We start from the raw sequence: 144179 nt of genomic DNA on the forward strand, positions 1-144179 counted from the left end.
ACAGCTCTGGCCATGTAAGTGTAAATAACAACAGGTCTAATCATGCATGGTGGCCTATGGGCTTGGAACTTGCATGCTTACAAAACCAGTGATGACTTGTGCATCTTCTCCTTCAAACCTCATATGTGACTCATCAACAAGTCAAGTGCTAACTTGGGAGGAAAACAATGTTGGGATGTCCTTTTGGTACATCAAGCCATGAACTCGTTGTCTTAACATCAACAATATAATTCACGTTCATGATTTACATCCATTTCAGAGAGTCATATCCATCCTTCTCTTGGCTATATATTTATAAGGACCAGCCAGCTTCCTTAGATGTTTTCAAGCCCATGAAAAGTCCAAAAAAAAAAAAAAAACATCTGAAAGAAGAGTTTGAAGAATTTTCAACAAATACTAGTCTAGAAATGCTGACCTGAAAACCAACTTACGTTTTCAACACCCTCTTTATGGCAACATTTTCTGTGCCGTGCTTCTCAAAAATGACTTGTCATAACTGATTTGTGCCCATGTTAGCAACTCTTCTGAAATTACTGAAAGAAGACTAATGTGAGAGTTTCTCTTTAGAGATAATTCAAATTACTTGCGTAGGAAGTGGCAGCAGGTCTGGGGATGTTGTAGCTCACTGGCAGTGACCTTGCCTAGCTTGGGGCTGGCCTGCCATGGATTTTCAACCCAAACACTTGCAAGAAAAAAAAAAGGGACGGAAGGGAGAGAAAAAGTTGGAAGGGAGGGAGGCAAAGTTGGAGGGATGGAGGGAGGTAGAAAAGAAGGAAGAAGAAAAGGAGAAAAACCAGGAAGGGAGGAAGGAAGCAAGGAAGGAGGAAATATTGAGAGTACAAGGGCAGGGAAAGGACTGAGTCACTAAAACTAAAGGCCAAAAAAAACCCAAAAAATAAAATAAAATAAAAGAAAACAAAAGGCAAGCGACACAAAGACCAATATAGGCCATGAAAGCTGTTTGAACAGTTTAGACAGCTTTAGAATTTGAGTGACATCAAACTGAATGTTATGATGACTGGATGGAATCTTCCTAATAAGCCCCGCCTTGGCCTGGCCTAAACCAAATGAAGGGGTGTGTGGCATGGGGAGGAATTCTCTCTGGCTGGAGTGGGAGGGACCTAAACCTGTGGCACTTAAGGATGCACTGGGTAGGGAAGGGGACAAGACTCCCCTGATGGGCAGTTGAGCACAACAAGGCTCCTGGGAGCCCTTGATCATGGCTCCCACCACCATACGCCCACCACCTGCCATACGCTCACACCCTGAAGGGGATCGCAGTGGTCTGCTCCGTTGCCTGGTGCAGGTTGGAGTTCCTGACCAAACACCTGAGTGTCCACAGCCTGCGTTGGCCTGCCTGGGCAGGCTGTGGTTGTGGTGGCAAGAGCCAAAGCCGTCTTGGTGTGATGGAGGAGCCAAGGGCTGCCTCTCAGCCATACTAGTGGGTGGTTCTGGAAGAAGCACCAACGGTTGTGGCAGCATTGTCCGAAGACATGAAGCCAGGCCATCTTCCTTATGGCTTTCCTTGGGAGTTGGTGATGTGTACAGCTCTTAGATTTTTGGCTGTTCTCTTACTTTTCTGGAGATGTTTTCAGTCGGTTAGTAGCAGGCTTTACGTGGGAAGAGAAAAAAAGCTGGCTTTAAATCTTGCGAGACTTATTGAAAAAAAGTGTGGACTTCTTGAAAAAGTGAGCCTTGTTGAAAAAGAACATGAAGGCTTAGCCTCATCTTTAAAGGACTGCAGGTTTGAGAAGGGTTCAAGGGAATCACAACATCTGGAGGCAACCTACGAAAAGCTGCATTGGTCCGAATCCAGCCATGGCGTTGAAATGCTCTTTCTAGAAGAAGAGCTCAATGCACAGAAGGCTAAACATGGTCAACAGGATGAAATGAGGGCGCATCTATCAAGAAGGATACAGTCCCTCCAAGGTGAATCTGAAACCCTCAGATCACAAATAGCTGAAGCTAAAACAAGCTGGAGACTCTTTCAAGTGAATGAGGAAGAACTGAAGCTGGCAATCAAAGGGGTGCCTTGTTTCCAGTTGACCCAAGGAGTCAGTTCATGAGAAGAGGACCTTTTTTTTTCCTCCACCTCTCCGAGGAAACTTGTATGGAAACCTGGAGATTATTTTCCACCTGGCTCTCCACCCACTCCATTTCCAATGTGAAGGTGTCTATGCAGGGAGAGGGTTTTCCTCTCAATCTTCCCCCAAGAGCTGGAATTTTGCCCTCTACACGCGCATTCTGAAAGTACAAGTGAGTTCCCGGAAGGGTTCCTTCCACCTGCAAATGAGCCTGTTACTCAACATCCAGACCAATCAAGAAACCTCATACTGTTGCTCTCTCTTCAAATGTAATTTGACTTTTCTCTCATTTTTAGTTTTTAAGTAACTGCTTTTACTTCAGTAATTGACTATACTTCGGCTCCAATTGAAGCTCAATGAAACTATAATTCTTAAGATAGTATTTTGTAAATAAAGATGGTTTACATAGGAAGCTTATGAGTAAATTATTCCTATTTTGTTTTATTCAAGAGTACAGCATTTAATCTGATGAACTCACTATTACATAAACAAGAATGGGAGTTCTAGGTACTTGTGATCTAGCTGATGGAAATATATTTGAAACTCCCAACAAACAAGTGTATTTAGTATGACTGTAGCAAATGTGAAGTGAATTTAGGCTTAATGAAAAATTGTCACTGATGTTCAGACTGGTTGGGCATATCAGCTAGTTTTTCCATATCAGAATAACTAGAGCATGGGAGGACTAAAGGAGAGAACACAACTAAACATGTCACGGAAATAGATCTCAACTACAAAGTAAAATGAACACCCCTTTTTTATATTCGTTGCTGAAAACATTACATAGCTCTTGAGATATCATATTTCCTACATTAGATTCAAGTGAGTTATGAACTCCCATTGTTACCCCATATACAGATTGCACAATCACATTGTTTACACATCCACATTTTTACAAAATGCCATATTAGTAACTGTTCTATTCTGCTACCTTTTCTATCCTCTACTCTAACCCCTCTCCTGCCCTCCCATCTTCTCTCTCTATCCCAGCTGCTGTAATTTAACGTTTGGGAATTGGAAACCACACTTTAAACTCACTCTGCTCCCCATTTTCCCTTCTGTCAAATTACTCATCATCTTCTTCTATTTCTCCTCCTCCTTCTCCTCTTCCTCCTCCTCCTTATACCTTTAATTCATTCATCATACACTCATGCATTGCTTCATTCATTCACATTCATTCAACACATATGGTGTTGGGGATCCTACTCAGGACCATTGAAAGTGCGAAGCCAGCACTCTAGTGCTGAGCCAAAACCCCAGCACCTGTCTTTTTGATTTTATGACTGTTTATATGAAATTCAGAATTGCATTCTGCTATGGTTCACGGATATGTGGATTGACCTAGTCCTTGTTTTCTCAGAGACATTTGGAAAATATATATGAATTATTAGGAGATTGAAATGAAGAAAAAAAGTGGAAATTCCCAAATTTCTTATTCTTAGATTCCATACTCTGACGCTGCCTACCTACTATAAAAGCTTTTAAACTCTTACTCCCCATTTCTATATCATTGCCAACAAGTGAACATTCACTGCCCTACAACAAACCAGAGAACGCACATTGAACAATGTTTCCCCAGTAGAGACCAAGGCACAATTCTTATTAAAAGAATACCTTAGTCATGAATTAATAGTGAAAGCTTTATTTGAGTGTTAAATGTGCTCTAATTATGTGTTTGTGTTTGTTGATGTGTGTGTGTGTGAGGGGGGTGTGTATTTGTGTGTAAAACATGCACTGAGGTGTAAAATAAATGCAGGATTGCAACGGCCTTCTTAACAATAAGAAGCAGCTTTATCACATTTGAAGCCCAGGGAAGAATCCGCCTGATACTTGACCTACAATTAATTGAAATGTGAAAAATTCAGGCCTAAAAAAACAAAGCCAACAAACAGAATAAATCTAATCAGTCTGTCTGACCTGAATAGATGTCCCCTGCCATGGGCTGTGTAAAATACATGGAGGATCCCGCACTGATTGTTATCTAGAATGACTTCTGCCTGAAATACTATTGGAGAATAGTTGCTGATATACTGTGGTTCTTATACCAGTAAACTGGAATGAAGGTAACTTCAGGCTGCAAAGGAATCAATTGATTTTACTAACTGGTTTTTGGAAAACACTGCCATGAAAAATTATCAATATGTTCATAAAGGCATCTACATGTCTCTCCACAGGGGTTTTACTTAATGGGGGAGGGGGGGAGGTCTAGATATAACTTAACTCTCCATTAGTAGGTAGAACAATATAATGGGAATCACAGTGCACATACCGGTTTGAACTCAACCTAGGTAACATGGATTCATCTCTGTGTTATAGGCCTGCTTCTGAAAAACACAATGTAGTGCTCCAAAAGCAGAACGATACTTTCAGAATACCATGTTATGTTTGTAAATAGAGAGACAGATAGATATACAGAAATCAAAAATCTGAAAACGGTCTGGAAGTGTACATTTCAATAACTTACAATGTCAGTAGTGGGGGATTAATAGCAGACCAAGAAGACTGTATCTGCATGCGAAATGGTTCACTTTTTAAAGCGTTTTTTAAATGACAATGGACAAAAAATTGAAAGGGTTACAGTAAGTGTTGAGGAGTGACTTGGTAAAAGGAGCACAGAGGTGAGAAAGGATTAAGTAGAGTTCAATAGAATCAGGTATAATATCTGTACACAGGACTCCATGAACAGGAGCAAAGGGGAAACTTAAAGAAATCATAAGGACTAAGGGGAGATCAGGATTAGGGGGGCTTGTAGGAAGAGCTGGAAAAAACCAAAGCATGCAATGGGCAGAAAATGTGGAAGAAAAGGCCTCACAGGTGGTAAACTGATCCATCTCTCCCTGGTAGTTCAACTGTATGAATAACAGAGAGGCCGGCTAAGTGGGAAAGTACTTGGAAACTCTGTTCATACAGACAACAGAAAGTGCCACCAGAGTGAAAAAAGTAAACCTAGTAAGGCAGCTTAGCCCCTTCCCCTTGGTGTTTTATGCCAGCTATCTTTCTTGCTGTGCCTCTGTTCATATACACTGATACGTGTTAGGTCCAAAGGCAGTGACAAACATTGTTACATGTATTGAGGAATCCTCCCAGTTCCACAAAGCACAGCCATTTTACTTAGTGTTCTCAATACCTTCTTTTCGACTCTCATCTCGTTTGAAGAAACACTTTCAGAGGAAAGAAGTTCTCCCTAAGCCACATGTGTCCTTAAGTAAACTATGAATTAAGTGGTATTTCAAGGTGTTTGGGCTGATTCCTCCACATGGCCCGTGAAACCTAGAAAAGTGTCATTCACCAACAGGCATTACATCTTCAATGAGTCCTGTTCTTTGCACACCAGGGTCACCTTATTGTCCATTTAATGGTCAGAAAAACAGTGTTACAGTGAGTATCCTTTTTAGTAGTAGGACTAAAGGGTTTTGGACTCGCATGTTCAGATACTGAAAAGGCTCAGGGAAGTCCACTTGAAAGCTGGTCATTCGATACAGGTGCTGGAGAGGAAAACAAGCTACTCTCATTTGGCAACTTTGAGACAGTGATACAGCTCTGGCCATGTAAGTGTAAATAACAACAGGTCTAAACATGCATGGTGGCCTATGGGCTTGGAACTTGCATGCTTACAAAACCAGTGATGACTTGTGCATCTTCTCCTTCGAACCTCATATGTGACTCATCAACAAGTCAAGTGCTAACTTGGGAGGAAAACAATGTTGGGATGTCCTTTTGGTACATCAAGCCATGAACTCGTTGTCTTAACATCAACAATATAATTCACGTTCATGATTTACATCCATTTCAGAGAGTCATATCCATCCTTCTCTTGGCTATATATTTATAAGGAACAGCCAGATTCCTTAGATGTTTTCAAGCCCATGAAAAGTCCAAAAAAAAAAAAAACATCTGAAAGAAGAGTTTGAAGAATTTTCAACAAATACTAGTCTAGAAATGCTGACCTGAAAACCAACTGACGTTTTCAACACCCTCTTTTTGGCAACATTTTCTGTGCCATGCTTCTCAAAAATGACTTGTCATGACTGATTTGTGCCCATGTTAGCAACTCTTCTGAAATTACTGAAAGTAGACTAATGTGAGAGTTTCTCTTTAGAGATAATTCAAATTACTTGCGTAGGAAGTGGCAGCAGGTCTGGGGATGTTGTAGCTCACTGGCAATGACCTTGCCTAGCTTGGGGCTGGCCTGCCATGGATTTTCACCCCAAACACTTGCAAGAAAATAAAAGGGACGGAAGGGAGAGAAAAAGTTGGAAGGGAGGGAGGCAAAGTTGGAGGGATGGAGGGAGGTAGAAAAGAAGGAAGAAGAAAAGGAGAAAAACCAGGAAGGGAGGAAGGAAGCAAGGAAGGAGGAAATAGGGAGAGTACAAGGGCAGGGAAAGGACTGAGTCACTAAAACTAAAGGCCAAAAAAAAAACAAAAAATAAAATAAAATAAAATAAAACAAAAGGCAAGCGACACAAAGACCAATATAGGCCATGAAAGCTGTTTGAACAGTTTAGACAGCATTAGAATTTGAGTACATCAAACTGAATGTTATGATGACTGGATGGAATCTTCCTACTAAGCCCCGCCTTGGCCTGGCCTAAACCAAATCAAGGGGTGTGTGGCAAGGGGAGGAATTCTCTCTGGCTGGAGTGGGAGGGACCTAAACCTGTGGCACTTGAGGATGCACTGGGTAGGGAAGGGGACAACACTCCCCTGATGGGCAGTTGAGCACAACAAGGCTCCTGGGAGCCCTTGATCTTGGCTCCCACCACCATACGCCCACCACCTGCCATACGCTCACACCCTGAAGGGGATCGCAGTGGTCTGCTCCGTTGCCTGGTGCAGGTTGGAGTTCCTGACCAAACACCTGAGTGTCCACAGCCTGCGTTGGCCTGCCTGGGCAGGCTGTGGTTGTGGTGGCAAGAGCCAAAGCCGTCTTGGTGTGATGGAGGAGCCAAGGGCTGCCTCTCAGCCATACTAGTGGGTGGTTCTAGAAGAAGCACCAACGGTTGTGGCAGCATTGTCCGAAGACATGAAGCCAGGCCATCTTCCTTATGGCTTTCCTTGGGAGTTGGTGATGTGTACAGCTCTTAGATTTTTGGCTGTTCTCTTACTTTTCTGGAGATGTTTTCAGTCGGTTAGTAGCAGGCTTTACGTGGGAAGAGAAAAAAAGCTGGCTGTAAATCTTGCGGGACTTATTGAAAAAAAGTGTGGACTTCTTGAAAAAGTGAGCCTTGTTGAAAAAGAACATGAAGGCTTAGCCTCATCTTTAAAGGACTGCAGGTTTGAGAAGGGTTCAAGGGAAGCACAACATCTGGAGGCAACCTATGAAAAGCTGCATTGGTCCGAATCCAGCCATGGCGTTGAAATGCTCTTTCTAGAAGAAGAGCTCAAAGCACAGAAGGCTAAACATGGTCAACAGGATGAAATGAGGGCGCATCTATCAAGAAGGATACAGTCCCTCCAAGGTGAATCTGAAACCCTCAGATCACAAATAGCTGAAGCTAAAACAAGCTGGAGACTCTTTCAAGTGAATGAGGAAGAACTGAAGCTGGCAATCAAAGGGGTGCCTTGTTTCCAGTTGACCCAAGGAGTCAGTTCATGAGAAGAGGACCTTTTTTTTTCCTCCACCTCTCCGAGGAAACTTGTATGGGAACCTGGATATCATTTTCCACCTGGCCCGCCACCCACTCCATTTCCAATGCGAAGTGTCTATGCAGGGAGAGGGTATTCCTCTCAATCTTCCCCCAAGAGCTGGAATTCAGCCCTCTACACCCGCATTCTGAAAGTACAAGTGATTTCCCTGAAGGGTTCCTTCCACCTGCAAATGAGCCTGTTACTCAACATCCAGAACCAATCAAGAAACCTCATACTGTTGCTCTCTCTTCAAATGTAATTTGACTTTTCTCTCATTTTTAGTTTTTAAGTAACTGCTTTTACTTCAGTAATTGACTATACTTTGGCTCCAATTGAAGCTCAATGAAACTATAATTCTTAAGATAGTATTTTGTAAATAAAGATGGTTTACATAGGAAGCTTATGAGTAAATTATTCCTATTTTGTTTTATTCAAGAGTACAGCATTTAATCTGATGAACTCACTATTACATAAACAAGAATGGGAGTTCTAGGTACTTGTGATCTAGCTGATGGAAATATATTTGAAACTCCCAACAAAGAAGTGTATTTAGTATGACTGTAGCAAATGTGAAGTGACTTTAGGCTTAATGAAAAATTGTCACTGATTTTCAGACTGGTTGGGCATATCAGCTAGTTTTTCCATATCAGAATAACTAGAGCATGGGAGGACTATAGGAGGGAACACAACTAAACATGTCACGGAAATAGGAGACCTCAACTACAAAGAAAAATGAAGACCTCTTTTTTATATTCGTTGCTGAGAACATTACATAGCTCTTGAGATATCATATTTCCCACATTAGATTCAAGTGAGTTATGAACTCCCATTGTTACCCCATATACAGATTGCACAATCACATTGTTTACACATCCACATTTTTACAAAATGCCATATTAGTAACTGTTCTATTCTGCTACCTTTTCTATCCTCTACTCTCCCCCCTCTCCTGCCCTCCCATCTTCTCTCTCTATCCCAGCTGCTGTAATTTAACGTTTGGGAATTGGAAACCACACTTTAAACTCACTCTGCTCCCCATTTTCCCTTCTGTCAAATTACTCATCATCTTCTTCTATTTCTCCTCCTCCTTCTCCTCTTCCTCCTCCTCCTTATACCTTTAATTCATTCATCATACACTCATGCATTGCTTCATTCATTCACATTCATTCAACACATATGGTGTTGGGGATCCTACTCAGGACCTTTGAAAGTGCGAAGCCAGCACTCTAGTGCTGAGCCAAAACCCCAGCACCTGTCTCTTTGATTTTATGACTGTTTATATGAAATTCAGAATTGCATTCTGCTATGGTTCACGGATATGTGGATTGACCTAGGCCTTGTTTTCTCAGAGACATTTGGAAAATATATATGAATTATTAGGAGATTGAAATGAAGAAAAAAAGTTGAAATTCCCAAATTTCTTATTCTTAGATTCCATACTCTGACGCTGCCTACCTACTATAAAAGCTTTTAAACTCTTACTCCCCATTTCTATATCATTGCCAACAAGTGAACATTCACTGCCCTACAACAAACCAGAGAACGCACATTGAACAATGTTTCCCCAGTAGAGACCAAGGCACAATTCTTATTAAAAGAATACCTTAGTCATGAATTAATAGTGAAAGCTTTATTTGAGTGTTAAATGTGCTCTAATTATGTGTTTGTGTTTGTTGATGTGTGTGTGTGTGAGGGGGGTTGTGTGTTTGTGTGTAAAACATGCACTGAGGTGTAAAATAAATGCAGGATTGCAATGGCCTTCTTAAAAATAAGAAGCAGCTTTATCACGTTTGAAGCCCAGGGAAGAATCCGCCTGATACTTGACCTACAATTAATTGAAATGTGAAAAATTCAGGCCTAAAAAAACAAAGCCAACAAACAGAATAAATCTAATCAGTCTGTCTCACCTGATTAGATGTCCCCTGCCATGGGCTGTGTAAAATACATGGAGGATCCCGCACTGATTGTTATCTAGAATGACTTCTGCCTGAACTACTATTGGAGAATAGTTGCTGATGTACTGTGGTTCTTATACCAGTAAACTGGAATGAAGGTAACTTCAGGCTGCAAAGGAATCAATTGATTTTACTAACTGGTTTTTGGAAAACACTGCCATGAAAAATTATCAATATGTTCATAAAGGCATCTACAAGTCTCTCCACAGAGGTTTTACTTAATGGGGGAGGGGGGGAGGTCTGGATATAACTTAACTGTCCATTAGTAGGTAGAACAATATAATGGGAATCACAGTGCACATACCAATTTGAACTCAACCTAGGTAACATGGATTCATCTCTGTGTTATAGGCCTGCTTCTGAAAAACACAATGTAGTGCTCCAAAAGCAGAACGATACTTTCAGAATACCATGTTATGTTTGTAAATAGAGAGACAGATAGGTATACAGAAATCCAAAATCTGAAAACGGTCTGGAAGTGTACATTTCAATAACTTACAATGTCAGTAGTGGGGGATTAATAGCAGACCAAGAAGACTGTATCTGCATGCGAAATGGTTCAATTTTTAAAGAGTTTTTTAAATGACAATTAACAAAAAATTCAAAGGGTTACAGTAAGTGTTGAGGAGTGACTTGGTAAAAGGAGCACAGAGGTGAGAAAGGATTAAGTAGAGTTCAATAGAATCAGGTATAATATCTGTACACAGGACTCCATGAACAGGAGCAAAGGGGAAACTTAAAGAAATCATAAGGACTAAGGGGAGATCAGGATTAGGGGGGCTTGTAGGAAGAGCTGGAAAAAACCAAAGCATGCAATGGGCAGAAAATGTGGAAGAAAAGGCCTCACAGGTGGTAAACTGATCCATCTCTCCCTGGTAGTTCAACTGTATGAATAACAGAGAGGCCGGCTAAGTGGGAAAGTACTTGGAAACTCTGTTCATACAGACAACAGAAAGTGCCACCAGAGTGAAAAAAGTAAACCTAGTAAGGCAGCTTAGCCCCTTCCCCTTGGTGTTTTATGCCAGCTATCTTTCTTGCTGTGCCTCTGTTCATATACACTGATACGTGTTAGGTCCAAAGGCAGTGACAAACATTGTTACATGTATTGAGGAATCCTCCCAGTTCCACAAAGCACAGCCATTTTACTTAGTGTTCTCAATACCTTCTTTTCGACTCTCATCTCGTTTGAAGAAACACTTTCAGAGGAAAGAAGTTCTCCCTAAGCCACATGTGTCCTTAAGTAAACTATGAATTAAGTGGTATTTCAAGGTGTTTGGGCTGATTCCTCCACATGGCCCGTGAAACCTAGAAAAGTGTCATTCACCAACAGGCATTACATCTTCAATGAGTCCTGTTCTTTGCACACCAGGGTCACCTTATTGTCCATTTAATGGTCAGAAAAACAGTGTTACAGTGAGTATCCTTTTTAGTAGTAGGACTAAAGTGTTTTGGACTCGCATGTTCAGATACTGAAAAGGCTCAGGGAAGTCCACTTGAAAGCTGGTCATTCGATACAGGTGCTGGAGAGGAAAACAAGCTACTCTCATTTGGCAACTTTGAGACAGTGATACAGCTCTGGCCATGTAAGTGTAAATAACAACAGGTCTAATCATGCATGGTGGCCTATGGGCTTGGAACTTGCATGCTTACAAAACCAGTGATGACTTGTGCATCTTCTCCTTCGAACCTCATATGTGACTCATCAACAAGTCAAGTGCTAACTTGGGAGGAAAACAATATTGGGATGTCCTTTTGGTACATCAAGCCATGAACTCGTTGTCTTAACATCAACAATATAATTCACGTTCATGATTTACATCCATTTCAGAGAGTCATATCCATCCTTCTCTTGGCTATATATTTATAAGGACCAGCCAGCTTCCTTAGATGTTTTCAAGCCCATGAAAAGTCCAAAAAAAAAAAAAAACATCTGAAAGAAGAGTTTGAAGAATTTTCAACAAATACTAGTCTAGAAATGCTGACCTGAAAACCAACTGACGTTTTCAATACCCTCTTTTTGGGAACATTTTCTGTGCCGTGCTTCTCAAAAATGACTTGTCATAACTGATTTGTGCCCATGTTAGCAACTCTTCTGAAATAACTGAAAGTAGACTAATGTTAGAGTTTCTCTTTAGAGATAATTCAAATTACTTGCGTAGGAAGTGGCAGCAGGTCTGGGGATGTTGTAGCTCACTGGCAGTGACCTTGCCTAGCTTGGGGCTGGCCTGCCATGGATTTTCACCCCAAACACTTGCAAGGAAAAAAAAAAAGGGACGGAAGGGAGAGAAAAATTTGGAAGGGAGGGAGGCAAAGTTGGAGGGATGGAGGGAGGTAGAAAAGAAGGAAGAAGAAAAGGAGAAAAACCAGGAAGGGAGGAAGGAAGCAAGGAAGGAGGAAATAGGGAGAGTACAAGGGTAGGGAAAGGACTGAGTCACTAAAACTAAAGGCCAAAAAAAACACAAAAAATAAAATAAAATAAAATAAAACAAAAGGCAAGCGACACAAAGACCAATATAGGCCTTGAAAGCTGTTTGAACAGTTTAGACAGCTTTAGAATTTGAGTGACATCAAACAGAATGTTATGATGACTGGATGGAATCTTCCTACTAAGCCCCGCCTTGGCCTGGCCTAAACCAAATCAAGGGGTGTGTGGCATGGGGAGGAATTCTCTCTGGCTGGAGTGGGAGGGACCTAAACCTGTGGCACTTGAGGATGCACTGGGTAGGGAAGGGGACAAGACTCGCCTAATGGGCAGTTGAGCACAACAGGGCTCCTGGGAGCCCTTGATCATGGCTCCCACCACCATACGCCCACCACCTGCCATACGCTCAACCCTGAAGGGGATCGCAGTGGTCTGCTCCGTTGCCTGGTGCAGGTTGGAGTTCCTGACCAAACACCTGAGTGTCCACAGCCTGCGTTGTCCTGCCTGGGCAGGCTGTGGTTGTGGTGGCAAGAGCCAAAGCCATCTTGGTGTGATGGAGGAGCCAAGGGCTGCCTCTCAGCCATACTAGTGGGTGGTTCTGGAAGAAGCACCAACGGTTGTGGCAGCATTGTCCGAAGACATGAAGCCAGGCCATCTTCCTTATGGCTTTCCTTGGGAGTTGGTGATGTATACAGCTCTTAGATTTTTGGCTGTTCTCTTACTTTTCTGGAGATGTTTTCAGTCGGTTAGTAGCAGGCTTTACGTGGGAAGAGAAAAAAAGCTGGCTGTAAATCTTGCGGGACTTATTGAAAAAAAGTGTGGACTTCTTGAAAAAGTGAGCCTTGTTGAAAAAGAACATGAAGGCTTAGCCTCATCTTTAAAGGACTGCAGGTTTGAGAAGGGTTCAAGGGAAGCACAACATCTGGAGGCAACCTACGAAAAGCTGCATTGGTCCGAATCCAGCCATGGCGTTGAAATGCTCTTTCTAGAAGAAGAGCTCAAAGCACAGAAGGCTAAACATGGTCAACAGGATGAAATGAGGGCGCATCTATCAAGAAGGATGCAGTCCCTCCAAGGTGAATCTGAAACCCTCAGATCACAAATAGCTGAAGCTAAAACAAGCTGGAGACTCTTTCAAGTGAATGAGGAAGAACTGAAGCTGGCAATCAAAGGGGTGCCTTGTTTCCAGTTGACCCAAGGAGTCAGTTCATGAGAAGAGGACCTTTTTTTTCCCTCCACCTCTCCGAGGAAACTTGTATGGGAACCTGGAGATTATTTTCCACCTGGCCCGCCACCCACTCCATTTCCAATGCGAAGTGTCTATGCAGGGAGAGGGTTTTCCTCTCAATCTTCCCCGAAGAGCTGGAATTCAGCCCTCTACACCCGCATTCTGAAAGTACAAGTGATTTCCCTGAAGGGTTCCTTCCACCTGCAAATGAGCCTGTTACTCAACATCCAGAACCAATCAAGAAACCTCATACTGTTGCTCTCTCTTCAAATGTAATTTGACTTTTCTCTCATTTTTAGTTTTTAAGTAACTGCTTTTACTTCAGTAATTGACTATACTTTGGCTCCAATTGAAGCTCAATGAAACTATAATTCTTAAGATAGTATTTTGTAAATAAAGATGGTTTACATAGGAAGCTTATGAGTAAATTATTCCTATTTTGTTTTATTCAAGAGTACAGCATTTAATCTGATGAACTCACTATTACATAAACAAGAATGGGAGTTCTAGGTACTTGTGATCTAGCTGATGGAAATATATTTGAAACTCCCAACAAAGAAGTGTATTTAGTATGACTGTAGCAAATGTGAAGTGACTTTAGGCTTAATGAAAAATTGTCACTGATTTTCAGACTGGTTGGGCATATCAGCTAGTTTTTCCATATCAGAATAACTAGAGCATGGGAGGACTATAGGAGGGAACACAACTAAACATGTCACGGAAATAGGAGACCTCAACTACAAAGAAAAATGAAGACCTCTTTTTTATATTCGTTGCTGAGAACATTACATAGCTCTTGAGATATCATATTTCCCACATTAGATTCAAGTGAGTTATGAACTCCCATTGTTACCCCATATACAGATTGCACAATCACATTGTTTACACATCCACATTTTTACAAAATGCCATATTAGTAACTGTTCTATTCTGCTACCTTTTCTATCCTCTACTCTCCCCCCTCTCCTGCCCTCCCATCTTCTCTCTCTATCCCAGCTGCTGTAATTTAACGTTTGGGAATTGGAAACCACACTTTAAACTCACTCTGCTCCCCATTTTCCCTTCTGTCGAATTACTCATCATCTTCTTCTATTTCTCCTCCTCCTTCTCCTCTTCCTCCTCCTCCTTATACCTTTAATTCATTCATCATACACTCATGCATTGCTTCATTCATTCACATTCATTCAACACATATGGTGTTGGGGATCCTACTCAGGACCTTTGAAAGTGCGAAGCCAGCACTCTAGTGCTGAGCCAAAACCCCAGCACCTGTCTTTTTGATTTTATGACTGTTTATATGAAATTCAGAATTGCATTCTGCTATGGTTCACGGATATGTGGATTGACCTAGTCCTTGTTTTCTCAGAGACATTTGGAAAATATATATGAATTATTAGGAGATTGAAATGAAGAAAAAAAGTGGAAATTCCCCAATTTCTTATTCTTAGATTCCATACTCTGACGCTGCCTACCTACTATAAAAGCTTTTAAACTCTTACTCCCCATTTCTATATCATTGCCAACAAGTGAACATTCACTGCCCTACAACAAACCAGAGAACGCACATTGAACAATGTTTCCCCAGTAGAGACCAAGGCACAATTCTTATTAAAAGAATACCTTAGTCATGAATTAATAGTGAAAGCTTTATTTGAGTGTTAAATGTGCTCTAATTATGTGTTTGTGTTTGTTGATGTGTGTGTGTGTGAGGGGGGGTGTGTGTTTGTGTGTAAAACATGCACTGAGGTGTAAAATAAATGCAGGATTGCAACGGCCTTCTTAAAAATAAGAAGCAGCTTTATCACATTTGAAGCCCAGGGAAGAATCCGCCTGATACTTGACCTACAATTAATTGAAATGTGAAAAATTCAGTCCTAAAAAAACAAAGCCAACAAACAGAATAAATCTAATCAGTCTGTCTCACCTGATTAGATGTCCCCTGCCATGGGCTGTGTAAAATACATGGAGGATCCCGCACTGATTGTTATCTAGAATGACTTCTGCCTGAACTACTATTGGAGAATAGTTGCTGATGTACTGTGGTTCTTATACCAGTAAACTGGAATGAAGGTAACTTCAGGCTGCAAAGGAATCAATTGATTTTACTAACTGGTTTTTGGAAAACACTGCCATGAAAAATTATCAATATGTTCATAAAGGCATCTACATGTCTCTCCACAGAGGTTTTACTTAATGGGGGAGGGGGGGAGGTCTGGATATAACTTAACTGTCCATTAGTAGGTAGAACAATATAATGGGAATCACAGTGCACATACCAATTTGAACTCAACCTAGGTAACATGGATTCATCTCTGTGTTATAGGCCTGCTTCTTAAAAACACAATGTAGTGCTCCAAAAGCAGAACGATACTTTCAGAATACCATGTTATGTTTGTAAATAGAGAGACAGATAGGTATACAGAAATCCAAATTCTGAAAACGGTCTGGAAGTGTACATTTCAATAACTTACAATGTCAGTAGTGGGGGATTAATAGCAGACCAAGAAGACTGTATCTGCATGCGAAATGGTTCAATTTTTAAAGAGTTTTTTAAATGACAATGGACAAAAAATTCAAAGGGTTACAGTAAGTGTTGAGGAGTGACTTGGTAAAAGGAGCACAGAGGTGAGAAAGGATTAAGTAGAGTTCAATAGAATCAGGTATAATATCTGTACACAGGACTCCATGAACAGGAGCAAAGGGGAAACTTAAAGAAATCATAAGGACTAAGGGGAGATCAGGATTAGGGGGGCTTGTAGGAAGAGCTGGAAAAAACCAAAGCATGCAATGGGCAGAAAATGTGGAAGAAAAGGCCTCACAGGTGGTAAACTGATCCATCTCTCCCTGGTAGTTCAACTGTATGAATAACAGAGAGGCCGGCTAAGTGGGAAAGTACTTGGAAACTCTGTTCATACAGACAACAGAAAGTGCCACCAGAGTGAAGAAAGTAAACCTAGTAAGGCAGCTGAGCCCCTTCCCCTTGGTGTTTTATGCCAGCTATCTTTCTTGCTGTGCCTCTGTTCATATACACTGATACGTGTTAGGTCCAAAGGCAGTGACAAACATTGTTACATGTATTGAGGAATCCTCCCAGTTCCACAAAGCACAGCCATTTTACTTAGTGTTCTCAATACCTTCTTTTCGACTCTCATCTCGTTTGAAGAAACACTTTCAGAGGAAAGAAGTTCTCCCTAAGCCACATGTGTCCTTAAGTAAACTATGAATTAAGTGGTATTTCAAGGTGTTTGGGCTGATTCCTCCACATGGCCCGTGAAACCTAGAAAAGTGTCATTCACCAACAGGCATTGCATCTTCAATGAGTCCTGTTCTTTGCACACCAGGGTCACCTTATTGTCCATTTAATGGTCAGAAAAACAGTGTTACAGTGAGTATCCTTTTTAGTAGTAGGACTAAAGGGTTTTGGACTCGCATGTTCAGATACTGAAAAGGCTCAGGGAAGTCCACTTGAAAGCTGGTCATTCGATACAGGTGCTGGAGAGGAAAACAAGCTACTCTCATTTGGCAACTTTGAGACAGTGATACAGCTCTGGCCATGTAAGTGTAAATAACAACAGGTCTAATCATGCATGGTGGCCTATGGGCTTGGAACTTGCATGCTTACAAAACCAGTGATGACTTGTGCATCTTCTCCTTCAAACCTCATATGTGACTCATCAACAAGTCAAGTGCTAACTTGGGAGGAAAACAATGTTGGGATGTCCTTTTGGTACATCAAGCCATGAACTCGTTGTCTTAACATCAACAATATAATTCACGTTCATGATTTACATCCATTTCAGAGAGTAATATCCATCCTTCTCTTGGCTATATATTTATAAGGACCAGCCAGCTTCCTTAGATGTTTTCAAGCCCATGAAAAGTCCAAAAAAAAAAAAAAAAAACATCTGAAAGAAGAGTTTGAAGAATTTTCAACAAATACTAGTCTAGAAATGCTGACCTGAAAACCAACTGACGTTTTCAATACCCTCTTTTTGGGAACATTTTCTGTGCCGTGCTTCTCAAAAATGACTTGTCATGACTGATTTGTGCCCATGTTAGCAACTCTTCTGAAATTACTGAAAGTAGACTAATGTGAGAGTTTCTCTTTAGAGATAATTCAAATTACTTGCGTAGGAAGTGGCAGCAGGTCTGGGGATGTTGTAGCTCACTGGCAGTGACCTTGCCTAGCTTGGGGCTGGCCTGCCATGGATTTTCACCCCAAACACTTGCAAGAAAAAAAAAAGGGACGGAAGGGAGAGAAAAAGTTGGAAGGGAGGGAGGCAAAGTTGGAGGGATGGAGGGAGGTAGAAAAGAAGGAAGAAGAAATGGAGAAAAACCAGGAAGGGAGGAATGAAGCAAGGAAGGAGGAAATAGGGAGAGTACAAGGGCAGGGAAAGGACTGAGTCACTAAAACTAAAGGCCAAAAAAAAAAAACAAAAAATAAAATAAAATAAAATAAAACAAAAGGCAAGCGACACAAAGACCAATATAGGCCTTGAAAGCTGTTTGAACAGTTTAGACAGCTTTAGAATTTGAGTGACATCAAACTGAATGTTATGATGACTGGATGGAATCTTCCTACTAAGCCCCGCCTTGGCCTGGCCTAAACCAAATCAAGGGGTGTGTGGCATGGGGAGGAATTCTCTCTGGCTGGAGTGGGAGGGACCTAAACCTGTGGCACTTGAGGATGCACTGGGTAGGGAAGGGGACAAGACTCCCCTGATGGGCAGTTGAGCACAACAGGGCTCCTGGGAGCCCTTGATCATGGCTCCCACCACCATACGCCCACCACCTGCCATACGCTCACACCCTGAAGGGGATTGCAGTGGTCTGCTCCGTTGCCTGGTGCAGGTTGGAGTTCCTGACAAAACACCTGAGTGTCCACAGCCTGCGTTGGCCTGCCTGGGCAGGCTGTGGTTGTGGTGGCAAGAGCCAAAGCCGTCTTGGTGTGATGGAGGAGCCAAGGGCTGCCTCTCAGCCATACTAGTGGGTGGTTCTGGAAGAAGCACCAACGGTTGTGGCAGCATTGTCCGAAGACATGAAGCCAGGCCATCTTCCTTATGGCTTTCCTTGGGAGTTGGTGATGTGTACAGCTCTTAGATTTTTGGCTGATCTCTTACTTTTCTGGAGATGTTTTCAGTCGGTTAGTAGCAGGCTTTACGTGGGAAGAGAAAAAAAGCTGGCTGTAAATCTTGCGGGACTTATTGAAAAAAAGTGTGGACTTCTTGAAAAAGTGAGCCTTGTTGAAAAAGAACATGAAGGCTTAGCCTCATCTTTAAAGGACTGCAGGTTTGAGAAGGGTTCAAGGGAAGCACAACATCTGGAGGCAACCTACGAAAAGCTGCATTGGTCCGAATCCAGCCATGGCGTTGAAATGCTCTTTCTAGAAGAAGAGCTCAAAGCACAGAAGGCTAAACATGGTCAACAGGATGAAATGAGGGCGCATCTATCAAGAAGGATGCAGTCCCTCCAAGGTGAATCTGAAACCCTCAGATCACAAATAGCTGAAGCTAAAACAAGCTGGAGACTCTTTCAAGTGAATGAGGAAGAACTGAAGATGGCAATCAAAGGGGTGCCTTGTTTCCAGTTGACCCAAGGAGTCAGTTCATGAGAAGAGGACCTTTTTTTTCCATCCACCTCTCCGAGGAAACTTGTATGGGAACCTGGAGATTATTTTCCACCTGGCCCGCCACCCACTCCATTTCCAATGCGAAGTGTCTATGCAGGGAGAGGGTTTTCCTCTCAATCTTCCCCCAAGAGCTGGAATTCAGCCCTCTACACCCGCATTCTGAAAGTACAAGTGATTTCCCTGAAGGGTTCCTTCCACCTGCAAATGAGCCTGTTACTCAACATCCAGAACCAATCAAGAAACCTCATACTGTTGCTCTCTCTTCAAATGTAATTTGACTTTTCTCTCATTTTTAGTTTTTAAGTAACTGCTTTTACTTCAGTAATTGACTATACTTTGGCTCCAATTGAAGCTCAATGAAACTATAATTCTTAAGATAGTATTTTGTAAATAAAGATGGTTTACATAGGAAGCTTATGAGTAAATTATTCCTATTTTGTTTTATTCAAGAGTACAGCATTTAATCTGATGAACTCACTATTACATAAACAAGAATGGGAGTTCTAGGTACTTGTGATCTAGCTGATGGAAATATATTTGAAACTCCCAACAAAGAAGTGTATTTAGTATGACTGTAGCAAATGTGAAGTGACTTTAGGCTTAATGAAAAATTGTCACTGATTTTCAGACTGGTTGGGCATATCAGCTAGTTTTTCCATATCAGAATAACTAGAGCATGGGAGGACTATAGGAGGGAACACAACTAAACATGTCACGGAAATAGGAGACCTCAACTACAAAGAAAAATGAAGACCTCTTTTTTATATTCGTTGCTGAGAACATTACATAGCTCTTGAGATATCATATTTCCCACATTAGATTCAAGTGAGTTATGAACTCCCATTGTTACCCCATATACAGATTGCACAATCACATTGTTTACACATCCACATTTTTACAAAATGCCATATTAGTAACTGTTCTATTCTGCTACCTTTTCTATCCTCTACTCTCCCCCCTCTCCTGCCCTCCCATCTTCTCTCTCTATCCCAGCTGCTGTAATTTAACGTTTGGGAATTGGAAACCACACTTTAAACTCACTCTGCTCCCCATTTTCCCTTCTGTCAAATTACTCATCATCTTCTTCTATTTCTCCTCCTCCTTCTCCTCTTCCTCATCCTCCTTATACCTTTAATTCATTCATCATACACTCATGCATTGCTTCATTCATTCACATTCATTCAACACATATGGTGTTGGGGATCCTACTCAGGACCTTTGAAAGTGCGAATCCAGCACTCTAGTGCTGAGCCAAAACCCCAGCACCTGTCTTTTTGATTTTATGACTGTTTATATGAAATTCAGAATTGCATTCTGCTATGGTTCACGGATATGTGGATTGACCTAGTCCTTGTTTTCTCAGAGACATTTGGAAAATATATATGAATTATTAGGAGATTGAAATGAAGAAAAAAAGTGGAAATTCCCCAATTTCTTATTCTTAGATTCCATACTCTGACGCTGCCTACCTACTATAAAAGCTTTTAAACTCTTACTCCCCATTTCTATATCATTGCCAACAAGTGAACATTCACTGCCCTACAACAAACCAGAGAACGCACATTGAACAATGTTTCCCCAGTAGAGACCAAGGCACAATTCTTATTAAAAGAATACCTTAGTCATGAATTAATAGTGAAAGCTTTATTTGAGTGTTAAATGTGCTCTAATTATGTGTTTGTGTTTGTTGATGTGTGTGTGTGTGAGGGGGGGTGTGTGTTTGTGTGTAAAACATGCACTGAGGTGTAAAATAAATGCAGGATTGCAACGGCCTTCTTAAAAATAAGAAGCAGCTTTATCACATTTGAAGCCCAGGGAAGAATCCGCCTGATACTTGACCTACAATTAATTGAAATGTGAAAAATTCAGGCCTAAAAAAACAAAGCAAACAAACAGAATAAATCTAATCAGTCTGTCTCACCTGATTAGATGTCCCCTGCCATGGGCTGTGTAAAATACATGGAGGATCCCGCACTGATTGTTATCTAGAATGACTTCTGCCTGAACTACTATTGGAGAATAGTTGCTGATGTACTGTGGTTCTTATACCAGTAAACTGGAATGAAGGTAACTTCAGGCTGCAAAGGAATCAATTGATTTTACTAACTGGTTTTTGGAAAACACTGCCATGAAAAATTATCAATATGTTCATAAAGGCATCTACATGTCTCTCCACAGAGGTTTTACTTAATGGGGGAGGGGGGGAGGTCTGGATATAACTTAACTGTCCATTAGTAGGTAGAACAATATAATGGGAATCACAGTGCACATACCAATTTGAACTCAACCTAGGTAACATGGATTCATCTCTGTGTTATAGGCCTGGTTCTGAAAAACACAATGTAGTGCTCCAAAAGCAGAACGATACTTTCAGAATACCATGTTATGTTTGTAAATAGAGAGACAGATAGGTATACAGAAATCAAAAATCTGAAAACGGTCTGGAAGTGTACATTTCAATAACTTACAATGTCAGTAGTGGGGGATTAATAGCAGACCAAGAAGACTGTATCTGCATGCGAAATGGTTCAATTTTTAAAGAGTTTTTTAAATGACAATGGACAAAAAATTCAAAGGGTTACAGTAAGTGTTGAGGAGTGACTTGGTAAAAGGAGCACAGAGGTGAGAAAGGATTAAGTAGAGTTCAATAGAATCAGGTATAATATCTGTACACAGGACTCCATGAACAGGAGCAAAGGGGAAACTTAAAGAAATCATAAGGACTAAGGGGAGATCAGGATTAGGGGGGCTTGTAGGAAGAGCTGGAAAAAACCAAAGCATGCAATGGGCAGAAAATGTGGAAGAAAAGGCCTCACAGGTGGTAAACTGATCCATCTCTCCCTGGTAGTTCAACTGTATGAATAACAGAGAGGCCGGCTAAGTGGGAAAGTACTTGGAAACTCTGTTCATACAGACAACAGAAAGTGCCACCAGAGTGAAAAAAGTAAACCTAGTAAGGCAGCTGAGCCCCTTCCCCTTGGTGTTTTATGCCAGCTATCTTTCTTGCTGTGCCTCTGTTCATATACACTGATACGTGTTAGGTCCAAAGGCAGTGACAAACATTGTTACATGTATTGAGGAATCCTCCCAGTTCCACAAAGCACAGCCATTTTACTTAGTGTTCTCAATACCTTCTTTTCGACTCTCATCTCGTTTGAAGAAACACTTTCAGAGGAAAGAAGTTCTCCCTAAGCCACATGTGTCCTTAAGTAAACTATGAATTAAGTGGTATTTCAAGGTGTTTGGGCTGATTCCTCCACATGGCCCGTGAAACCTAGAAAAGTGTCATTCACCAACAGGCATTGCATCTTCAATGAGTCCTGTTCTTTGCACACCAGGGTCACCTTATTGTCCATTTAATGGTCAGAAAAACAGTGTTACAGTGAGTATCCTTTTTAGTAGTAGGACTAAAGGGTTTTGGACTCGCATGTTCAGATACTGAAAAGGCTCAGGGAAGTCCACTTGAAAGCTGGTCATTCGATACAGGTGCTGGAGAGGAAAACAAGCTACTCTCATTTGGCAACTTTGAGACAGTGATACAGCTCTGGCCATGTAAGTGTAAATAACAACAGGTCTAATCATGCATGGTGGCCTATGGGCTTGGAACTTGCATGCTTACAAAACCAGTGATGACTTGTGCATCTTCTCCTTCGAACCTCATATGTGACTCATCAACAAGTCAAGTGCTAACTTGGGAGGAAAACAATGTTGGGATGTCCTTTTGGTACATCAAGCCATGAACTCGTTGTCTTAACATCAACAATATAATTCACGTTCATGATTTACATCCATTTCAGAGAGTAATATCCATCCTTCTCTTGGCTATATATTTATAAGGACCAGCCAGCTTCCTTAGATGTTTTCAAGCCCATGAAAAGTCCAAAAAAAAAAAAAAAACATCTGAAAGAAGAGTTTGAAGAATTTTCAACAAATAGTAGTCTAGAAATGCTGACCTGAAAACCAACTGACGTTTTCAATACCCTCTTTTTGGGAACATTTTCTGTGCCGTGCTTCTCAAAAATGACTTGTCATGACTGATTTGTGCCCATGTTAGCAACTCTTCTGAAATTACTGAAAGTAGATTAATGTGAGAGTTTCTCTTTAGAGATAATTCAAATTACTTGCGTAGGAAGTGGCAGCAGGTCTGGGGATGTTGTAGCTCACTGGCAGTGACCTTGCCTAGCTTGGGGCTGGCCTGCCATGGATTTTCACCCCAAACACTTGCAAGAAAAAAAAAAAAGGGACGGAAGGGAGAGAAAAAGTTGGAAGGGAGGGAGGCAAAGTTGGAGGGATGGAGGGAGGTAGAAAAGAAGGAAGAAGAAATGGAGAAAAACCAGGAAGGGAGGAAGGAAGCAAGGAAGGAGGAAATAGGGAGAGTACAAGGGCAGGGAAAGGACTGAGTCACTAAAACTAAAGGCCAAAAAAAAAAACAAAAAATAAAATAAAATAAAATAAAACAAAAGGCAAGCGACACAAAGACCAATATAGGCCTTGAAAGCTGTTTGAACAGTTTAGACAGCTTTAGAATTTGAGTGACATCAAACTGAATGTTATGATGACTGGATGGAATCTTCCTACTAAGCCCCGCCTTGGCCTGGCCTAAACCAAATCAAGGGGTGTGTGGCATGGGGAGGAATTCTCTCTGGCTGGAGTGGGAGGGACCTAAACCTGTGGCACTTGAGGATGCACTGGGTAGGGAAGGGGACAAGACTCCCCTGATGGGCAGTTGAGCACAACAGGGCTCCTGGGAGCCCTTGATCATGGCTCCCATCACCATACGCCCACCACCTGCCATACGCTCACACCCTGAAGGGGATCGCAGTGGTCTGCTCCGTTGCCTGGTGCAGGTTGGAGTTCCTGACCAAACACCTGAGTGTCCACAGCCTGCGTTGGCCTGCCTGGGCAGGCTGTGGTTGTGGTGGCAAGAGCCAAAGCCGTCTTGGTGTGATGGAGGAGCCAAGGGCTGCCTCTCAGCCATACTAGTGGGTGGTTCTGGAAGAAGCACCAACGGTTGTGGCAGCATTGTCCGAAGACATGAAGCCAGGCCATCTTCCTTATGGCTTTCCTTGGGAGTTGGTGATGTGTACAGCTCTTAGATTTTTGGCTGTTCTCTTTCTTTTCTGGAGATGTTTTCAGTCGGTTAGTAGCAGGCTTTACGTGGGAAGAGAAAAAAAGCTGGCTGTAAATCTTGCGGGACTTATTGAAAAAAAGTGTGGACTTCTTGAAAAAGTGAGCCTTGTTGAAAAAGAACATGAAGGCTTAGCCTCATCTTTAAAGGACTGCAGGTTTGAGAAGGGTTCAAGGGAAGCACAACATCTGGAGGCAACCTACGAAAAGCTGCATTGGTCCGAATCCAGCCATGGCGTTGAAATGCTCTTTCTAGAAGAAGAGCTCAAAGCACAGAAGGCTAAACATGGTCAACAGGATGAAATGAGGGCGCATCTATCAAGAAGGATGCAGTCCCTCCAAGGTGAATCTGAAACCCTCAGATCACAAATAGCTGAAGCTAAAACAAGCTGGAGACTCTTTCAAGTGAATGAGGAAGAACTGAAGCTGGCAATCAAAGGGGTGCCTTGTTTCCAGTTGACCCAAGGAGTCAGTTCATGAGAAGAGGACCTTTTTTTTCCCTCCACCTCTCTGAGGAAACTTGTATGGGAACCTGGAGATTATTTTCCACCTGGCCCGCCACCCACTCCGTTTCCAATGCGAAGTGTCTATGCAGGGAGAGGGTTTTCCTCTCAATCTTCCCCCAAGAGCTGGAATTCAGCCCTCTACACCCGCATTCTGAAAGTACAAGTGATTTCCCTGAAGGGTTCCTTCCACCTGCAAATGAGCCTGTTACTCAACATCCAGAACCAATCAAGAAACCTCATACTGTTGCTCTCTCTTCAAATGTAATTTGACTTTTCTCTCATTTTTAGTTTTTAAGTAACTGCTTTTACTTCAGTAATTGACTATACTTTGGCTCCAATTGAAGCTCAATGAAACTATAATTCTTAAGATAGTATTTTGTAAATAAAGATGGTTTACATAGGAAGCTTATGAGTAAATTATTCCTATTTTGTTTTATTCAAGAGTACAGCATTTAATCTGATGAACTCACTATTACATAAACAAGAATGGGAGTTCTAGGTACTTGTGATCTAGCTGATGGAAATATATTTGAAACTCCCAACAAAGAAGTGTATTTAGTATGACTGTAGCAAATGTGAAGTGACTTTAGGCTTAATGAAAAATTGTCACTGATTTTCAGACTGGTTGGGCATATCAGCTAGTTTTTCCATATCAGAATAACTAGAGCATGGGAGGACTATAGGAGGGAACACAACTAAACATGTCACGGAAATAGGAGACCTCAACTACAAAGAAAAATGAAGACCTCTTTTTTATATTCGTTGCTGAGAACATTACATAGCTCTTGAGATATCATATTTCCCACATTAGATTCAAGTGAGTTATGAACTCCCATTGTTACCCCATATACAGATTGCACAATCACATTGTTTACACATCCACATTTTTACAAAATGCCATATTAGTAACTGTTCTATTCTGCTACCTTTTCTATCCTCTACTCTCCCCCCTCTCCTGCCCTCCCATCTTCTCTCTCTATCCCAGCTGCTGTAATTTAACGTTTGGGAATTGGAAACCACACTTTAAACTCACTCTGCTCCCCATTTTCCCTTTTGTCAAATTACTCATCATCTTCTTCTATTTCTCCTCCTCCTTCTCCTCTTCCTCCTCCTCCTTATACCTTTAATTCATTCATCATACACTCATGCATTGCTTCATTCATTCACATTCATTCAACACATATGGTGTTGGGGATCCTACTCAGGACCTTTGAAAGTGCGAAGCCAGCACTCTAGTGCTGAGCCAAAACCCCAGCACCTGTCTTTTTGATTTTATGACTGTTTATATGAAATTCAGAATTGCATTCTGCTATGGTTCACGGATATGTGGATTGACCTAGTCCTTGTTTTCTCAGAGACATTTGGAAAATATATATGAATTATTAGGAGATTGAAATGAAGAAAAAAAGTGGAAATTCCCCAATTTCTTATTCTTAGATTCCATACTCTGACGCTGCCTACCTACTATAAAAGCTTTTAAACTCTTACTCCCCATTTCTATATCATTGCCAACAAGTGAACATTCACTGCCCTACAACAAACCTGAGAACGCACATTGAACAATGTTTCCCCAGTAGAGACCAAGGCACAATTCTTATTAAAAGAATACCTTAGTCATGAATTAATAGTGAAAGCTTTATTTGAGTGTTAAATGTGCTCTAATTATGTGTTTGTGTTTGTTGATGTGTGTGTGTGTGAGGGGGGGTGTGTGTTTGTGTGTAAAACATGCACTGAGGTGTAAAATAAATGCAGGATTGCAACGGCCTTCTTAAAAATAAGAAGCAGCTTTATCACATTTGAAGCCCAGGGAAGAATCCGCCTGATACTTGACCTACAATTAATTGAAATGTGAAAAATTCAGGCCTAAAAAAACAAAGCCAACAAACAGAATAAATCTAATCAGTCTGTCTCACCTGATTAGATGTCCCCTGCCATGGGCTGTGTAAAATACATGGAGGATCCCGCACTGATTGTTATCTAGAATGACTTCTGCCTGAACTACTATTGGAGAATAGTTGCTGATGTACTGTGGTTCTTATACCAGTAAACTGGAATGAAGGTAACTTCAGGCTGCAAAGGAATCAATTGATTTTACTAACTGGTTTTTGGAAAACACTGCCATGAAAAATTATCAATATGTTCATAAAGGCATCTACATGTCTCTCCACAGAGGTTTTACTTAATGGAGGAGGGGGGGAGGTCAGGATATAACTTAACTGTCCATTAGTAGGTAGAACAATATAATGGGAATCACAGTGCACATACCAATTTGAACTCAACCTAGGTAACATGGATTCATCTCTGTGTTATAGGCCTCCTTCTGAAAAACACAATGTAGTGCTCCAAAAGCAGAACGATACTTTCAGAATACCATGTTATGTTTGTAAATAGAGAGACAGATAGGTATACAGAAATCAAAAATCTGAAAACGGTCTGGAAGTGTACATTTCAATAACTTACAATGTCAGTAGTGGGGGATTAATAGCAGACCAAGAAGACTGTATCTGCATGCGAAATGGTTCAATTTTTAAAGAGTTTTTTAAATGACAATGGACAAAAAATTCAAAGGGTTACAGTAAGTGTTGAGGAGTGACTTGGTAAAAGGAGCACAGAGGTGAGAAAGGATTAAGTAGAGTTCAATAGAATCAGGTATAATATCTGTACACAGGACTCCATGAACAGGAGCAAAGGGGAAACTTAAAGAAATCATAAGGACTAAGGGGAGATCAGGATTAGGGGGGCTTGTAGGAAGAGCTGGAAAAAACCAAAGCATGCAATGGGCAGAAAATGTGGCAGAAAAGGCCTCACAGGTGGTAAACTGATCCATCTCTCCCTGGTAGTTCAACTGTATGAATAACAGAGAGGCCGGCTACGTGGGAAAGTACTTGGAAACTCTGTTCATACAGACAACAGAAAGTGCCACCAGAGTGAAAAAAGTAAACCTAGTAAGGCAGCTTAGCCCCTTCCCCTTGGTGTTTTATGCCAGCTATCTTTCTTGCTGTGCCTCTGTTCATATACACTGATACGTGTTAGGTCCAAAGGCAGTGACAAACATTGTTACATGTATTGAGGAATCCTCCCAGTTCCACAAAGCACAGCCATTTTACTTAGTGTTCTCAATACCTTCTTTTCGACTCTCATCTCGTTTGAAGAAACACTTTCAGAGGAAAGAAGTTCTCCCTAAGCCACATGTGTCCTTAAGTAAACTATGAATTAAGTGGTATTTCAAGGTGTTTGGGCTGATTCCTCCACATGGCCCGTGAAACCTAGAAAAGTGTCATTCACCAACAGGCATTGCATCTTCAATGAGTCCTGTTCTTTGCACACCAGGGTCACCTTATTGTCCATTTAATGGTCAGAAAAACAGTGTTACAGTGAGTATCCTTTTTAGTAGTAGGACTAAAGTGTTTTGGACTCGCATGTTCAGATACTGAAAAGGCTCAGGGAAGTCCACTTGAAAGCTGGTCATTCGATACAGGTGCTGGAGAGGAAAACAAGCTACTCTCATTTGGCAACTTTGAGACAGTGATACAGCTCTGGCCATGTAAGTGTAAATAACAACAGGTCTAATCATGCATGGTGGCCTATGGGCTTGGAACTTGCATGCTTACAAAACCAGTGATGACTTGTGCATCTTCTCCTTCGAACCTCATATGTGACTCATCAACAAGTCAAGTGCTAACTTGGGAGGAAAACAATGTTGGGATGTCCTTTTGGTACATCAAGCCATGAACTCGTTGTTTTAACATCAACAATATAATTCACGTTCATGATTTACATCCATTTCAGAGAGTAATATCCATCCTTCTCTTGGCTATATATTTATAAGGACCAGCCAGCTTCCTTAGATGTTTTCAAGCCCATGAAAAGTCCAAAAAAAAAAAAAAAACATCTGAAAGAAGAGTTTGAAGAATTTTCAACAAATACTAGTCTAGAAATGCTGACCTGAAAACCAACTGACGTTTTCAATACCCTCTTTTTGGGAACATTTTCTGTGCCGTGCTTCTCAAAAATGACTTGTCATAACTGATTTGTGCCCATGTTAGCAACTCTTCTGAAATTACTGAAAGTAGACTAATGTGAGAGTTTCTCTTTAGAGATAATTCAAATTACTTGCGTAGGAAGTGGCAGCAGGTCTGGGGATGTTGTAGCTCACTGGCAGTGACCTTGCCTAGCTTGGGGCTGGCCTGCCATGGATTTTCACCCCAAACACTTGCAAGGAAAAAAAAAGGGACGAAAGGGAGAGAAAAAGTTGGAAGGGAGGGAGGCAAAGTTGGAGGGATGGAGGGAGGTAGAAAAGAAGGAAGAAGAAAAGGAGAAAAACCAGGAAGGGAGGAAGGAAGCAAGGAAGGAAGAAATAGGGAGAGTACAAGGGCAGGGAAAGGACTGAGTCACTAAAACTAAAGGCCAAAAAAAAAAAAAATAAAATAAAATAAAACAAAAGGCAAGCGACACAAAGACCAATATAGGCCTTGAAAGCTGTTTGAACAGTTTAGACAGCTTTAGAATTTGAGTGACATCAAACTGAATGTTATGATGACTGGATGGAATCTTCCTACTAAGCCCCGCCTTGGCCTGGCCTAAACCAAATCAAGGGGTGTGTGGCATGGGGAGGAATTCTCTCTGGCTGGAGTGGGAGGGACCTAAACCTGTGGCACTTGAGGATGCACTGGGTAGGGAAGGGGACAAGACTCCCCTGATGGGCAGTTGAGCACAACAAGGCTCCTGGGAGCCCTTGATCATGGCTCCCACCACCATACGCCCACCACCTGCCATACGCTCACACCCTGAAGGGGATCGCAGTGGTCTGCTCCGTTGCCTGGTGCAGGTTGGAGTTCCTGACCAAACACCTGAGTGTCCACAGCCTGCGTTGGCCTGCCTGGGCAGGCTGTGGTTGTGGTGGCAAGAGCCAAAGCCGTCTTGGTGTGATGGAGGAGCCAAGGGCTGCCTCTCAGCCATACTAGTGGGTGGTTCTGGAAGAAGCACCAACGGTTGTGGCAGCATTGTCCGAAGACATGAAGCCAGGCCATCTTCCTTATGGCTTTCCTTGGGAGTTGGTGATGTGTACAGCTCTTAGATTTTTGGCTGTTCTCTTACTTTTCTGGAGATGTTTTCAGTCGGTTAGTAGCAGGCTTTACGTGGGAAGAGAAAAAAAGCTGGCTGTAAATCTTGCGGGACTTATTGAAAAAAAGTGTGGACTTCTTGAAAAAGTGAGCCTTGTTGAAAAAGAACATGAAGGCTTAGCCTCATCTTTAAAGGACTGCAGGTTTGAGAAGGGTTCAAGGGAAGCACAACATCTGGAGGCAACCTACGAAAAGCTGCATTGGTCCGAATCCAGCCATGGCGTTGAAATGCTCTTTCTAGAAGAAGAGCTCAAAGCACAGAAGGCTAAACATGGTCAACAGGATGAAATGAGGGCGCATCTATCAAGAAGGATGCAGTCCCTCCAAGGTGAATCTGAAACCCTCAGATCACAAATAGCTGAAGCTAAAACAAGCTGGAGACTCTTTCAAGTGAATGAGGAAGAACTGAAGCTGGCAATCAAAGGGGTGCCTTGTTTCCAGTTGACCCAAGGAGTCAGTTCATGAGAAGAGGACCTTTTTTTTCCCTCCACCTCTCCGAGGAAACTTGTATGGGAACCTGGAGATTATTTTCCACCTGGCCCACCACCCACTCCATTTCCAATGCGAAGTGTCTATGCAGGGAGAGGGTTTTCCTCTCAATCTTCCCCTAAGAGCTGGAATTCAGCCCTCTACACCCGCATTCTGAAAGTACAAGTGATTTCCCTGAAGGGTTCCTTCCACCTGCATGAGCCTGTTACTCAACATCCAGAACCAATCAAGAAACCTCATACTGTTGCTCTCTCTTCAAATGTAATTTGACTTTTCTCTCATTTTTAGTTTTTAAGTAACTGCTTTTACTTCAGTAATTGACTATACTTTGGCTCCAATTGAAGCTCAATGAAACTATAATTCTTAAGATAGTATTTTGTAAATAAAGATGGTTTACATAGGAAGCTTATGAGTAAATTATTCCTATTTTGTTTTATTCAAGAGTACAGCATTTAATCTGATGAACTCACTATTACATAAACAAGAATGGGAGTTCTAAGTACTTGTGATCTAGCTGATGGAAATATATTTGAAACTCCCAACAAAGAAGTGTATTTAGTATGACTGTAGCAAATGTGAAGTGACTTTAGGCTTAATGAAAAATTGTCACTGATTTTCAGACTGGTTGGGCATATCAGCTAGTTTTTCCATATCAGAATAACTAGAGCATGGGAGGACTATAGGAGGGAACACAACTAAACATGTCACGGAAATAGGAGACCTCAACTACAAAGAAAAATGAAGACCTCTTTTTTATATTCGTTGCTGAGAACATTACATAGCTCTTGAGATATCATATTTCCCACATTAGATTCAAGTGTGTTATGAACTCCCATTGTTACCCCATATACAGATTGCACAACCACATTGTTTACACATCCATATTTTTACAAAATGCCATATTAGTAACTGTTCTATTCTGCTACCTTTTCTATCCTCTACTCTCCCCCCTCTCCTGCCCTCCCATCTTCTCTTTCTATCCCAGCTGCTGTAATTTAACGTTTGGGAATTGGAAACCACACTTTAAACTCACTCTGCTCCCCATTTTCCCTTTTCTCAAAATACTCATCATCTTCTTCTATTTCTCCTCCTCCTTCTCCTCTTCCTCCTCCTCCTTATACCTTTAATTCATTCATCATACACTCATGCATTGCTTCATTCATTCACATTCATTCAACACATATGGTGTTGGGGATCCTACTCAGGACCTTTGAAAGTGCGAAGCCAGCACTCTAGTGCTGAGCCAAAACCCCAGCACCTGTCTTTTTGATTTTATGACTGTTTATATGAAATTCAGAATTGCATTCTGCTATGGTTCACGGATATGTGGATTGACCTAGTCCTTGTTTTCTCAGAGACATTTGGAAAATATATATGAATTATTAGGAGATTGAAATGAAGAAAAAAAGTGGAAATTCCCAAATTTCTTATTCTTAGATTCCATACTCTGACGCTGCCTACCTAGTATAAAAGCTTTTAAACTCTTACTCCCCATTTCTATATCATTGCCAACAAGTGAACATTCACTGCCCTACAACAAACCAGAGAACGCACATTGAACAATGTTTCCCCAGTAGAGACAAAGGCACAATTCTTATTAAAAGAATACCTTAGTCATGAATTAATAGTGAAAGCTTTATTTGAGTGTTAAATGTGCTCTAATTATGTGTTTGTGTTTGTTGATGTGTGTGTGTGTGATTGGGGTTTTGTGTTTGTGTGTAAAACATGCACTGAGGTGTAAAATAAATGCAGGATTGCAACGGCCTTCTTAAAAATAAGAAGCAGCTTTATCACATTTGAAGCCCAGGGAAGAATCCGCCTGATACTTGACCTACAATTAATTGAAATGTGAAAAATTCAGGCCTAAAAAACCAAAGCCAACAAACAGAATAAATCTAATCAGTCTGTCTCACCTGATTAGATGTCCCCTGCCATGGGCTGTGTAAAATACATGGAGGATCCCGCACTGATTGTTATCTAGAATGACTTCTGCCTGAACTACTATTGGAGAATAGTTGCTGATGTACTGTGGTTCTTATACCAGTAAACTGGAATGAAGGTAACTTCAGGCTGCAAAGGAATCAATTGATTTTACTAACTGGTTTTTGGAAAACACTGCCATGAAAAATTATCAATATGTTCATAAAGGCATCTACATGTCTCTCCACAGGGGTTTTACTTAATGGGGGAGGGGGGGAGGTCTGGATATAACTTAACTGTCCATTAGTAGGTAGAACAATATAATGGGAATCACAGTGCACATACCAATTTGAACTCAACCTAGGTAACATGGATTCATCTCTGTGTTATAGGCCTGCTTCTGAAAAACACAATGTAGTGCTCCAAAAGCAGAACGATACTTTCAGAATACCATGTTATGTTTGTAAATAGAGAGTCAGATAGGTATACAGAAATCAAAAATCTGAAAACGGTCTGGAAGTGTACATTTCAATAACTTACAATGTCAGTAGTGGGAGATTAATATTCAGACCAAGAAGACTGTATCTGCATACGAAATGGTTCAATTTTTAAAGAGTTTTTTAAATGACAATGGACAAAAAATTCAAAGGGTTACAGTAAGTGTTGAGGAGTGACTTGGTAAAAGGAGCACAGAGGTGAGAAAGGATTAAGTAGAGTTCAATAGAATCAGGTATAATATCTGTACACAGGACTCCATGAACAGGAGCAAAGGGGAAACTTAAAGAAATCATAAGGACTAAGGGGAGATCAGGATTAGGGGGGTTTGTAGGAAGAGCTGGAAAAAACCAAAGCATGCAATGGGCAGAAAATGTGGAAGAAAAGGCCTCACAGGTGGTAAACTGATCCATCTCTCCCTGGTAGTTCAACTGTATGAATAACAGAGAGGCCTGCTAAGTTGGAAAGTACTTTTAAACTCTGTTCATACAGACAACAGAAAGTGCCACCAGAGTGAAAAAAGTAAACCTAGTAAGGCAGCTTAGCCCCTTCCCCTTGGTGTTTTATGCCAGCTATCTTTCTTGCTGTGCCTCTGTTCATATACACTGATACGTGTTAGGTCCAAAGGCAGTGACAAACATTGTTACATGTATTGAGGAATCCTCCCAGTTCCACAAAGCACAGCCATTTTACTTAGTGTTCTCAATACCTTCTTTTCGACTCTCATCTCGTTTGAAGAAACACTTTCAGAGGAAAGAAGTTCTCCCTAAGCCACATGTGTCCTTAAGTAAACTATGAATTAAGTGGTATTTCAAGGTGTTTGGGCTGATTCCTCCACATGGCCCGTGAAACCTAGAAAAGTGTCATTCACCAACAGGCATTACATCTTCAATGAGTCCTGTTCTTTGCACACCAGGGTCACCTTATTGTCCATTTAATGGTCAGAAAAACAGTGTTACAGTGAGTATCCTTTTTAGTAGTAGGACTAAAGTGTTTTGGACTCACATGTTCAGATACTGAAAAGGCTCAGGGAAGTCCACTTGAAAGCTGGTCATTCGATACAGGTGCTGGAGAGGAAAACAAGCTACTCTCATTTGGCAACTTTGAGACTGTGATACAGCTCTGGCCATGTAAGTGTAAATAACAACAGGTCTAATCATGCATGGTGGCCTATGGGCTTGGAACTTGCATGCTTACAAAACCAGTGATGACTTGTGCATCTTCTCCTTCGAACCTCATATGTGACTCATCAACAAGTCAAGTGCTAACTTGGGAGGAAAACAATGTTGGGATGTCCTTTTGGTACATCAAGCCATGAACTCGTTGTCTTAACATCAACAATATAATTCACGTTCATGATTTACATCCATTTCAGAGAGTAATATCCATCCTTCTCTTGGCTATATATTTATAAGGACCAGCCAGCTTCCTTAGATGTTTTCAAGCCCATGAAAAGTCCAAAAAAAAAAAAAACATCTGAAAGAAGAGTTTGAAGAATTTTCAACAAATACTACTCTAGAAATGCTGACCTGAAAACCAACTGACGTTTTCAATACCCTCTTTTTGGGAACATTTTCTGTGCCGTGCTTCTCAAAAATGACTTGTCATAACTGATTTGTGCCCATGTTAGCAACTCTTCTGAAATTACTGAAAGTAGACTAATGTGAGAGTTTCTCTTTAGAGATAATTCAAATTACTTGCGTAGGAAGTGGCAGCAGGTCTGGGGATGTTGTAGCTCACTGGCAGTGACCTTGCCTAGCTTGGGGCTGGCCTGCCATGGATTTTCACCCCAAACAATTGCAAGGAAAAAAAAAAAGGGAAGGAAGGGAGAGAAAAAGTTGGAAGGGAGGGAGGCAAATTTGGAGGGATGGAGGGAGGTAGAAAAGAAGGAGAAGAAAAGGAGAAAAACCAGGAAGGGAGGAAGGAAGCAAGGAAGGAGGAAATAGGGAGAGTACAAGGGCAGGGAAAGGACTGAGTCACTAAAACTAAAGGCCAAAAAAAACCACAAAAAATAAAATAAAATAAAATAAAACAAAAGGCAAGCGACACAAAGACCAATATAGGCCTTGAAAGCTGTTTGAACAGTTTTGACAGCTTTAGAATTTGAGTGACATCAAACTGAATGTTATGATGACTGGATGGAATCTTCCTACTAAGCCCCGCCTTGGCCTGGCCTAAACCACATCAAGGGGTGTGTGGCATGGGGAGGAATTCTCTCTGGCTGGAGTGGGAGGGACCTAAACCTGTGGCACTTGAGGATGCACTGGGTAGGGAAGGGGACAAGACTCCCCTGATGGGCAGTTGAGCACAACAAGGCTCCTGGGAGCCCTTGATCATGGCTCCCACCACCATACGCCCACCACCTGCCATACGCTCACACCCTGAAGGGGATCGCAGTGGTCTGCTCCGTTGCCTGGTGCAGGTTGGAGTTCCTGACCAAACACCTGAGTGTCCACAGCCTGCGTTGGCCTGCCTGGGCAGGCTGTGGTTGTGGTGGCAAGAGCCAAAGCCGTCTTGGTGTGATGGAGGAGCCAAGGGCTGCCTCTCAGCCATACTAGTGGGTGGTTCTGGAAGAAGCACCAACGGTTGTGGCAGCATTGTCCGAAGACATGAAGCCAGGCCATCTTCCTTATGGCTTTCCTTGGGAGTTGGTGATGTGTACAGCTCTTAGATTTTTGGCTGTTCTCTTACTTTTCTGGAGATGTTTTCAGTCGGTTAGTAGCAGGCTTTACGTGGGAAGAGAAAAAAAGCTGGCTGTAAATCTTGCGGGACTTATTGAAAAAAAGTGTGGACTTCTTGAAAAAGTGAGCCTTGTTGAAAAAGAACATGAAGGCTTAGCCTCATCTTTAAAGGACTGCAGGTTTGAGAAGGGTTCAAGGGAAGCACAACATCTGGAGGCAACCTACGAAAAGCTGCATTGGTCCGAATCCAGCCATGGCGTTGAAATGCTCTTTCTAGAAGAAGAGCTCAAAGCACAGAAGGCTAAACATGGTCAACAGGATGAAATGAGGGCGCATCTATCAAGAAGGATACAGTCCCTCCAAGGTGAATCTGAAACCCTCAGATCACAAATAGCTGAAGCTAAAACAAGCTGGAGACTCTTTCAAGTGAATGAGGAAGAACTGAAGCTGGCAATCAAAGGGGTGCCTTGTTTCCAGTTGACCCAAGGAGTCAGTTCATGAGAAGAGGACCTTTTTTTTCCCTCCACCTCTCCGAGGAAACTTGTATGGGAACCTGGAGATTATTTTCCACCTGGCCCGCCACCCACTCCATTTCCAATGCGAAGTGTCTATGCAGGGAGAGGGTTTTCCTCTCAATCTTCCCCCAAGAGCTGGAATTCAGCCCTCTACACCCGCATTCTGAAAGTACAAGTGATTTCCCTGAAGGGTTCCTTCCACCTGCAAATGAGCCTGTTACTCAACATCCAGAACCAATCAAGAAACCTCATACTGTTGCTCTCTCTTCAAATGTAATTTGACTTTTCTCTCATTTTCAGTTTTTAAGTAACTGCTTTTACTTCAGTAATTGACTATACTTTGGCTCCAATTGAAGCTCAATGAAACTATAATTCTTAAGATAGTATTTTGTAAATAAAGATGGTTTACATAGGAAGCTTATGAGTAAATTATTCCTATTTTGTTTTATTCAAGAGTACAGCATTTAATCTGATGAACTCACTATTACATAAACAAGAATGGGAGTTCTAGGTACTTGTGATCTAGCTGATGGAAATATATTTGAAACTCCCAACAAAGAAGTGTATTTAGTATGACTGTAGCAAATGTGAAGTGACTTTAGGCTTAATGAAAAATTGTCACTGATTTTCAGACTGGTTGGGCATATCAGCTAGTTTTTCCATATCAGAATAACTAGAGCATGGGAGGACTATAGGAGGGAACACAACTAAACATGTCACGGAAATAGGAGACCTCAACTACAAAAAAAAATGAAGACCTCTTTTTTATATTCGTTGCTGAGAACATTACATAGCTCTTGAGATATCATATTTCCCACATTAGATTCAAGTGAGTTATGAACTCCCATTGTTTCCCCATATACAGATTGCACAATCACATTGTTTACACATCCACTTTTTTACAAAATGCCATATTAGTAACTGTTCTATTCTGCTACCTTTTCTATCCTCTACTCTCCCCCCTCTCCTGCCCTCCCATCTTCTCTCTCTATCCCAGCTGCTGTAATTTAACGTTTGGGAATTGGAAACCACACTTTAAACTCACTCTGCTCCCCATTTTCCCTTCTGTCAAATTACTCATCATCTTCTTCTATTTCTCCTCCTCCTTCTCCTCTACCTCCTCCTCCTTATACCTTTAATTCATTCATCATACACTCATGCATTGCTTCATTCATTCACATTCATTCAACACATATGGTGTTGAGGATCCTACTCAGGACCTTTGAAAGTGCGAAGCCAGCACTCTAGTGCTGAGCCAAAACCCCAGCACCTGTCTTTTTGATTTTATGACTGTTTATATGAAATTCAGAATTGCATTCTGCTATGGTTCACGGATATGTGGATTGACCTAGTCCTTGTTTTCTCAGAGACATTTGGAAAATATATATGAATTATTAGGAGATTGAAAGGAAGAAAAAAAGTGGAAATTCCCCAATTTCTTATTCTTAGATTCCATACTCTGACGCTGCCTACCTAATATAAAAGCTTTTAAACTCTTACTCCCCATTTCTATATCATTGCCAACAAGTGAACATTCACTGCCCTACAACAAACCAGAGAACGCACATTGAACAATGTTTCCCCAGTAGAGACCAAGGCACAATTCTTATTAAAAGAATACCTTAGTCATGAATTAATAGTGAAAGCTTTATTTGAGTGTTAAATGTGCTCTAATTATGTGTTTGTGTTTGTTGATGTGTGTGTGTGTGAGGGGGGGTGTGTGTTTGTGTGTAAAACATGCACTGAGGTGTAAAATAAATGCAGGATTGCAACGGCCTTCTTAAAAATAAGAAGCAGCTTTATCACATTTGAAGCCCAGGGAAGAATCCGCCTGATACTTGACCTACAATTAATTGAAATATGAAAAATTCAGGCCTAAAAAAACAAAGACAACAAACAGAATAAATCTAATCAGTCTGTCTCACCTGATTAGATGTCCCCTGCCATGGGCTGTGTAAAATACATGGAGGATCCCGCACTGATTGTTATCTAGAATGACTTCTGCCTGAAATACTATTGGAGAATAGTTGCTGATGTACTGTGGTTCTTATACCAGTAAACTGGAATGAAATTAACTTCAGGCTGCAAAGGAATCAATTGATTTTACTAACTGGTTTTTGGAAAACACTGCCATGAAAAATTATCAATATGTTCATAAAGGCATCCACATGTCTCTCCACAGGGGTTTTACTTAATGGGGGAGGGGGGAGGTCTGGATATAACTTAACTGTCCATTAGTAGGTAGAACAATATAATGGGAATCACAGTGCACATACCAATTTGAACTCAACCTAGGTAACATGGATTCATCTCTGTGTTATAGGCCTGCTTCTGAAAAACACAATGTAGTGCTCCAAAAGCAGAACGATACTTTCAGAATACCATGTTATGTTTGTAAATAGAGAGACAGATAGATATACAGAAATCAAAAATCTGAAAACGGTCTGGAAGTGTACATTTCAATAACTTACAATGTCAGTAGTGGGGGATTAATAGCAGACCAAGAAGACTGTATCTGCATGCGAAATGGTTCACTTTTTAAAGAGTTTTTTAAATGACAATGGACAAAAAATTCAAAGGGTTACAGTAAGTGTTGAGGAGTGACTTGGTAAAAGGAGCACAGAGGTGAGAAAGATTAAGTAGAGTTCAATAGAATCAGGTATAATATCTGTACACAGGACTCCATGAACAGGAGCAAAGGGGAAACTTAAAGAAATCATCAGGACTAAGGGGAGATCAGGATTAGGGGGGCTTGTAGGAAGAGCTGGAAAAAACCAAAGCATGCAATGGGCAGAAAATGTGGAAGAAAAGGCCTCACAGGTGGTAAACTGATCCATCTCTCCCTGGTAGTTCAACTGTATGAATAACAGAGAGGCCGGCTAAGTGGGAAAGTACTTGGAAACTCTGTTCATACAGACAACAGAAAGTGCCACCAGAGTGAAAAAAGTAAACCTAGTAAGGCAGCTTAGCTCCTTCCCCTTGGTGTTTTATGCCAGCTATCTTTCTTGCTGTGCCTCTGTTCATATACACTGATACGTGTTAGGTCCAAAGGCAGTGACAAACATTGTTACATGTATTGAGGAATCCTCCCAGTTCCACAAAGCACAGCCATTTTACTTAGTGTTCTCAATACCTTCTTTTCGACTCTCATCTCGTTTGAAGAAACACTTTCAGAGGAAAGAAGTTCTCCCTAAGCAACATGTGTCCTTAAGTAAACTATGAATTAAGTGGTATTTCAAGGTGTTTGGGCTGATTCCTCCACATGGCCCGTGAAACCTAGAAAAGTGTCATTCACCAACAGGCATTACATCTTCAATGAGTCCTGTTCTTTGCACACCAGGGTCACCTTATTGTCCATTTAATGGTCAGAAAAACAGTGTTACAGTGAGTATCCTTTTTAGTAGTAGGACTAAAGGGTTTTGGACTCGCATGTTCAGATACTGAAAAGGCTCAGGGAAGTCCACTTGAAAGCTGGTCATTCGATACAGGTGCTGGAGAGGAAAACAAGCTACTCTCATTTGGCAACTTTGAGACAGTGATACAGCTCTGGCCATGTAAGTGTAAATAACAACAGGTCTAATCATGCATGGTGGCCTATGGGCTTGGAACTTGCATGCTTACAAAACCAGTGATGACTTGTGCATCTTCTCCTTCGAACCTCATATGTGACTCATCAAAAAGTCAAGTGCTAACTTGGGAGGAAAACAATGTTGGGATGTCCTTTTGGTACATCAAGCCATGAACTCATTGTCTTAACATCAACAATATAATTCACGTTCATGATTTACATCCATTTCAGAGAGTCATATCCATCCTTCTCTTGGCTATATATTTATAAGGACCAGCCAGCTTCCTTAGATGTTTTCAAGCCCATGAAAAGTCCAAAAAAAAAAAACATCTGAAAGAAGAGTTTGAAGAATTTTCAACAAATACTAGTCTAGAAATGCTGACCTGAAAACCAACTGACGTTTTCAACACCCTCTTTTTGGGAACATTTTCTGTGCCGTGCTTTTCAAAAATGACTTGTCATAACTGATTTGTGCCCATGTTAGCAACTCTTCTGAAATTACTGAAAGTAGACTAATGTGAGAGTTTCTCTTTAGAGATAATTCAAATTACTTGCGTAGGAAGTGGCAGCAGGTCTGGGGATGTTGTAGCTCACTGGCAGTGAACTTGCCTAGCTTGGGGCTGGCCTGCCATGGATTTTCACCCCAAACACTTGCAAGGAAAAAAAAAAGGGACGGAAGGGAGAGAAAAAGTCGGAAGGGAGGGAGGCAAAGTTGGAGGGATGGAGGGAGGTAGAAAAGAAGGAAGAAGAAAAGGAGAAAAACCAGGAAGGGAGGAAGGAAGCAAGGAAGGAGGAAATAGGGAGAGTACAAGGGCAGGGAAAGGACTGAGTCACTAAAACTAAAGGCCAAAAAAAAAAACCAAAAAATAAAATAAAATAAAATAAAACAAAAGGCAAGCGACACAAAGACCAATATAGGCCTTGAAAGCTGTTTGAACAGTTTAGACAGCTTTAGAATTTGAGTGACATCAAACTGAATGTTATGATGACTGGATGGAATCTTCCTACTAAGCCCCGCCTTGGCCTGGCCTAAACCAAATCAAGGGGTGTGTGGCATGGGGAGGAATTCTCTCTGGCTGGAGTGGGAGGGACCTAAACCTGTGGCACTTGAGGATGCACTGGGTAGGGAAGGGGACAAGACTCCCCTGATGGGCAGTTGAGCACAACAAGGCTCCTGGGAGCCCTTGATCATGGCTCCCACCACCATACGCCCACCACCTGCCATACGCTCACACCCTGAAGGGGATCGCAGTGGTCTGCTCCGTTGCCTGGTGCAGGTTGGAGTTCCTGACCAAACACCTGAGTGTCCACAGCCTGCGTTGGCCTGCCTGGGCAGGCTGTGGTTGTGGTGGCAAGAGCCAAAGCCGTCTTGGTGTGATGGAGGAGCCAAGGGCTGCCTCTCAGCCATACTAGTGGGTGGTTCTGGAAGAAGCACCAACGGTTGTGGCAGCATTGTCCGAAGACATGAAGCCAGGCCATCTTCCTTATGGCTTTCCTTGGGAGTTGGTGATGTGTACAGCTCTTAGATTTTTGGCTGTTCTCTTACTTTTCTGGAGATGTTTTCAGTCGGTTAGTAGCAGGCTTTACGTGGGAAGAGAAAAAAAGCTGGCTGTAAATCTTGCGGGACTTATTGAAAAAAAGTGTGGACTTCTTGAAAAAGTGAGCCTTGTTGAAAAAGAACATGAAGGCTTAGCCTCATCTTTAAAGGACTGCAGGTTTGAGAAGGGTTCAAGGGAAGCACAACATCTGGAGGCAACCTACGAAAAGCTGCATTGGTCCGAATCCAGCCATGGCGTTGAAATGCTCTTTCTAGAAGAAGAGCTCAAAGCACAGAAGGCTAAACATGGTCAACAGGATGAAATGAGGGCGCATCTATCAAGAAGGATACAGTCCCTCCAAGGTGAATCTGAAACCCTCAGATCACAAATAGCTGAAGCTAAAACAAGCTGGAGACTCTTTCAAGTGAATGAGGAAGAACTGAAGCTGGCAATCAAAGGGGTGCCTTGTTTCCAGTTGACCCAAGGAGTCAGTTCATGAGAAGAGGACCTTTTTTTTCCCTCCACCTCTCCGAGGAAACTTGTATGGGAACCTGGAGATTATTTTCCACCTGGCCCGCCACCCACTCCATTTCCAATGCGAAGTGTCTATGCAGGGAGAGGGTTTTCCTCTCAATCTTCCCCCAAGAGCTGGAATTCAGCCCTCTACACCCGCATTCTGAAAGTACAAGTGATTTCCCTGAAGGGTTCCTTCCACCTGCAAATGAGCCTGTTACTCAACATCCAGAACCAATCAAGAAACCTCATACTGTTGCTCTCTCTTCAAATGTAATTTGACTTTTCTCTCATTTTTAGTTTTTAAGTAACTGCTTTTACTTCAGTAATTGACTATACTTTGGCTCCAATTGAAGCTCAATGAAACTATAATTCTTAAGATAGTATTTTGTAAATAAAGATGGTTTACATAGGAAGCTTATGAGTAAATTATTCCTATTTTGTTTTATTCAAGAGTACAGCATTTAATCTGATGAACTCACTATTACATAAACAAGAATGGGAGTTCTAGGTACTTGTGATCTAGCTGATGGAAATATATTTGAAACTCCCAACAAAGAAGTGTATTTAGTATGACTGTAGCAAATGTGAAGTGACTTTAGGCTTAATGAAAAATTGTCACTGATTTTCAGACTGGTTGGGCATATCAGCTAGTTTTTCCATATCAGAATAACTAGAGCATGGGAGGACTATAGGAGGGAACACAACTAAACATGTCACGGAAATAGATCTCAACTACAAAGTAAAATGAACACCTCTTTTTTATATTCGTTGCTGAAAACGTTACATACCTCTTGAGATATCATATTTCCTACATTAGATTCAAGTGAGTTATGAACTCCCATTGTTACCCCATATACAGATTGCACAATCACATTGTTTACACATCCACATTTTTACAAAATGCCATATTAGTAACTGTTCTATTCTGCTACCTTTTCTATCCTCTACTCTCCGACCTCTCCTGCCCTCCCATCTTCTCTCTCTATCCCAGCTGCTGTAATTTAAAGTTTGGGAATTGGAAACCACACTTTAAACTCACTCTGCTCCCCATTTTCCCTTCTGTCAAATTACTCATCATCTTCTTCTATTTCTCCTCCTCCTTCTCCTCTTCCTCCTCCTCCTTATACCTTTAATTCATTCATCATACACTCATGCATTGCTTCATTCATTCCTTTCACATATGGTTTTGGGGATCCAAATCAGGACCTTTGAAAGTGCGAAGCCAGCACTCTAGTGCTGAGCCAAAACCCCAGCACCTGTCTTTTTGATTTTATGACTGTTTCTATGAAATTCAGAATTGCATTCTGCTATGGTTCACGGATATGTGGATTGACCTAGTCCTTGTTTTCTCAGAGACATTTGGAAAATATATATGAATTATTAGGAGATTGAAAGGAAGAAAAAAGTGGAAATTCCCCAATTTCTTATTCTTAGATTCCATACTCTGACGCTGCCTACCTACTATAAAAGCTTTTAAACTCTTACTCCCCATTTCTATATCATTGCCAACAAGTGAACATTCACTGCCCTACAACAAACCAGAGAACGCACATTGAACAATGTTTCCCCAGTAGAGACCAAGGCACAATTCTTATTAAAAGAATACCTTAGTCATGAATTAATAGTGAAAGCTTTATTTGAGTGCTAAATGTGCTCTAATTATGTGTTTGTGTTTGTTGATGTGTGTGTGTGTGAGGTGGGGGTGTGTGTTTGTGTGTAAAACATGCACTGAGGTGTAAAATAAATGCAGGATTGCAACGGCCTTCTTAAAAATAAGAAGCAGCTTTATACATTTCAAGCCCAGTGAAGAATCCGCCTGATACTTGACCTACAATTAATTGAAATGTGAAAAATTCAGGCCTAAAAAAACAAAGCCTACAAACAGAATAAATCTAATCAGTCTTTCTCACCTGATTAGATGTCCCCTGCCATGGGCTGTGTAAAATACATGGAGGATCCCGCACTGATTGTTATCTAGAATGACTTCTGCCTGAAATACTATTGGAGAATAGTTGCTGATGTACTGTGGTTCTTATACCAGTAAACTGGAATGAAGGTAACTTCAGGCTGCAAAGGAATCAATTGATTTTACTAACTGGTTTTTGGAAAACACTGCCATGAAAAATTATCAATATGTTCATAAAGGCATCCACATGTCTCTCCACAGGGGTTTTACTTAATGGGAAAGTGGGGGAGGTCTGGATATAACTTAACTGTCCATTAGTAGGTAGAACAATATAATGGGAATCACAGTGCACATACCAATTTGAACTCAACCTAGGTAACATGGATTCATCTCTGTGTTATAGGCCTGCTTCTGAAAAACACAATGTAGTGCTCCAAAAGCAGAACGATACTTTCAGAATACCATGTTATGTTTGTAAATAGAGAGACAGATAGGTATACAGAAATCAAAAATCTGAAAACGGTCTGGAAGTGTACATTTCAATAACTTACAATGTCAGTAGTGGGGGATTAATAGCAGACCAAGAAGACTGTATCTGCATGCGAAATGGTTCAATTTTTAAAGAGTTTTTTAAATGACAATGGACAAAAAATTCAAAGGGTTACAGTAAGTATTGAGGAGTGACTTGGTAAAAGGAGCACAGAGGTGAGAAAGGATTAAGTAGAGTTCAATAGAATCAGGTATAATATCTGTACACAGGACTCCATGAACAGGAGCAAAGGGGAAACTTAAAGAAATCATCAGGACTAAGGGGAGATCAGGATTAGGGGGGCTTGTAGGAAGAGCTGGAAAAAACCAAAGCATGCAATGGGCAGAAAATGTGGAAGAAAAGGCCTCACAGGTGGTAAACTGATCCATCTCTCCCTGGTAGTTCAACTGTATGAATAACAGAGAGGCCGGCTAAGTGGGAAAGTACTTGGAAACTCTGTTCATACAGACAACAGAAAGTGCCACCAGAGTGAAAAAAGTAAACCTAGTAAGGCAGCTTAGCCCCTTCCCCTTGGTGTTTTATGCCAGCTATCTTTCTTGCTGTGCCTCTGTTCATATACACTGATATGTGTTAGGTCCAAAGGCAGTGACAAACATTGTTACATGTATTGAGGAATCCTCCCAGTTCCACAAAGCACAGCCATTTTACTTAGTGTTCTCAATACCTTCTTTTCGACTCTCATCTCGTTTGAAGAAACACTTTCAGAGGAAAGAAGTTCTCCCTAAGCCACATGTGTCCTTAAGTAAACTATGAATTAAGTGGTATTTCAAGGTGTTTGGGCTGATTCCTCCACATGGCCCGTGAAACCTAGAAAAGTGTCATTCACCAACAGGCATTACATCTTCAATGAGTCCTGTTCATTGCACACCAGGGTCACCTTATTGTCCATTTAATGGTCAGAAAAACAGTGTTACAGTGAGTATCCTTTTTAGTAGTAGGACTAAAGTGTTTTGGACTCGCATGTTCAGATACTGAAAAGGCTCAGGGAAGTCCACTTGAAAGCTGGTCATTCGATACAGGTGCTGGAGAGGAAAACAAGCTACTCTCATTTGGCAACTTTGAGACAGTGATACAGCTCTGGCCATGTAAGTGTAAATAACAACAGGTCTAATCATGCATGGTGACCTATGGGCTTGGAACTTGCATGCTTACAAAACCAGTGATGACTTGTGCATCTTCTCCTTCGAACCTCATATGTGACTCATCAACAAGTCAAGTGCTAACTTGGGAGGAAAACAATGTTGGGATGTCCTTTTGGTACATCAAGCCATGAACTCGTTGTCTTAACATCAACAATATAATTCACGTTCATGATTTACATCCATTTCAGAGAGTCATATCCATCCTTCTCTTGGCTATATATTTATAAGGACCAGCCAGCTTCCTTAGATGTTTTCAAGCCCATGAAAAGTCCAAAAAAAAAAAAAACATCTGAAAGAAGAGTTTGAAGAATTTTCAACAAATACTAGTCTAGAAATGCTGACCTGAAAACCAACTGACGTTTTCAACACCCTCTTTTTGGGAACATTTTCTGTGCCGTGCTTCTCAAAAATGACTTGTCATAACTGATTTGTGCCCATGTTAGCAACTCTTCTGAAATTACTGAAAGTAGACTAATGTGAGAGTTTCTCTTTAGAGATAATTCAAATTACTTGCGTAGGAAGTGGCAGCAGGTCTGGGGATGTTGTAGCTCACTGGCAGTGACCTTGCCTAGCTTGGGGCTGGCCTGCCATGGATTTTCACCCCAAACACTTGCAAGAAAAAAAAAAAGGGACGGAAGGGAGAGAAAAAGTTGGAAGGGAGGGAGGCAAAGTTGGAGGGATGGAGGGAGGTAGAAAAGAAGGAAGAAGAAAAGGAGAAAAACCAGGAAGGGAGGAAGGAAGCAAGGAAGGAGGAAATAGGGAGAGTACAAGGGCAGGGAAAGGACTGAGTCACTAAAACTAAAGGCCAAAAAAAAAAACAAAAAATAAAATAAAATAAAATAAAACAAAAGGCAAGCGACACAAAGACCAATATAGGCCTTGAAAGCTGTTTGAACAGTTTAGACAGCTTTAGAATTTGAGTGACATCAAACTGAATGTTATGATGACTGGATGGAATCTTCCTACTAAGCCCCGCCTTGGCCTGGCCTAAACCAAATCAAGGGGTGTGTGGCATGGGGAGGAATTCTCTCTGGCTGGAGTGGGAGGGACCTAAACCTGTGGCACTTGAGGATGCACTGGATAGGGAAGGGGACAAGACTCCCCTGATGGGCAGTTGAGCACAACAAGGCTCCTGGGAGCCCTTGATCATGGCTCCCACCACCATACGCCCACCACCTGCCATACGCTCACACCCTGAAGGGGATCGCAGTGGTCTGCTCCGTTGCCTGGTGCAGGTTGGAGTTCCTGACCAAACACCTGAGTGTCCACAGCCTGCGTTGGCCTGCCTGGGCAGGCTGTGGTTGTGGTGGCAAGAGCCAAAGCCGTCTTGGTGTGATGGAGGAGCCAAGGGCTGCCTCTCAGCCATACTAGTGGGTGGTTCTGGAAGAAGCACCAACGGTTGTGGCAGCATTGTCCGAAGACATGAAGCCAGGCCATCTTCCTTATGGCTTTCCTTGGGAGTTGGTGATGTGTACAGCTCTTAGATTTTTGGCTGTTCTCTTACTTTTCTGGAGATGTTTTCAGTCGGTTAGTAGCAGGCTTTACGTGGGAAGAGAAAAAAAGCTGGCTGTAAATCTTGCGGGACTTATTGAAAAAAAGTGTGGACTTCTTGAAAAAGTGAGCCTTGTTGAAAAAGAACATGAAGGCTTAGCCTCATCTTTAAAGGACTGCAGGTTTGAGAAGGGTTCAAGGGAAGCACAACATCTGGAGGCAACCTACGAAAAGCTGCATTGGTCCGAATCCAGCCATGGCGTTGAAATGCTCTTTCTAGAAGAAGAGCTCAAAGCACAGAAGGCTAAACATGGTCAACAGGATGAAATGAGGGCGCATCTATCAAGAAGGATGCAGTCCCTCCAAGGTGAATCTGAAACCCTCAGATCACAAATAGCTGAAGCTAAAACAAGCTGGAGACTCTTTCAAGTGAATGAGGAAGAACTGAAGCTGGCAATCAAAGGGGTGCCTTGTTTCCAGTTGACCCAAGGAGTCAGTTCATGAGAAGAGGACCTTTTTTTTCCCTCCACCTCTCCGAGGAAACTTGTATGGGAACCTGGAGATTATTTTCCACCTTGCCCGCCACCCACTCCATTTCCAATGCGAAGTGTCTATGCAGGGAGAGGGTTTTCCTCTCAATCTTCCCCCAAGAGCTGGAATTCAGCCCTCTACACCCGCATTCTGAAAGTACAAGTGATTTCCCTGAAGGGTTCCTTCCACCTGCAAATGAGCCTGTTACTCAACATCCAGAACCAATCAAGAAACCTCATACTGTTGCTCTCTCTTCAAATGTAATTTGACTTTTCTCTCATTTTTAGTTTTTAAGTAACTGCTTTTACTTCAGTAATTGACTATACTTTGGCTCCAATTGAAGCTCAATGAAACTATAATTCTTAAGATAGTATTTTGTAAATAAAGATGGTTTACATAGGAAGCTTATGAGTAAATTATTCCTATTTTGTTTTATTCAAGAGTACAGCATTTAATCTGATGAACTCACTATTACATAAACAAGAATGGGAGTTCTAGGTACTTGTGATCTAGCTGATGGAAATATATTTGAAACTCCCAACAAAGAAGTGTATTTAGTATGACTGTAGCAAATGTGAAGTGACTTTAGGCTTAATGAAAAATTGTCACTGATTTTCAGACTGGTTGGGCATATCAGCTAGTTTTTCCATATCAGAATAACTAGAGCATGGGAGGACTATAGGAGGGAACACAACTAAACATGTCACGGAAATAGGAGACCTCAACTACAAAGAAAAATGAAGACCTCTTTTTTATATTCGTTGCTGAGAACATTACATAGCTCTTGAGATATCATATTTCCCACATTAGATTCAAGTGAGTTATGAACTCCCATTGTTACCCCATATACAGATTGCACAATCACATTGTTTACACATCCACATTTATACAAAATGCCATATTAGTAACTGTTCTATTCTGCTACCTTTTCTATCCTCTACTCTCCCCCCTCTCCTGCCCTCCCATCTTCTCTCTCTATCCCAGCTGCTGTAATTTAACGTTTGGGAATTGGAAACCACACTTTAAACTCACTCTGCTCCCCATTTTCCCTTCTGTCAAATTACTCATCATCTTCTTCTATTTCTCCTCCTCCTTCTCCTCTTCCTCCTCCTCCTTATACCTTTAATTCATTCATCATACACTCATGCATTGCTTCATTCATTCACATTCATTCAACACATATGGTGTTGGGGATCCTACTCAGGACCTTTGAAAGTGCGAAGCCAGCACTCTAGTGCTGAGCCAAAACCCCAGCACCTGTCTTTTTGATTTTATGACTGTTTATATGAAATTCAGAATTGCATTCTGCTATGGTTCACGGTTATGTGGATTGACCTAGTCCTTGTTTTCTCAGAGACATTTGGAAAATATATATGAATTATTAGGAGATTGAAATGAAGAAAAAAAGTGGAAATTCCCCAATTTCTTATTCTTAGATTCCATACTCTGACGCTGCCTACCTACTATAAAAACATTTAAACTCTTACTCCCCATTTCTATATCATTGCCAACAAGTGAACATTCACTGCCCTTCAACAAACCAGAGAACGCACATTGAACAATGTTTCCCCAGTAGAGACCAAGGCACAATTCTTATTAAAAGAATACCTTAGTCATGAATTAATAGTGAAAGCTTTATTTGAGTGCTAAATGTGCTCTAATTATGTGTTTGTGTTTGTTGATGTGTGTGTGTGTGAGGTGGGGGTGTGTGTTTGTGTGTAAAACATGCACTGAGGTGTAAAATAAATGCAGGATTGCAACGGCCTTCTTAAAAATAAGAAGCAGCTTTATCACATTTCAAGCCCAGTGAAGAATCCGCCTGATACTTGACCTACAATTAATTGAAATGTGAAAAATTCAGGCCTAAAAAAACAAAGCCTACAAACAGAATAAATCTAATCAGTCTGTCTCACCTGATTAGATGTCCCCTGCCATGCGCTGTGTAAAATACATGGAGGATCCCGCACTGATTGTTATCTAGAATGACTTCTGCCTGAAATACTATTGGAGAATAGTTGCTGATGTACTGTGGTTCTTATACCAGTAAACTGGAATGAAGGTAACTTCAGGCTGCAAAGGAATCAATTGATTTTACTAACTGGTTTTTGGAAAACACTGCCATGAAAAATTATCAATATGTTCATAAAGGCATCCACATGTCTCTCCACAGGGGTTTTACTTAATGGGGGAGGGGGGGAGGTCTGGATATAACTTAACTGTCCATTAGTAGGTAGAACAATATAATGGGAATCACAGTGCACATACCAATTTGAACTCAACCTAGGTAACATGGATTCATCTCTGTGTTATAGGCCTGCTTCTGAAAAACACAATGTAGTGCTCCAAAAGCAGAACGATACTTTCAGAATACCATGTTATGTTTGTAAATAGAGAGACAGATAGATATACAGAAATCAAAAATCTGAAAACGGTCTGGAAGTGTACATTTCAATAACTTACAATGTCAGTAGTGGGGGATTAATAGCAGACCAAGAAGACTGTATCTGCATGCGAAATGGTTCAATTTTTAAAGAGTTTTTTAAATGACAATGGACAAAAAATTCAAAGGGTTACAGTAAGTATTGAGGAGTGACTTGGTAAAAGGAGCACAGAGGTGAGAAAGGATTAAGTAGAGTTCAATAGAATCAGGTATAATATCTGTACACAGGACTCCATGAACAGGAGCAAAGGGGAAACTTAAAGAAATCATCAGGACTAAGGGGAGATCAGGATTAGGGGGGCTTGTAGGAAGAGCTGGAAAAAACCAAAGCATGCAATGGGCAGAAAATGTGGAAGAAAAGGCCTCACAGGTGGTAAACTGATCCATCTCTCCCTGGTAGTTCAACTGTATGAATAACAGAGAGGCCGGCTAAGTGGGAAAGTACTTGGAAACTCTGTTCATACAGACAACAGAAAGTGCCACCAGAGTGAAAAAAGTAAACCTAGTAAGGCAGCTTAGCCCCTTCCTCTTGGTGTTTTATGCCAGCTATATTTCTTGCTGTGCCTCTGTTCATATACACTGATACGTGTTAGGTCCAAAGGCAGTGACAAACATTGTTACATGTATAGAGGAATCCTCCCAGTTCCACAAAGCACAGCCATTTTACTTAGTGTTCTCAATACCTTCTTTTCGACTCTCATCTCGTTTGAAGAAACACTTTCAGAGGAAAGAAGTTCTCCCTAAGCCACATGTGTCCTTAAGTAAACTATGAATTAAGTGGTATTTCAAGGTGTTTGGGCTGATTCCTCCACATGGCCCGTGAAACCTAGAAAAGTGTCATTCACCAACAGGCATTACATCTTCAATGAGTCCTGTTCATTGCACACCAGGGTCACCTTATTGTCCATTTAATGGTCAGAAAAACAGTGTTACAGTGAGTATCCTTTTTAGTAGTAGGACTAAAGTGTTTTGGACTCGCATGTTCAGATACCGAAAAGGCTCAGGGAAGTCCACTTGAAAGCTGGTCATTCGATACAGGTGCTGGAGAGGAAAACAAGCTACTCTCATTTGGCAACTTTGAGACAGTGATACAGCTCTGGCCATGTAAGTGTAAATAACAACAGGTCTAATCATGCATGGTGGCCTATGGGCTTGGAACTTGCATGCTTACAAAACCAGTGATGACTTGTGCATCTTCTCCTTCGAACCTCATATGTGACTCATCAACAAGTCAAGTGCTAACTTGGGAGGAAAACAATGTTGGGATGTCCTTTTGGTACATCAAGCCATGAACTCGTTGTCTTAACATCAACAATATAATTCACGTTCATGATTTACATCCATTTCAGAGAGTCATATCCATCCTTCTCTTGGCTATATATTTATAAGGACCAGCCAGCTTCCTTAGATGTTTTCAAGCCCATGAAAAGTCCAAAAAAAAAAAAAAAAACATCTGAAAGAAGAGTTTGAAGAATTTTCAACAAATACTAGTCTAGAAATGCTGACCTGAAAACCAACTGACGTTTTCAACACCCTCTTTTTGGGAACATTTTCTGTGCCGTGCTTCTCAAAAATGACTTGTCATAACTGATTTGTGCCCATGTTAGCAACTCTTCTGAAATTACTGAAAGTAGACTAATGTGAGAGTTTCTCTTTAGAGATAATTCAAATTACTTGCGTAGGAAGTGGCAGCAGGTCTGGGGATGTTGTAGCTCACTGGCAGTGACCTTGCCTAGCTTGGGGCTGGCCTGCCATGGATTTTCACCCCAAACACTTGCAAGAAATAAAAAAAGGGACGGAAGGGAGAGAAAAAGTTGGAAGGGAGGGAGGCAAAGTTGGAGGGATGGAGGGAGGTAGAAAAGAAGGAAGAAGAAAAGGAGAAAAACCAGGAAGGGAGGAAGGAAGCAAGGAAGGAGGAAATAGGGAGAGTACAAGGGCAGGGAAAGGACTGAGTCACTAAAACTAAAGGCCAAAAAAAAAACAAAAAATAAAATAAAATAAAATAAAACAAAAGGCAAGCGACACAAAGACCAATATAGGCCTTGAAAGCTGTTTGAACAGTTTAGACAGCTTTAGAATTTGAGTGACATCAAACTGAATGTTATGATGACTGGATGGAATCTTCCTACTAAGCCCCGCCTTGGCCTGGCCTAAACCAAATCAAGGGGTGTGTGGCATGGGGAGGAATTCTCTCTGGCTGGAGTGGGAGGGACCTAAACCTGTGGCACTTGAGGATGCACTGGGTAGGGAAGGGGACAAGACTCCCCTGATGGGCAGTTGAGCACAACAAGGCTCCTGGGAGCCCTTGATCATGGCTCCCACCACCATACGCCCACCACCTGCCATACGCTCACACCCTGAAGGGGATCGCAGTGGTCTGCTCCGTTGCCTGGTGCAGGTTGGAGTTCCTGACCAAACACCTGAGTGTCCACAGCCTGCGTTGGCCTGCCTGGGCAGGCTGTGGTTGTGGTGGCAAGAGCCAAAGCCGTCTTGGTGTGATGGAGGAGCCAAGGGCTGCCTCTCAGCCATACTAGTGGGTGGTTCTGGAAGAAGCACCAACGGTTGTGGCAGCATTGTCCGAAGACATGAAGCCAGGCCATCTTCCTTATGGCTTTCCTTGGGAGTTGGTGATGTGTACAGCTCTTAGATTTTTGGCTGTTCTCTTACTTTTCTGGAGATGTTTTCAGTCGGTTAGTAGCAGGCTTTACGTGGGAAGAGAAAAAAAGCTGGCTGTAAATCTTGCGGGACTTATTGAAAAAAAGTGTGGACTTCTTGAAAAAGTGAGCCTTGTTGAAAAAGAACATGAAGGCTTAGCCTCATCTTTAAAGGACTGCAGGTTTGAGAAGGGTTCAAGGGAAGCACAACATCTGGAGGCAACCTACGAAAAGCTGCATTGGTCCGAATCCAGCCATGGCGTTGAAATGCTCTTTCTAGAAGAAGAGCTCAAAGCACAGAAGGCTAAACATGGTCAACAGGATGAAATGAGGGCGCATCTATCAAGGAGGATGCAGTCCCTCCAAGGTGAATCTGAAACCCTCAGATCACAAATAGCTGAAGCTAAAACAAGCTGGAGACTCTTTCAAGTGAATGAGGAAGAACTGAAGCTGGCAATCAAAGGGGTGCCTTGTTTCCAGTTGACCCAAGGAGTCAGTTCATGAGAAGAGGACCTTTTTTTTCCCTCCACCTCTCCGAGGAAACTTGTAGGGGAACCTGGAGATTATTTTCCACCTGGCCCGCCACCCACTCCATTTCCAATGCGAAGTGTCTATGCAGGGAGAGGGTTTTCCTCTCAATCTTCCCCCAAGAGCTGGAATTCAGCCCTCTACACCCGCATTCTGAAAGTACAAGTGATTTCCCTGAAGGGTTCCTTCCACCTGCAAATGAGCCTGTTACTCAACATCCAGAACCAATCAAGAAACCTCATACTGTTGCTCTCTCTTCAAATGTAATTTGACTTTTCTCTCATTTTTAGTTTTTAAGTAACTGCTTTTACTTCAGTAATTGACTATACTTTGGCTCCAATTGAAGCTCAATGAAACTATAATTCTTAAGATAGTATTTTGTAAATAAAGATGGTTTACATAGGAAGCTTATGAGTAAATTATTCCTATTTTGTTTTATTCAAGAGTACAGCATTTAATCTGATGAACTCACTATTACATAAACAAGAATGGGAGTTCTAGGTACTTGTGATCTAGCTGATGGAAATATATTTGAAACTCCCAACAAAGAAGTGTATTTAGTATGACTGTAGCAAATGTGAAGTGACTTTAGGCTTAATGAAAAATTGTCACTGATTTTCAGACTGGTTGGGCATATCAGCTAGTTTTTCCATATCAGAATAACTAGAGCATGGGAGGACTATAGGAGGGAACACAACTAAACATGTCACGGAAATAGGAGACCTCAACTACAAAGAAAAATGAAGACCTCTTTTTTATATTCGTTGCTGAGAACATTACATAGCTCTTGAGATATCATATTTCCCACATTAGATTCAAGTGAGTTATGAACTCCCATTGTTACCCCATATACAGATTGCACAATCACATTGTTTACACATCCACATTTTTACAAAATGCCATATTAGTAACTGTTCTATTCTGCTACCTTTTCTATCCTCTACTCTCCCCCCTCTCCTGCCCTCCCATCTTCTCTCTCTATCCCAGCTGCTGTAATTTAACGTTTGGGAATTGGAAACCACACTTTAACTCACTCTGCTCCCCATTTTCCCTTCTGTCAAATTACTCATCATCTTCTTCTATTTCTCCTCCTCCTTCTCCTCTTCCTCCTCCTCCTTATACCTTTAATTCATTCATCATACACTCATGCATTGCTTCATTCATTCACATTCATTCAACACATATGGTGTTGGGGATCCTACTCAGGACCTTTGAAAGTGCGAAGCCAGCACTCTAGTGCTGAGCCAAAACCCCAGCACCTGTCTTTTTGATTTTATGACTGTTTATATGAAATTCAGAATTGCATTCTGCTATGGTTCACGGTTATGTGGATTGACCTAGTCCTTGTTTTCTCAGAGACATTTGGAAAATATATATGAATTATTAGGAGATTGAAATGAAGAAAAAAAGTGGAAATTCCCCAATTTCTTATTCTTAGATTCCATACTCTGACGCTGCCTACCTACTATAAAAACATTTAAACTCTTACTCCCCATTTCTATATCATTGCCAGCAAGTGAACATTCACTGCCCTTCAACAAACCAGAGAACGCACATTGAACAATGTTTCCCCAGTAGAGACCAAGGCACAATTCTTATTAAAAGAATACCTTAGTCATGAATTAATAGTGAAAGCTTTATTTGAGTGTTAAATGTGCTCTAATTATGTGTTTGTGTTTGTTGATGTGTGTGTGTGTGAGGGGGGTTGTGTGTTTGTGTGTAAAACATGCACTGAGGTGTAAAATAAATGCAGGAATGCAACGGCCTTCTTAAAAATAAGAAGCAGCTTTATCACATTTGAAGCCCAGGGAAGAATCCGCCTGATACTTGACCTACAATTAATTGAAATGTGAAAAATTCAGGCCTAAAAAAACAAAGCCTACAAACAGAATAAATCTAATCAGTCTGTCTCACCTGATTAGATGTCCCCTGCCATGGGCTGTGTAAAATACATGGAGGATCCCGCACTGATTGTTATCTAGAATGACTTCTGCCTGAAATACTATTGGAGAATAGTTGCTGATGTACTGTGGTTCTTATACCAGTAAACTGGAATGAAGGTAACTTCAGGCTGCAAAGGAATCAATTGATTTTACTAACTGGTTTTTGGAAAACACTGCCATGAAAAATTATCAATATGTTCATAAAGGCATCCACATGTCTCTCCACAGGGGTTTTACTTAATGGGGGAGGGGGGAGGTCTGGATATAACTTAACTGTCCATTAGTAGGTAGAACAATATAATGGGAATCACAGTGCACATACCAATTTGAACTCAACCTAGGTAACATGGATTCATCTCTGTGTTATAGGCCTGCTTCTGAAAAACACAATGTAGTGCTCCAAAAGCAGAACGATACTTTCAGAATACCATGTTATGTTTGTAAATAGAGAGACAGATAGATATACAGAAATCAAAAATCTGAAAACGCTCTGGAAGTGTACATTTCAATAACTTACAATGTCAGTAGTGGGGGATTAATAGCAGACCAAGAAGACTGTATCTGCATGCGAAATGGTTCAATTTTTAAAGAGTTTTTTAAATGACAATGGACAAAAAATTCAAAGGGTTACAGTAAGTATTGAGGAGTGACTTGTTAAAGGAGCACAGAGGTGAGAAAGGATTAAGTAGAGTTCAATAGAATCAGGTATAATATCTGTACACAGGACTCCATGAACAGGAGCAAAGGGGAAACTTAAAGAAATCATCAGGACTAAGGGGAGATCAGGATTAGGGGGGCTTGTAGGAAGAGCTGGAAAAAACCAAAGCATGCAATGGGCAGAAAATGTGGAAGAAAAGGCCTCACAGGTGGTAAACTGATCCATCTCTCCCTGGTAGTTCAACTGTATGAATAACAGAGAGGCCGGCTAAGTGGGAAAGTACTTGGAAACTCTGTTCATACAGACAACAGAAAGTGCCACCAGAGTGAAAAAAGTAAACCTAGTAAGGCAGCTTAGCCCCTTCCCCTTGGTGTTTTATGCCAGCTATCTTTCTTGCTGTGCCTCTGTTCATATACACTGATACGTGTTAGGTCCAAAGGCAGTGACAAACATTGTTACATGTATTGAGGAATCCTCCCAGTTCCACAAAGCACAGCCATTTTACTTAGTGTTCTCAATACCTTCTTTTCGACTCTCATCTCGTTTGAAGAAACACTTTCAGAGGAAAGAAGTTCTCCCTAAGCCACATGTGTCCTTAAGTAAACTATGAATTAAGTGGTATTTCAAGGTGTTTGGGCTGATTCCTCCACATGGCCCGTGAAACCTAGAAAAGTGTCATTCACCAACAGGCATTACATCTTCAATGAGTCCTGTTTATTGCACACCAGGGTCACCTTATTGTCCATTTAATGGTCAGAAAAACAGTGTTACAGTGAGTATCCTTTTTAGTAGTAGGACTAAAGTGTTTTGGACTCGCATGTTCAGATACTGAAAAGGCTCAGGGAAGTCCACTTGAAAGCTGGTCATTCGATACAGGTGCTGGAGAGGAAAACAAGATACTCTCATTTGGCAACTTTGAGACAGTGATACAGATCTGGCCATGTAAGTGTAAATAACAACAGGTCTAATCATGCATGGTGACCTATGGGCTTGGAACTTGCATGCTTACAAAACCAGTGATGACTTGGGCATCTTCTCCTTCGAACCTCATATGTGACTCATCAACAAGTCAAGTGCTAACTTGGGAGGAAAACAATGTTGGGATGTCCTTTTGGTACATCAAGCCATGAACTCGTTGTCTTAACATCAACAATATAATTCACGTTCATGATTTACATCCATTTCAGAGAGTCATATCCATCCTTCTCTTGGCTATATATTTATAAGGACCAGCCAGCTTCCTTAGATGTTTTCAAGCCCATGAAAAGTCCAAAAAAAAAAAAAACATCTGAAAGAAGAGTTTGAAGAATTTTCAACAAATACTAGTCTAGAAATGCTGACCTGAAAACCAACTGACGTTTTCAACACCCTATTTTTGGGAACATTTTCTGTGCCGTGCTTCTCAAAAATGACTTGTCATAACTGATTTGTGCCCATGTTAGCAACTCTTCTGAAATTACTGAAAGTAGACTAATGTGAGAGTTTCTCTTTAGAGATAATTCAAATTACTTGCGTAGGAAGTGGCAGCAGGTCTGGGGATGTTGTAGCTCACTGGCAGTGACCTTGCCTAGCTTGGGGCTGGCCTGCCATGGATTTTCACCCCAAACACTTGCAAGAAAAAAAAAAAGGGACGGAAGGGAGAGAAAAAGTTGGAAGGGAGGGAGGCAAAGTTGGAGGGATGGAGGGAGGTAGAAAAGAAGGAAGAAGAAAAGGAGAAAAACCAGGAAGGGAGGAAGGAAGCAAGGAAGGAGGAAATAGGGAGAGTACAAGGGCAGGGAAAGGCCTGAGTCACTAAAACTAAAGGCCAAAAAAAAAAACAAAAAATAAAATAAAATAAAATAAAACAAAAGGCAAGCGACACAAAGACCAATATAGGCCTTGAAAGCTGTTTGAACAGTTTAGACAGCTTTAGAATTTGAGTGACATCAAACTGAATGTTATGATGACTGGATGGAATCTTCCTACTAAGCCCCGCCTTGGCCTGGCCTAAACCAAATCAAGGGGTGTGTGGCATGGGGAGGAATTCTCTCTGGCTGGAGTGGGAGGGACCTAAACCTGTGGCACTTGAGGATGCACTGGGTAGGGAAGGGGACAAGACTCCCCTGATGGGCAGTTGAGCACAACAAGGCTCCTGGGAGCCCTTGATCATGGCTCCCACCACCATACGCCCACCACCTGCCATAGGCTCACACCCTGAAGGGGATCGCAGTGGTCTGCTCCGTTGCCTGGTGCAGGTTGGAGTTCCTGACCAAACACCTGAGTGTCCACAGCCTGCGTTGGCCTGCCTGGGCAGGCTGTGGTTGTGGTGGCAAGAGCCAAAGCCGTCTTGGTGTGATGGAGGAGCCAAGGGCTGCCTCTCAGCCATACTAGTGGGTGGTTCTGGAAGAAGCACCAACGGTTGTGGCAGCATTGTCCGAAGACATGAAGCCAGGCCATCTTCCTTATGGCTTTCCTTGGGAGTTGGTGATGTGTACAGCTCTTAGATTTTTGGCTGTTCTCTTACTTTTCTGGAGATGTTTTCAGTCGGTTAGTAGCAGGCTTTACGTGGGAAGAGAAAAAAAGCTGGCTGTAAATCTTGCGGGACTTATTGAAAAAAAGTGTGGACTTCTTGAAAAAGTGAGCCTTGTTGAAAAAGAACATGAAGGCTTAGCCTCATCTTTAAAGGACTGCAGGTTTGAGAAGGGTTCAAGGGAAGCACAACATCTGGAGGCAACCTACGAAAAGCTGCATTGGTCCGAATCCAGCCATGGCGTTGAAATGCTCTTTCTAGAAGAAGAGCTCAAAGCACAGAAGGCTAAACATGGTCAACAGGATGAAATGAGGGCGCATCTATCAAGGAGGATGCAGTCCCTCCAAGGTGAATCTGAAACCCTCAGATCACAAATAGCTGAAGCTAAAACAAGCTGGAGACTCTTTCAAGTGAATGAGGAAGAACTGAAGCTGGCAATCAAAGGGGTGCCTTGTTTCCAGTTGACCCAAGGAGTCAGTTCATGAGAAGAGGACCTTTTTTTTCCCTCCACCTCTCCGAGGAAACTTGTATGGGAACCTGGAGATTATTTTCCACCTGGCCCGCCACCCACTCCATTTCCAATGCGAAGTGTCTATGCAGGGAGAGGGTTTTCCTCTCAATCTTCCCCCAAGAGCTGGAATTCAGCCCTCTACACCCGCATTCTGAAAGTACAAGTGATTTCCCTGAAGGGTTCCTTCCACCTGCAAATGAGCCTGTTACTCAACATCCAGAACCAATCAAGAAACCTCATACTGTTGCTCTCTCTTCAAATGTAATTTGACTTTTCTCTCATTTTTAGTTTTTAAGTAACTGCTTTTACTTCAGTAATTGACTATACTTTGGCTCCAATTGAAGCTCAATGAAACTATAATTCTTAAGATAGTATTTTGTAAATAAAGATGGTTTACATAGGAAGCTTATGAGTAAATTATTCCTATTTTGTTTTATTCAAGAGTACAGCATTTAATCTGATGAACTCACTATTACATAAACAAGAATGGGAGTTCTAGGTACTTGTGATCTAGCTGATGGAAATATATTTGAAACTCCCAACAAAGAAGTGTATTTAGTATGACTGTAGCAAATGTGAAGTGACTTTAGGCTTAATGAAAAATTGTCACTGATTTTCAGACTGGTTGGGCATATCAGCTAGTTTTTCCATATCAGAATAACTAGAGCATGGGAGGACTATAGGAGGGAACACAACTAAACATGTCACGGAAATAGGAGACCTCAACTACAAAGAAAAATGAAGACCTCTTTTTTATATTCGTTGCTGAGAACATTACATAGCTCTTGAGATATCATATTTCCCACATTAGATTCAAGTGAGTTATGAACTCCCATTGTTACCCCATATACAGATTGCACAATCACATTGTTTACACATCCACATTTTTACAAAATGCCATATTAGTAACTGTTCTATTCTGCTACCTTTTCTATCCTCTACTCTCCCCCCTCTCCTGCCCTCCCATCTTCTCTCTCTATCCCAGCTGCTGTAATTTAACGTTTGGGAATTGGAAACCACACTTTAAACTCACTCTGCTCCCCATTTTCCCTTTTGTCAAGTTACTCATCATCTTCTTCTATTTCTCCTCCTCCTTCTCCTCTTCCTCCTCCTCCTTATACCTTTAATTCATTCATCATACACTCATGCATTGCTTCATTCATTCACATTCATTCAACACATATGGTGTTGGGGATCCTACTCAGGGCCTTTGAAAGTGCGAAGCCAGCACTCTAGTGCTGAGCCAAAACCTCAGCACCTGTCTTTTTGATTTTATGACTGTTTCTATGAAATTCAGAATTGCATTCTGCTATGGTTCACGGATATGTGGATTGACCTAGTCCTTGTTTTCTCAGAGACATTTGGAAAATATATATGAATTATTAGGAGATTGAAATGAAGAAAAAAAGTGGAAATTCCCCAATTTCTTATTCTTAGATTCCATACTCTGACGCTGCCTACCTACTATAAAAGCTTTTAAACTCTTACTCCCCATTTCTATATCATTGCCAACAAGTGAACATTCACTGCCCTACAACAAACCAGAGAACGCACATTGAACAATGTTTCCCCAGTAGAGACCAAGGCACAATTCTTATTAAAAGAATACCTTAGTCATGAATTAATAGTGAAAACTTTATTTGAGTGTTAAATGTGCTCTAATTATGTGTTTGTGTTTGTTGATGTGTGTGTGTGTGAGGGGGGTGTGTTTTTGTGTGTAAAACATGCACTGAGGTGTAAAATAAATGCAGGATTGCAACGGCCTTCTTAAAAATAAGAAGCAGCTTTATCACATTTGAAGCCCAGGGAAGAATCCGCCTGATACTTGACCTACAATTAATTGAAATGTGAAAAATTCAGGCCTAAAAAAACAAAGCCAACAAACAGAATAAATCTAATCAGTCTGTCTCACCTGATTAGATGTCCCCTGCCATGGGCTGTGTAAAATACATGGAGGATCCCGCACTGATTGTTATCTAGAATGACTTCTGCCTGAAATACTATTGGAGAATAGTTGCTGATGTACTGTGGTTCTTATACCAGTAAACTGGAATGAAGGTAACTTCAGGCTGCAAAGGAATCAATTGATTTTACTAACTGGTTTTTGGAAAACACTGCCATGAAAAATTATCAATATGTTCATAAAGGCATCCACATGTCTCTCCACAGGGGTTTTACTTAATGGGGGAGGGGGGGAGGTCTGGATATAACTTAACTGTCCATTAGTAGGTAGAACAATATAATGGGAATCACAGTGCACATACCAATTTGAACTCAACCTAGGTAACATGGATTCATCTCTGTGTTATAGGCCTGCTTCTGAAAAACACAATGTAGTGCTCCAAAAGCAGAACGATACTTTCAGAATACCATGTTATGTTTGTAAATAGAGAGACAGATAGATATACAGAAATCAAAAATCTGAAAACGGTCTGGAAGTGTACATTTCAATAACTTACAATGTCAGTAGTGGGGGATTAATAGCAGACCAAGAAGACTGTATCTGCATGCGAAATGGTTCAATTTTTAAAGAGTTTTTTAAATGACAATGGACAAAAAATTCAAAGGGTTACAGTAAGTATTGAGGAGTGACTTGGTAAAAGGAGCACAGAGGTGAGAAAGGATTAAGTAGAGTTCAATAGAATCAGGTATAATATCTGTACACAGGACTCCATGAACAGGAGCAAAGGGGAAACTTAAAGAAATCATCAGGACTAAGGGGAGATCAGGTTTAGGGGGGCTTGTAGGAAGAGCTGGAAAAAACCAAAGCATGCAATGGGCAGAAAATGTGGAAGAAAAGGCCTCACAGGTGGTAAACTGATCCATCTCTCCCTGGTAGTTCAACTGTATGAATAACAGACAGGCCGGCTAAGTGGGAAAGTACTTGGAAACTCTGTTCATACAGACAACAGAAAGTGCCACCAGAGTGAAAAAAGTAAACCTAGTAAGGCAGCTTAGCCCCTTCCTTTTGGTGTTTTATGCCAGCTATATTTCTTGCTGTGCCTCTGTTCATATACACTGATACGTGTTAGGTCCAAAGGCAGTGACAAACATTGTTACATGTATTGAGGAATCCTCCCAGTTCCACAAAGCACAGCCATTTTACTTAGTGTTCTCAATACCTTCTTTTCGACTCTCATCTCGTTTGAAGAAACACTTTCAGAGGAAAGAAGTTCTCCCTAAGCCACATGTGTCCTTAAGTAAACTATGAATTAAGTGGTATTTCAAGGTGTTTGGGCTGATTCCTCCACATGGCCCGTGAAACCTAGAAAAGTGTCATTCACCAACAGGCATTACATCTTCAATGAGTCCTGTTCTTTGCACACCAGGGTCACCTTATTGTCCATTTAATGGTCAGAAAAACAGTGTTACAGTGAGTATCCTTTTTAGTAGTAGGACTAAAGGGTTTTGGACTCGCATGTTCAGATACTGAAAAGGCTCAGGGAAGTCCACTTGAAAGCTGGTCATTCGATACAGGTGCTGGAGAGGAAAACAAGCTACTCTCATTTGGCAACTTTGAGACAGTGATACAGCTCTGGCCATGTAAGTGTAAATAACAACAGGTCTAATCATGCATGGTGGCCTATGGGCTTGGAACTTGCATGCTTACAAAACCAGTGATGACTTGGGCATCTTCTCCTTCGAACCTCATATGTGACTCATCAACAAGTCAAGTGCTAACTTGGGAGGAAAACAATGTTGGGATGTCCTTTTGGTACATCAAGCCATGAACTCGTTGTCTTAACATCAACAATATAATTCACGTTCATGATTTACATCCATTTCAGAGAGTCATATCCATCCTTCTCTTGGCTATATATTTATAAGGACCAGCCAGCTTCCTTAGATGTTTTCAAGCCCATGAAAAGTCCAAAAAAAAAAAAAACATCTGAAAGAAGAGTTTGAAGAATTTTCAACAAATACTAGTCTAGAAATGCTGACCTGAAAACCAACTGACGTTTTCAACACCCTCTTTTTGGGAACATTTTCTGTGCCGTGCTTCTCAAAAATGACTTGTCATAACTGATTTGTGCCCATGTTAGCAACTCTTCTGAAATTACTGAAAGTAGACTAATGTGAGAGTTTCTCTTTAGAGATAATTCAAATTACTTGCGTAGGAAGTGGCAGCAGGTCTGGGGATGTTGTAGCTCACTGGCAGTGACCTTGCCTAGCTTGGGGCTGGCCTGCCATGGATTTTCACCCCAAACACTTGCAAGAAAAAAAAAAAGGGACGGAAGGGAGAGGAAAAAGTTGGAAGGGAGGGAGGCAAAGTTGGAGGGATGGAGGGAGGTAGAAAAGAAGGAAGAAGAAACGGAGAAAAACCAGGAAGGGAGGAAGGAAGCAAGGAAGGAGGAAATAGGGAGAGTACAAGGGCAGGGAAAGGACTGAGTCACTAAAACTAAAGGCAAAAAAAAAACAAAAAATAAAATAAAATAAAATAAAACAAAAGGCAAGCGACACAAAGACCAATATAGGCCTTGAAAGCTGTTTGAACAGTTTAGACAGCTTTAGAATTTGAGTGACATCAAACTGAATGTTATGATGACTGGATGGAATCTTCCTACTAAGCCCCGCCTTGGCCTGGCCTAAACCAAATCAAGGGGTGTGTGGCATGGGGAGGAATTCTCTCTGGCTGGAGTGGGAGGGACCTAAACCTGTGGCACTTGAGGATGCACTGGGTAGGGAAGGGGACAAGACTCCCCTGATGGGCAGTTGAGCACAACAAGGCTCCTGGGAGCCCTTGATCATGGCTCCCACCACCATACGCCCACCACCTGCCATACGCTCACACCCTGAAGGGGATCGCAGTGGTCTGCTCCGTTGCCTGGTGCAGGTTGGAGTTCCTGACCAAACACCTGAGTGTCCACAGCCTGCGTTGGCCTGCCTGGGCAGGCTGTGGTTGTGGTGGCAAGAGCCAAAGCCGTCTTGGTGTGATGGAGGAGCCAAGGGCTGCCTCTCAGCCATACTAGTGGGTGGTTCTGGAAGAAGCACCAATGGTTGTGGCAGCATTGTCCGAAGACATGAAGCCAGGCCATCTTCCTTATGGCTTTCCTTGGGAGTTGGTGATGTGTACAGCTCTTAGATTTTTGGCTGTTCTCTTACTTTTCTGGAGATGTTTTCAGTCGGTTAGTAGCAGGCTTTACGTGGGAAGAGAAAAAAAGCTGGCTGTAAATCTTGCGGGACTTATTGAAAAAAAGTGTGGACTTCTTGAAAAAGTGAGCCTTGTTGAAAAAGAACATGAAGGCTTAGCCTCATCTTTAAAGGACTGCAGGTTTGAGAAGGGTTCAAGGGAAGCACAACATCTGGAGGCAACCTACGAAAAGCTGCATTGGTCCGAATCCAGCCATGGCGTTGAAATGCTCTTTCTAGAAGAAGAGCTCAAAGCACAGAAGGCTAAACATGGTCAACAGGATGAAATGAGGGCGCATCTATCAAGAAGGATACAGTCCCTGCAAGGTGAATCTGAAACCCTCAGATCACAAATAGCTGAAGCTAAAACAAGCTGGAGACTCTTTCAAGTGAATGAGGAAGAACTGAAGCTGGCAATCAAAGGGGTGTCTTGTTTCCAGTTGACCCAAGGAGTCAGTTCATGAGAAGAGGACCTTTTTTTTTCCCTCCACCTCTCCGAGGAAACTTGTATGGGAACCTGGAGATTATTTTCCACCTGGCCCGCCACCCACTCCATTTCCAATGCGAAGTGTCTATGCAGGGAGAGGGTTTTCCTCTCAATCTTCCCCCAAGAGCTGGAATTCAGCCCTCTACACCCGCATTCTGAAAGTACAAGTGATTTCCCTGAAGGGTTCCTTCCACCTGCAAATGAGCCTGTTACTCAACATCCAGAACCAATCAAGAAACCTCATACTGTTGCTCTCTCTTCAAATGTAATTTGACTTTTCTCTCATTTTTAGTTTTTAAGTAACTGCTTTTACTTCAGTAATTGATAATACTTTGGCTCCAATTGAAGCTCAATGAAACTATAATTCTTAAGATAGTATTTTGTAAATAAAGATGGTTTACATAGGAAGCTTATGAGTAAATTATTCCTATTTTGTTTTATTCAAGAGTACAGCATTTAATCTGATGAACTCACTATTACATAAACAAGAATGGGAGTTCTAGGTACTTGTGATCTAGCTGATGGAAATATATTTGAAACTCCCAACAAAGAAGTGTATTTAGTATGACTGTAGCAAATGTGAAGTGACTTTAGGCTTAATGAAAAATTGTCACTGATTTTCAGACTGGTTGGGCATATCAGCTAGTTTTTCCATATCAGAATAACTAGAGCATGGGAGGACTATAGGAGGGAACACAACTAAACATGTCACGGAAATAGGAGACCTCAACTACAAAGAAAAATGAAGACCTCTTTTTTATATTCGTTGCTGAGAACATTACATAGCTCTTGAGATATCATATTTCCCACATTAGATTCAAGTGAGTTATGAACTCCCATTGTTACCCCATATACAGATTGCACAATCACATTGTTTACACATCCACATTTTTACAAAATGCCATATTAGTAACTGTTCTATTCTGCTACCTTTTCTATCCTCTACTCTCCCCCCTCTCCTGCCCTCCCATCTTCTCTCTCTATCCCAGCTGCTGTAATTTAACGTTTGGGAATTGGAAACCACACTTTAAACTCACTCTGCTCCCCATTTTCCCTTCTGTCAAATTACTCATCATCTTCTTCTATTTCTCCTCCTCCTTCTCCTCTTCCTCCGGCTCCTTATACCTTTAATTCATTCATCATACACTCATGCATTGCTTCATTCATTCACATTCATTCAACACATATGGTGTTGGGGATCCTACTCAGGACCTTTGAAAGTGCGAAGCCAGCACTCTAGTGCTGAGCCAAAACCCCAGCACCTGTCTTTTTGATTTTATGACTGTTTATATGAAATTCAGAATTGCATTCTGCTATGGTTCACGGATATGTGGATTGACCTAGTCCTTGTTTTCTCAGAGACATTTGGAAAATATATATGAATTATTAGGAGATTGAAATGAAGAAAAAAAGTGGAAATTCCCCAATTTCTTATTCTTAGATTCCATACTCTGACGCTGCCTACCTACTATAAAAACTTTTAAACTCTTACTCCCCATTTCTATATCATTGCCAACAAGTGAACATTCACTGCCCTACAACAAACCAGAGAACGCACATTGAACAATGTTTCCCCAGTAGAGACCAAGGCACAATTCTTATTAAAAGAATACCTTAGTCATGAATTAATAGTGAAAGCTTTATTTGAGTGCTAAATGTGCTCTAATTATGTGTTTGTGTTTGTTGATGTGTGTGTGTGTGAGGTGGGGGTGTGTGTTTGTGTGTAAAACATGCACTGAGGTGTAAAATAAATGCAGGATTGCAACGGCCTTCTTAAAAATAAGAAGCAGCTTTATCACATTTCAAGCCCAGTGAAGAATCCGCCTGATACTTGACCTACAATTAATTGAAATGTGAAAAATTCAGGCCTAAAAAAACAAAGCCTACAAACAGAATAAATCTAATCAGTCTGTCTCACCTGATTAGATGTCCCCTGCCATGGGCTGTGTAAAATACATGGAGGATCCCGCACTGATTGTTATCTAGAATGACTTCTGCCTGAAATACTATTGGAGAATAGTTGCTGATGTACTGTGGTTCTTATACCAGTAAACTGGAATGAAGGTAACTTCAGGCTGCAAAGGAATCAATTGATTTTACTAACTGGTTTTTGGAAAACACTGCCATGAAAAATTATCAATATGTTCATAAAGGCATCCACATGTCTCTCCACAGGGGTTTTACTTAATGGGGGAGGGGGGGAGGTCTGGATATAACTTAACTGTCCATTAGTAGGTAGAACAATATAATGGGAATCACAGTGCACATACCAATTTGAACTCAACCTAGGTAACATGGATTCATCTCTGTGTTATAGGCCTGCTTCTGAAAAACACAATGTAGTGCTCCAAAAGCAGAACGATACTTTCAGAATACCATGTTATGTTTGTAAATAGAGAGACAGATAGATATACAGAAATCAAAAATCTGAAAACGGTCTGGAAGTGTACATTTCAATAACTTACAATGTCAGTAGTGGGGGATTAATAGCAGACCAAGAAGACTGTATCTGCATGCGAAATGGTTCAATTTTTAAAGAGTTTTTTAAATGACAATGGACAAAAAATTCAAAGGGTTACAGTAAGTATTGAGGAGTGACTTGGTAAAAGGAGCACAGAGGTGAGAAAGGATTAAGTAGAGTTCAATAGAATCAGGTATAATATCTGTACACAGGACTCCATGAACAGGAGCAAAGGGGAAACTTAAAGAAATCATCAGGACTAAGGGGAGATCAGGTTTAGGGGGGCTTGTAGGAAGAGCTGGAAAAAACCAAAGCATGCAATGGGCAGAAAATGTGGAAGAAAAAGCCTCACAGGTGGTAAACTGATCCATCTCTCCCTGGTAGTTCAACTGTATGAATAACAGACAGGCCGGCTAAGTGGGAAAGTACTTGGAAACTCTGTTCATACAGACAACAGAAAGTGCCACCAGAGTGAAAAAAGTAAACCTAGTAAGGCAGCTTAGCCCCTTCCTTTTGGTGTTTTATGCCAGCTATATTTCTTGCTGTGCCTCTGTTCATATACACTGATACGTGTTAGGTCCAAAGGCAGTGACAAACATTGTTACATGTATTGAGGAATCCTCCCAGTTCCACAAAGCACAGCCATTTTACTTAGTGTTCTCAATACCTTCTTTTCGACTCTCATCTCGTTTGAAGAAACACTTTCAGAGGAAAGAAGTTCTCCCTAAGCCACATGTGTCCTTAAGTAAACTATGAATTAAGTGGTATTTCAAGGTGTTTGGGCTGATTCCTCCACATGGCCCGTGAAACCTAGAAAAGTGTCATTCACCAACAGGCATTACATCTTCAATGAGTCCTGTTCATTGCACACCAGGGTCACCTTATTGTCCATTTAATGGTCAGAAAAACAGTGTTACAGTGAGTATCCTTTTTAGTAGTAGGACTAAAGTGTTTTGGACTCGCATGTTCAGATACTGAAAAGGCTCAGGGAAGTCCACTTGAAAGCTGGTCATTCGATACAGGTACTGGAGAGGAAAACAAGCTACTCTCATTTGGCAACTTTGAGACAGTGATACAGCTCTGGCCATGTAAGTGTAAATAACAACAGGTCTAATCATGCATGGTGGCCTATGGGCTTGGAACTTGCATGCTTACAAAACCAGTGATGACTTGTGCATCTTCTCCTTCGAACCTCATATGTGACTCATCAACAAGTCAAGTGCTAACTTGGGAGGAAAACAATGTTGGGATGTCCTTTTGGTACATCAAGCCATGAACTCGTTGTCTTAACATCAACAATATAATTCACGTTCATGATTTACATCCATTTCAGAGAGTCATATCCATCCTTCTCTTGGCTATATATTTATAAGGACCAGCCAGCTTCCTTAGATGTTTTCAAGCCCATGAAAAGTCCAAAAAAAAAAAAAAAAAACATCTGAAAGAAGAGTTTGAAGAATTTTCAACAAATACTAGTCTAGAAATGCTGACCTGAAAACCAACTGACGTTTTCAACACCCTCTTTTTGGGAACATCATCTGTGCCATGCTTCTCAAAAATGACTTGTCATAACTGATTTGTGCCCATGTTAGCAACTCTTCTGAAATTACTGAAAGTAGACTAATGTGAGAGTTTCTCTTTAGAGATAATTCAAATTACTTGCGTAGGAAGTGGCAGCAGGTCTGGGGATGTTGTAGCTCACTGGCAGTGACCTTGCCTAGCTTGGGGCTGGCCTGCCATGGATTTTCACCCCAAACACTTGCAAGAAAAAAAAAAGGGACGGAAGGGAGAGAAAAAGTTGGAAGGGAGGGAGGCAAAGTTGGAGGGATGGAGGGAGGTAGAAAAGAAGGAAGAAGAAAAGGAGAAAAACCAGGAAGGGAGGAAGGAAGCAAGGAAGGAGGAAATAGGGAGAGTACAAGGGCAGGGAAAGGACTGAGTCACTAAAACTAAAGGCCAAAAAAAAAACAAAAAATAAAATAAAATAAAATAAAACAAAAGGCAAGCGACACAAAGACCAATATAGGCCTTGAAAGCTGTTTGAACAGTTTAGACAGCTTTAGAATTTGAGTGACATCAAACTGAATGTTATGATGACTGGATGGAATCTTCCTACTAAGCCCCGCCTTGGCCTGGCCTAAACCAAATCAAGGGGTGTGTGGCATGGGGAGGAATTCTCTCTGGCTGGAGTGGGAGGGACCTAAACCTGTGGCACTTGAGGATGCACTGGGTAGGGAAGGGGACAAGACTCCCCTGATGGGCAGTTGAGCACAACAAGGCTCCTGGGAGCCATTGATCATGGCTCCCACCACCATACGCCCACCACCTGCCATACGCTCACACACTGAAGGGGATCGCAGTGGTCTGCTCCGTTGCCTGGTGCAGGTTGGAGTTCCTGACCAAACACCTGAGTGTCCACAGCCTGCGTTGGCCTGCCTGGGCAGGCTGTGGTTGTGGTGGCAAGAGCCAAAGCCGTCTTGGTGTGATGGAGGAGCCAAGGGCTGCCTCTCAGCCATACTAGTGGGTGGTTCTGGAAGAAGCACCAACGGTTGTGGCAGCATTGTCCGAAGACATGAAGCCAGGCCATCTTCCTTATGGCTTTCCTTGGGAGTTGGTGATGTGTACAGCTCTTAGATTTTTGGCTGTTCTCTTACTTTTCTGGAGATGTTTTCAGTCGGTTAGTAGCAGGCTTTACGTGGGAAGAGAAAAAAAGCTGGCTGTAAATCTTGCGGGACTTATTGAAAAAAAGTGTGGACTTCTTGAAAAAGTGAGCCTTGTTGAAAAAGAACATGAAGGCTTAGCCTCATCTTTAAAGGACTGCAGGTTTGAGAAGGGTTCAAGGGAAGCACAACATCTGGAGGCAACCTACGAAAAGCTGCATTGGTCCGAATCCAGCCATGGCGTTGAAATGCTCTTTCTAGAAGAAGAGCTCAAAGCACAGAAGGCTAAACATGGTCAACAGGATGAAATGAGGGCGCATCTATCAAGAAGGATACAGTCCCTGCAAGGTGAATCTGAAACCCTCAGATCACAAATAGCTGAAGCTAAAACAAGCTGGAGACTCTTTCAAGTGAATGAGGAAGAACTGAAGCTGGCAATCAAAGGGGTGCCTTGTTTCCAGTTGACCCAAGGAGTCAGTTCATGAGAAGAGGACCTTTTTTTTTCCCTCCACCTCTCCGAGGAAACTTGTATGGGAACCTGGAGATTATTTTCCACCTGGCCCGCCACCCACTTCATTTCCAATGCGAAGTGTCTATGCAGGGAGAGGGTTTTCCTCTCAATCTTCCCCCAAGAGCTGGAATTCAGCCCTCTACACCCGCATTCTGAAAGTACAAGTGATTTCCCTGAAGGGTTCCTTCCACCTGCAAATGAGCCTGTTACTCAACATCCAGAACCAATCAAGAAACCTCATACTGTTGCTCTCTCTTCAAATGTAATTTGACTTTTCTCTCATTTTTAGTTTTTAAGTAACTGCTTTTACTTCAGTAATTGACTATACTTTGGCTCCAATTGAAGCTCAATGAAACTATAATTCTTAAGATAGTATTTTGTAAATAAAGATGGTTTACATAGGAAGCTTATGAGTAAATTATTCCTATTTTGTTTTATTCAAGAGTACAGCATTTAATCTGATGAACTCACTATTACATAAACAAGAATGGGAGTTCTAGGTACTTGTGATCTAGCTGATGGAAATATATTTGAAACTCCCAACAAAGAAGTGTATTTAGTATGACTGTAGCAAATGTGAAGTGACTTTAGGCTTAATGAAAAATTGTCACTGATTTTCAGACTGGTTGGGCATATCAGCTAGTTTTTCCATATCAGAATAACTAGAGCATGGGAGGACTATAGGAGGGAACACAACTAAACATGTCACGGAAATAGGAGACCTCAACTACAAAGAAAAATGAAGACCTCTTTTTTATATTCGTTGCTGAGAACATTACATAGCTCTTGAGATATCATATTTCCCACATTAGATTCAAGTGAGTTATGAACTCCCATTGTTACCCCATATACAGATTGCACAATCACATTGTTTACACATCCACATTTTTACAAAATGCCATATTAGTAACTGTTCTATTCTGCCTCCTTTTCTATCCTCTACTCTCCCCCCTCTCCTGCCCTCCCATCTTCTCTCTCTATCCCAGCTGCTGTAATTTAACGTTTGGGAATTGGAAACCACACTTTAAACTCACTCTGCTCCCCATTATCCCTTCTGTCAAATTACTCATCATCTTCTTCTATTTCTCCTCCTCCTTCTCCTCTTCCTCCTCCTCCTTATACCTTTAATTCATTCATCATACACTCATGCATTGCTTCATTCATTCACATTCATTCAACACATATGGTGTTGGGGATCCTACTCAGGACCTTTGAAAGTGCGAAGCCAGCACTCTAGTGCTGAGCCAAAACCCCAGCACCTGTCTTTTTGATTTTATGACTGTTTCTATGAAATTAAGAATTGCATTCTGCTATGGTTCACGGATATGTGGATTGACCTAGTCCTTGTTTTCTCAGAGACATTTGGAAAATATATATGAATTATTAGGAGATTGAAATGAAGAAAAAAAGTGGAAATTCCCAGATTTCTTATTCTTAGATTCCATACTCTGACGCTGCCTACCTACTATAAAAACTTTTAAACTCTTACTCCCCATTTCTATATCATTGCCAACAAGTGAACATTCACTGCCCTACAACAAACCAGAGAACGCACATTGAACAATGTTTCCCCAGTAGAGACCAAGGCACAATTCTTATTAAAAGAATACCTTAGTCATGAATTAATAGTGAAAGCTTTATTTGAGTGTTAAATGTGCTCTAATTATGTGTTTGTGTTTATTGATGTGTGTGTGTGTGAGGGGGGGTGTGTGTTTGTGTGTAAAACATGCACTGAGGTGTAAAATAAATGCAGGATTGCAACGGCCTTCTTAAAAATAAGAAGCAGCTTTATCACATTTGTAGCCCAGGGAAGAATCCGCCTGATACTTGACCTACAATTAATTGAAATGTGAAAAATTCAGGCCTAAAAAACCAAAGCCAACAAACAGAATAAATCTAATCAGTCTGTCTCACCTGATTAGATGTCCCCTGCCATGGGCTGTGTAAAATACATGGAGGATCCCGCACTGATTGTTATCTAGAATGACTTCTGCCTGAACTACTATTGCAGAATAGTTGCTGCTATACTGTGGTTCTTATACCAGTAAACTGGAATGAAGGTAACTTCAGGCTGCAAAGGAATCAATTGATTTTACTAACTGGTTTTTGGAAAACACTGCCATGAAAAATTATCAATATGTTCATAAAGGCATCTACATGTCTCTCCACAGGGGTTTTACTTAATGGGGGAGGGGGGGAGGTCTGGATATAACTTAACTCTCCATTAGTAGGTAGAACAATATATTGGGAATCACAGTGCACATACCGGTTTGAACTCAACCTAGGTAACATGGATTCATCTCTGTGTTATAGGCCTGCTTCTGAAAAACACAATGTAGAGCTCCAAAAGCAGAACGATACTTTCAGAATACCATGTTATGTTTGTAAATAGAGAGACAGATAGATATACAGAAATCAAAAATCTGAAAACGGTCTGGAAGTGTACATTTCAATAACTTACAATGTCAGTAGTGGGGGATTAATAGCAGACCAAGAAGACTGTATCTGCATGCGAAATGGTTCAATTTTTAAAGAGTTTTTTAAATGACAATGGACAAAAAATTCAAAGGGTTACAGTAAGTGTTGAGGAGTGACTTGGTAAAAGGAGCACAGAGGTGAGAAAGGATTAAGTAGAGTTCAATAGAATCAGGTATAATATCTGTACACAGGACTCCATGAACAGGAGCAAAGGGGAAACTTAAAGAAATCATAAGGACTAAGGGGAGATCAGGATTAGGGGGGCTTGTAGGAAGAGCTGGAAAAAACCAAAGCATGCAATGGGCAGAAAATGTGGAAGAACAGGCCTCACAGGTGGTAAACTGATCCATCTCTCCCTGGTAGTTCAACTGTATGAATAACAGAGAGGCCGGCTAAGTGGGAAAGTACTTGGAAACTCTGTTCATACAGACAACAGAAAGTGCCACCAGAGTGAAAAAAGTAAACCTAGTAAGGCAGCTTAGCCCCTTCCCCTTGGTGTTTTATGCCAGCTATCTTTCTTGCTGTGCCTCTGTTCATATACACTGATACGTGTTAGGTCCAAAGGCAGTGACAAACATTGTTACATGTATTGAGGAATCCTCCCAGTTCCACAAAGCACAGCCATTTTACTTAGTGTTCTCAATACCTTCTTTTCGACTCTCATCTCGTTTGAAGAAACACTTTCAGAGGAAAGAAGTTCTCCCTAAGCCACATGTGTCCTTAAGTAAACTATGAATTAAGTGGTATTTCAAGGTGTTTGGGCTGATTCCTCCACATGGCCCGTGAAACCTAGAAAAGTGTCATTCACCAACAGGCATTACATCTTCAATGAGTCCTGTTCTTTGCACACCAGGGTCACCTTATTGTCCATTTAATGGTCAGAAAAACAGTGTTAGAGTGAGTATCCTTTTTAGTAGTAGGACTAAAGGGTTTTGGACTCGCATGTTCAGATACTGAAAAGGCTCAGGGAAGTCCACTTGAAAGCTGGTCATTCGATACAGGTGCTGGAGAGGAAAACAAGCTACTCTCATTTGGCAACTTTGAGACAGTGATACAGCTCTGGCCATGTAAGTGTAAATAACAACAGGTCTAATCATGCATGGTGGCCTATGTGCTTGGAACTTGCATGCTTACAAAACCAGTGATGACTTGTGCATCTTCTCCTTCGAACCTCATATGTGACTCATCAACAAGTCAAGTGATAACTTGGGAGGAAAACAATGTTGGGATGTCCTTTTGGTACATCAAGCCATGAACTCGTTGTCTTAACATCAACAATATAATTCACGTTCATGATTTACATCCATTTCAGAGAGTAATATCCATCCTTCTCTTGGCTATATATTTATAAGGACCAGCCAGCTTCCTTAGATGTTTTCAAGCCCATGATAAGTCCAAAAAAAAAAAAAACAACTTAAAGAAGAGTTTGAAGAATTTTCAACAGACGAGATCGGGCGCGTTACAAAAACTATGTAATGTTTTGAACAACCTACAATAAAAATTAATTAAAAAAAAAAAAAAAAAAAAAAAGAATTTTCAACAAATACTAGTCTAGAAATGCTGACCTGAAAACCAACTGACGTTTTCAACACCCTCTTTTTGGGAACATTTTCTGTGCCGTGCTTCTCAAAAATGACTTGTCATAACTGATTTGTGCCCATGTTAGCAACTCTTCTGAAATTACTGAAAGTAGACTAATGTGAGAGTTTCTCTTTAGAGATAATTCAAATTACTTGCGTAGGAAGTGGCAGCAGGTCTGGGGATGTTGTAGCTCACTGGCAGTGACCTTGCCTAGCTTGGGGCTGGCCTGCCATGGATTTTCACCCCAAACACTTGCAAGAAAAAAAAAAAGGGACGGAAGGGAGAGAAAAAGTTGGAAGGGAGGGAGGCAAAGTTGGAAGGATGGAGGGAGGTAGAAAAGAAGGAAGAAGAAAAGGAGAAAAACCAGGAAGGGAGGAAGGAAGCAAGGAAGGAGGAAATAGGGAGAGTACAAGGGTAGGGAAAGGACTGTCACTAAAACTAAAGGCCAAAAAAAAAACAAAAAATAAAATAAAATAAAATAAAACAAAAGGCAAGCGACACAAAGACCAATATAGGCCATGAAAGCTGTTTGAACAGTTTAGACATCTTTAGAATTTGAGTGACATCAAACTGAATGTTATGATGACTGGATGGAATCTTCCTACTCAGCCCCGCCTTGGCCTGGCCTAAACCAAATCAAGGGGTGTGTGGCATGGGGAGGAATTCTCTCTGGCTGGAGTGGGAGGGACCTAAACCTGTGGCACTTGAGGATGCACTGGGTAGGGAAGGGGACAAGACTCCCCTGATGGGCAGTTGAGCACAACAGGGCTCCTGGGAGCCCTTGATCATGGCTCCCACCACCATACGCCCACCACCTGCCATACGCTCACACCCTGAAGGGGATCGCAGTGGTCTGCTCCGTTTCCTGGTGCAGGTTGGAGTTCCTGACCAAACACCTGAGTGTCCACAGCCTGCGTTGGCCTGCCTGGGCAGGCTGTGGTTGTGGTGGCAAGAGCCAAAGCCGTCTTGGTGTGATGGAGGAGCCAAGGGCTGCCTCTCAGCCATACTAGTGGGTGGTTCTGGAAGAAGCACCAACGGTTGTGGCAGCATTGTCCGAAGACATGAAGCCAGGACATCTTCCTTATGGCTTTCCTTGGGAGTTGGTGATGTGTACAGCTCTTAGATTTTTGGCTGTTCTCTTACTTTTCTGGAGATGTTTTCAGTCGGTTAGTAGCAGGCTTTACGTGGGAAGAGAAAAAAAGCTGGCTGTAAATCTTGCGGGACTTATTGAAAAAAAGTGTGGACTTCTTGAAAAAGTGAGCCTTGTTGAAAAAGAACATGAAGGCTTAGCCTCATCTTTAAAGGACTGCAGGTTTGAGAAGGGTTCAAGGGAAGCACAACATCTGGAGGCAACCTACGAAAAGCTGCATTGGTCCGAATCCAGCCATGGCGTTGAAATGCTCTTTCTAGAAGAAGAGCTCAAAGCACAGAAGGCTAAACATGGTCAACAGGATGAAATGAGGGCGCATCTATCAAGGAGGATGCAGTCCCTCCAAGGTGAATCTGAAACCCTCAGATCACAAATAGCTGAAGCTAAAACAAGCTGGAGACTCTTTCAAGTGAATGAGGAAGAACTGAAGCTGGCAATCAAAGGGGTGCCTTGTTTCCAGTTGACCCAAGGAGTCAGTTCATGAGAAGAGGACCTTTTTTTTCCCTCCACCTCTCCGAGGAAACTTGTATGGGAACCTGGAGATTATTTTCCACCTGGCCCGCCACCCACTCCATTTCCAATGCGAAGTGTCTATGCAGGGAGAGGGTTTTCCTCTCAATCTTCCCCCAAGAGCTGGAATTCAGCCCTCTACACCTGCATTCTGAAAGTACAAGTGATTTCCCTGAAGGGTTCCTTCCACCTGCAAATGAGCCTGTTACTCAACATCCAGAACCAATCAAGAAACCTCATACTGTTGCTCTCTCTTCAAATGTAATTTGACTTTTCTCTCATTTTTAGTTTTTAAGTAACTGCTTTTACTTCAGTAATTGACTATACTTTGGCTCCAATTGAAGCTCAATGAAACTATAATTCTTAAGATAGTATTTTGTAAATAAAGATGGTTTACATAGGAAGCTTATGAGTAAATTATTCCTATTTTGTTTTATTCAAGAGTACAGCATTTAATCTGATGAACTCACTATTACATAAACAAGAATGGGAGTTCTAGGTACTTGTGATCTAGCTGATGGAAATATATTTGAAACTCCCAACAAAGAAGTGTATTTAGTATGACTGTAGCAAATGTGAAGTGACTTTAGGCTTAATGAAAAATTGTCACTGATTTTCAGACTGGTTGGGCATATCAGCTAGTTTTTCCATATCAGAATAACTAGAGCATGGGAGGACTATAGGAGGGAACACAACTAAACATGTCACGGAAATAGGAGACCTCAACTACAAAAAAAAATGAAGACCTCTTTTTTATATTCGTTGCTGAGAACATTACATAGCTCTTGAGATATCATATTTCCCACATTAGATTCAAGTGAGTTATGAACTCCCATTGTTACCCCATATACAGATTGCACAATCACATTGTTTACACATCCACTTTTTTACAAAATGCCATATTAGTAACTGTTCTATTCTGCTACCTTTTCTATCCTCTACTCTCCCCCCTCTCCTGCCCTCCCATCTTCTCTCTCTATCCCAGCTGCTGTAATTTAACGTTTGGGAATTGGAAACCACACTTTAAACTCACTCTGCTCCCCATTTTCCCTTTTGTCAAATTACTCATCATCTTCTTCTATTTCTCCTCCTCCTTCTCCTCTTCCTCCTCCTCCTTATACCTTTAATTCATTCATCATACACTCATGCGTTGCTTCATTCATTCACATTCATTCAACACATATGGTGTTGGGGATCCTACTCAGGACCTTTGAAAGTGCGAAGCCAGCACTCTAGTACTGAGCCAAAACCCCAGCACCTGTCTTTTTGATTTTTTGACTGTTTCTATGAAATTCAGAATTGCATTCTGCTATGGTTCACGGATATGTGGATTGACCTAGTCCTTGTTTTCTCAGAGACATTTGGAAAATATATATGAATTATTAGGAGATTGAAATGAAGAAAAAAAGTGGAAATTCCCCAATTTCTTATTCTTAGATTCCATACTCTGACGCTGCCTACCTACTATAAAAGCTTTTAAACTCTTACTCCCCATTTCTATATCATTGCCAACAAGTGAACATTCACTGCCCTACAACAAACCAGAGAACGCACATTGAACAATGTTTCCCCAGTAGAGACCAAGGCACAATTCTTATTAAAAGAATACCTTAGTCATGAATTAATAGTGAAAGCTTTATTTGAGTGTTAAATGTGCTCTAATTATGTGTTTGTGTTTGTTGATTTGTGTGTGTGTGTTGGGGTGTGTGTTTGTGTGTAAAACATGCACTGAGGTGTAAAATAAATGCAGGATTGCAACGGCCTTCTTAAAAATAAGAAGCAGTTTTATCACATTTGAAGCCCAGGGAAGAATCCGCATGATACTTGACCTACAATTAATTGAAATGTGAAAAATTCAGGCCTAAAAAAACAAAGCCAACAAACAGAATAAATCTAATCAGTCTGTCTCACCTGATTAGATGTCCCCTGCCATGGGCTGTGTAAAATACATGGAGGATCCCGCACTGATTGTTATCTAGAATGACTTCTGCCTGAACTACTATTGGAGAATAGTTGCTGATGTACTGTGGTTCTTATACCAGTAAACTGGAATGAAGGTAACTTCAGGCTGCAAAGGAATCAATTGATTTTACTAACTGGTTTTTGGAAAACACTGCCATGAAAAATTATCAATATGTTCATAAAGGCATCTACATGTCTCTCCACAGGGGTTTTACTTAATGGGGGAGGGGGGGAGGTCTGGATATAACTTAACTGTCCATTAGTAGGTAGAACAATATAATGGGAATCACAGTGCACATGCCAATTTGAACTCAACCTAGGTAACATGGATTCATCTCTGTGTTATAGGCCTGGTTCTGAAAAACACAATGTAGTGCTCCAAAAGCAGAACGATACTTTCAGAATACCATGTTATGTTTGTAAATAGAGAGACAGATAGGTATACAGAAATCAAAAATCTGAAAACGGTCTGGAAGTGTACATTTCAATAACTTACAATGTCAGTAGTGGGGGATTAATAGCAGACCAAGAAGACTGTATCTGCATGCGAAATGGTTCACTTTTTAAAGCGTTTTTTAAATGACAATGGACAAAAAATTCAAAGGGTTACAGTAAGTGTTGAGGAGTGACTTGGTAAAAGGAGCACAGAGGTGAGAAAGGATTAAGTAGAGTTCAATAGAATCAGGTATAATATCTGTACACAGGACTCCATGAACAGGAGCAAAGGGGAAACTTAAAGAAATCATAAGGACTACGGGGAGATCAGGATTAGGGGGGCTTGTAGGAAGAGCTGGAATAAACCAAAGCATGCAATGGGCAGAAAATGTGGAAGAAAAGGCCTCACAGGTGGTAAACTGATCCATCTCTCCCTGGTAGTTCAACTGTATGAATAACAGAGAGGCCGGCTAAGTGGGAAAGTACTTGGAAACTCTGTTCATACAGACAACAGAAAGTGCCACCAGAGTGAAAAAAGTAAACCTAGTAAGGCAGCTTAGCCCCTTCCCCTTGGTGTTTTATGCCAGCTATCTTTCTTGCTGTGCCTCTGTTCATATACACTGATACGTGTTAGGTCCAAAGGCAGTGACAAACATTGTTACATGTATTGAGGAATCCTCCCAGTTCCACAAAGCACAGCCATTTTACTTAGTGTTCTCAATACCTTCTTTTCGACTCTCATCTCGTTTGAAGAAACACTTTCAGAGGAAAGAAGTTCTCCCTAAGCCACATGTGTCCTTAAGTAAACTATGAATTAAGTGGTATTTCAAGGTGTTTGGGCTGATTCCTCCACATGGCCCGTGAAACCTAGAAAAGTGTCATTCACCAACAGGCATTACATCTTCAATGAGTCCTGTTCTTTGCACACCAGGGTCACCTTATTGTCCATTTAATGGTCAGAAAAACAGTGTTACAGTGAGTATCCTTTTTAGTAGTAGGACTAAAGGGTTTTGGACTCGCATGTTCAGATACTGAAAAGGCTCAGGGAAGTCCACTTGAAAGCTGGTCATTCGATACAGGTGCTGGAGAGGAAAAAAAGCTACTCTCATTTGGCAACTTTGAGACAGTGATACAGCTCTGGCCATGTAAGTGTAAATAACAACAGGTCTAATCATGCATGGTGGCCTATGGGCTTGGAACTTGCATGCTTACAAAACCAGTGATGACTTGTGCATCTTCTCCTTCGAACCTCTTATGTGACTCATCAACAAGTCAAGTGATAACTTGGGAGGAAAACAATGTTGGGATGTCCTTTTGGTACATCAAGCCATGAACTCGTTGTCTTAACATCAACAATATAATTCACGTTCATGATTTAAATCCATTTCAGAGAGTAATATCCATCCTTCTCTTGGCTATATATTTATAAGGACCAGCCAGCTTCCTTAGATGTTTTCAAGCCCATGATAAGTCCAAAAAAAAAAAAAAAAACATCTGAAAGAAGAGTTTGAAGAATTTTCAACAAATACTAGTCTAGAAATGCTGACCTGAAAACCAACTGACGTTTTCATTACCCTCTTTTTGGGAACATTTTCTGTGCCGTGCTTCTCAAAAATGAATTGTCATGACTGATTTGTGCCCATGTTAGCAACTCTTCTGAAATTACTGAAAGTAGACTAATGTGAGAGTTTCTCTTTAGAGATAATGCAAATTACTTGCGTAGGAAGTGGCAGCAGGTCTGGGGATGTTGTAGCTCACTGGCAGTGACCTTGCCTAGCTTGGGGCTGGCCTGCCATGGATTTTCACCCCAAACACTTGCAAGAAAAAAAAAAGGGACGGAAGGGAGAGAAAAAGTTGGAAGGGAGGGAGGCAAAGTTGGAGGGATGGAGGGAGGTAGAAAAGAAGGAAGAAGAAAAGGAGAAAAACCAGGAAGGGAGGAAGGAAGCAAGGAAGGAGGAAATAGGGAGAGTACAAGGGCAGGGAAAGGACTGAGTCACTAAAACTAAAGGCCAAAAAAAAAACAAAAAATAAAATAAAATAAAATAAAACAAAAGGCAAGCGACACAAAGACCAATATAGGCCTTGAAAGCTGTTTGAACAGTTTAGACATCTTTAGAATTTGAGTGACATCAAACTGAATGTTATGATGACTGGATGGAATCTTCCTACTAAGCCCCGCCTTGGCCTGGCCTAAACCAAATCAAGGGGTGTGTGGCATGGGGAGGAATTCTCTCTGGCTGGAGTGGGAGGGACCTAAACCTGTGGCACTTGAGGATGCACTGGGTAGGGAAGGGGACAAGACTCCCCTGATGGGCAGTTGAGCACAACAAGGCTCCTGGGAGCCCTTGATCATGGCTCCCACCACCATACGCCCACCACCTGCCATACGCTCACACACTGAAGGGGATCGCAGTGGTCTCCTCCGTTGCCTGGTGCAGGTTGGAGTTCCTGACCAAACACCTGAGTGTCCACAGCCTGCGTTGGCCTGCCTGGGCAGGCTGTGGTTGTGGTGGCAAGAGCCAAAGCCGTCTTGGTGTGATGGAGGAGCCAAGGGCTGCCTCTCAGCCATACTAGTGGGTGGTTCTGGAAGAAGCACCAACGGTTGTGGCAGCATTGTCCGAAGACATGAAGCCAGGCCATCTTCCTTATGGCTTTCCTTGGGAGTTGGTGATGTGTACAGCTCTTAGATTTTTGGCTGTTCTCTTACTTTTCTGGAGATGTTTTCAGTCGGTTAGTAGCAGGCTTTACGTGGGAAGAGAAAAAAAGCTGGCTGTAAATCTTGCGGGACTTATTGAAAAAAAGTGTGGACTTCTTGAAAAAGTGAGCCTTGTTGAAAAAGAACATGAAGGCTTAGCCTCATCTTTAAAGGACTGCAGGTTTGAGAAGGGTTCAAGGGAAGCACAACATCTGGAGGCAACCTACGAAAAGCTGCATTGGTCCGAATCCAGCCATGGCGTTGAAATGCTCTTTCTAGAAGAAGAGCTCAAAGCACAGAAGGCTAAACATGGTCAACAGGATGAAATGAGGGCGCATCTATCAAGAAGGATACAGTCCCTGCAAGGTGAATCTGAAACCCTCAGATCACAAATAGCTGAAGCTAAAACAAGCTGGAGACTCTTTCAAGTGAATGAGGAAGAACTGAAGCTGGCAATCAAAGGGGTGCCTTGTTTCCAGTTGACCCAAGGAGTCAGTTCATGAGAAGAGGACCTTTTTTTTTCCCTCCACCTCTCCGAGGAAACTTGTATGGGAACCTGGAGATTATTTTCCACCTGGCCCGCCACCCACTTCATTTCCAATGCGAAGTGTCTATGCAGGGAGAGGGTTTTCCTCTCAATCTTCCCCCAAGAGCTGGAATTCAGCCCTCTACACCCGCATTCTGAAAGTACAAGTGATTTCCCTGAAGGGTTCCTTCCACCTGCAAATGAGCCTGTTACTCAACATCCAGAACCAATCAAGAAACCTCATACTGTTGCTCTCTCTTCAAATGTAATTTGACTTTTCTCTCATTTTTAGTTTTTAAGTAACTGCTTTTACTTCAGTAATTGACTATACTTTGGCTCCAATTGAAGCTCAATGAAACTATAATTCTTAAGATAGTATTTTGTAAATAAAGATGGTTTACATAGGAAGCTTATGAGTAAATTATTCCTATTTTGTTTTATTCAAGAGTACAGCATTTAATCTGATGAACTCACTATTACATAAACAAGAATGGGAGTTCTAGGTACTTGTGATCTAGCTGATGGAAATATATTTGAAACTCCCAACAAAGAAGTGTATTTAGTATGACTGTAGCAAATGTGAAGTGACTTTAGGCTTAATGAAAAATTGTCACTGATTTTCAGACTGGTTGGGCATATCAGCTAGTTTTTCCATATCAGAATAACTAGAGCATGGGAGGACTATAGGAGGGAACACAACTAAACATGTCACGGAAATAGGAGACCTCAACTACAAAGAAAAATGAAGACCTCTTTTTTATATTCGTTGCTGAGAACATTACATAGCTCTTGAGATATCATATTTCCCACATTAGATTCAAGTGAGTTATGAACTCCCATTGTTACCCCATATACAGATTGCACAATCACATTGTTTACACATCCACATTTTTACAAAATGCCATATTAGTAACTGTTCTATTCTGCCTCCTTTTCTATCCTCTACTCTCCCCCCTCTCCTGCCCTCCCATCTTCTCTCTCTATCCCAGCTGCTGTAATTTAACGTTTGGGAATTGGAAACCACACTTTAAACTCACTCTGCTCCCCATTTTCCCTTCTGTCAAATTACTCATCATCTTCTTCTATTTCTCCTCCTCCTTCTCCTCTTCCTCCTCCTCCTTATACCTTTAATTCATTCATCATACACTCATGCATTGCTTCATTCATTCACATTCATTCAACACATATGGTGTTGGGGATCCTACTCAGGACCTTTGAAAGTGCGAAGCCAGCACTCTAGTGCTGAGCCAAAACCCCAGCACCTGTCTTTTTGATTTTATGACTGTTTATATGAAATTCAGAATTGCATTCTGCTATGGTTCACGGATATGTGGATTGACCTAGTCCTTGTTTTCTCAGAGACATTTGGAAAATATATATGAATTATTAGGAGATTGAAATGAAGAAAAAAAGTGGAAATTCCCAAATTTCTTATTCTTAGATTCCATACTCTGACGCTGCCTACCTACTATAAAAACTTTTAAACTCTTACTCCCCATTTCTATATCATTGCCAACAAGTGAACATTCACTGCCCTACAACAAACCAGAGAACGCACATTGAACAATGTTTCCCCAGTAGAGACCAAGGCACAATTCTTATTAAAAGAATACCTTAGTCATGAATTAATAGTGAAAGCTTTATTTGAGTGTTAAATGTGCTCTAATTATGTGTTTGTGTTTATTGATGTGTGTGTGTGTGAGGGGGGGTGTGTGTTTGTGTGTAAAACATGCACTGAGGTGTAAAATAAATGCAGGATTGCAACGGCCTTCTTAAAAATAAGAAGCAGCTTTATCACATTTGTAGCCCAGGGAAGAATCCGCCTGATACTTGACCTACAATTAATTGAAATGTGAAAAATTCAGGCCTAAAAAAACAAAGCCTACAAACAGAATAAATCTAATCAGTCTGTCTCACCTGATTAGATGTCCCCTGCCATGGGCTGTGTAAAATACATGGAGGATCCCGCACTGATTGTTATCTAGAATGACTTCTGCCTGAAATACTATTGGAGAATAGTTGCTGATGTACTGTGGTTCTTATACCAGTAAACTGGAATGAAGGTAACTTCAGGCTGCAAAGGAATCAATTGATTTTACTAACTGGTTTTTGGAAAACACTGCCATGAAAAATTATCAATATGTTCATAAAGGCATCCACATGTCTCTCCACAGGGGTTTTAATTAATGGGGGAGGGGGGGAGGTCTGGATATAACTTAACTGTCCATTAGTAGGTAGAACAATATAATGGGAATCACAGTGCACATACCAATTTGAACTCAACCTAGGTAACATGGATTCATCTCTGTGTTATAGGCCTGCTTCTGAAAAACACAATGTAGTGCTCCAAAAGCAGAACGATACTTTCAGAATACCATGTTATGTTTGTAAATAGAGAGACAGATAGGTATACAGAAATCAAAAATCTGAAAACGGTCTGGAAGTGTACATTTCAATAACTTACAATGTCAGTAGTGGGGGATTAATAGCAGACCAAGAAGACTGTATCTGCATGCGAAATGGTTCAATTTTTAAAGAGTTTTTTAAATGACCATGGACAAAAAATTCAAAGGGTTACAGTAAGTGTTGAGGAGTGACTTGGTAAAAGGAGCACAGAGGTGAGAAAGGATTAAGTAGAGTTCAATAGAATCAGGTATAATATCTGTACACAGGACTCCATGAACGGGAGCAAAGGGGAAACTTAAAGAAATCATCAGGACTAAGGGGAGATCAGGATTAGGGGGGCTTGTAGGAAGAGCTGGAAAAAACCAAAGCATGCAATGGGCAGAAAATGTGGAAGAAAAGGCCTCACAGGTGGTAAACTGATCCATCTCTCCCTGGTAGTTCCACTGTATGAATAACAGAGAGGCCGGCTAAGTGGGAAAGTACTTGGAAACTCTGTTCATACAGACAACAGAAAGTGCCACCAGAGTGAAAAAAGTAAACCTAGTAAGGCAGCTTAGCCCCTTCCCCTTGGTGTTTTATGCCAGCTATCTTTCTTGCTGTGCCTCTGTTCATATACACTGATACGTGTTAGGTCCAAAGGCAGTGACAAACATTGTTACATGTATTGAGGAATCCTCCCAGTTCCACAAAGCACAGCCATTTTACTTAGTGTTCTCAATACCTTCTTTTCGACTCTCATCTCGTTTGAAGAAACACTTTCAGAGGAAAGAAGTTCTCCCTAAGCCACATGTGTCCTTAAGTAAACTATGAATTAAGTGGTATTTCAAAGTGTTTGGGCTGATTCCTCCACATGGCCCGTGAAACCTAGAAAAGTGTCATTCACCAACAGGCATTACATCTTCAATGAGTCCTGTTCTTTGCACACCAGGGTCACCTTATTGTCCATTTAATGGTCAGAAAAACAGTGTTACAGTGAGTATCCTTTTTAGTAGTAGGACTAAAGGGTTTTGGACTCGCATGTTCAGATACTGAAAAGGCTCAGGGAAGTCCACTTGAAAGCTGGTCATTCGATACAGGTGCTGGAGAGGAAAACAAGCTACTCTCATTTGGCAACTTTGAGACAGTGATACAGCTCTGGCCATGTAAGAGTAAATAACAACAGGTCTAATCATGCATGGTGGCCTATGGGCTTGGAACTTGCATGCTTACAAAACCAGTGATGACTTGTGCATCTTCTCCTTCGAACCTCATATGTGACTCATCAACAAGTCAAGTGATAACTTGGGAGGAAAACAATGTTGGGATGTCCTTTTGGTACATCAAGCCATGAACTCGTTGTCTTAACATCAACAATATAATTCACGTTCATGATTTACATCCATTTCAGAGAGTAATATCCATCCTTCTTTTGGCTATATATTTATAAGGACCAGCCAGCTTCCTTAGATGTTTTCAAGCCCATGATAAGTCCAAAAAAAAAAAAACAACTTAAAGAAGAGTTTGAAGAATTTTCAACAGACGAGATCGGGCGCGTTACAAAAACTATGTAATGTTTTGGACAACCTACAATAAAAATTAATTAAAAAAAAAAAAAAAAAAAAAAAGAATTTTCAACAAATACTAGTCTAGAAATGCTGACCTGAAAACCAACTGACGTTTTCAACACCCTCTTTTTGGGAACATTTTCTGTGCCGTGCTTCTCAAAAATGACTTGTCATAACTGATTTGTGCCCATGTTAGCAACTCTTCTGAAATTACTGAAAGTAGACTAATGTGAGAGTTTCTCTTTAGAGATAATTCAAATTACTTGCGTAGGAAGTGGCAGCAGGTCTGGGGATGTTGTAGCTCACTGGCAGTGACCTTGCCTAGCTTGGGGCTGGCCTGCCATGGATTTTCACCCCAAACACTTGCAAGAAAAAAAAAAGAGACGGAAGGGAGAGAAAAAGTTGGAAGGGAGGGAGGCAAAGTTGGAAGGATGGAGGGAGGTAGAAAAGAAGGAAGAAGAAAAGGAGAAAAACCAGGAAGGGAGGAAGGAAGCAAGGAAGGAGGAAATAGGGAGAGTACAAGGGCAGGGAAAGGATTGTCACTAAAACTAAAGGCCAAAAAAAAAACAAAAAATAAAATAAAATAAAATAAAACAAAAGGCAAGCGACACAAAGACCAATATAGGCCATGAAAGCTGTTTGAACAGTTTAGACAGCTTTAGAATTTGAGTGACATCAAACTGAATGTTATGATGACTGGATGGAATCTTCCTACTCAGCCCCGCCTTGGCCTGGCCTAAACCAAATCAAGGGGTGTGTGGCATGGGGAGGAATTCTCTCTGGCTGGAGTGGGAGGGACCTAAACCTGTGGCACTTGAGGATGCACTGGGTAGGGAAGGGGACAAGACTCCCCTAATGGGCAGTTGAGCACAACAGGGCTCCTGGGAGCCCTTGATCATGGCTCCCACCACCATACGCCCACCACCTGCCATACGCTCACACCCTGTAGGGGATCGCAGTGGTCTGCTCCGTTTCCTGGTGCAGGTTGGAGTTCCTGACCAAACACCTGAGTGTCCACAGCCTGCGTTTCCTGCCTGGGCAGGCTGTGGTTGTGGTGGCAAGAGCCAAAGCCATCTTGGTGTGATGGAGGAGCCAAGGGCTGCCTCTCAGCCATACTAGTGGGTGGTTCTGGAAGAAGCACCAACGGTTGTGGCAGCATTGTCCGAAGACATGAAGCCAGGCCATCTTCCTTATGGCTTTCCTTGGGAGTTGGTGATGTGTACAGCTCTTAGATTTTTGGCTGTTCTCTTACTTTTCTGGAGATGTTTTCAGTCGGTTAGTAGCAGGCTTTACGTGGGAAGAGAAAAAAAGCTGGCTGTAAATCTTGCGGGACTTATTGAAAAAAAGTGTGGACTTCTTGAAAAAGTGAGCCTTGTTGAAAAAGAACATGAAGGCTTAGCCTCATCTTTAAAGGACTGCAGGTTTGAGAAGGGTTCAAGGGAAGCACAACATCTGGAGGCAACCTACGAAAAGCTGCATTGGTCCGAATCCAGCCATGGCGTTGAAATGCTCTTTCTAGAAGAAGAGCTCAAAGCACAGAAGGCTAAACATGGTCAACAGGATGAAATGAGGGCGCATCTATCAAGGAGGATGCAGTCCCTCCAAGGTGAATCTGAAACCCTCAGATCACAAATAGCTGAAGCTAAAACAAGCTGGAGACTCTTTCAAGTGAATGAGGAAGAACTGAAGCTGGCAATCAAAGGGGTGCCTTGTTTCCAGTTGACCCAAGGAGTCAGTTCATGAGAAGAGGACCTTTTTTTTCCCTCCACCTCTCCGAGGAAACTTGTATGGGAACCTGGAGATTATTTTCCACCTGGCCCGCCACCCACTCCATTTCCAATGCGAAGTGTCTATGCAGGGAGAGGGTTTTCCTCTCAATCTTCCCCCAAGAGCTGGAATTCAGCCCTCTACACCCGCATTCTGAAAGTACAAGTGATTTCCCTGAAGTTTTCCTTCCACCTGCAAATGAGCCTGTTACTCAACATCCAGAACCAATCAAGAAACCTCATACTGTTGCTCTCTCTTCAAATGTAATTTGACTTTTCTCTCATTTTTAGTTTTTAAGTAACTGCTTTTACTTCAGTAATTGACTATACTTTGGCTCCAATTGAAGCTCAATGAAACTATAATTCTTAAGATAGTATTTTGTAAATAAAGATGGTTTACATAGGAAGCTTATGAGTAAATTATTCCTATTTTGTTTTATTCAAGAGTACAGCATTTAATCTGATGAACTCACTATTACATAAACAAGAATGGGAGTTCTAGGTACTTGTGATCTAGCTGATGGAAATATATTTGAAACTCCCAACAAAGAAGTGTATTTAGTATGACTGTAGCAAATGTGAAGTGACTTTAGGCTTAATGAAAAATTGTCACTGATTTTCAGACTGGTTGGGCATATCAGCTAGTTTTTCCATATCAGAATAACTAGAGCATGGGAGGACTATAGGAGGGAACACAACTAAACATGTCACGGAAATAGGAGACCTCAACTACAAAAAAAAAATGAAGACCTCTTTTTTATATTCGTTGCTGAGAACATTACATAGCTCTTGAGATATCATATTTCCCACATTAGATTCAAGTGAGTTATGAACTCCCATTGTTACCCCATATACAGATTGCACAATCACATTGTTTACACATCCACTTTTTTACAAAATGCCATATTAGTAACTGTTCTATTCTGCTACCTTTTCTATCCTCTACTCTCCCCCCTCTCCTGCCCTCCCATCTTCTCTCTCTATCCCAGCTGCTGTAATTTAACGTTTGGGAATTGGAAACCACACTTTAAACTCACTCTGCTCCCCATTTTCCCTTCTGTCAAATTACTCATCATCTTCTTCTATTTCTCCTCCTCCTTCTCCTCTTCCTCCTCCTCCTAATACCTTTAATTCATTCATCATACACTCATGCATTGCTTCATTCATTCACATTCATTCAACACATATGGTGTTGGGGATCCTACTCAGGACCTTTGAAAGTGCGAAGCCAGCACTCTAGTGCTGAGCCAAAACCCCAGCACCTGTCTTTTTGATTTTATGACTGTTTATATGAAATTCAGAATTGCATTCTGCTATGGTTCACGGTTATGTGGATTGACCTAGTCCTTGTTTTCTCAGAGACATTTGGAAAATATATATGAATTATTAGGAGATTGAAATGAAGAAAAAAATTGGAAATTCCCCAATTTCTTATTCTTAGATTCCATACTCTGACGCTGCCTACCTACTATAAAAACATTTAAACTCTTACTCCCCATTTCTATATCATTGCCAACAAGTGAACATTCACTGCCCTTCAACAAACCAGAGAACGCACATTGAACAATGTTTCCCCAGTAGAGACCAAGGCACAATTCTTATTAAAAGAATACCTTAGTCATGAATTAATAGTGAAAGCTTTATTTGAGTGCTAAATGTGCTCTAATTATGTGTTTGTGTTTGTTGATGTGTGTGTGTGTGAGGTGGGGGTGTGTGTTTGTGTGTAAAACATGCACTGAGGTGTAAAATAAATGCAGGATTGCAACGGCCTTCTTAAAAATAAGAAGCAGCTTTATCACATTTCAAGCCCAGTGAAGAATCCGCCTGATACTTGACCTACAATTAATTGAAATGTGAAAAATTCAGGCCTAAAAAAACAAAGCCTACAAACAGAATAAATCTAATCAGTCTGTCTCACCTGATTAGATGTCCCCTGCCATGGGCTGTGTAAAATACATGGAGGATCCCGCACTGATTGTTATCTAGAATGACTTCTGCCTGAAATACTATTGGAGAATAGTTGCTGATGTACTGTGGTTCTTATACCAGTAAACTGGAATGAAGGTAACTTCAGGCTGCAAAGGAATCAATTGATTTTACTAACTGGTTTTTGGAAAACACTGCCATGAAAAATTATCAATATGTTCATAAAGGCATCCACATGTCTCTCCACAGGGGTTTTACTTAATGGGGGAGGGGGGGAGGTCTGGATATAACTTAACTGTCCATTAGTAGGTAGAACAATATAATGGGAATCACAGTGCACATACCAATTTGAACTCAACCTAGGTAACATGGATTCATCTCTGTGTTATAGGCCTGCTTCTGAAAAACACAATGTAGTGCTCCAAAAGCAGAACGATACTTTCAGAATACCATGTTATGTTTGTAAATAGAGAGACAGATAGATATACAGAAATCAAAAATCTGAAAACGGTCTGGAAGTGTACATTTCAATAACTTACAATGTCAGTAGTGGGGGATTAATAGCAGACCAAGAAGACTGTATCTGCATGCGAAATGGTTCAATTTTTAAAGAGTTTTTTAAATGACAATGGACAAAAAATTCAAAGGGTTACAGTAAGTATTGAGGAGTGACTTGGTAAAAGGAGCACAGAGGTGAGAAAGGATTAAGTAGAGTTCAATAGAATCAGGTATAATATCTGTACACAGGACTCCATGAACAGGAGCAAAGGGGAAACTTAAAGAAATCATCAGGACTAAGGGGAGATCAGGATTAGGGGGGCTTGTAGGAAGAGCTTGAAAAAACCAAAGCATGCAATGGGCAGAAAATGTGGAAGAAAAGGCCTCACAGGTGGTAAACTGATCCATCTCTCCCTGGTAGTTCAACTGTATGAATAACAGACAGGCCGGCTAAGTGGGAAAGTACTTGGAAACTCTGTTCATACAGACAACAGAAAGTGCCACCAGAGTGAAAAAAGTAAACCTAGTAAGGCAGCTTAGCCCCTTCCTTTTGGTGTTTTATGCCAGCTATATTTCTTGCTGTGCCTCTGTTCATATACACTGATACGTGTTAGGTCCAAAGGCAGTGACAAACATTGTTACATGTATTGAGGAATCCTCCCAGTTCCACAAAGCACAGCCATTTTACTTAGTGTTCTCAATACCTTCTTTTCGACTCTCATCTCGTTTGAAGAAACACTTTCAGAGGAAAGAAGTTCTCCCTAAGCCACATGTGTCCTTAAGTAAACTATGAATTAAGTGGTATTTCAAGGTGTTTGGGCTGATTCCTCCACATGGCCCGTGAAACCTAGAAAAGTGTCATTCACCAACAGGCATTACATCTTCAATGAGTCCTGTTCATTGCACACCAGGGTCACCTTATTGTCCATTTAATGGTCAGAAAAACAGTGTTACAGTGAGTATCCTTTTTAGTAGTAGGACTAAAGTGTTTTGGACTCGCATGTTCAGATACTGAAAAGGCTCAGGGAAGTCCACTTGAAAGCTGGTCATTCGATACAGGTGCTGGAGAGGAAAACAAGCTACTCTCATTTGGCAACTTTGAGACAGTGATACAGCTCTGGCCATGTAAGTGTAAATAACAACAGGTCTAATCATGCATGGTGGCCTATGGGCTTGGAACTTGCATGCTTACAAAACCAGTGATGACTTGTGCATCTTCTCCTTCGAACCTCATATGTGACTCATCAACAAGTCAAGTGATAACTTGGGAGGAAAACAATGTTGGGATGTCCTTTTGGTACATCAAGCCATGAACTCGTTGTCTTAACATCAACAATATAATTCACGTTCATGATTTACATCCATTTCAGAGAGTCATATCCATCCTTCTCTTGGCTATATATTTATAAGGACCAGCCAGCTTCCTTAGATGTTTTCAAGCCCATGATAAGTCCAAAAAAAAAAAAACAACTTAAAGAAGAGTTTGAAGAATTTTCAACAGACGAGATCGGGCGCGTTACAAAAACTATGTAATGTTTTGAACAACCTGCAATAAAAATTAATTAAAAAAAAAAAAAAAAAAAAGAATTTTCAACAAATACTAGTCTAGAAATGCTGACCTGAAAACCAACTGACGTTTTCAACACCCTCTTTTTGGGAACATTTTCTGTGCCGTGCTTCTCAAAAATGACTTGTCATAACTGATTTGTGCCCATGTTAGCAACTCTTCTGAAATTACTGAAAGTAGACTAATGTGAGAGTTTCTCTTTAGAGATAATTCAAATTACTTGCGTAGGAAGTGGCAGCAGGTCTGGGGATGTTGTAGCTCACTGGCAGTGACCTTGCCTAGCTTGGGGCTGGCCTGCCATGGATTTTCACCCCAAACACTTGCAAGAAAAAAAAAAGGGACGGAAGGGAGAGAAAAAGTTGGAAGGGAGGGAGGCAAAGTTGGAAGGATGGAGGGAGGTAGAAAAGAAGGAAGAAGAAAAGGAGAAAAACCAGGAAGGGAGGAAGGAAGCAAGGAAGGAGGAAATAGGGAGAGTACAAGGGCAGGGAAAGGACTGTCACTAAAACTAAAGGCCAAAAAAAAAACAAAAAATAAAATAAAATAAAATAAAACAAAAGGCAAGCGACACAAAGACCAATATAGGCCATGAAAGCTGTTTGAACAGTTTAGACATCTTTAGAATTTGAGTGACATCAAACTGAATGTTATGATGACTGGATGGAATCTTCCTACTCAGCCCCGCCTTGGCCTGGCCTAAACCAAATCAAGGGGTGTGTGGCATGGGGAGGAATTCTCTCTGGCTGGAGTGGGAGGGACCTAAACCTGTGGCACTTGAGGATGCACTGGGTAGGGAAGGGGACAAGACTCCCCTGATGGGCAGTTGAGCACAACAGGGCTCCTGGGAGCCCTTGATCATGGCTCCCACCACCATACGCCCACCACCTGCCATACGCTCACACCCTGAAGGGGATCGCAGTGGTCTGCTCCGTTTCCTGGTGCAGGTTGGAGTTCCTGACCAAACACCTGAGTGTCCACAGCCTGCGTTGGCCTGCCTGGGCAGGCTGTGGTTGTGGTGGCAAGAGCCAAAGCCATCTTGGTGTGATGGAGGAGCCAAGGGCTGCCTCTCAGCCATACTAGTGGGTGGTTCTGGAAGAAGCACCAACGGTTGTGGCAGCATTGTCCGAAGACATGAAGCCAGGCCATCTTCCTTATGGCTTTCCTTGGGAGTTGGTGATGTGTACAGCTCTTAGATTTTTGGCTGTTCTCTTACTTTTCTGGAGATGTTTTCAGTCGGTTAGTAGCAGGCTTTACGTGGGAAGAGAAAAAAAGCTGGCTGTAAATCTTGCGGGACTTATTGAAAAAAAGTGTGGACTTTTTGAAAAAGTGAGCCTTGTTGAAAAAGAACATGAAGGCTTAGCCTCATCTTTAAAGGACTGCAGGTTTGAGAAGGGTTCAAGGGAAGCACAACATCTGGAGGCAACCTACGAAAAGCTGCATTGGTCCGAATCCAGCCATGGCGTTGAAATGCTCTTTCTAGAAGAAGAGCTCAAAGCACAGAAGGCTAAACATGGTCAACAGGATGAAATGAGGGCGCATCTATCAAGGAGGATGCAGTCCCTCCAAGGTGAATCTGAAACCCTCAGATCACAAATAGCTGAAGCTAAAACAAGCTGGAGACTCTTTCAAGTGAATGAGGAAGAACTGAAGCTGGCAATCAAAGGGGTGCCTTGTTTCCAGTTGACCCAAGGAGTCAGTTCATGAGAAGAGGACCTTTTTTTTCCCTCCACCTCTCCGAGGAAACTTGTATGGGAACCTGGAGATTATTTTCCACCTGGCCCGCCACCCACTCCATTTCCAATGCGAAGTGTCTATGCAGGGAGAGGGTTTTCCTCTCAATCTTCCCCCAAGAGCTGGAATTCAGCCCTCTACACCCGCATTCTGAAAGTACAAGTGATTTCCCTGAAGGGTTCCTTCCACCTGCAATTGAGCCTGTTACTCAACATCCAGAACCAATCAAGAAACCTCATACTGTTGCTCTCTCTTCAAATGTAATTTGACTTTTCTCTCATTTTTAGTTTTTAAGTAACTGCTTTTACTTCAGTAATTGACTATACTTTGGCTCCAATTGAAGCTCAATGAAACTATAATTCTTAAGATAGTATTTTGTAAATAAAGATGGTTTACATAGGAAGCTTATGAGTAAATTATTCCTATTTTGTTTTATTCAAGAGTACAGCATTTAATCTGATGAACTCACTATTACATAAACAAGAATGGGAGTTCTAGGTACTTGTGATCTAGCTGATGGAAATATATTTGAAACTCCCAACAAAGAAGTGTATTTAGTATGACTGTAGCAAATGTGAAGTGACTTTAGGCTTAATGAAAAATTGTCACTGATTTTCAGACTGGTTGGGCATATCAGCTAGTTTTTCCATATCAGAATAACTAGAGCATGGGAGGACTATAGGAGGGAACACAACTAAACATGTCACGGAAATAGGAGACCTCAACTACAAAGAAAAATGAAGACCTCTTTTTTATATTCGTTGCTGAGAACATTACATAGCTCTTGAGATATCATATTTCCCACATTAGATTCAAGTGAGTTATGAACTCCCATTGTTACCCCATATACAGATTGCACAATCACATTGTTTACACATCCACTTTTTTACAAAATGCCATATTAGTAACTGTTCTATTCTGCTACCTTTTCTATCCTCTACTCTCCCCCCTCTCCTGCCCTCCCATCTTCTCTCTCTATCCCAGCTGCTGTAATTTAACGTTTGGGAATTGGAAACCACACTTTAAACTCACTCTGCTCCCCATTTTCCCTTTTGTCAAATTACTCATCATCTTCTTCTATTTCTTCTCCTCCTTCTCCTCTTCCTCCTCCTCCTTATACCTTTAATTCATTCATCATACACTCATGCGTTGCTTCATTCATTCACATTCATTCAACACATATGGTGTTGGGGATCCTACTCAGGACCTTTGAAAGTGCGAAGCCAGCACTCTAGTGCTGAGCCAAAACCCCAGCACCTGTCTTTTTGATTTTTTGACTGTTTCTATGAAATTCCGAATTGCATTCTGCTATGGTTCACGGATATGTGGATTGACCTAGTCCTTGTTTTCTCAGAGACATTTGGAAAATATATATGAATTATTAGGAGATTGAAATGAAGAAAAAAAGTGGAAATTCCCCAATTTCTTATTCTTAGATTCCATACTCTGACGCTGCCTACCTACTATAAAAGCTTTTAAACTCTTACTCCCCATTTCTATATCATTGCCAACAAGTGAACATTCACTGCCCTACAACAAACCAGAGAACGCACATTGAACAATGTTTCCCCAGTAGAGACCAAGGCACAATTCTTATTAAAAGAATACCTTAGTCATGAATTAATAGTGAAAGCTTTATTTGAGTGTTAAATGTGCTCTAATTATGTGTTTGTGTTTGTTGATGTGTGTGTGTGTGTTGGGGTGTGTGTTTGTGTGTAAAACATGCACTGAGGTGTAAAATAAATGCAGGATTGCAACGGCCTTCTTAAAAATAAGAAGCAGCTTTATCACATTTGAAGCCCAGGGAAGAATCCGCCTGATACTTGACCTACAATTAATTGAAATGTGAAAAATTCAGGCCTAAAAAAACAAAGCCTACAAACAGAATAAATCTAATCAGTCTGTCTCACCTGATTAGATGTCCCCTGCCATGGGCTGTGTAAAATACATGGAGGATCCCGCACTGATTGTTATCTAGAATGACTTCTGCCTGAAATACTATTGGAGAATAGTTGCTGATGTACTGTGGTTCTTATACCAGTAAACTGGAATGAAGGTAACTTCAGGCTGCAAAGGAATCAATTGATTTTACTAACTGGTTTTTGGAAAACACTGCCATGAAAAATTATCAATATGTTCATAAAGGCATCTACATGTCTCTCCACAGGGGTTTTACTTAATGGGGGAGGGGGGGAGGTCTGGATATAACTTAACTGTCCATTAGTAGGTAGAACAATATAATGGGAATCACAGTGCACATACCAATTTGAACTCAACCTAGGTAACATGGATTCATCTCTGTGTTATAGGCCTGGTTCTGAAAAACACAATGTAGTGCTCCAAAAGCAGAACGATACTTTCAGAATACCATGTTATGTTTGTAAATAGAGAGACAGATAGATATACAGAAATCAAAAATCTGAAAACGGTCTGGAAGTGTACATTTCAATAACTTACAATGTCAGTAGTGGGGGATTAATAGCAGACCAAGAAGACTGTATCTGCATGCGAAATGGTTCACTTTTTAAAGCGTTTTTTAAATGACAATGGACAAAAAATTCAAAGGGTTACAGTAAGTGTTGAGGAGTGACTTGGTAAAAGGAGCACAGAGGTGAGAAAGGATTAAGTAGAGTTCAATAGAATCAGGTATAATATCTGTACACAGGACTCCATGAACAGGAGCAAAGGGGAAACTTAAAGAAATCATAAGGACTAAGGGGAGATCAGGATTATGGGGGCTTGTAGGAAGAGCTGGAAAAAACCAAAGCATGCAATGGGCAGAAAATGTGGAAGAAAAGGCCTCACAGGTGGTAAACTGATCCATCTCTCCCTGGTAGTTCAACTGTATGAATAACAGAGAGGCCGGCTAAGTGGGAAAGTACTTGGAAACTCTGTTCATACAGACAACAGAAAGTGCCACTAGAGTGAAAAAAGTAAACCTAGTCAGGCAGCTTAGCCCCTTCCCCTTGGTGTTTTATGCCAGCCATCTTTCTTGCTGTGCCTCTGTTCATATACACTGATACGTGTTAGGTCCAAAGGCAGTGACAAACATTGTTACATGTATTGAGGAATCCTCCCAGTTCCACAAAGCACAGCCATTTTACTTAGTGTTCTCAATACCTTCTTTTCGACTCTCATCTCGTTTGAAGAAACACTTTCAGAGGAAAGAAGTTCTCCCTAAGCCACATGTGTCCTTAAGTAAACTATGAATTAAGTGGTATTTCAAGGTGTTTGGGCTGATTCCTCCACATGGCCCGTGAAACCTAGAAAAGTGTCATTCACCAACAGGCATTACATCTTCAATGAGTCCTGTTCTTTGCACACCAGGGTCACCTTATTGTCCATTTAATGGTCAGAAAAACAGTGTTACAGTGAGTATCCTCTTTAGTAGTAGGACTAAAGTGTTTTGGACTCGCATGTTCAGATACTGAAAAGGCTCAGGGAAGTCCACTTGAAAACTGGTCATTCGATACAGGTGCTAGAGAGGAAAACAAGCTACTCTCATTTGGCAACTTTGAGACAGTGATACAGCTCTGGCCATGTAAGTGTAAATAACAACAGGTCTAATCATGCATGGTGGCCTATGGGCTTGGAACTTGCATGCTTACAAAACCAGTGATGACTTGTGCATCTTCTCCTTCGAACCTCATATGTGACTCATCAACAAGTCAAGTGCTAACTTGGGAGGAAAACAATGTTGGGATGTCCTTTTGGTACATCAAGCCATGAACTCGTTGTCTTAACATCAACAATATAATTCACGTTCATGATTTACATCCATTTCAGAGAGTCATATCCATCCTTCTCTTGGCTATATATTTATAAGGACCAGCCAGCTTCCTTAGATGTTTTCAAGCCCATGAAAAGTCCAAAAAAAAAAAAAAACATCTGAAAGAAGAGTTTGAAGAATTTTCAACAAATACTAGTCTAGAAATGCTGACCTGAAAACCAACTGACGTTTTCAATACCCTCTTTTTGGGAACATTTTCTGTGCCGTGCTTCTCAAAAATGACTTGTCATGACTGATTTGTGCCCATGTTAGCAACTCTTCTGAAATTACTGAAAGTAGACTAATGTGAGAGTTTCTCTTTAGAGATAATTCAAATTACTTGCGTAGGAAGTGGCAGCAGCTCTGGGGATGTTGTAGCTCACTGGCAGTGACCTTGCCTAGCTTGGGGCTGGCCTACCATGGATTTTCACCCCAAACACTTGCAAGGAAAAAAAAAGGGACGGAAGGGAGAGAAAAAGTTCGAAGGGAGGGAGGCAAAGTTGGAGGGATGGAGGGAGGTAGAAAAGAAGGAAGAAGAAAAGGAGAAAAACCATTAAGGGAGGAAGGAAGCAAGGAAGGAGGAAATAGGGAGAGTACAAGGGCAGGGAAAGGACTGAGTCACTAAAACTAAAGGCCAAAAAAAAAATAAAATAAAATAAAATAAAACAAAAGGCAAGCGACACAAAGACCAATATAGGCCTTGAAAGCTGTTTGAACAGTTTAGACAGCTTTAGAATTTGAGTGACATCAAACTGAATGTTATGATGACTGGATGGAATCTTCCTACTAAGCCCCGCCTTGGCCTGGCCTAAACCAAATCAAGGGGTGTGTGGAATGGGGAGGAATTCTCTCTGGCTGGAGTGGGAGGGACCTAAACCTGTGGCACTTGAGGATGCACTGGGTAGGGAAGGGGACAAGACTCCCCTGATGGGCAGTTGAGCACAACAAGGCTCCTGGGAGCCCTTGATCATGGCTCCCACCACCATACGCCCACCACCTGCCATACGCTCACACCCTGAAGGGGATCGCAGTGGTCTTCTCCGTTGCCTGGTGCAGGTTGGAGTTCCTGACCAAACACCTGAGTGTCCACAGCCTGCGTTGGCCTGCCTGGGCAGGCTGTGGTTGTGGTGGCAAGAGCCAAAGCCGTCTTGGTGTGATGGAGGAGCCAAGGGCTGCCTCTCAGCCATACTAGTGGGTGGTTCTGGAAGAAGCACCAACGGTTGTGGCAGCATTGTCCGAAGACATGAAGCCAGGCCATCTTCCTTATGGCTTTCCTTGGGAGTTGGTGATGTGTACAGCTCTTAGATTTTTGGCTGTTCTCTTACTTTTCTGGAGATGTTTTCAGTCGGTTAGTAGCAGGCTTTACGTGGGAAGAGAAAAAAAGCTGGCTGTAAATCTTGCGGGACTTATTGAAAAAAAGTGTGGACTTCTTGAAAAAGTGAGCCTTGTTGAAAAAGAACATGAAGGCTTAGCCTCATCTTTAAAGGACTGCAGGTTTGAGAAGGGTTCAAGGGAAGCACAACATCTGGAGGCAACCTACGAAAAGCTGCATTGGTCCGAATCCAGCCATGGCGTTGAAATGCTCTTTCTAGAAGAAGAGCTCAAAGCACAGAAGGCTAAACATGGTCAACAGGATGAAATGAGGGCGCATCTATCAAGGAGGATGCAGTCCCTCCAAGGTGAATCTGAAACCCTCAGATCACAAATAGCTGAAGCTAAAACAAGCTGGAGACTCTTTCAAGTGAATGAGGAAGAACTGAAGCTGGCAATCAAAGGGGTGCCTTGTTTCCAGTTGACCCAAGGAGTCAGTTCATGAGAAGAGGACCTTTTTTTTCCCTCCACCTCTCCGAGGAAACTTGTATGGGAACCTGGAGATTATTTTCCACCTGGTCCGCCACCCACTCCATTTCCAATGCGAAGTGTCTATGCAGGGAGAGGGTTTTCCTCTCAATCTTCCCCCAAGAGCTGGAATTCAGCCCTCTACACCCGCATTCTGAAAGTACAAGTGATTTCCCTGAAGGGTTCCTTCCACCTGCAATTGAGCCTGTTACTCAACATCCAGAACCAATCAAGAAACCTCATACTGTTGCTCTCTCTTCAAATGTAATTTGACTTTTCTCTCATTTTTAGTTTTTAAGTAACTGCTTTTACTTCAGTAATTGACTATACTTTGGCTCCAATTGAAGCTCAATGAAACTATAATTCTTAAGATAGTATTTTGTAAATAAAGATGGTTTACATAGGAAGCTTATGAGTAAATTATTCCTATTTTGTTTTATTCAAGAGTACAGCATTTAATCTGATGAACTCACTATTACATAAACAAGAATGGGAGTTCTAGGTACTTGTGATCTAGCTGATGGAAATATATTTGAAACTCCCAACAAAGAAGTGTATTTAGTATGACTGTAGCAAATGTGAAGTGACTTTAGGCTTAATGAAAAATTGTCACTGATTTTCAGACTGGTTGGGCATATCAGCTAGTTTTTCCATATCAGAATAACTAGAGCATGGGAGGACTATAGGAGGGATCACAACTAAACATGTCACGGAAATAGGAGACCTCAACTACAAAGAAAAATGAAGACCTCTTTTTTATATTCGTTGCTGAGAACATTACATAGCTCTTGAGATATCATATTTCCCACATTAGATTCAAGTGAGTTATGAACTCCCATTGTTACCCCATATACAGATTGCACAATCACATTGTTTACACATCCACTTTTTTACAAAATGCCATATTAGTAACTGTTCTATTCTGCTACCTTTTCTATCCTCTACTCTCCCCCCTCTCCTGCCCTCCCATCTTCTCTCTCTATCCCAGCTGCTGTAATTTAACGTTTGGGAATTGGAAACCACACTTTAAACTCACTCTGCTCCCCATTTTCCCTTTTGTCAAATTACTCATCATCTTCTTCTATTTCTTCTCCTCCTTCTCCTCTTCCTCCTCCTCCTTATACCTTTAATTCATTCATCATACACTCATGCGTTGCTTCATTCATTCACATTCATTCAACACATATGATGTTGGGGATCCTAGTCAGGACCTTTGAAAGTGCGAAGCCAGCACTCTAGTGCTGAGCCAAAACCCCAGCACCTGTCTTTTTGATTTTTTGACTGTTTCTATGAAATTCCGAATTGCATTCTGCTATGGTTCACGGATATGTGGATTGACCTAGTCCTTGTTTTCTCAGAGACATTTGGAAAATATATATGAATTATTAGGAGATTGAAATGAAGAAAAAAAGTGGAAATTCCCCAATTTCTTATTCTTAGATTCCATACTCTGACGCTGCCTACCTACTATAAAAGCTTTTAAACTCTTACTCCCCATTTCTATATCATTGCCAACAAGTGAACATTCACTGCCCTACAACAAACCAGAGAACGCACATTGAACAATGTTTCCCCAGTAGAGACCAAGGCACAATTCTTATTAAAAGAATACCTTAGTCATGAATTAATAGTGAAAGCTTTATTTGAGTGTTAAATGTGCTCTAATTATGTGTTTGTGTTTGTTGATGTGTGTGTGTGTGTTGGGGTGTGTGTTTGTGTGTAAAACATGCACTGAGGTGTAAAATAAATGCAGGATTGCAACGGCCTTCTTAAAAAAAAGAAGCAGCTTTATCACATTTGAAGCCCAGGGAAGAATCCGCCTGATACTTGACCTACAATTAATTGAAATGTGAAAAATTCAGGCCTAAAAAAACAAAGCCAACAAACAGAATAAATCTAATCAGTCTGTCTCACCTGATTAGATGTCCCCTCCCATGGGCTGTGTAAAATACATGGAGGATCCCGCACTGATTGTTATCTAGAATGACTTCTGCCTGAACTACTATTGGAGAATAGTTGCTGATGTACTGTGGTTCTTATACCAGTAAACTGGAATGAAGGTAACTTCAGGCTGCAAAGGAATCAATTGATTTTACTAACTGGTTTTTGGAAAACACTGCCATGAAAAATTATCAATATGTTCATAAAGGCATCTACATGTCTCTCCACAGGGGTTTTACTTAATGGGGGAGGGGGGGAGGTCTGGATATAACTTAACTGTCCATTAGTAGGTAGAACAATATAATGGGAATCACAGTGCACATACCAATTTGAACTCAACCTAGGTAACATGGATTCATCTCTGAGTTATAGGCCTGGTTCTGAAAAACACAATGTAGTGCTCCAAAAGCAGAACGATACTTTCAGAATACCATGTTATGTTTGTAAATAGAGAGACAGATAGATATACAGAAATCAAAAATCTGAAAACGGTCTGGAAGTGTACATTTCAATAACTTACAATGTCAGTAGTGGGGGATTAATAGCAGACCAAGAAGACTGTATCTGCATGCGAAATGGTTCACTTTTTAAAGCGTTTTTTAAATGACAATGGACAAAAAATTCAAAGGGTTACAGTAAGTGTTGAGGAGTGACTTGGTAAAAGGAGCACAGAGGTGAGAAAGGATTAAGTAGAGTTCAATAGAATCAGGTATAATATCTGTACACAGGACTCCATGAACAGGAGCAAAGGGGAAACTTAAAGAAATCATAAGGACTAAGGGGAGATCAGGATTAGGGGGGCTTGTAGGAAGAGCTGGAAAAAACCAAAGCATGCAATGGGGAGAAAATGTGGAAGAAAAGGCCTCACAGGTGGTAAACTGATCCATCGCTCCCTGGTAGTTCAACTGTATGAATAACAGAGAGGCCGGCTAAGTGGGAAAGTACTTGGAAACTCTGTTCATACAGACAACAGAAAGTGCCACCAGAGTGAAAAAAGTAAACCTAGTAAGGCAGCTTAGCCCCTTCCCCTTGGTGTTTTATGCCAGCTATCTTTCTTGCTGTGCCTCTGTTCATATACACTGATACGTGTTAGGTCCAAAGGCAGTGACAAACATTGTTACATGTATTGAGGAATCCTCCCAGTTCCACAAAGCACAGCCATTTTACTTAGTGTTCTCAATACCTTCTTTTCGACTCTCATCTCGTTTGAAGAAACACTTTCAGAGGAAAGAAGTTCTCCCTAAGCCACATGTGTCCTTAAGTAAACTATGAATTAAGTGGTATTTCAAGGTGTTTGGGCTGATTCCTCCACATGGCCCGTGAAACCTAGAAAAGTGTCATTCACCAACAGGCATTACATCTTCAATGAGTCCTGTTCTTTGCACACCAGGGTCACCTTATTGTCCATTTAATGGTCAGAAAAACAGTGTTACAGTGAGTATCCTTTTTAGTAGTAGGACTAAAGGGTTTTGGACTCGCATGTTCAGATACTGAAAAGGCTCAGGGAAGTCCACTTGAAAGCTGGTCATTCGATACAGGTGCTGGAGAGGAAAACAAGCTACTCTCATTTGGCAACTTTGAGACAGTGATACAGCTCTGGCCATGTAAGTGTAAATAACAACAGGTCTAATCATGCATGGTGGCCTATGGGCTTGGAACTTGCATGCTTACAAAACCAGTGATGACTTGTGCATCTTCTCCTTCGAACCTCATATGTGACTCATCAACAAGTCAAGTGCTAACTTGGGAGGAAAACAATGTTGGGATGTCCTTTTGGTACATCAAGCCATGAACTCGTTGTCTTAACATCAACAATATAATTCACGTTCATGATTTACATCCATTTCAGAGAGTAATATCCATCCTTCTCTTGGCTATATATTTATAAGGACCAGCCAGCTTCCTTAGATGTTTTCAAGCCCATGATAAGTCCAAAAAAAAAAAAACATCTGAAAGAAGAGTTTGAAGAATTTTCAACAAATACTAGTCTAGAAATGCTGACCTGAAAACCAACTGACGTTTTCAATACCCTCTTTTTGGGAACATTTTCTGTGCCGTGCTTCTCAAAAATGACTTGTCATGACTGATTTGTGCCCATGTTAGCAACTCTTCTGAAATTACTGAAAGTAGACTAATGTGAGAGTTTCTCTTTAGAGATAATTCAAATTACTTGCGTAGGAAGTGGCAGCAGGTCTGGGGATGTTGTAGCTCACTGGCAGTGACCTTGCCTAGCTTGGGGCTGGCCTACCATGGATTTTCACCCCAAACACTTGCAAGGAAAAAAAAAGGGACGGAAGGGAGAGAAAAAGTTGGAAGGGAGGGAGGCAAAGTTGGAGGGATGGAGGGAGGTAGAAAAGAAGGAAGAAGAAAAGGAGAAAAACCAGGAAGGGAGGAAGGAAGCAAGGAAGGAGGAAATAGGGAGAGTACAAGGGCAGGGAAAGGACTGAGTCACTAAAACTAAAGGCCAAAAAAAAAAAAACAAAAAATAAAATAAAATAAAATAAAACAAAAGGCAAGCGACACAAAGACCAATATAGGCCTTGAAAGCTGTTTGAACAGTTTAGACAGCTTTAGAATTTGAGTGACATCAAACTGAATGTTATGATGACTGGATGGAATCTTCCTACTAAGCCCCGCCTTGGCCTGGCCTAAACCAAATCAAGGGGTGTGTGGCATGGGGAGGAATTCTCTCTGGCTGGAGTGGGAGGGACCTAAACCTGTGGCACTTGAGGATGCACTGGGTAGGGAAGGGGACAAGACTCCCCTGATGGGCAGTTGAGCACAACAAGGCTCCTGGGAGCCCTTGATCATGGCTCCCACCACCATACGCCCACCACCTGCCATACGCTCACACCCTGAAGGGGATCGCAGTGGTCTGCTCCGTTGCCTGGTGCAGGTTGGAGTTCCTGACCAAACACCTGAGTGTCCACAGCCTGCGTTGGCCTGCCTGGGCAGGCTGTGGTTGTGGTGGCAAGAGCCAAAGCCGTCTTGGTGTGATGGAGGAGCCAAGGGCTGCCTCTCAGCCATACTAGTGGGTGGTTCTGGAAGAAGCACCAACGGTTGTGGCAGCATTGTCCGAAGACATGAAGCCAGGCCATCTTCCTTATGGCTTTCCTTGGGAGTTGGTGATGTGTACAGCTCTTAGATTTTTGGCTGTTCTCTTACTTTTCTGGAGATGTTTTCAGTCGGTTAGTAGCAGGCTTTACGTGGGAAGAGAAAAAAAGCTGGCTGTAAATCTTGCGGGACTTATTGAAAAAAAGTGTGGACTTCTTGAAAAAGTGAGCCTTGTTGAAAAAGAACATGAAGGCTTAGCCTCATCTTTAAAGGACTGCAGGTTTGAGAAGGGTTCAAGGGAAGCACAACATCTGGAGGCAACCTACGAAAAGCTGCATTGGTCCGAATCCAGCCATGGCGTTGAAATGCTCTTTCTAGAAGAAGAGCTCAAAGCACAGAAGGCTAAACATGGTCAACAGGATGAAATGAGGGCGCATCTATCAAGAAGGATGCAGTCCCTCCAAGGTGAATCTGAAACCCTGAGATCACAAATAGCTGAAGCTAAAACAAGCTGGAGACTCTTTCAAGTGAATGAGGAAGAACTGAAGCTGGCAATCAAAGGGGTGCCTTGTTTCCAGTTGACCCAAGGAGTCAGTTCATGAGAAGAGGACCTTTTTTTTCCCTCCACCTCTCCGAGGAAACTTGTATGGGAACCTGGAGATTATTTTCCACCTGGCCCGCCACCCACTCCATTTCCAATGCGAAGTGTCTATGCAGGGAGAGGGTTTTCCTCTCAATCTTCCCCCAAGAGCTGGAATTCAGCCCTCTACACCCGCATTCTGAAAGTACAAGTGATTTCCCTGAAGGGTTCCTTCCACCTGCAATTGAGCCTGTTACTCAACATGCAGAACCAATCAAGAAACCTCATACTGTTGCTCTCTCTTCAAATGTAATTTGACTTTTCTCTCATTTTTAGTTTTTAAGTAACTGCTTTTACTTCAGTAATTGACTATACATTGGCTCCAATTGAAGCTCAATGAAACTATAATTCTTAAGATAGTATTTTGTAAATAAAGATGGTTTACATAGGAAGCTTATGAGTAAATTATTCCTATTTTGTTTTATTCAAGAGTACAGCATTTAATCTGATGAACTCACTATTACATAAACAAGAATGGGAGTTCTAGGTACTTGTGATCTATCTGATGGAAATATATTTGAAACTCCCAACAAAGAAGTGTATTTAGTATGACTGTAGCAAATGTGAAGTGACTTTAGGCTTAATGAAAAATTGTCACTGATTTTCAGACTGGTTGGGCATATCAGCTAGTTTTTCCATATCAGAATAACTAGAGCATGGGAGGACTATAGGAGGGAACACAACTAAACATGTCACGGAAATAGGAGACCTCAACTACAAAAAAAAATGAAGACCTCTTTTTTATATTCGTTGCTGAGAACATTACATAGCTCTTGAGATATCATATTTCCCACATTAGATTCAAGTGAGTTATGAACTCCCATTGTTACCCCATATACAGATTGCACAATCACATTGTTTACACATCCACATTTTTACAAAATGCCATATTAGTAACTGTTCTATTCTGCTACCTTTTCTATCCTCTACTCTCCCCCCTCTCCTGCCCTCCCATCTTCTCTCTCTATCCCAGCTGCTGTAATTTAACGTTTGGGAATTGGAAACCACACTTTAAACTCACTCTGCTCCCCATTTTCCCTTCTGTCAAATTACTCATCATCTTCTTCTATTTCTCCTCCTCCTTCTCCTCTTCCTCCTCCTCCTTATACCTTTAATTCATTCATCATACACTCATGCATTGCTTCATTCATTCCTTTCACATATGGTTTTGGGGATCCAAATCAGGACCTTTGAAAGTGCGAAGCCAGCACTCTAGTGCTGAGCCAAAACCCCAGCACCTGTCTTTTTGATTTTATGACTGTTTCTATGAAATTCAGAATTGCATTCTGCTATGGTTCACGGATATGTGGATTGACCTAGTCCTTGTTTTCTCAGAGACATTTGGAAAATATATATGAATTATTAGGAGATTGAAATGAAGAAAAAAAGTGGAAATTCCCCAATTTCTTATTCTTAGATTCCATACTCTGACGCTGCCTACCTACTATAAAAACATTTAAACTCTTACTTCCCATTTCTATATCATTGCCAACAAGTGAACATTCACTGCCCTACAACAAACCAGAGAACGCACATTGAACAATGTTTCCCCAGTAGAGACCAAGGCACAATTCTTATTAAAAGAATACCTTAGTCATGAATTAATAGTGAAAGCTTTATTTGAGTGCTAAATGTGCTCTAATTATGTGTTTGTGTTTGTTGATGTGTGTGTGTGTGAGGTGGGGGTGTGTGTTTGTGTGTAAAACATGCACTGAGGTGTAAAATAAATGCAGGATTGCAACGGCCTTCTTAAAAATAAGAAGCAGTTTTATCACATTTCAAGCCCAGTGAAGAATCCGCCTGATACTTGACCTACAATTAATTGAAATGTGAAAAATTCAGGCCTAAAAAAACAAAGCCTACAAACAGAATAAATCTAATCAGTCTGTCTCACCTGATTAGATGTCCCCTGCCATGGGCTGTGTAAAATACATGGAGGATCCCGCACTGATTGTTATCTAGAATGACTTCTGCCTGAACTACTATTGGAGAATAGTTGCTGATGTACTGTGGTTCTTATACCAGTAAACTGGAATGAAGGTAACTTCAGGCTGCAAAGGAATCAATTGATTTTACTAACTGGTTTTTGGAAAACACTGCCATGAAAAATTATCAATATGTTCATAAAGGCATCCACATGTCTCTCCACAGGGGTTTTAATTAATGGGGGAGGGGGGGAGGTCTGGATATAACTTAACTGTCCATTAGTAGGTAGAACAATATAATGGGAATCACAGTGCACATACCAATTTGAACTCAACCTAGGTAACATGGATTCATCTCTGTGTTATAGGCCTGCTTCTGAAAAACACAATGTAGTGCTCCAAAAGCAGAACGATACTTTCAGAATACCATGTTATGTTTGTAAATAGAGAGACAGATAGATATACAGAAATCAAAAATCTGAAAACGGTCTGGAAGTGTACATTTCAATAACTTACAATGTCAGTAGTGGGGGATTAATAGCAGACCAAGAAGACTGTATCTGCATGCGAAATGGTTCAATTTTTAAAGAGTTTTTTAAATGACCATGGACAAAAAATTCAAAGGGTTACAGTAAGTATTGAGGAGTGACTTGGTAAAAGGAGCACAGAGGTGAGAAAGGATTAAGTAGAGTTCAATAGAATCAGGTATAATATCTGTACACAGGACTCCATGAACAGGAGCAAAGGGGAAACTTAAAGAAATCATCAGGACTAAGGGGAGATCAGGATTAGGGGGGCTTGTAGGAAGAGCTGGAAAAAACCAAAGCATGCAATGGGCAGAAAATGTGGAAGAAAAGGCCTCACAGGTGGTAAACTGATCCATCTCTCCCTGGTAGTTCAACTGTATGAATAACAGAGAGGCCGGCTAAGTGGGAAAGTACTTGGAAACTCTGTTCATACAGACAACAGAAAGTGCCACCAGAGTGAAAAAAGTAAACCTAGTAAGGCAGCTTAGCCCCTTCCCCTTGGTGTTTTATGCCAGCTATCTTTCTTGCTGTGCCTCTGTTCATATACACTGATACGTGTTAGGTCCAAAGGCAGTGACAAACATTGTTACATGTATTGAGGAATCCTCCCAGTTCCACAAAGCACAGCCATTTTACTTAGTGTTCTCAATACCTTCTTTTCGACTCTCATCTCGTTTGAAGAAACACTTTCAGAGGAAAGAAGTTCTCCCTAAGCCACATGTGTCCTTAAGTAAACTATGAATTAAGTGGTATTTCAAGGTGTTTGGGCTGATTCCTCCACATGGCCCGTGAAACCTAGAAAAGTGTCATTCACCAACAGGCATTACATCTTCAATGAGTCCTGTTCATTGCACACCAGGGTCACCTTATTGTCCATTTAATGGTCAGAAAAACAGTGTTACAGTGAGTATCCTTTTTAGTAGTAGGACTAAAGTGTTTTGGACTCGCATGTTCAGATACTGAAAAGGCTCAGGGAAGTCCACTTGAAAGCTGGTCATTCGATACAGGTGCTGGAGAGGAAAACAAGCTACTCTCATTTGGCAACTTTGAGACAGTGATACAGCTCTGGCCATGTAAGTGTAAATAACAACAGGTCTAATCATGCATGGTGGCCTATGGGCTTGGAACTTGCATGCTTACAAAACCAGTGATGACTTGTGCATCTTCTCCTTCGAACCTCATATGTGACTCATCAACAAGTCAAGTGCTAACTTGGGAGGAAAATAATGTTGGGATGTCCTTTTGGTACATCAAGCCATGAACTCGTTGTCTTAACATCAACAATATAATTCACGTTTATGATTTACATCCATTTCAGAGAGTCATATCCATCCTTCTCTTGGCTATATATTTATAAGGACCAGCCAGCTTCCTTAGATGTTTTCAAGCCCATGAAAAGTCCAAAAAAAAAAAAAAACATCTGAAAGAAGAGTTTGAAGAATTTTCAACAAATACTAGTCTAGAAATGCTGACCTGAAAACCAACTGACGTTTTCAACACCCTCTTTTTGGGAACATTTTCTGTGCCGTGCTTCTCAAAAATGACTTGTCATAACTGATTTGTGCCCATGTTAGCAACTCTTCTGAAATAACTGAAAGTAGACTAATGTGAGAGTTTCTCTTTAGAGATAATTCAAATTACTTGCGTAGGAAGTGGCAGCAGGTCTGGGGATGTTGTAGCTCACTGGCAGTGACCTTGCCTAGCTTGGGGCTGGCCTGCCATGGATTTTCACCCCAAACACTTGCAAGGAAAAAAAAAAAGGGACGGAAGGGAGAGAAAAATTTGGAAGGGAGGGAGGCAAAGTTGGAGGGATGGAGGGAGGTAGAAAAGAAGGAAGAAGAAAAGGAGAAAAACCAGGAAGGGAGGAAGGAAGCAAGGAAGGAGGAAATAGGGAGAGTACAAGGGTAGGGAAAGGACTGAGTCACTAAAACTAAAGGCCAAAAAAAACACAAAAAATAAAATAAAATAAAATAAAACAAAAGGCAAGCGACACAAAGACCAATATAGGCCTTGAAAGCTGTTTGAACAGTTTAGACAGCTTTAGAATTTGAGTGACATCAAACAGAATGTTATGATGACTGGATGGAATCTTCCTACTAAGCCCCGCCTTGGCCTGGCCTAAACCAAATCAAGGGGTGTGTGGCATGGGGAGGAATTCTCTCTGGCTGGAGTGGGAGGGACCTAAACCTGTGGCACTTGAGGATGCACTGGGTAGGGAAGGGGACAAGACTCCCCTGATGGGCAGTTGAGCACAACAGGGCTCCTGGGAGCCCTTGATCATGGCTCCCACCACCATACGCCCACCACCTGCCATACGCTCACACCCTGAAGGGGATCGCAGTGGTCTGCTCCGTTGCCTGGTGCAGGTTGGAGTTCCTGACCAAACACCTGAGTGTCCACAGCCTGCGTTGGCCTGCCTGGGCAGGCTGTGGTTGTGGTGGCAAGAGCCAAAGCCGTCTTGGTGTGATGGAGGAGCCAAGGGCTGCCTCTCAGCCATACTAGTGGGTGGTTCTGGAAGAAGCACCAACGGTTGTGGCAGCATTGTCCGAAGACATGAAGCCAGGCCATCTTCCTTATGGCTTTCCTTGGGAGTTGGTGATGTGTACAGCTCTTAGATTTTTGGCTGTTCTCTTACTTTTCTGGAGATGTTTTCAGTCGGTTAGTAGCAGGCTTTACGTGGGAAGAGAAAAAAAGCTGGCTGTAAATCTTGCGGGACTTATTGAAAAAAAGTGTGGACTTCTTGAAAAAGTGAGCCTTGTTGAAAAAGAACATGAAGGCTTAGCCTCATCTTTAAAGGACTGCAGGTTTGAGAAGGGTTCAAGGGAAGCACAACATCTGGAGGCAACCTACGAAAAGCTGCATTGGTCCGAATCCAGCCATGGCGTTGAAATGCTCTTTCTAGAAGAAGAGCTCAAAGCACAGAAGGCTAAACATGGTCAACAGGATGAAATGAGGGCGCATCTATCAAGAAGGGTACAGTCCCTCCAAGGTGAATCTGAAACCCTCAGATCACAAATAGCTGAAGCTAAAACAAGCTGGAGACTCTTTCAAGTGAATGAGGAAGAACTGAAGCTGGCAATCAAAGGGGTGCCTTGTTTCCAGTTGACCCAAGGAGTCAGTTCATGAGAAGAGGACCTTTTTTTCCCTCCACCTCTCCGAGGAGACTTGTATGGGAACCTGGAGATTATTTTCCACCTGGCCCGCCACCCACTCCATTTCCAATGCGAAGTGTCTATGCAGGGAGAGGGTTTTCCTCTCAATCTTCCCCCAAGAGCTGGAATTCAGCCCTCTACACCCGCATTCTGAAAGTACAAGTGATTTCCCTGAAGGGTTCCTTCCACCTGCAAATGAGCCTGTTACTCAACATCCAGAACCAATCAAGAAACCTCATACTGTTGCTCTCTCTTCAAATGTAATTTGACTTTTCTCTCATTTTTAGTTTTTAAGTAACTGCTTTTACTTCAGTAATTGACTATACTTTGGCTCCAATTGAAGCTCAATGAAACTATAATTCTTAAGATAGTATTTTGTAAATAAAGATGGTTTACATAGGAAGCTTATGAGTAAATTATTCCTATTTTGTTTTATTCAAGAGTACAGCATTTAATCTGATGAACTCACTATTACATAAACAAGAATGGGAGTTCTAGGTACTTGTGATCTAGCTGATGGAAATATATTTGAAACTCCCAACAAAGAAGTGTATTTAGTATGACTGTAGCAAATGTGAAGTGACTTTAGGCTTAATGAAAAATTGTCACTGATTTTCAGACTGGTTGGGCATATCAGCTAGTTTTTCCATATCAGAATAACTAGAGCATGGGAGGACTATAGGAGGGAACACAACTAAACATGTCACGGAAATAGATCTCAACTACAAAGTAAAATGAACCTCTTTTTTATATTCGTTGCTGAGAACATTACATAGCTCTTGAGATATCATATTTCCCACATTAGATTCAAGTGAGTTATGAACTCCCATTGTTACCCCATATACAGATTGCACAATCACATTGTTTACACATCCACATTTTTACAAAATGCCATATTAGTAACTGTTCTATTCTGCTACCTTTTCTATCCTCTACTCTCCCCCCTCTCCTGCCCTCCCATCTTCTCTCTCTATCCCAGCTGCTGTAATTTAACGTTTGGGAATTGGAAACCACACTTTAAACTCACTCTGCTCCCCATTTTCCCTTCTGTCAAATTACTCATCATCTTCTTCTATTTCTCCTCCTCCTTCTCCTCTTCCTCCTCCTCCTAATACCTTTAATTCATTCATCATACACTCATGCATTGCTTCATTCATTCACATTCATTCAACACATATGGTGTTGGGGATCCTACTCAGGACCTTTGAAAGTGCGAAGCCAGCACTCTAGTGCTGAGCCAAAACCCCAGCACCTGTCTTTTTGATTTTATGACTGTTTATATGAAATTCAGAATTGCATTCTGCTATGGTTCACGGTTATGTGGATTGACCTAGTCCTTGTTTTCTCAGAGACATTTGGAAAATATATATGAATTATTAGGAGATTGAAATGAAGAAAAAAATTGGAAATTCCCCAATTTCTTATTCTTAGATTCCATACTCTGACGCTGCCTACCTACTATAAAAACATTTAAACTCTTACTCCCCATTTCTATATCATTGCCAACAAGTGAACATTCACTGCCCTTCAACAAACCAGAGAACGCACATTGAACAATGTTTCCCCAGTAGAGACCAAGGCACAATTCTTATTAAAAGAATACCTTAGTCATGAATTAATAGTGAAAGCTTTATTTGAGTGCTAAATGTGCTCTAATTATGTGTTTGTGTTTGTTGATGTGTGTGTGTGTGAGGTGGGGGTGTGTGTTTGTGTGTAAAACATGCACTGAGGTGTAAAATAAATGCAGGATTGCAACGGCCTTCTTAAAAATAAGAAGCAGCTTTATCACATTTCAAGCCCAGTGAAGAATCCGCCTGATACTTGACCTACAATTAATTGAAATGTGAAAAATTCAGGCCTAAAAAAACAAAGCCTACAAACAGAATAAATCTAATCAGTCTGTCTCACCTGATTAGATGTCCCCTGCCATGGGCTGTGTAAAATACATGGAGGATCCCGCACTGATTGTTATCTAGAATGACTTCTGCCTGAAATACTATTGGAGAATAGTTGCTGATGTACTGTGGTTCTTATACCAGTAAACTGGAATGAAGGTAACTTCAGGCTGCAAAGGAATCAATTGATTTTACTAACTGGTTTTTGGAAAACACTGCCATGAAAAATTATCAATATGTTCATAAAGGCATCCACATGTCTCTCCACAGGGGTTTTACTTAATGGGGGAGGGGGGGAGGTCTGGATATAACTTAACTGTCCATTAGTAGGTAGAACAATATAATGGGAATCACAGTGCACATACCAATTTGAACTCAACCTAGGTAACATGGATTCATCTCTGTGTTATAGGCCTGCTTCTGAAAAACACAATGTAGTGCTCCAAAAGCAGAACGATACTTTCAGAATACCATGTTATGTTTGTAAATAGAGAGACAGATAGATATACAGAAATCAAAAATCTGAAAACGGTCTGGAAGTGTGCATTTCAATAACTTACAATGTCAGTAGTGGGGGATTAATAGCAGACCAAGAAGACTGTATTTGCATGCGAAATGGTTCAATTTTTAAAGAGTTTTTTAAATGACAATGGACAAAAAATTCAAAGGGTTACAGTAAGTATTGAGGAGTGACTTGGTAAAAGGAGCACAGAGGTGAGAAAGGATTAAGTAGAGTTCAATAGAATCAGGTATAATATCTGTACACAGGACTCCATGAACAGGAGCAAAGGGGAAACTTAAAGAAATCATCAGGACTAAGGGGAGATCAGGATTAGGGGGGCTTGTAGGAAGAGCTTGAAAAAACCAAAGCATGCAATGGGCAGAAAATGTGGAAGAAAAGGCCTCACAGGTGGTAAACTGATCCATCTCTCCCTGGTAGTTCAACTGTATGAATAACAGACAGGCCGGCTAAGTGGGAAAGTACTTGGAAACTCTGTTCATACAGACAACAGAAAGTGCCACCAGAGTGAAAAAAGTAAACCTAGTAAGGCAGCTTAGCCCCTTCCTTTTGGTGTTTTATGCCAGCTATCTTTCTTGCTGTGCCTCTGTTCATATACACTGATACGTGTTAGGTCCAAAGGCAGTGACAAACATTGTTACATGTATTGAGGAATCCTCCCAGTTCCACAAAGCACAGCCATTTTACTTAGTGTTCTCAATACCTTCTTTTCGACTCTCATCTCGTTTGAAGAAACACTTTCAGAGGAAAGAAGTTCTCCCTAAGCCACATGTGTCCTTAAGTAAACTATGAATTAAGTGGTATTTCAAGGTGTTTGGGCTGATTCCTCCACATGGCCCGTGAAACCTAGAAAAGTGTCATTCACCAACAGGCATTACATCTTCAATGAGTCCTGTTCATTGCACACCAGGGTCACCTTATTGTCCATTTAATGGTCAGAAAAACAGTGTTACAGTGAGTATCCTTTTTAGTAGTAGGACTAAAGTGTTTTGGACTCGCATGTTCAGATACTGAAAAGGCTCAGGGAAGTCCACTTGAAAGCTGGTCATTCGATACAGGTGCTGGAGAGGAAAACAAGCTACTCTCATTTGGCAACTTTGAGACAGTGATACAGCTCTGGCCATGTAAGTGTAAATAACAACAGGTCTAATCATGCATGGTGGCCTATGGGCTTGGAACTTGCATGCTTACAAAACCAGTGATGACTTGTGCATCTTCTCCTTCGAACCTCATATGTGACTCATCAACAAGTCAAGTGATAACTTGGGAGGAAAACAATGTTGGGATGTCCTTTTGGTACATGAAGCCATGAACTCGTTGTCTTAACATCAACAATATAATTCAAGTTCATGATTTACATCCATTTCAGAGAGTCATATCCATCCTTCTCTTGGCTATATATTTATAAGGACCAGCCAGCTTCCTTAGATGTTTTCAAGCCCATGATAAGTCCAAAAAAAAAAAAACAACTTAAAGAAGAGTTTGAAGAATTTTCAACAGACGAGATCGGGCGCGTTACAAAAACTATGTAATGTTTTGAACAACCTACAATAAAAATTAATTAAAAAAAAAAAAAAAAAAAAAAGAATTTTCAACAAATACTAGTCTAGAAATGCTGACCTGAAAACCAACTGACGTTTTCAACACCCTCTTTTTGGGAACATTTTCTGTGCCGTGCTTCTCAAAAATGACTTGTCATAACTGATTTGTGCCCATGTTAGCAACTCTTCTGAAATTACTGAAAGTAGACTAATGTGAGAGTTTCTCTTTAGAGATAATTCAAATTACTTGCGTAGGAAGTGGCAGCAGGTCTGGGGATGTTGTAGCTCACTGGCAGTGACCTTGCCTAGCTTGGGGCTGGCCTGCCATGGATTTTCACCCCAAACACTTGCAAGAAAAAAAAAAGGGACGGAAGGGAGAGAAAAAGTTGGAAGGGAGGGAGGCAAAGTTGGAAGGATGGAGGGAGGTAGAAAAGAAGGAAGAAGAAAAGGAGAAAAACCAGGAAGGGAGGAAGGAAGCAAGGAAGGAGGAAATAGGGAGAGTACAAGGGCAGGGAAAGGACTGTCACTAAAACTAAAGGCCAAAAAAAAAACAAAAAATAAAATAAAATAAAATAAAACAAAAGGCAAGCGACACAAAGACCAATATAGGCCATGAAAGCTGTTTGAACAGTTTAGACATCTTTAGAATTTGAGTGACATCAAACTGAATGTTATGATGACTGGATGGAATCTTCCTACTCAGCCCCGCCTTGGCCTGGCCTAAACCAAATCAAGGGGTGTGTGGCATGGGGAGGAATTCTCTCTGGCTGGAGTGGGAGGGACCTAAACCTGTGGCACTTGAGGATGCACTGGGTAGGGAAGGGGACAAGACTCCCCTGATGGGCAGTTGAGCACAACAGGGCTCCTGGGAGCCCTTGATCATGGCTCCCACCACCATACGCCCACCACCTGCCATACGCTCACACCCTGAAGGGGATCGCAGTGGTCTGCTCCGTTTCCTGGTGCAGGTTGGAGTTCCTGACCAAACACCTGAGTGTCCACAGCCTGCGTTGGCCTGCCTGGGCAGGCTGTGGTTGTGGTGGCAAGAGCCAAAGCCATCTTGGTGTGATGGAGGAGCCAAGGGCTGCCTCTCAGCCATACTAGTGGGTGGTTCTGGAAGAAGCACCAACGGTTGTGGCAGCATTGTCCGAAGACATGAAGCCAGGCCATCTTCCTTATGGCTTTCCTTGGGAGTTGGTGATGTGTACAGCTCTTAGATTTTTGGCTGTTCTCTTACTTTTCTGGAGATGTTTTCAGTCGGTTAGTAGCAGGCTTTACGTGGGAAGAGAAAAAAAGCTGGCTGTAAATCTTGCGGGACTTATTGAAAAAAAGTGTGGACTTTTTGAAAAAGTGAGCCTTGTTGAAAAAGAACATGAAGGCTTAGCCTCATCTTTAAAGGACTGCAGGTTTGAGAAGGGTTCAAGGGAAGCACAACATCTGGAGGCAACCTACGAAAAGCTGCATTGGTCCGAATCCAGCCATGGCGTTGAAATGCTCTTTCTAGAAGAAGAGCTCAAAGCACAGAAGGCTAAACATGGTCAACAGGATGAAATGAGGGCGCATCTATCAAGGAGGATGCAGTCCCTCCAAGGTGAATCTGAAACCCTCAGATCACAAATAGCTGAAGCTAAAACAAGCTGGAGACTCTTTCAAGTGAATGAGGAAGAACTGAAGCTGGCAATCAAAGGGGTGCCTTGTTTCCAGTTGACCCAAGGAGTCAGTTCATGAGAAGAGGACCTTTTTTTTCCCTCCACCTCTCCGAGGAAACTTGTATGGGAACCTGGAGATTATTTTCCACCTGGCCCGCCACCCACTCCATTTCCAATGCGAAGTGTCTATGCAGGGAGAGGGTTTTCCTCTCAATCTTCCCCCAAGAGCTGGAATTCAGCCCTCTACACCCGCATTCTGAAAGTACAAGTGATTTCCCTGAAGGGTTCCTTCCACCTGCAATTGAGCCTGTTACTCAACATCCAGAACCAATCAAGAAACCTCATACTGTTGCTCTCTCTTCAAATGTAATTTGACTTTTCTCTCATTTTTAGTTTTTAAGTAACTGCTTTTACTTCAGTAATTGACTATACTTTGGCTCCAATTGAAGCTCAATGAAACTATAATTCTTAAGATAGTATTTTGTAAATAAAGATGGTTTACATAGGAAGCTTATGAGTAAATTATTCCTATTTTGTTTTATTCAAGAGTACAGCATTTAATCTGATGAACTCACTATTACATAAACAAGAATGGGAGTTCTAGGTACTTGTGATCTAGCTGATGGAAATATATTTGAAACTCCCAACAAAGAAGTGTATTTAGTATGACTGTAGCAAATGTGAAGTGACTTTAGGCTTAATGAAAAATTGTCACTGATTTTCAGACTGGTTGGGCATATCAGCTAGTTTTTCCATATCAGAATAACTAGAGCATGGGAGGTCTATAGGAGGGAACACAACTAAACATGTCACGGAAATAGGAGACCTCAACTACAAAGAAAAATGAAGACCTCTTTTTTATATTCGTTGCTGAGAACATTACATAGCTCTTGAGATATCATATTTCCCACATTAGATTCAAGTGAGTTATGAACTCCCATTGTTACCCCATATACAGATTGCACAATCACATTGTTTACACATCCACTTTTTTACAAAATGCCATATTAGTAACTGTTCTATTCTGCTACCTTTTCTATCCTCTACTCTCCCCCCTCTCCTGCCCTCCCATCTTCTCTCTCTATCCCAGCTGCTGTAATTTAACGTTTGGGAATTGGAAACCACACTTTAAACTCACTCTGCTCCCCATTTTCCCTTTTGTCAAATTACTCATCATCTTCTTCTATTTCTTCTCCTCCTTCTCCTCTTCCTCCTCCTCCTTATACCTTTAATTCATTCATCATACACTCATGCGTTGCTTCATTCATTCACATTCATTCAACACATATGGTGTTGGGGATCCTACTCAGGACCTTTGAAAGTGCGAAGCCAGCACTCTAGTGCTGAGCCAAAACCCCAGCACCTGTCTTTTTGATTTTTTGACTGTTTCTATGAAATTCAGAATTGCATTCTGCTATGGTTCACGGATATGTGGATTGACCTAGTCCTTGTTTTCTCAGAGACATTTGGAAAATATATATGAATTATTAGGAGATTGAAATGAAGAAAAAAAGTGGAAATTCCCCAATTTCTTATTCTTAGATTCCATACTCTGACGCTGCATACCTACTATAAAAGCTTTTAAACTCTTACTCCCCATTTCTATATCATTGCCAACAAGTGAACATTCACTGCCCTACAACAAACCAGAGAACGCACATTGAACAATGTTTCCCCAGTAGAGACCAAGGCACAATTCTTATTAAAAGAATACCTTAGTCATGAATTAATAGTGAAAGCTTTATTTGAGTGTTAAATGTGCTCTAATTATGTGTTTGTGTTTGTTGATGTGTGTGTGTGTGTTGGGGTGTGTGTTTGTGTGTAAAACATGCACTGAGGTGTAAAATAAATGCAGGATTGCAACGGCCTTCTTAAAAATAAGAAGCAGCTTTATCACATTTGAAGCCCAGGGAAGAATCCGCCTGATACTTGACCTACAATTAATTGAAATGTGAAAAATTCAGGCCTAAAAAAACAAAGCCAACAAACAGAATAAATCTAATCAGTCTGTCTCACCTGATTAGATGTCCCCTGCCATGGGCTGTGTAAAATACATGGAGGATCCCGCACTGATTGTTATCTAGAATGACTTCTGCCTGAACTACTATTGGAGAATAGTTGCTGATGTACTGTGGTTCTTATACCAGTAAACTGGAATGAAGGTAACTTCAGGCTGCAAAGGAATCAATTGATTTTACTAACTGGTTTTTGGAAAACACTGCCATGAAAAATTATCAATATGTTCATAAAGGCATCTACATGTCTCTCCACAGGGGTTTTACTTAATGGGGGAGGGGGGGAGGTCTGGATATAACTTAACTGTCCATTAGTAGGTAGAACAATATAATGGGAATCACAGTGCACATGCCAATTTGAACTCAACCTAGGTAACATGGATTCATCTCTGTGTTATAGGCCTGGTTCTGAAAAACACAATGTAGTGCTCCAAAAGCAGAACGATACTTTCAGAATACCATGTTATGTTTGTAAATAGAGAGACAGATAGATATACAGAAATCAAAAATCTGAAAACGGTCTGGAAGTGTACATTTCAATAACTTACAATGTCAGTAGTGGGGGATTAATAGCAGACCAAGAAGACTGTATCTGCATGCGAAATGGTTCACTTTTTAAAGCGTTTTTTAAATGACAATGGACAAAAAATTCAAAGGGTTACAGTAAGTGTTGAGGAGTGACTTGGTAAAAGGAGCACAGAGGTGAGAAAGGATTAAGTAGAGTTCAATAGAATCAGGTATAATATCTGTACACAGGACTCCATGAACAGGAGCAAAGGGGAAACTTAAAGAAATCATAAGGACTAAGGGGAGATCAGGATTAGGGGGGCTTGTAGGAAGAGCTGGAAAAAACCAAAGCATGCAATGGGCAGAAAATGTGGAAGAAAAGGCCTCACAGGTGGTAAACTGATCCATCTCTCCCTGGTAGTTCAACTGTATGAATAACAGAGAGGCCGGCTAAGTGGGAAAGTACTTGGAAACTCTGTTCATACAGACAACAGAAAGTGCCACCAGAGTGAAAAAAGTAAACCTAGTAAGGCAGCTTAGCCCCTTCCCCTTGGTGTTTTATGCCAGCTATCTTTCTTGCAGTGCCTCTGTTCATATACACTGATACGTGTTAGGTCCAAAGGCAGTGACAAACATTGTTACATGTATTGAGGAATCCTCCCAGTTCCACAAAGCACAGCCATTTTACTTAGTGTTCTCAATACCTTCTTTTCGACTCTCATCTCGTTTGAAGAAACACTTTCAGAGGAAAGAAGTTCTCCCTAAGCCACATGTGTCCTTAAGTAAACTATGAATTAAGTGGTATTTCAAGGTGTTTGGGCTGATTCCTCCACATGGCCCGTGAAACCTAGAAAAGTGTCATTCACCAACAGGCATTACATCTTCAATGAGTCCTGTTCTTTGCACACCAGGGTCACCTTATTGTCCATTTAATGGTCAGAAAAACAGTGTTACAGTGAGTATCCTTTTTAGTAGTAGGACTAAAGGGTTTTGGACTCGCATGTTCAGATACTGAAAAGGCTCAGGGAAGTCCACTTGAAAGCTGGTCATTCGATACAGGTGCTGGAGAGGAAAACAAGCTACTCTCATTTGGCAACTTTGAGACAGTGATACAGCTCTGGCCATGTAAGTGTAAATAACAACAGGTCTAATCATGCATGGTGGCCTATGGGCTTGGAACTTGCATGCTTACAAAACCAGTGATGACTTGTGCATCTTCTCCTTCGAACCTCATATGTGACTCATCAACAAGTCAAGTGATAACTTGGGAGGAAAACAATGTTGGGATGTCCTTTTGGTACATCAAGCCATGAACTCGTTGTCTTAACATCAACAATATAATTCACGTTCATGATTTACATCCATTTCAGAGAGTAATATCCATCCTTCTCTTGGCTATATATTTATAAGGACCAGCCAGCTTCCTTAGATGTTTTCAAGCCCATGATAAGTCCAAAAAAAAAAAAAACATCTGAAAGAAGAGTTTGAAGAATTTTCAACAAATACTAGTCTAGAAATGCTGACCTGAAAACCAACTGACGTTTTCAATACCCTCTTTTTGGGAACATTTTCTGTGCCGTGCTTCTCAAAAATGACTTGTCATGACTGATTTGTGCCCATGTTAGCAACTCTTCTGAAATTACTGAAAGTAGACTAATGTGAGAGTTTCTCTTTAGAGATAATTCAAATTACTTGCGTAGGAAGTGGCAGCAGGTCTGGGGATGTTGTAGCTCACTGGCAGTGACCTTGCCTAGCTTGGGGCTGGCCTACCATGGATTTTCACCCCAAACACTTGCAAGGAAAAAAAAAGGGACGGAAGGGAGAGAAAAAGTTCGAAGGGAGGGAGGCAAAGTTGGAGGGATGGAGGGAGGTAGAAAAGAAGGAAGAAGAAAAGGAGAAAAACCAGGAAGGGAGGAAGGAAGCAAGGAAGGAGGAAATAGGGAGAGTACAAGGGCAGGGAAAGGACTGAGTCACTAAAACTAAAGGCCAAAAAAAAAAAAACAAAAAATAAAATAAAATAAAATAAAACAAAAGGCAAGCGACACAAAGACCAATATAGGCCTTGAAAGCTGTTTGAACAGTTTAGACAGCTTTAGAATTTGAGTGACATCAAACTGAATGTTATGATGACTGGATGGAATCTTCCTACTAAGCCCCGCCTTGGCCTGGCCTAAACCAAATCAAGGGGTGTGTGGCATGGGGAGGAATTCTCTCTGGCTGGAGTGGGAGGGACCTAAACCTGTGGCACTTGAGGATGCACTGGGTAGGGAAGGGGACAAGACTCCCCTGATGGGCAGTTGAGCACAACAAGGCTCCTGGGAGCCCTTGATCATGGCTCCCACCACCATACGCCCACCACCTGCCATACGCTCACACCCTGAAGGGGATCGCAGTGGTCTGCTCCGTTGCCTGGTGCAGGTTGGAGTTCCTGACCAAACACCTGAGTGTCCACAGCCTGCGTTGGCCTGCCTGGGCAGGCTGTGGTTGTGGTGGCAAGAGCCAAAGCTGTCTTGGTGTGATGGAGGAGCCAAGGGCTGCCTCTCAGCCATACTAGTGGGTGGTTCTGGAAGAAGCACCAACGGTTGTGGCAGCATTGTCCGAAGACATGAAGCCAGGCCATCTTCCTTATGGCTTTCCTTGGGAGTTGGTGATGTGTACAGCTCTTAGATTTTTGGCTGTTCTCTTACTTTTCTGGAGATGTTTTCAGTCGGTTAGTAGCAGGCTTTACGTGGGAAGAGAAAAAAAGCTGGCTGTAAATCTTGCGGGACTTATTGAAAAAAAGTGTGGACTTCTTGAAAAAGTGAGCCTTGTTGAAAAAGAACATGAAGGCTTAGCCTCATCTTTAAAGGACTGCAGGTTTGAGAAGGGTTCAAGGGAAGCACAACATCTGGAGGCAACCTACGAAAAGCTGCATTGGTCCGAATCCAGCCATGGCGTTGAAATGCTCTTTCTAGAAGAAGAGCTCAAAGCACAGAAGGCTAAACATGGTCAACAGGATGAAATGGGGGCGCATCTATCAAGGAGGATGCAGTCCCTCCAAGGTGAATCTGAAACCCTCAGATCACAAATAGCTGAAGCTAAAACAACCTGGAGACTCTTTCAAGTGAATGAGGAAGAACTGAAGCTGGCAATCAAAGGGGTGCCTTGTTTCCAGTTGACCCAAGGAGTCAGTTCATGAGAAGAGGACCTTTTTTTTCCCTCCACCTCTCCGAGGAAACTTGTATGGGAACCTGGAGATTATTTTCCACCTGGCCCGCCACCCACTCCATTTCCAATGCGAAGTGTCTATGCAGGGAGAGGGTTTTCCTCTCAATCTTCCCCCAAGAGCTGGAATTCAGCCCTCTACACCCGCATTCTGAAAGTACAAGTGATTTCCCTGAAGGGTTCCTTCCACCTGCAAATGAGCCTGTTACTCAACATCCAGAACCAATCAAGAAACCTCATACTGTTGCTCTCTCTTCAAATGTAATTTGACTTTTCTCTCATTTTTAGTTTTTAAGTAACTGCTTTTACTTCAGTAATTGACTATACTTTGGCTCCAATTGAAGCTCAATGAAACTATAATTCTTAAGATAGTATTTTGTAAATAAAGATGGTTTACATAGGAAGCTTATGAGTAAATTATTCCTATTTTGTTTTATTCAAGAGTACAGCATTTAATCTGATGAACTCACTATTACATAAACAAGAATGGGAGTTCTAGGTACTTGTGATCTAGCTGATGGAAATATATTTGAAACTCCCAACAAAGAAGTGTATTTAGTATGACTGTAGCAAATGTGAAGTGACTTTAGGCTTAATGAAAAATTTTCACTGATTTTCAGACTGGTTGGGCATATCAGCTAGTTTTTCCATATCAGAATAACTAGAGCATGGGAGGACTATAGGAGGGAACACAACTAAACATGTCACGGAAATAGGAGACCTCAACTACAAAGAAAAATGAAGACCTCTTTTATATATTCGTTGCTGAGAACATTACATAGCTCTTGAGATATCATATTTCCCACATTAGATTCAAGTGAGTTATGAACTCCCATTGTTACCCCATATACAGATTGCACAATCACATTGTTTACACATCCACATTTTTACAAAATGCCATATTAGTAACTGTTCTATTCTGCTACCTTTTCTATCCTCTACTCTCCCCCCTCTCCTGCCCTCCCATCTTCTCTCTCTATCCCAGCTGCTGTAATTTAACGTTTGGGAATTGGAAACCACACTTTAAACTCACTCTGCTCCCCATTTTCCCTTCTGTCAAATTACTCATCATCTTCTTCTATTCTCCTCCTCCTTCTCCTCTTCCTCCTCCTCCTAATACCTTTAATTTATTCATCATACACTCATGCGTTGCTTCATTCATTCACATTCATTCAACACATATGGTGTTGGGGATCCTACTCAGGACCTTTGAAAGTGCGAAGCCAGCACTCTAGTGCTGAGCCAAAACCCCAGCACCTGTCTTTTTGATTTTATGACTGTTTATAAGAAATTCAGAATTGCATTCTGCTATGGTTCACGGTTATGTGGATTGACCTAGTCCTTGTTTTCTCAGAGACATTTGGAAAATATATATGAATTATTAGGAGATTGAAATGAAGAAAGAAAGTGGAAATTCCCCAATTTCTTATTCTTAGATTCCATACTCTGACGCTGCCTACCTACTATAAAAACATTTAAACTCTTACTCCCCATTTCTATATCATTGCCAACAAGTGAACATTCACTGCCCTTCAACAAACCAGAGAACGCACATTGAACAATGTTTCCCCAGTAGAGACCAAGGCACAATTCTTATTAAAAGAATACCTTAGTCATGAATTAATAGTGAAAGCTTTATTTGAGTGCTAAATGTGCTCCAATTATGTGTTTGTGTTTGTTGATGTGTGTGTGTGTGAGGTGGGGGTGTGTGTTTGTGTGTAAAACATGCACTGAGGTGTAAAATAAATGCAGGATTGCAACGGCCTTCTTAAAAATAAGAAGCAGCTTTATCACATTTGTAGCCCAGGGAAGAATCCGCCTGATACTTGACCTACAATTAATTGAAATGTGAAAAATTCAGGCCTAAAAACCAAAGCCAACAAACAGAATAAATCAAATCAGTCTGTCTCACCTGATTAGATGTCCCCTGCCATGGGCTGTGTAAAATACATGGAGGATCCCGCACTGATTGTTATCTAGAATGACTTCTGCCTGAACTACTATTGGAGAATAGTTGCTGCTATACTGTGGTTCTTATACCAGTAAACTGGAATGAAGGTAACTTCAGGCTGCAAAGGAATCAATTGATTTTACTAACTGGTTTTTGGAAAACACTGCCATGAAAAATTATCAATATGTTCATAAAGGCATCTACATGTCTCTCCACAGGGGTTTTACTTAATGGGGGAGGGGGGGAGGTCTGGATATAACTTAACTCTCCATTAGTAGGTAGAACAATATATTGGGAATCACAGTGCACATACCGGTTTGAACTCAACCTAGGTAACATGGATTCATCTCTGTGTTATAGGCCTGCTTCTGAAAAACACAATGTAGAGCTCCAAAAGCAGAACGATACTTTCAGAATACCATGTTATGTTTGTAAATAGAGAGACAGATAGATATACAGAAATCAAAAATCTGAAAATGGTCTGGAAGTGTACATTTCAATAACTTACAATGTCAGTAGTGGGGGATTAATAGCAGACCAAGAAGACTGTATCTGCATGCGAAATGGTTCAATTTTTAAAGAGTTTTTTAAATGACAATGGACAAAAAATTCAAAGGGTTACAGTAAGTGTTGAGGAGTGACTTGGTAAAAGGAGCACAGAGGTGAGAAAGGATTAAGTAGAGTTCAATAGAATCAGGTATAATATCTGTACACAGGACTCCATGAACAGGAGCAAAGGGGAAACTTAAAGAAATCATAAGGACTAAGGGGAGATCAGGATTAGGGGGGCTTTTAGGAAGAGCTGGAAAAAACCAAAGCATGCAATGGGCAGAAAATGTGGAAGAAAAGGCCTCACAGGTGGTAAACTGATCCATCTCTCCCTGGTAGTTCAACTGTATGAATAACAGAGAGGCCGGCTAAGTGGGAAAGTACTTGGAAACTCTGTTCATACAGACAACAGAAAGTGCCACCAGAGTGAAAAAAGTAAACCTAGTAAGGCAGCTTAGCCCCTTCCCCTTGGTGTTTTATGCCAGCTATCTTTCTTGCTGTGCCTCTGTTCATATACACTGATACGTGTTAGGTCCAAAGGCAGTGACAAACATTGTTACATGTATTGAGGAATCCTCCCAGTTCCACAAAGCACAGCCATTTTACTTAGTGTTCTCAATACCTTCTTTTCGACTCTCATCTCGTTTGAAGAAACACTTTCAGAGGAAAGAAGTTCTCCCTAAGCCACATGTGTCCTTAAGTAAACTATGAATTAAGTGGTATTTCAAGGTGTTTGGGCTGATTCCTCCACATGGCCCGTGAAACCTAGAAAAGTGTCATTCACCAACAGGCATTACATCTTCAATGAGTCCTGTTCATTGCACACCAGGGTCACCTTATTGTCCATTTAATGGTCAGAAAAACAGTGTTACAGTGAGTATCCTTTTTAGTAGTAGGACTAAAGTGTTTTGGACTCGCATGTTCAGATACTGAAAAGGCTCAGGGAAGTCCACTTGAAAGCTGGTCATTCGATACAGGTGCTGGAGAGGAAAACAAGCTACTCTCATTTGGCAACTTTGAGACAGTGATACAGCTCTGGCCATGTAAGTGTAAATAACAACAGGTCTAATCATGCATGGTGGCCTATGGGCTTGGAACTTGCATGCTTACAAAACCAGTGATGACTTGTGCATCTTCTCCTTCGAACCTCATATGTGACTCATCAACAAGTCAAGTGATAACTTGGGAGGAAAACAATGTTGGGATGTCCTTTTGGTACATCAAGCCATGAACTCGTTGTCTTAACATCAACAATATAATTCACGTTCATGATTTACATCCATTTCAGAGAGTAATATCCATCCTTCTCTTGGCTATATATTTATAAGGACCAGCCAGCTTCCTTAGATGTTTTCAAGCCCATGATAAGTCCAAAAAAAAAAAACAACTTAAAGAAGAGTTTGAAGAATTTTCAACAGACGAGATCGGGCGCGTTACAAAAACTATGTAATGTTTTGAACAACCTACAATAAAAATTAATTAAAAAAAAAAAAAAAAAAAAAAAAAGAATTTTCAACAAATACTAGTCTAGAAATGCTGACCTGAAAACCAACTGACGTTTTCAACACCCTCTTTTTGGGAACATTTTCTGTGCCGTGCTTCTCAAAAATGACTTGTCATAACTGATTTGTGCCCATGTTAGCAACTCTTCTGAAATTACTGAAAGTAGACTAATGTGAGAGTTTCTCTTTAGAGATAATTCAAATTACTTGCGTAGGAAGTGGCAGCAGGACTGGGGATGTTGTAGCTCACTGGCAGTGACCTTGCCTAGCTTGGGGCTGGCCTGCCATGGATTTTCACCCCAAACACTTGCAAGAAAAAAAAAAAGGGACGGAAGGGAGAGAAAAAGTTGGAAGGGAGGGAGGCAAAGTTGGAGGGATGGAGGGAGGTAGAAAAGAAGGAAGAAGAAAAGGAGAAAAACCAGGAAGGGAGGAAGGAAGCAAGGAAGGAGGAAATAGGGAGAGTACAAGGGCAGGGAAAGGACTGAGTCACTAAAACTAAAGGCAAAAAAAAAAACAAAAAATAAAATAAAATAAAATAAAACAAAAGGCAAGCGACACAAAGACCAATATAGGCCTTGAAAGCTGTTTGAACAGTTTAGACAGCTTTAGAATTTGAGTGACATCAAACTGAATGTTATGATGACTGGATGGAATCTTCCTACTAAGCCCCGCCTTGGCCTGGCCTAAACCAAATCAAGGGGTGTGTGGCATGGGGAGGAATTCTCTCTGGCTGGAGTGGGAGGGACCTAAACCTGTGGCACTTGAGGATGCACTGGGTAGGGAAGGGGACAAGACTCCCCTGATGGGCAGTTGAGCACAACAAGGCTCCTGGGAGCCCTTGATCATGGCTCCCACCACCATACGCCCACCACCTGCCATACGCTCACACCCTGAAGGGGATCGCAGTGGTCTGCTCCGTTGCCTGGTGCAGGTTGGAGTTCCTGACCAAACACCTGAGTGTCCACAGCCTGCGTTGGCCTGCCTGGGCAGGCTGTGGTTGTGGTGGCAAGAGCCAAAGCCGTCTTGGTGTGATGGAGGAGCCAAGGGCTGCCTCTCAGCCATACTAGTGGGTGGTTCTGGAAGAAGCACCAACGGTTGTGGCAGCATTGTCCGAAGACATGAAGCCAGGCCATCTTCCTTATGGCTTTCCTTGGGAGTTGGTGATGTGTACAGCTCTTAGATTTTTGGCTGTTCTCTTACTTTTCTGGAGATGTTTTCAGTCGGTTAGTAGCAGGCTTTACGTGGGAAGAGAAAAAAAGCTGGCTGTAAATCTTGCGGGACTTATTGAAAAAAAGTGTGGACTTCTTGAAAAAGTGAGCCTTGTTGAAAAAGAACATGAAGGCTTAGCCTCATCTTTATAGGACTGCAGGTTTGAGAAGGGTTCAAGGGAAGCACAACATCTGGAGGCAACCTACGAAAAGCTGCATTGGTCCGAATCCAGCCATGGCGTTGAAATGCTCTTTCTAGAAGAAGAGCTCAAAGCACAGAAGGCTAAACATGGTCAACAGGATGAAATGAGGGCGCATCTATCAAGAAGGATACAGTCCCTGCAAGGTGAATCTGAAACCCTCAGATCACAAATAGCTGAAGCTAAAACAAGCTGGAGACTCTTTCAAGTGAATGAGGAAGAACTGAAGCTGGCAATCAAAGGGGTGCCTTGTTTCCAGTTGACCCAAGGAGTCAGTTCATGAGAAGAGGACCTTTTTTTTTCCCTCCACCTCTCCGAGGAAACTTGTATGGGAACCTGGAGATTATTTTCCACCTGGCCCGCCACCCACTCCATTTCCAATGCGAAGTGTCTATGCAGGGAGAGGGTTTTCCTCTCAATCTTCCCACAAGAGCTGGAATTCAGCCCTCTACACCCGCATTCTGAAAGTACAAGTGATTTCCCTGAAGGGTTCCTTCCACCTGCAAATGAGCCTGTTACTCAACATCCAGAACCAATCAAGAAACCTCATACTGTTGCTCTCTCTTCAAATGTAATTTGACTTTTCTCTCATTTTTAGTTTTTAAGTAACTGCTTTTACTTCAGTAATTGACTATACTTTGGCTCCAATTGAAGCTCAATGAAACTATAATTCTTAAGATAGTATTTTGTAAATAAAGATGGTTTACATAGGAAGCTTATGAGTAAATTATTCCTATTTTGTTTTATTCAAGAGTACAGCATTTAATCTGATGAACTCACTATTACATAAACAAGAATGGGAGTTCTAGGTACTTGTGATCTAGCTGATGGAAATATATTTGAAACTCCCAACAAAGAAGTGTATTTAGTATGACTGTAGCAAATGTGAAGTGACTTTAGGCTTAATGAAAAATTGTCACTGATTTTCAGACTGGTTGGGCATATCAGCTAGTTTTTCCATATCAGAATAACTAGAGCATGGGAGGACTATAGGAGGGAACACAACTAAACATGTCACGGAAATAGGAGACCTCAACTACAAAGAAAAATGAAGACCTCTTTTTTATATTCGTTGCTGAGAACATTACATAGCTCTTGAGATATCATATTTCCCACATTAGATTCAAGTGAGTTATGAACTCCCATTGTTACCCCATATACAGATTGCACAATCACATTGTTTACACATCCACATTTTTACAAAATGCCATATTAGTAACTGTTCTATTCTGCTACCTTTTCTATCCTCTACTCTCCCCCCTCTCCTGCCCTCCCATCTTCTCTCTCTATCCCAGCTGCTGTAATTTAACGTTTGGGAATTGGAAACCACACTTTAAACTCACTCTGCTCCCCATTTTCCCTTCTGTCAAATTACTCATCATCTTCTTCTATTTCTCCTCCTCCTTCTCCTCTTCCACCTCCTCCTTATACCTTTAATTCATTCATCATACACTCATGCATTGCTTCATTCATTCACATTCATTCAACACATATGGTGTTGGGGATCCTACTCAGGACCTTTGAAAGTGCGAAGCCAGCACTCTAGTGCTGAGCCAAAACCCCAGCACCTGTCTTTTTGATTTTATGACTCTTTATATGAAATTCAGAATTGCATTCTGCTATGGTTCACGGTTATGTGGATTGACCTAGTCCTTGTTTTCTCAGAGACATTTGGAAAATATATATGAATTATTAGGAGATTGAAATGAAGAAAAAAAGTGGAAATTCCCCAATTTCTTATTCTTAGATTCCATACTCTGACGCTGCCTACCTACTATAAAAACATTTAAACTCTTACTCCCCATTTCTATATCATTGCCAACAAGTGAACATTCACTGCCCTTCAACAAACCAGAGAACGCACATTGAACAATGTTTCCCCAGTAGAGACCAAGGCACAATTCTTATTAAAAGAATACCTTAGTCATGAATTAATAGTGAAAGCTTTATTTGAGTGCTAAATGTGCTCTAATTATGTGTTTGTGTTTGTTGATGTGTGTGTGTGTGAGGTGGGGGTGTGTGTTTGTGTGTAAAACATGCACTGAGGTGTAAAATAAATGCAGGATTGCAATGGCCTTCTTAAAAATAAGAAGCAGCTTTATCACATTTCAAGCCCAGTGAAGAATCCGCCTGATACTTGACCTACAATTAATTGAAATGTGAAAAATTCAGGCCTAAAAAAACAAAGCCTACAAACAGAATAAATCTAATCAGTCTGTCTCACCTGATTAGATGTCCCCTGCCATGGGCTGTGTAAAATACATGGAGGATCCCGCACTGATTGTTATCTAGAATGACTTCTGCCTGAACTACTATTGGAGAATAGTTGCTGATGTACTGTGGTTCTTATACTAGTAAACTGGAATGAAGGTAACTTCAGGCTGCAAAGGAATCAATTGATTTTACTAACTGGTTTTTGCAAACACTGCCATGAAAAATTATCAATATGTTCATAAAGGCATCCACATGTCTCTCCACAGGGGTTTTACTTAATGGGGGAGGGGGGGAGGTCTGGATATAACTTAACTGTCCATTAGTAGGTAGAACAATATAATGGGAATCACAGTGCACATACCAATTTGAACTCAACCTAGGTAACATGGATTCATCTCTGTGTTATAGGCCTGCTTCTGAATAACACAATGTAGTGCTCCAAAAGCAGAACGATACTTTCAGAATACCATGTTATGTTTGTAAATAGAGAGACAGATAGATATACAGAAATCAAAAATCTGAAAACGGTCTGGAAGTGTACATTTCAATAACTTACAATGTCAGTAGTGGGGGATTAATAGCAGACCAAGAAGACTGTATCTGCATGCGAAATGGTTCACTTTTTAAAGCGTTTTTTAAATGACAATGGACAAAAAATTCAAAGGGTTACAGTAAGTGTTGAGGAGTGACTTGGTAAAAGGAGCACAGAGGTGAGAAAGGATTAAGTAGAGTTCAATAGAATCAGGTATAATATCTGTACACAGGACTCCATGAACAGGAGCAAAGGGGAAACTTAAAGAAATCATAAGGACTAAGGGGAGATCAGGATTAGGGGGGCTTGTAGGAAGAGCTGGAAAAAACCAAAGCATGCAATGGGCAGAAAATGTGGAAGAAAAGGCCTCACAGGTGGTAAACTGATCCATCTCTCCCTGGTAGTTCAACTGTATGAATAACAGAGAGGCCGGCTAAGTGGGAAAGTACTTGGAAACTCTGTTCATACAGACAACAGAAAGTGCCACCAGAGTGAAAAAAGTAAACCTAGTAAGGCAGCTTAGCCCCTTCCCCTTGGTGTTTTATGCCAGCTATCTTTCTTGCTGTGCCTCTGTTCATATACACTGATACGTGTTAGGTCCAAAGGCAGTGACAAACATTGTTACATGTATTGAGGAATCCTCCCAGTTCCACAAAGCACAGCCATTTTACTTAGTGTTCTCAATACCTTCTTTTCGACTCTCATCTCGTTTGAAGAAACACTTTCAGAGGAAAGAAGTTCTCCCTAAGCCACATGTGTCCTTAAGTAAACTATGAATTAAGTGGTATTTCAAGGTGTTTGGGCTGATTCCTCCACATGGCCCGTGAAACCTAGAAAAGTGTCATTCACCAACAGGCATTACATCTTCAATGAGTCCTGTTCTTTGCACACCAGGGTCACCTTATTGTCCATTTAATGGTCAGAAAAACAGTGTTACAGTGAGTATCCTTTTTAGTAGTAGGACTAAAGGGTTTTGGACTCGCATGTTCAGATACTGAAAAGGCTCAGGGAAGTCCACTTGAAAGCTGGTCATTCGATACAGGTGCTGGAGAGGAAAACAAGCTACTCTCATTTGGCAACTTTGAGACAGTGATACAGCTCTGGCCATGTAAGTGTAAATAACAACAGGTCTAATCATGCATGGTGGCCTATGGGCTTGGAATTGCATGCTTACAAAACCAGTGATGACTTGTGCATCTTCTCCTTCGAACCTCATATGTGACTCATCAACAAGTCAAGTGCTAACTTGGGAGGAAAACAATGTTGGGATGTCCTTTTGGTACATCAAGCCATGAACTCGTTGTCTTAACATCAACAATATAATTCACGTTCATGATTTACATCCATTTCAGAGAGTCATATCCATCCTTCTCTTGGCTATATATTTATAAGGACCAGCCAGCTTCCTTAGATGTTTTCAAGCCCATGATAAGTCCAAAAAAAAAAAAAAACATCTGAAAGAAGAGTTTGAAGAATTTTCAACAAATACTAGTCTAGAAATGCTGACCTGAAAACCAACTGACGTTTTCAATACCCTCTTTTTGGGAACTTTTTCTGTGCCGTGCTTCTCAAAAATGACTTGTCATGACTGATTTGTGCCCATGTTAGCAACTCTTCTGAAATTACTGAAAGTAGACTAATGTGAGAGTTTCTCTTTAGAGATAATTCAAATTACTTGCGTAGGAAGTGGCAGCAGGTCTGGGGATGTTGTAGCTCACTGGCAGTGACCTTGCCTAGCTTGGGGCTGGCCTACCATGGATTTTCACCCCAAACACTTGCAAGGAAAAAAAAAGGGACGGAAGGGAGAGAAAAAGTTCGAAGGGAGGGAGGCAAAGTTGGAGGGATGGAGGGAGGTAGAAAAGAAGGAAGAAGAAAAGGAGAAAAACCAGGAAGGGAGGAAGGAAGCAAGGAAGGAGGAAATAGGGAGAGTACAAGGGCAGGGAAAGGACTGAGTCACTAAAACTAAAGGCCAAAAAAAAAAAAAAATAAAATAAAATAAAATAAAATAAAACAAAAGGCAAGCGACACAAAGACCAATATAGGCCTTGAAAGCTGTTTGAACAGTTTAGACAGCTTTAGAATTTGAGTGACATCAAACTGAATGTTATGATGACTGGATGGAATCTTCCTACTAAGCCCCGCCTTGGCCTGGCCTAAACCAAATCAAGGGGTGTGTGGCATGGGGAGGAATTCTCTCTGGCTGGAGTGGGAGGGACCTAAACCTGTGGCACTTGAGGATGCACTGGGTAGGGAAGGGGACAAGACTCCCCTGATGGGCAGTTGAGCACAACAAGGCTCCTGGGAGCCCTTGATCATGGCTCCCACCACCATACGCCCACCACCTGCCATACGCTCACACCCTGAAGGGGATCGCAGTGGTCTGCTCCGTTGCCTGGTGCAGGTTGGAGTTCCTGACCAAACACCTGAGTGTCCACAGCCTGCGTTGGCCTGCCTGGGCAGGCTGTGGTTGTGGTGTCAAGAGCCAAAGCCGTCTTGGTGTGATGGAGGAGCCAAGGGCTGCCTCTCAGCCATACTAGTGGGTGGTTCTGGAAGAAGCACCAACGGTTGTGGCAGCATTGTCCGAAGACATGAAGCCAGGCCATCTTCCTTATGGCTTTCCTTGGGAGTTGGTGATGTGTACAGCTCTTAGATTTTTGGCTGTTCTCTTACTTTTCTGGAGATGTTTTCAGTCGGTTAGTAGCAGGCTTTACGTGGGAAGAGAAAAAAAGCTGGCTGTAAATCTTGCGGGACTTATTGAAAAAAAGTGTGGACTTCTTGAAAAAGTGAGCCTTGTTGAAAAAGAACATGAAGGCTTAGCCTCATCTTTAAAGGACTGCAGGTTTGAGAAGGGTTCAAGGGAAGCACAACATCTGGAGGCAACCTACGAAAAGCTGCATTGGTCCGAATCCAGCCATGGCGTTGAAATGCTCTTTCTAGAAGAAGAGCTCAAAGCACAGAAGGCTAAACATGGTCAACAGGATGAAATGAGGGCGCATCTATCAAGGAGGATGCAGTCCCTCCAAGGTGAATCTGAAACCCTCAGATCACAAATAGCTGAAGCTAAAACAAGCTGGAGACTCTTTCAAGTGAATGAGGAAGAACTGAAGCTGGCAATCAAAGGGGTGCCTTGTTTCCAGTTGACCCAAGGAGTCAGTTCATGAGAAGAGGACCTTTTTTTTCCCTCCACCTCTCCGAGGAAACTTGTATGGGAACCTGGAGATTATTTTCCACCTGGCCCGCCACCCACTCCATTTCCAATGCGAAGTGTCTATGCAGGGAGAGGGTTTTCCTCTCAATCTTCCCCCAAGAGCTGGAATTCAGCCCTCTACACCCGCATTCTGAAAGTACAAGTGATTTCCCTGAAGGGTTCCTTCCACCTGCAAATGAGCCTGTTACTCAACATCCAGAACCAATCAAGAAACCTCATACTGTTGCTCTCTCTTCAAATGTAATTTGACTTTTCTCTCATTTTTAGTTTTTAAGTAACTGCTTTTACTTCAGTAATTGACTATACTTTGGCTCCAATTGAAGCTCAATGAAACTATAATTCTTAAGATAGTATTTTGTAAATAAAGATGGTTTACATAGGAAGCTTATGAGTAAATTATTCCTATTTTGTTTTATTCAAGAGTACAGCATTTAATCTGATGAACTCACTATTACATAAACAAGAATGGGAGTTCTAGGTACTTGTGATCTAGCTGATGGAAATATATTTGAAACTCCCAACAAAGAAGTGTATTTAGTATGACTGTAGCAAATGTGAAGTGACTTTAGGCTTAATGAAAAATTGTCACTGATTTTCAGACTGGTTGGGCATATCAGCTAGTTTTTCCATATCAGAATAACTAGAGCATGGGAGGACTATATTAGGGAACACAACTAAACATGTCACGGAAATAGGAGACCTCAACTACAAAAAAAAAAATGAAGACCTCTTTTTTATATTCGTTGCTGAGAACATTACATAGCTCTTGAGATATCATATTTCCCACATTAGATTCAAGTGAGTTATGAACTCCCATTGTTACCCCATATACAGATTGCACAATCACATTTTTTACACATCCACTTTTTTACAAAATGCCATATTAGTAACTGTTCTATTCTGCTACCTTTTCTATCCTCTACTCTCCCCCCTCTCCTGCCCTCCCATCTTCTCTCTCTATCCCAGCTGCTGTAATTTAACGTTTGGGAATTGGAAACCACACTTTAAACTCACTCTGCTCCCCATTTTCCCTTTTGTCAAATTACTCATCATCTTCTTCTATTTCTCCTCCTCCTTCTCCTCTTCCTCCTCCTCCTTATACCTTTAATTCATTCATCATACACTCATGCGTTGCTTCATTCATTCACATTCATTCAACACATATGGTGTTGGGGATCCTACTCAGGACCTTTGAAAGTGCGAAGCCAGCACTCTAGTGCTGAGCCAAAACCCCAGCACCTGTCTTTTTGATTTTTTGACTGTTTCTATGAAATTCAGAATTGCATTCTGCTATGGTTCACGGTTATGTGGATTGACCTAGTCCTTGTTTTCTCAGAGACATTTGGAAAATATATATGAATTATTAGGAGATTGAAATGAAGAAAAAAAGTGGAAATTCCCCAATTTCTTATTCTTAGATTCCATACTCTGACGCTGCCTACCTACTATAAAAACATTTAAACTCTTACTCCCCATTTCTATATCATTGCCAACAAGTAAACATTCACTGCCCTTCAACAAACCAGAGAACGCACATTGAACAATGTTTCCCCAGTAGAGACCAAGGCACAATTCTTATTAAAAAATACCTTAGTCATGAATTAATAGTGAAAGCTTTATTTGAGTGCTAAATGTGCTCTAATTATGTGTTTGTGTTTGTTGATGTGTGTGTGTGTTGGGGTGTGTGTTTGTGTGTAAAACATGCACTGAGGTGTAAAATAAATGCAGGATTGCAACGGCCTTCTTAAAAATAAGAAGCAGCTTTATCACATTTGAAGCCCAGGGAAGAATCCGCCTGATACTTGACCTACAATTAATTGAAATGTGAAAAATTCAGGCCTAAAAAAACAAAGCCAACAAACACAATAAATCTAATCAGTCTGTCTCACCTGATTAGATGTCCCCTGCCATGGGGTGTGTAAAATACATGGAGGATCCCGCACTGATTGTTATCTAGAATGACTTCTGCCTGAACTACTATTGGAGAATAGTTGCTGATGTACTGTGGTTCTTATACCAGTAAACTGGAATGAAGGTAACTTCAGGCTGCAAAGGAATCAATTGATTTTACTAACTGGTTTTTGGAAAACACTGCCATGAAAAATTATCAATATGTTCATAAAGGCATCTACATGTCTCTCCACAGGGGTTTTACTTAATGGGGGAGGGGGGAAGGTCTGGATATAACTTAACTGTCCATTAGTAGGTAGAACAATATAATGGGAATCACAGTGCACATACCAATTTGAACTCAACCTAGGTCACATGGATTCATCTCTGTGTTATAGGCCTGGTTCTGAAAAACACAATGTAGTGCTCCAAAAGCAGAACGATACTTTCAGAATACCATGTTATGTTTGTAAATAGAGAGACAGATAGATATACAGAAATCAAAAATCTGAAAACGGTCTGGAAGTGTACATTTCAATAACTTACAATGTCAGTAGTGGGGGATTAATAGCAGACCAAGAAGACTGTATCTGCATGCGAAATGGTTCACTTTTTAAAGCGTTTTTTAAATGACAATGGACAAAAAATTCAAAGGGTTACAGTAAGTGTTGAGGAGTGACTTGGTAAAAGGAACACAGAGGTGAGAAAGGATTAAGTAGAGTTCAATAGAATCAGGTATAATATCTGTACACAGGACTCCATGAACAGGAGCAAAGGGGAAACTTAAAGAAATCATAAGGACTAAGGGGAGATCAGGATTAGGGGGGCTTGTAGGAAGAGCTGGAAAAAACCAAAGCATGCAATGGGCAGAAAATGTGGAAGAAAAGGCCTCACAGGTGGTAAACTGATCCATCTCTCCCTGGTAGTTCAACTGTATGAATAACAGAGAGGCCGGCTAAGTGGGAAAGTACTTGGAAACTCTGTTCATACAGACAACAGAAAGTGCCACCAGAGTGAAAAAAGTAAACCTAGTAAGGCAGCTTAGCCCCTTCCCCTTGGTGTTTTATGCCAGCTATCTTTCTTGCTGTGCCTCTGTTCATATACACTGATACGTGTTAGGTCCAAAGGCAGTGACAAACATTGTTACATGTATTGAGGAATCCTCCCAGTTCCACAAAGCACAGCCATTTTACTTAGTGTTCTCAATACCTTCTTTTCGACTCTCATCTCGTTTGAAGAAACACTTTCAGAGTAAAGAAGTTCTCCCTAAGCCACATGTGTCCTTAAGTAAACTATGAATTAAGTGGTATTTCAAGGTGTTTGGGCTGATTCCTCCACATGGCCCGTGAAACCTAGAAAAGTGTCATTCACCAACAGGCATTACATCTTCAATGAGTCCTGTTCTTTGCACACCAGGGTCACCTTATTGTCCATTTAATGGTCAGAAAAACAGTGTTACAGTGAGTATCCTTTTTAGTAGTAGGACTAAAGGGTTTTGGACGCGCATGTTCAGATACTGAAAAGGCTCAGGGAAGTCCACTTGAAAGCTGGTCATTCGATACAGGTGCTGGAGAGGAAAACAAGCTACTCTCATTTGGCAACTTTGAGACAGTGATACAGCTCTGGCCATGTAAGTGTAAATAACAACAGGTCTAATCATGCATGGTGGCCTATGGGCTTGGAATTGCATGCTTACAAAACCAGTGATGACTTGTGCATCTTCTCCTTCGAACCTCATATGTGACTCATCAACAAGTCAAGTGCTAACTTGGGAGGAAAACAATGTTGGGATGTCCTTTTGGTACATCAAGCCATGAACTCGTTGTCTTAACATCAACAATATAATTCACGTTCATGATTTACATCCATTTCAGAGAGTCATATCCATCCTTCTCTTGGCTATATATTTATAAGGACCAGCCAGCTTCCTTAGATGTTTTCAAGCCCATGATAAGTCCAAAAAAAAAAAAAAACATCTGAAAGAAGAGTTTGAAGAATTTTCAACAAATACTAGTCTAGAAATGCTGACCTGAAAACCAAATGACGTTTTCAATACCCTCTTTTTGGGAACATTTTCTGTGCCGTGCTTCTCAAAAATGACTTGTCATGACTGATTTGTGCCCATGTTAGCAACTCTTCTGAAATTACTGAAAGTAGACTAATGTGAGAGTTTCTCTTTAGAGATAATTCAAATTACTTGCGTAGGAAGTGGCAGCAGGTCTGGGGATGTTGTAGCTCACTGGCAGTGACCTTGCCTAGCTTGGGGCTGGCCTACCATGGATTTTCACCCCAAACACTTGCAAGGAAAAAAAAAGGGACGGAAGGGAGAGAAAAAGTTCGAAGGGAGGGAGGCAAAGTTGGAGGGATGGAGGGAGGTAGAAAAGAAGGAAGAAGAAAAGGAGAAAAACCAGGAAGGGAGGAAGGAAGCAAGGAAGGAGGAAATAGGGAGAGTACAAGGGCAGGGAAAGGACTGAGTCACTAAAACTAAAGGCCAAAAAAAAAAAAACAAAAAATAAAATAAAATAAAATAAAACAAAAGGCAAGCGACACAAAGACCAATATAGGCCTTGAAAGCTGTTTGAACAGTTTAGACAGCTTTAGAATTTGAGTGACATCAAACTGAATGTTATGATGACTGGATGGAATCTTCCTACTAAGCCCCGCCTTGGCCTGGCCTAAACCAAATCAAGGGGTGTGTGGCATGGGGAGGAATTCTCTCTGGCTGGAGTGGGAGGGACCTAAACCTGTGGCACTTGAGGATGCACTGGGTAGGGAAGGGGACAAGACTCCCCTGATGGGCAGTTGAGCACAACAAGGCTCCTGGGAGCCCTTGATCATGGCTCCCACCACCATACGCCCACCACCTGCCATACGCTCACACCCTGAAGGGGATCGCAGTGGTCTGCTCCGTTGCCTGGTGCAGGTTGGAGTTCCTGACCAAACACCTGAGTGTCCACAGCCTGCGTTGGCCTGCCTGGGCAGGCTGTGGTTGTGGTGTCAAGAGCCAAAGCCGTCTTGGTGTGATGGAGGAGCCAAGGGCTGCCTCTCAGCCATACTAGTGGGTGGTTCTGGAAGAAGCACCAACGGTTGTGGCAGCATTGTCCGAAGACATGAAGCCAGGCCATCTTCCTTATGGCTTTCCTTGGGAGTTGGTGATGTGTACAGCTCTTAGATTTTTGGCTGTTCTCTTACTTTTCTGGAGATGTTTTCAGTCGGTTAGTAGCAGGCTTTACGTGGGAAGAGAAAAAAAGCTGGCTGTAAATCTTGCGGGACTTATTGAAAAAAAGTGTGGACTTCTTGAAAAAGTGAGCCTTGTTGAAAAAGAACATGAAGGCTTAGCCTCATCTTTAAAGGACTGCAGGTTTGAGAAGGGTTCAAGGGAAGCACAACATCTGGAGGCAACCTACGAAAAGCTGCATTGGTCCGAATCCAGCCATGGCGTTGAAATGCTCTTTCTAGAAGAAGAGCTCAAAGCACAGAAGGCTAAACATGGTCAACAGGATGAAATGAGGGCGCATCTATCAAGGAGGATGCAGTCCCTCCAAGGTGAATCTGAAACCCTCAGATCACAAATAGCTGAAGCTAAAACAAGCTGGAGACTCTTTCAAGTGAATGAGGAAGAACTGAAGCTGGCAATCAAAGGGGTGCCTTGTTTCCAGTTGACCCAAGGAGTCAGTTCATGAGAAGAGGACCTTTTTTTTCCCTCCACCTCTCCGAGGAAACTTGTATGGGAACCTGGAGATTATTTTCCACCTGGCCCGCCACCCACTCCATTTCCAATGCGAAGTGTCTATGCAGGGAGAGGGTTTTCCTCTCAATCTTCCCCCAAGAGCTGGAATTCAGCCCTCTACACCCGCATTCTGAAAGTACAAGTGATTTCCCTGAAGGGTTCCTTCCACCTGCAAATGAGCCTGTTACTCAACATCCAGAACCAATCAAGAAACCTCATACTGTTGCTCTCTCTTCAAATGTAATTTGACTTTTCTCTCATTTTTAGTTTTTAAGTAACTGCTTTTACTTCAGTAATTGACTATACTTTGGCTCCAATTGAAGCTCAATGAAACTATAATTCTTAAGATAGTATTTTGTAAATAAAGATGGTTTACATAGGAAGCTTATGAGTAAATTATTCCTATTTTGTTTTATTCAAGAGTACAGCATTTAATCTGATGAACTCACTATTACATAAACAAGAATGGGAGTTCTAGGTACTTGTGATCTAGCTGATGGAAATATATTTGAAACTCCCAACAAAGAAGTGTATTTAGTATGACTGTAGCAAATGTGAAGTGACTTTAGGCTTAATGAAAAATTGTCACTGATTTTCAGACTGGTTGGGCATATCAGCTAGTTTTTCCATATCAGAATAACTAGAGCATGGGAGGACTATAGGAGGGAACACAACTAAACATGTCACGGAAATAGGAGACCTCAACTACAAAAAAAAATGAAGACCTCTTTTTTATATTCGTTGCTGAGAACATTACATAGCTCTTGAGATATCATATTTCCCACATTAGATTCAAGTGAGTTATGAACTCCCATTGTTACCCCATATACAGATTGCACAATCACATTGTTTACACATCCACTTTTTTACAAAATGCCATATTAGTAACTGTTCTATTCTGCTACCTTTTCTATCCTCTACTCTCCCCCCTCTCCTGCCCTCCCATCTTCTCTCTCTATCCCAGCTGCTGTAATTTAACGTTTGGGAATTGGAAACCACACTTTAAACTCACTCTGCTCCCCATTTTCCCTTTTGTCAAATTACTCATCATCTTCTTCTATTTCTCCTCCTCCTTCTCCTCTTCCTCCTCCTCCTTATACCTTTAATTCATTCATCATACACTCATGCGTTGCTTCATTCATTCACATTCATTCAACACATATGGTGTTGGGGATCCTACTCAGGACCTTTGAAAGTGCGAAGCCAGCACTCTAGTGCTGAGCCAAAACCCCAGCACCTGTCTTTTTGATTTTTTGACTGTTTCTATGAAATTCAGAATTGCATTCTGCTATGGTTCACGGATATGTGGATTGACCTAGTCCTTGTTTTCTCAGATATATTTGGAAAATATATATGAATTATTAGGAGATTGAAATGAAGAAAAAAAGTGGAAATTCCCCAATTTCTTATTCTTAGATTCCATACTCTGACGCTGCCTACCTACTATAAAAGCTTTTAAACTCTTACTCCCCATTTCTATATCATTGCCAACAAGTGAACATTCACTGCCCTACAACAAACCAGAGAACGCACATTGAACAATGTTTCCCCAGTAGAGACCAAGGCACAATTCTTATTAAAAGAATACCTTAGTCATGAATTAATAGTGAAAGCTTTATTTGAGTGTTAAATGTGCTCTAATTATGTGTTTGTGTTTGTTGATGTGTGTGTGTGTGTTGGGGTGTGTGTTTGTGTGTAAAACATGCACTGAGGTGTAAAATAAATGCAGGATTGCAACGGCCTTCTTAAAAATAAGAAGCAGCTTTATCACATTTGAAGCCCAGGGAAGAATCCGCCTGATACTTGACCTACAATTAATTGAAATGTGAAAAATTCAGGCCTAAAAAAACAAAGCCAACAAACAGAATAAATCTAATCAGTCTGTCTCACCTGATTAGATGTCCCCTGCCATGGGCTGTGTAAAATACATGGAGGATCCCGCACTGATTGTTATCTAGAATGACTTCTGCCTGAACTACTATTGGAGAATAGTTGCTGATGTACTGTGGTTCTTATACCAGTAAACTGGAATGAAGGTAACTTCAGGCTGCAAAGGAATCAATTGATTTTACTAACTGGTTTTTGGAAAACACTGCCATGAAAAATTATCAATATGTTCATAAAGGCATCTACATGTCTCTCCACAGGGGTTTTACTTAATGGGGGAGGGGGGGAGGTCTGGATATAACTTAACTGTCCATTAGTAGGTAGAACAATATAATGGGAATCACAGTGCACATGCCAATTTGAACTCAACCTAGGTAACATGGATTCATCTCTGTGTTATAGGCCTGGTTCTGAAAAACACAATGTAGTGCTCCAAAAGCAGAACGATACTTTCAGAATACCATGTTATGTTTGTAAATAGAGAGACAGATAGATATACAGAAATCAAAAATCTGAAAACGGTCTGGAAGTGTACATTTCAATAACTTACAATGTCAGTAGTGGGGGATTAATAGCAGACCAAGAAGACTGTATCTGCATGCGAAATGGTTCACTTTTTAAAGCGTTTTTTAAATGACAATGGACAAAAAATTCAAAGGGTTACAGTAAGTGTTGAGGAGTGACTTGGTAAAAGGAGCACAGAGGTGAGAAAGGATTAAGTAGAGTTCAATAGAATCAGGTATAATATCTGTACACAGGACTCCATGAACAGGAGCAAAGGGGAAACTTAAAGAAATCATAAGGACTAAGGGGAGATCAGGATTAGGGGGGCTTGTAGGAAGAGCTGGAAAAAACCAAAGCATGCAATGGGCAGAAAATGTGGAAGAAAAGGCCTCACAGGTGGTAAACTGATCCATCTCTCCCTGGTAGTTCAACTGTATGAATAACAGAGAGGCCGGCTAAGTGGGAAAGTACTTGGAAACTCTGTTCATACAGACAACAGAAAGTGCCACCAGAGTGAAAAAAGTAAACCTAGTAAGGCAGCTTAGCCCCTTCCCCTTGGTGTTTTATGCCAGCTATCTTTCTTGCTGTGCCTCTGTTCATATACACTGATACGTGTTAGGTCCAAAGGCAGTGACAAACATTGTTACATGTATTGAGGAATCCTCCCAGTTCCACAAAGCACAGCCATTTTACTTAGTGTTCTCAATACCTTCTTTTCGACTCTCATCTCGTTTGAAGAAACACTTTCAGAGGAAAGAAGTTCTCCCTAAGCCACATGTGTCCTTAAGTAAACTATGAATTAAGTGGTATTTCAAGGTGTTTGGGCTGATTCCTCCACATGGCCCGTGAAACCTAGAAAAGTGTCATTCACCAACAGGCATTACATCTTCAATGAGTCCTGTTCTTTGCACACCAGGGTCACCTTATTGTCCATTTAATGGTCAGAAAAACAGTGTTACAGTGAGTATCCTTTTTAGTAGTAGGACTAAAGGGTTTTGGACTCGCATGTTCAGATACTGAAAAGGCTCAGGGAAGTCCACTTGAAAGCTGGTCATTCGATACAGGTGCTGGAGAGGAAAACAAGCTACTCTCATTTGGCAACTTTGAGACAGTGATACAGCTCTGGCCATGTAAGTGTAAATAACAACAGGTCTAATCATGCATGGTGGCCTATGGGCTTGGAATTGCATGCTTACAAAACCAGTGATGACTTGTGCATCTTCTCCTTCGAACCTCATATGTGACTCATCAACAAGTCAAGTGCTAACTTGGGAGGAAAACAATGTTGGGATGTCCTTTTGGTACATCAAGCCATGAACTCGTTGTCTTAACATCAACAATATAATTCACGTTCATGATTTACATCCATTTCAGAGAGTCATATCCATCCTTCTCTTGGCTATATATTTATAAGGACCAGCCAGCTTCCTTAGATGTTTTCAAGCCCATGATAAGTCCAAAAAAAAAAAAAAACATCTGAAAGAAGAGTTTGAAGAATTTTCAACAAATACTAGTCTAGAAATGCTGACCTGAAAACCAACTGACGTTTTCAATACCCTCTTTTTGGGAACTTTTTCTGTGCCGTGCTTCTCAAAAATGACTTGTCATGACTGATTTGTGCCCATGTTAGCAACTCTTCTGAAATTACTGAAAGTAGACTAATGTGAGAGTTTCTCTTTAGAGATAATTCAAATTACTTGCGTAGGAAGTGGCAGCAGGTCTGGGGATGTTGTAGCTCACTGGCAGTGACCTTGCCTAGCTTGGGGCTGGCCTACCATGGATTTTCACCCCAAACACTTGCAAGGAAAAAAAAAGGGACGGAAGGGAGAGAAAAAGTTCGAAGGGAGGGAGGCAAAGTTGGAGGGATGGAGGGAGGTAGAAAAGAAGGAAGAAGAAAAGGAGAAAAACCAGGAAGGGAGGAAGGAAGCAAGGAAGGAGGAAATAGGGAGAGTACAAGGGCAGGGAAAGGACTGAGTCACTAAAACTAAAGGCCAAAAAAAAAAAAAAAATAAAATAAAATAAAATAAAATAAAACAAAAGGCAAGCGACACAAAGACCAATATAGGCCTTGAAAGCTGTTTGAACAGTTTAGACAGCTTTAGAATTTGAGTGACATCAAACTGAATGTTATGATGACTGGATGGAATCTTCCTACTAAGCCCCGCCTTGGCCTGGCCTAAACCAAATCAAGGGGTGTGTGGCATGGGGAGGAATTCTCTCTGGCTGGAGTGGGAGGGACCTAAACCTGTGGCACTTGAGGATGCACTGGGTAGGGAAGGGGACAAGACTCCCCTGATGGGCAGTTGAGCACAACAAGGCTCCTGGGAGCCCTTGATCATGGCTCCCACCACCATACGCCCACCACCTGCCATACGCTCACACCCTGAAGGGGATCGCAGTGGTCTGCTCCGTTGCCTGGTGCAGGTTGGAGTTCCTGACCAAACACCTGAGTGTCCACAGCCTGCGTTGGCCTGCCTGGGCAGGCTGTGGTTGTGGGGTCAAGAGCCAAAGCCGTCTTGGTGTGATGGAGGAGCCAAGGGCTGCCTCTCAGCCATACTAGTGGGTGGTTCTGGAAGAAGCACCAACGGTTGTGGCAGCATTGTCCGAAGACATGAAGCCAGGCCATCTTCCTTATGGCTTTCCTTGGGAGTTGGTGATGTGTACAGCTCTTAGATTTTTGGCTGTTCTCTTACTTTTCTGGAGATGTTTTCAGTCGGTTAGTAGCAGGCTTTACGTGGGAAGAGAAAAAAAGCTGGCTGTAAATCTTGCGGGACTTATTGAAAAAAAGTGTGGACTTCTTGAAAAAGTGAGCCTTGTTGAAAAAGAACATGAAGGCTTAGCCTCATCTTTAAAGGACTGCAGGTTTGAGAAGGGTTCAAGGGAAGCACAACATCTGGAGGCAACCTACGAAAAGCTGCATTGGTCCGAATCCAGCCATGGCGTTGAAATGCTCTTTCTAGAAGAAGAGCTCAAAGCACAGAAGGCTAAACATGGTCAACAGGATGAAATGAGGGCGCATCTATCAAGGAGGATGCAGTCCCTCCAAGGTGAATCTGAAACCCTCAGATCACAAATAGCTGAAGCTAAAACAAGCTGGAGACTCTTTCAAGTGAATGAGGAAGAACTGAAGCTGGCAATCAAAGGGGTGCCTTGTTTCCAGTTGACCCAAGGAGTCAGTTCATGAGAAGAGGACCTTTTTTTTCCCTCCACCTCTCCGAGGAAACTTGTATGGGAACCTGGAGATTATTTTCCACCTGGCCCGCCACCCACTCCATTTCCAATGCGAAGTGTCTATGCAGGGAGAGGGTTTTCCTCTCAATCTTCCCCCAAGAGCTGGAATTCAGCCCTCTACACCCGCATTCTGAAAGTACAAGTGATTTCCCTGAAGGGTTCCTTCCACCTGCAAATGAGCCTGTTACTCAACATCCAGAACCAATCAAGAAACCTCATACTGTTGCTCTCTCTTCAAATGTAATTTGACTTTTCTCTCATTTTTAGTTTTTAAGTAACTGCTTTTACTTCAGTAATTGACTATACTTTGGCTCCAATTGAAGCTCAATGAAACTATAATTCTTAAGATAGTATTTTGTAAATAAAGATGGTTTACATAGGAAGCTTATGAGTAAATTATTCCTATTTTGTTTTATTCAAGAGTACAGCATTTAATCTGATGAACTCACTATTACATAAACAAGAATGGGAGTTCTAGGTACTTGTGATCTAGCTGATGGAAATATATTTGAAACTCCCAACAAAGAAGTGTATTTAGTATGACTGTAGCAAATGTGAAGTGACTTTAGGCTTAATGAAAAATTGTCACTGATTTTCAGACTGGTTGGGCATATCAGCTAGTTTTTCCATATCAGAATAACTAGAGCATGGGAGGACTATAGGAGGGAACACAACTAAACATGTCACGGAAATAGGAGACCTCAACTACAAAAAAAAATGAAGACCTCTTTTTTATATTCGTTGCTGAGAACATTACATAGCTCTTGAGATATCATATTTCCCACATTAGATTCAAGTGAGTTATGAACTCCCATTGTTACCCCATATACAGATTGCACAATCACATTGTTTACACATCCACTTTTTTACAAAATGCCATATTAGTAACTGTTCTATTCTGCTACCTTTTCTATCCTCTACTCTCCCCCCTCTCCTGCCCTCCCATCTTCTCTCTCTATCCCAGCTGCTGTAATTTAACGTTTGGGAATTGGAAACCACACTTTAAACTCACTCTGCTCCCCATTTTCCCTTTTGTCAAATTACTCATCATCTTCTTCTATTTCTCCTCCTCCTTCTCCTCTTCCTCCTC

The sequence above is a fragment of the Callospermophilus lateralis genome, unplaced genomic scaffold (genome assembly GCF_048772815.1).
Source record: "Callospermophilus lateralis isolate mCalLat2 unplaced genomic scaffold, mCalLat2.hap1 Scaffold_349, whole genome shotgun sequence".
Lineage (NCBI taxonomy): Eukaryota > Metazoa > Chordata > Mammalia > Rodentia > Sciuridae > Callospermophilus > Callospermophilus lateralis.